Below are 137,638 nucleotides of genomic sequence, written 5' to 3'. Positions count from 1 at the left end.
CTCCATCCAGTCAGGCCCTCCAGCCCCTCACAGCTGACAGCAATGGACTCATGCTCAAAGTGCTGCTGTCTGTTTGGAACAACCTGAGGAAAGGCTGCATCTCACACAGTCAGAAAAGGAGAAACTGCACAATAAAAAAAGAAAAGGTAATATTCTGACTTTTTTTGCCCAAATTAAAACAATTGAGTAACTTTGCTGTGATGCATGATGAAATAAGTTTTAAAAATCTTATTTTAGCCATTTAAAGGTCCCATTTTCTACACTTCTCCTGTGCTTTATTTAATATGCTGATGTCCATAAGAAGGAATTTTGTGGTTTTAAGAACCAAAAACCATCTCAGAGTAGTTTTACATCTCCTCTCTCAGGCTTTTCCCCATGGAGCTCTAATAAGAACAACTCACTGAGCCAAATCAGAAGAGATGATTTGATACTTTCACAGTATTAATATAGAACCTAGATCTGCTTTATAAGAAAAAAAAATCTACCTTTATGCTGTATGTGACCTATTTTTCATTGTGTACACAGCAACATTAAAATATTATATATATATATATATATATATATATATATATCCTCATATAGATTTTGAAATTAAAATTATGTCTTATTTTCACTTGTATTAACCTTAAAGAATAGAATTCTAAAATTCTCATTACCCCACAATTCTCTGTTTTGACTCCAGTTGTTCTTGTTATTAAAACTATGTTGAAATGTAAATATCAAACAGTTACATTAACGTGCCCTAGCTTTTAAATAGAGGTGTCATTTATGAATGCAGCAGGTTTACATGAACATCAGAATTCTATATTTATCTATGAGTAACTGGTCATCTCTTTGCAACTTACCAGCTTTGTGAGAATAACTGAAGTGAAGTTGCACAGCCAGTGGCAGCAACACATTCATCACTGGAGAGACAAAGGAAGAAAGCTGGATGTCGGATTTATCAAAATGTCTGTAACATTGGCTCCATCAGTGGTTATTTCAGTATATTTTAGAGACACACTCAGTACTCACTCAGTCCGAGGCAGAGAGCTGTGACCTCCATGTTGTCTTGCTGATGACTGTTTGAGCATCAGACTGACATAAGATATAATAGGTAAGAACTTCCTCTTCCTGTTTTTCATCGGGTAAGTGAGGGAACAGCAGGTTTGAGGTTTCTGAGAGAGAAAGACACAGCAGCTCTGAATTTAGATCCTAAAAACAATTTAAAAAGTTTATGTACAGTCTCACCAGGTGGCGCCAGAACAAATAAGATGATGAATAAGAAGTAAAGTAATTGTGAAACCACACTCTGGACGTTTTACTGGACACCAGGAAGCTTTAAGGCCCATAGTGAAATAATATACAAATGGATAATACTAATGGTAAATTTCTCATCATAACCATCAATGTGAGAGATCCTGGTTTGAATAGTGTGCCGCAGGGGTGACATATTTTTGTTTATTCATTTATTTTTCTGTTTGCTTACCACAAACCAGCATGCACGAAAGACTCAGCTCCACACACGCCCCTCCTCTTAGTTAGGGGCGGAGTCAGGCACTGCCAAGATGGCGACAGTGGAGCAGCCCACTCTCAGCTTCAGAACTGCTCTTCAGAAACCTGTGGGTCACGTCATGGAGTCAAACCTCCACTTACTCACTCATGATTAAGTCCTGCCTCTGCAGTAAAACACATACACATGTATTTTAACCAACCACTATTTAACCATTTATATGTTACTGTAGTATTTTACACAACTGCCAACCACTTTATAGTAGGCAGCAGGTGCAAAGTCCAGCAACAACTGGTAAAACGGTCCATGAATAAACACATAAAAGAAAATGAAAGGACAAGGACAGACATATTTTTATTGTGTAAGTACACTGAACCAACACTGACCTTTTATATATTAGGTTTTCAGTCACTCTGGTGTTATTAGGAGTTGCTTTGAGTGACTTGACAATTGCATTGTTGATGCAGTCTAAAACTCTAAGAGCAACCATTCATTAGGAATTCAAAGGAACTATAAAGTAATTACAGAAGGATGAAAGTACGTTTTTATTGTGGGCTGTAGACTAGACTCTGACCCTGCAGCTTAGTTTCCTTTCAGATGAGATGACACTTTGACTCACAGCAGGTATGTAGGATTTTTACATGAAACACCTGTTTAACAAGTTAAACTACAGTTTGCTTTGTTCATACACATCTGTAGCTTTTTTAGTGGCAATCAGATGTTAGCAACACATTATGTACTGTATAATGAAAGCAATGGCCAATTAAACTGAGCCATGATACACATTGAAAATCTATGTAAAAGCTTCTTGCTAACATTTTACCTTGTTTTCCTCACATTTGCCCTCTTGAAATTCTACTCAGTCCTGTTTTAACCACAGTGTTCAATTCTGTTTTATTGGAGTTACTAATACAAAATGAAATCACATTGTTTAAGAGTTTAAAAACAGAAAAACCAACAGTGTGGTCATTGATTTTTTTCTTTTCCACAGCTACAGGATGATTGACATGGAGAACAGACTCCTATTGAAAACTCAGCTCAGTGACTTCAGTGTTTCGATTTTGCACCACACTGTTGTTCTCCTTCTCCTAACACACTCTTGTGGAGGTAAATTACACATCATCAATCAAAATCACAAAATGGTAAAAGCTGTTGTTAATGTGTGATGGTAAAAGGTCGTGGTCAGACTTCATATGTAATATCATTACAATATCATAGTGTAACTGTGGAGTCAGGACAGATGATTACACACTATGACTTTAAATGTTTCCATCAGATCGGGTGTGTAAGGTTCTTTTAAAGCAGTGTTGCAATTGGTTACACTGGCAAATCCATTCATCAGTGATGAACTGCACAGATCAGAGACTAAAGAGGCAGCACAAGCCGAAGACTTCAGAAGCATCAATATTAGCTGATTGTGTAAGAATAACAGGAGCATTACTTTACATTCAATACTTACATTCCTAAAACGCAGGCAAAACACAGGCAACTAAAGCACTTGTTTCAGGTTTGGGAGTTTCTGAGTCAGTTCACAAACTTTTCTCTCTTCTCTATAAGTGTAATGTTACACTACATTTAGCAAGTCACAGATACATTTTTATCATATCACATAACTTAAATAAGAAGTATATACACAGTGGGTTACCTCACCAGGAGACATGTTTTGTGTCTTTAAATCTTGGTCAAGGTTATGTGCTGTTGTCCTGTAATTTCTACCTTTGGCCACCAGGGGTCACTGTTGTTACACTGTTACACACTGTAGTTCTTAGTTTAACATAGTGAAATTAAAAAATCAAGACTGACTAATGTGAGGAAAGTAGAAAATATGATCTTCTTGTCAGGATATTATATTGAACCCAAAACTTTATACATTAGTAAAAATATGAAGAGTCTTTTTCCCCTTAGGTCAGTCTCAGGTGATCAGTCCACCTCAGCCAATCGTGGCAATGGTTGGTGATGACATCATTTTACCATGTCACCTGGAACCTGCTGTGGATGCCGTTGACCTGACTGTGGAGTGGGCGAGACCTGACCTAGACCCTCGATTTGTCCATTTGAGGCGAGACAGGGTGGATCTGCTGAATGAGCGGCATCCATCGTACATGAGCAGAACGTCACTGTCCACCACCAAAATGAAGTGTGGAGACATTTCACTGAAACTCTCCACAGTTAAACTCTCTGATGCAGGAATGTACAACTGCCTCATTCCCAAATCTGGATCTGAGTCTGTGGTTGAGCTTGTTGTAGGTGAGTTGGTATTCACCCATTTTTAAGAAAGCGTGACAATCATCCAGGAAAGGTTCAAATGCATAAGAGAGATGAGAGGTAGAGGTTTTACCTGAGATGTGAAAGCAAAAAAAAATTGAGGACATTTATATCGAAGGATATTGGGTTACTTTGCTTAACCACCGCCACGCTGTGCACCTGGGTAAGCACTACAATGAATAAATGGTATCGTAAGAAGGCTTTGAATTGTCTGATTACATTACATGTGTTTGATGGTACCTATAAAAGAATGAGGGCTGACCATGTGACAGTGATGTATGTAAGTATATATATTGTGACACATGACATAACCAGATGAGCACCAGAGGGCTATCAGAGCCAGATAGGTGGGCACCTGTGCTGACCACATGGGCGTTTGTGCCAATCCAAAAAGGATCTTTGGGTGATCAGAAGAACTCTTATTTTGACCAGTTAAATGATCACATTTTCTGATTTTCATTCCAGTGGCAACAGATTTTGATATTTTTGCTCTCTATTAGGTTCGGTCTCGTCACCTGACATAGAGATTTCCATAGTCAGCAACAGAGTGATGTTAGACTGTAAGTCTAAAGGCTGGTACCCAGAGCCGGAGGTGTTGTGGCTGGACGGTGAGGGAAAGCTCCTCCCTGCTGCACCTACAGAGACAGTCAGAGGTCCTGATGACCTCTATACTGTCAGCAGCAGAGTGACTGTGGAGAAGAGACACAGCAACAGCTTCACCTGTAGAGTCCAACAGAAGAACATCAACCAGACCAGAGAGACACACATTCATGTTCCAGGTAGAAAAATGGTTCAAAATACAATGATGCTACAACTGATAGTATCAGATTCATGTAAATGCTACTTTTGTTCCGTGTTTTATTTCAGGTGATTTCTTTGTGGCTCCATCTAGTTCTTCAGTTCGCATCACCATCAGCCTGGTTGCTTGCTCTATGTGTGTTCTTATGGTTCTCATTGTTGCGTGGAAAATCAACAGTAAGTCACAAATTCATTGTACTTCTGTCAATGTCAACTTACTTTCGACCCTCACATATGTTCACAAGCTGTGGGTAGTGATGGACATCATGAGATTGTGGACTGAAGCGAGTTTCCTTCGGAAGGAGCTCAGAATAGAGTTGATGCTCCTTCATGTTGAAAGGAGCCAGTTGAAGTGGTTCTGGCATCTGATTAGGATGCCCCCTTGGCACGTTCCATTGGAGATCTTCCGGTCAAGTCCAAGTGGTGCAGGACCTCAGGGTAGGCCCAGAAGAAATTGGAGAGATGTCTCATCTGGCCTTGGAACATGACGAGATGTCTGAGGACGAGCTGGAAAATGTTGCTGGGTAGACGGATGTCTGGACAATAATTCTTGCAGTAGCCTGAATGTAACATATTCATTCTGTGCTTTAATGTACTGTTTGCTTTACAATCGTTCCTCTAAAAGTCAAAAGCACATTAACACATAAGATATGAGCTTCATCTAAATGCACTTTTATGCTCCTGTGTTCACACAGGAAACAAGTTGCTTCAGGATAAAACTCAACTGGGAGAGTTTCAGAGGACTGAGGAGGTGATTGAAAAGGTGATTTCAACACTGACAGAACAGAAGATGGATCTGAAGAACCAGAGAGAACAAGTCACCTCACTAAAGCAGGAGCTGAGGATACTGATGGAGACAGTCACGAATAAGGACCTGCGTAAAAATATCAGAAAGGATCTTCAGAGGAAAAAGATGGAATATAAGAAACTGTTACCAAACACAGATAAACTACTGGGGGCAACAGAAGACATGATTATGAAAATGACAGAAAGGAAGGGAAAACTTGAGAAAGAAAAAGAACAAATAAATAAACACCCGAAAGAGACAGAGAAAGAGAGAGACGAGGTTCAGAGGAAACTTCAGTCACAGACAGAAGAGGAAACAAGTGATGCACCAATCAACGACCCTTAGTTTAACTCACACAATTTAATTTGTTCAGGTCAGATCTCAGCTGATCAGTTATCATTAATCTCTGTGACCAGCTCTGTGACCTTTGTTTGATCTCAGTGTAAAATAACCCAACATCCCATAGGTCACATGACTTCAGAAACACAAACATATGAGAAAAAGATAATGAGTGTTCTGAGCAGCTTCTTTTTATTGTCTTTTTTATTCATCATTTAGTTGCATATTGTCTTTCATGTGATGTGCTATAATACTTGTTGTACATTCATGATACTGTAAAAGGAGTTAAGTCATTGAATATTACCAGATTTGATGTTTTGCTCTGATTCACTGAGATGTTCTGTTTGTGTCAGATCAGAGTGAACACCGCCCTCTGGTGGTGAGATCAGCTCAAAGCTTAAAAAGGGACAAAACTGCTGGTCTGCATCAAAATCAACAGATCATCAGAAGTTACAGTAAAACAAATTAAATCATAAAGGAATGTAAAAATGAAACTTTGCATATATTAAATCTACAAATGTCTTTGTTTGACCTCTGAGGATCTTTAGTTGTCATGCAACAAATTACAGTGCATTATTATACTTTATCAAAAATATGGCGCAAAGTTAATTTATATGTGAATCAAAGGAGCTCAAGGTGTCTTGAAATCAAAGCAAAGTCAAACAACAAAACTGTAACCGTCTCTCCAGCTGTGCCTTAATATTCAATCATCATCACAGTCATTATTATCTTTGGATCAGTTATTAACATGACAGTTGTCAAGTCAAGTCACTTTTATTTACATCCACAAAAATGACAAATCACTAATTATTCTTAACTTATTCTAACCAACCTAACCCTACTACAGCCTAATATTTAATCTTTTATGGCCACATGCTGGTTTAAATATAACAAAACTGTTCATTATAAGGTAAAATAAATAAAATTTCATTCATATCACTAGAATTCATTATAGCAGAAATACTGGTCTGCAGCAGTTCATAGGCCCTGACAACACAGAGAAGTTTCAACCTAATTTATTCCTCAATTTAGACCCAGCTTTGTGGTCTTACTCTGAAAGTCTGATGCTGCTCACAATAGAAAACATCTACAATGTCTGTTATCTTCTTATGTGCTTTTCTGTTAGAGGCTCCAATTCTCACCAGCATCTGTAGCATCTAAAGTAAAAGAAGACACGAGATACATGTTTTTAATCAGGGGCCTACGTGGTTTTGAACCTTTTACTTTCAGCCAGTGTGAGAATAAACATGCAGGGGAAGTAAGTCTAACAGCTTCTGTAGCTATTTTACCTGATGAGAGCTGCACAGTGTTTGTGGTCTCACAAGAACCACAGTCGCACGTGTTTATAAAACCCACCAGCAGACAAGCTGCTGAAGCAACGAAGGGCTCAGGTTAAAGGTCAGTAGAGATGATGGGGCTGATACATATGAAAGTAAAAATACACACGTGTTTTGACAGTTGCCTTTACATGTGAGTGGGTGTCAGTTATTTTTATATCACTTTGAGCTTCCCACAGTGAAGTAGTCCCACCAGCAGCAGGAGCAGAGCCACCATTAAAACAGTGAAAACCGTCCTCAAGACGAGGTAAATGTGACAGGAGCAGTCTGAGGGAGGAGCGGTCTGAGGACAAGGCTCTGTGTGGTAAAGACAAGAGAGGGGATGTGTTGTTACATCATGAAACATGGTGCTACATTATAATGTATGGTATTCAACCATTCTAGCAAATAATAAACATGTAGAGAAAAAAATTACAAGATCAATGTCCATGTTGTCTGAAGATGAAAATATATTTGTTGAAAAGAAAAGTCAGGTCACATAGGGAAATATATTTTAAAATGTTGAATTAAAACTGAAAGAAGTGATCAGATGTTGAGATAAGTCCATCAGCACTGAGCTGACAAGGCCATAAATATGGTCAAAGTATTTCACAGCGTTAATAGATTTAGCAGAAATTAAGCAAGAATGACAACATCTACGTATTTGAAGGAGCATTTTGAGAAATACGCTTTTTGGCTGTCTTGATGAGAGTTAGAAGATCCTTGATCCTGTTGAGGTGTTGTCTCTTGAGGAGTGTTTTCAGCAGCTGTACATGCTGTTAACATGAGGAACTGTGTCTGAGTTCAGGTGTGATATCTCTCATTGTCTAAAACTGTCTCCACAGAGACAATAAACTCTCTCAGGTCAAAATATGTACAGGTATGTGAAGGAAGAGATTAGTTTGTTGGAAAACAACATTTGCTCTGTCAGGATCAGGTCCTGATGATTACAGTCTGAGTTTTAGCCATGCTATCGTCCCAGCTCCACAGATGGCTGTGGTGGGCTTTCTGTTGGTCCACCATGGACAGAAATAACTCATCAACTATCAGATGAACTGATGAGAACATTTATTGTCTCCATATCCTCATTTGCTTTTCTTCTGGCATCACCCTCAAGACAAAAGTGACACTTTTATCTCTAGCAATGCTAAAAGCAAAAAACTGCTGTAGAAAACATGTTTTTTTTTTACACTTAATACAACCCTGTTTCCAAAAAGTTGGACCAGTTTGTAAAATGTAAATTAAAACAGAATGTGATGATGTGCAAATCATGTAAATATATATTTGATTGAAAATAGAACAAAGACAACATATCAAATGTTGAAACTGAGAAACGTCTTTGTTTTATGAAAAAGATGCTCAGTTACAAGCTGGATGGTCCCTCTCCTCTGCAGCCTGGAAGACGCTGTGTCCATGATTTCCAAAGAGAATATAAAAACTTTGATTTGCCACACCAGACGACAGTTTTCCAGTTTGCCTCAGACCATCTCAAATGAACTTGGGCCCAGACGTGTTGTTGGCATCAAATTCCAACTGAGAATATATTTTTAATAAAACATCTGAAGAACTAGATTGAATATGTAATAAAATGTCATCATTAAACGTTTGATATGTTGTCTTTGTTCTATTTTCAGTTAAGTTTACATGATTTGCAGATCATCTCATTCTGTTTTTATTTATGTTCTACACAGTTTTTTGTTGACAGGGGGACGTCACTTGTCAATTCACTGCTTTCTCTTGACACTTTCCTTTTACCTCCTCCTGTTGCTAACCAGTGTAGCCAGCCAGGCTTATCACAGGTCTTACTACGAGAAAAATGTGTTTTTCAACACTTTAATGTTTTTAAATATATCTAAATATTTAAATTATATATATAATTTTATTTAAAAAACATATATATTATATTATATACTTATTATTATTATTATTATTATTATTATTATTGTTGTTGTTGTTGTTATTATATAATTATTATTACATGTTTTTTATACTTCAAAACATTATTTATAGTTTTGTTATTAGTATATTTATAGTTACATCTTTTACCAAAATTGTGGTGTTACAAATGGTTTGTTGGTCCACTTGTAATAACTTTGCGGCCAAACACTGGGCCCCGGCCCGAAGGTTGGGAACCATTGCCTTTATGAATGTGACATTTCTCTGAAAATGAAATTGTAGGACAACTTTAAAAGTAAAAATATTTGTGTAACTATTCTAAATCTTTAAGCACCAAGCTATAACATGAAGTAAGATAAAAGCATTTACAGGTTGGTGCTTGTTATACTTCTATGTGCTGTAAATTTGCAGCAGTCAGGTACAAAGCAGCGTCTTTGGTTAATGTTTGAAACGTTACTGTGTCTCACCTCTGACAGTCAGCCAGCTCTCTGCTGACTCTCCTGCTCCAGAGATGCTGCACTTGTAGAGTCCTTCATCAGACCTGGAGACACCAGAGAGGGTCAGGCCTCCTGTATCGCTGCCCCCCAGGGACAAGCCATCTTTATAGAATTCAGTGGTGAGTTCAGAGGAGGACATCTTGTTCATGCAGCGCAGAATCACGTTATCTCCCTCCATCACAGGAAGAACTGGACTCTCCAGGATCACTGAACCAGCTGAACAACACAGGTTTGGAAAAATAAAAGCATCTTGTTATGAAATGTTTTTTATGTTGAAAATATGTTCGCAACCCTTGTGTAGTTATTGTTTCACTGTTTGCATACCAGTGACAGTGATGTTGACAGTGTTGCTTCTCTTCACTCCTGCCATTTCACACCAGTATTGTCCACTGTCAAGTGCTACGTATGCAGTGTCAATTTTACAGGGTCCTGTTGAAATCTCCCAGGTAGGACGACATGATTTAACAACTCCTTTGACCTTCCTCAGCACTCTCCATCCAGTCAGGCCCTCCAGCCCCTCACAGCTGACAGCAATGGACTCATGTTCAAAGTGCTGCTGTCTGTTTGGAACAACCTGAGGAAAGGCTGCATCTCACACAGTCAGAAAAGGAGAAACTGCACAATAAAAAAAAATTGAAATATACAGTTGTGTGAAAAAGTGTTTGCCCCCTTCCTGATTTCTTATTTTTTTTGCATATTTGTCACACTTAAATGTTTCAGATCATCAAACAAATTTAAATATTAGACAAAGATAACACAAGTAAACACAAAATGCAGTTTTTAAATTAAGGTTTTTATTATTAAGGGGGAAAAAAAATCCAAACCTACATGGCCCTGTGTGAAAAAGTGATTGCCCCCCTCTGTTAAAACATAAATTAACTGTGGTTTATCACATCTTTGGAAAGCTGAGTTCAAATTCTCTAGCCACACCCAGGCCTGATTACTGCCACACCTGTTCTCAATCAAGAAATCACTTAAATAGGACCTGCCTGACAAAGTGAAGTAGACCAAAAGATCCTCAAAAGCTAGACATCATGCTGTGATCCAAGGAAATTCAGGAACAAATGAGAAACAAAGTAATTGAGATCTATCAGTCTGGAAAAGGTTACAAAGCCATTTCTAAAGCTTTGGGACTCCAGCGAACCACAGTGAGAGCCATTATCCACAAATGGCGAAAACATGGAACAGTGGTGAACCTTCCCAGGAGCGGCCGGCCGACCAAAACTACCCCAAGAGCGCAGCGACGACTCATCCAAGAGGTCACAAAAGACCCCAGAACAACATCCAAAGAACTGCAGGCCTCACTTGCCTCAATTAAGGTCAGTGTTCATGACTCCACCATAAGAAAGAGACTGGGCAAAAATGTCCTGCATGGCAGAGTTCCAAGACGAAAACCACTGCTGAGCAAAAAGAACATAAAGGCTCGTCTCAGTTTTGCCAGAAAACATCTTGATGATTCCCAAGACTTTTGGGAAAATACTCTGTGGACTGACGAGACAAAAGTTGAACCTTCTGGAAGGCGTATGTCCCATCACATCTGGTGTAAAAGTAACAAAGCATTTCAGTAAAGGAACATTACACCAACAGTAAAATATGGTGGTGGTAGTGTGATGGTCTGGGGCTGTTTTGCTGCTTCAGGACCTGGACAACTTGCTGTGGTAAATGGAACCATGAATTCTGTTGTCTACCAAAAAATCCTGAAGGAGAATGTCCGGCCATCTGTTCGTGACCTCAAGCTGAAGCGCGCTTGGGTTCTGCAGCAGGACAATGATCCAAAACACACCAGCAAGTCCACCTCTGAATGGCTTAAGAAAAACAAAATGAAGACTTTAGAGTGGCCTAGTCAAAGTCCCGACCTGAATCCGATTGAGATGCTGTGGCATGACCTTAAAAAGGCGGTTCATGCTCAAAAACCCTCTAATGTGGCTGAATTACAACAATTCCGCAAAGATGAGTGGGCCACAATTCCTCCACAGTGCTGTAAAAAACTCATTGCCAGTTATCGCAAATGCTTCATTGCAGTTGTTGCTGCTAAGGGTGGCCCAACCAGTTATTAGGTTTAGGGGGCAATCACTTTTTCTCACAGGGCCATGTAGGTTTGGATTATTATATTTTTTTAATTCCCCCTCCCCCCACCGCCCCTTAATAATTAAACCTTCATTTTAAAAACTGCATTTTGTGTTTGCTTGTGTTATCTTTGTCTAATATTTTAAATGTGTTTGATCTGAAACATTCAAGTGACAAACATGCAAAAAAATCAGGAAGGGGGCAAACACTCTTTCGCACAAATATAAATATCAAACAGTTACATTAACCTGCCCTCGTTTTTAAATAGAGGTGTCATTTATGAATGCAGCAGGTTTACATGAACATCAGAATTCTATATTTATGAGTAACTGGTCATCTCTTTGCAACTTACCAGCTTTGAGAATAACTGAAGTGAAGTTGCACAGCCAGTGGCAGCAACACATTCATCACTGGAGAGACAAAGGAAGAAAGCTGGATGTCAGATTTATCAAAATGTCTGTAACATTGGCTCCATCAGTGGTTATTTCAGTATATTTTAGAGACACACTCAGTACTCACTCAGTCCGAGGCAGAGAGCTGTGACCTCCATGTTGTCTTGCTGATGACTGTTTGAGCATCAGACTGACATAAGATATAATAGGTAAGAACTTCCTCTTCCTGTTTTTCATCGGGTAAGTGAGGGAACAGCAGGTTTGAGGTTTCTGAGAGAGAAAGACACAGCAGCTCTGAATTTAGATCCTAAAAACAATAAAACATGTATATTCAATTCAATTTTATTTGTAGAGCGCCAGATCATAATATGCATCTCAAGGCACTTTACAGGGCAAGGTCAAGACCTTACTTGAGAGAAAGAGACAGGTATATGTACAGTCTCACCAGGTGGGGCCAGAACAAATAAGATGATGAATAAGAAGTAAAGTAATTGTGAAACCACACTCTAGACGTTTTACTGGACACCAGGAAGCTTTAAGGCCCATAGTGAAATAATATACAAATGGATAATACCAATGGTAAATTTCTCATCATAACCATCAATGTGAGATATCCTGGTTTGAATAGTGTGCCGCAGGGGTGACATATTTTTGTTTATTTATTTATTTTTTGTTTATTGATCCTGTTTGCTTACCACAAACCAGCATGCACGAAAGACTCAGCTCCACACACGCCCCTCCTCTTAGTTAGGGGCGGAGTCAGGCACTGCCAAGATGGCGACAGTGGAGCAGCCCACTCTCAGCTTCAGAACTGCTCTTCAGAAACCTGTGGGTCACGTCATGGAGTCAAACCTCCACTTACTCACTCATGATTAAGTCCTGCCTCTGCAGTAAAACACATACACATGTATTTTAACCGACCACTATTTAACCATTTATATGTTACTGTAGTATTTTACACAACTGCCAACCACTTTATAGTAGGCAGCAGGTGCAAAGTCCAGCAACAACTGGTAAAACGGTCCATGAATAAACACATAAAAGAAAATGAAAGGACAAGGACAGACATATTTTTATTGTGTAAGTACACTGAACCAACACTGACCTTTTATATATTAGGTTTTCAGTCACTCTGGTGTTATTAGGAGTTGCTTTGAGTGACTTGACAATTGCATTGTTGATGCAGTCTAAAACTCTAAGAGCAACCACTCATAAGGAATTCAAAGGAACTATAAAGTAATTACAGAAGGATGAAAGTACGTTTTTATTGTGGGCTGTAGACTAGACTCTGACCCTGCAGCTTAGTTTCCTTTCAGATGAGATGACACTTTGACTCACAGCAGGTATGTAGGATTTTTACATGAAACACCTGTTTAACAAGTTAAACTACAGTTTGCTTTGTTCATACACATCTGTAGCTTTTTTTTTTAGTGGCAATCAGATGTTAGCAACACATTATGTACTGTATAATGAAAGCAATGGCCAATTAAACTGAGCCATGATACACATTGAAAATCTATGTAAAAGCTTCTTGCTAACATTTTACCTTGTTTTCCTCACATTTGCCCTCTTGAAATTCTACTCAGTCCTGTTTTAACCACAGTGTTCAATTCTGTTTTATTGGAGTTACTAATACAAAATGAAATCACATTGTTTAAGAGTTTAAAAACAGAAAAACAAACAGTGTGGTCAGTGATTTTTTTCTTTTCCACAGCTACAGGATGATTGACATGGAGAACAGACTCCTCTTGAAAACTCAGCTCAGTGACTTCAGTGTTTCGATTTTGCACCACACTGTTGTTCTCCTTCTCCTAACACACTCTTGCGGAGGTAAATTACACATCATCAATCAAAATCACAAAATGGTAAAAACTGTTGTTAATGTGTGATGGTAAAAGGTCGTGGTCAGACTTCAGATTTAATATCATTACAATATCATAGTGTAACTGTGGAGTCAGGACAGATGATTACACCCTGTCATAAGCCAGAAGCATCAATATTAGCTGATTGTGTAAGAATAACAGGAGCATTACTTTACATTCAATACTTACATTCCTAAAACGCAGGCAAAACACAGGCAACTAAAGCACTTGTTTCAGGTTTGGGAGTTGAACTAACTCCCAAACCTGAAACAAGTGCTGTGACTTATTCGTGACTGTCTCCATCAGCATCCTCAGCTCCTGCTTTAGTGAGGTGACTTGTTCTCCCTGGTTCTTCAGATCCATCTTCTGTTCTGTCAGTGTTGAAATCACCTTTTCCACATGTTGCAGTTCCTCCTCAGTCCTCTGAAACTCCTCATCAAGTTTTGCCTTTGCTGTGTCCAAATACTTCATTTTCTCACTTTCTGTCATGAGATGCTCTCTGGCTCTTTGTTCCACCATCAGAAGGTGAAGTTCTGTGTTGTTGCTCAATGCCGTCGTCCTCGTCTCTCTTTCTCCCAGTTGAGTTTTATCCTGAAGCAACTTGTTTCCTGTGTGAACACAGGAGCATAAAAGTGCATTTAGGTGAAGCTCATATCTTATGTGTTACTGTTCTGTTGACTTTTGGAGGAACAATTGTAAAGCAAACAGTACATAAGCACAGAATGAATATGTTACATTCAGGCTACTGCAAGAATTATTGTCCAGACATCCGTCTACCCAGCAACATTTTCCAGCTCGTCCTCAGACATCTCGTCATGTTCCAAGGCCAGATGAGACATCTCTCCAATTTCTTCAGGGCCTACCCTGAGGTCCTGCACCACTTGGACTTGACCGGAAGATCTCCAATGGAACGTGCCAAGGGGGCATCCTAATCAGATGCCAGAACCACCTCAACTGGCTCCTTTCAACATGAAGGAGCATCAACTCTATTCTGAGCTCCTTCCGAAGGAAACTCATTTTGGTCACTTGTGACCAGTAATATAATAATAATAATAATAATAATAATAATAATAATAATAATAATAATAATAATAATAATAATGAACATTAAGTTCAACATATCATCATAACATCATATCACAATAACCATCAAAGTAACAGGGTTAGTAAGTTGAGAAGTACAATGAATTTGTGACTTACTGTTGATTTTCCATGCAACAATGAGAACCATAAGAACACACATAGAGCAAGCAACCAGGCTGATGGTGATGCGAACTGAAGAACTAGATGGAGCCACGAAGAAATCACCTGAAATAAAACACGGAACAAAAGTGACATTTACATGAATCTGATACTATCAGTTGTAGCATCATCGTATTTTGAACCATTTTTCTATCTGGAACATGAATGTGTGTCTCTCTGGTCTGGTTGATGATCTTCTGTTGGACTCTACAGGTGAAGCTGTTGCTGTGTCTCTTCTCCACAGTCACTCTGCTGCTGACAGTATAGAGGTCATCAGGACCTCTGACTGTCTCTGTAGGTCCAGCAGGGAGGAGGTTTCCCTCACCGTCCAGCCACAACACTTCAGGCTCTGGGTACCAGCCTTGAGACTTACAGTCTAACATCACTCTGTTGCTGACTATGGAAATCTCTAATAGAGAGCAAAAATATAAAAATCTGTTGCCACTGGAATGAAAATCAGAAAATGTGATCATTTAACTGGTCAAAACAAGTGTTCTTCTGATCACCCAAAGATCCTTTTTGGATTGGCACAAACGCCCATGTGGTCGGCACAGGTGCCCACCTATCTGGCTCTGATAGCCCTCTGGTGCTTTATCCATTTGTGGTGCTTACCCAGGTGCACAGCGTGGTGGTGGTTAAGCAAAGTAACCCAATGTCCTTCGATATAAATGTCCTCAATTTTTTTTGCTTTCACATCTGCATTTGAACCTTTCCTGGATGATTGTCGTGCTGTCTTAAAAATGGGTGAATACCAACTCACCTACAACAAGCTCAACCACAGACTCAGTGCCAGATTTGGGAATGAGGCAGTTGTACATAGGACTTTAGAAACACAAACATATGAGAAAAAGATAATGAGTGTTCTGAGCAGCTTCTTTTTATTGTCTTTTTTATTCATCATTTAGTTGCATATTGTTTTGCATGTGATGTGCTATAATACTTGTTGTACATTCATGATACTGTAAAAGGAGTTAAGTCATTGAATATTACCATATTTGATGTTTTGCTCTGATTCACTGAGATGTTCTGTTTGTGTCAGATCAGAGTGAACACCGCCCTCTGGTGGTGAGATCAGCTCAAAGCTTAAAAAGGGACAAAACTGCTGGTCTGCATCAAAATCAACAGATCATCAGAAGTTACAGAAAAACAAATTAAATCATAAAGGAATGTAAAAATGAAACTTTGCATATATTAAATCTACAAATGTCTTTGTTTGACCTCTGAGGATCTTTATTTCTCATGCAACAAATTACAGTTCATTATTATACTTTATCAAAAATATGGTGCAATGTTAATTTGTATGTGAATCAAAGGAGCTCAAGGTGTCTTGAAATCAAACAACAAAACTGTAACCGTCTCTCCAGCTGTGCCTTAATATTCAATCATCATCACAGTCATTATTATCTTTGGGTCAGTTATTAACATGACAGTTGTCAAGTCAAGTCACTTTTATTTCCATCCGCAAAAATGACAAATCACTAATTATTCTTAACTTAGTCTAACCGACCTAACCCTACTACAGCCTAATATTTAGTCTTTTATGGCCACATGCTGGTTTATATATGACAAAACTGTTCATTATAAGGTAAAATAAATAAAATATCAGTCATATCACTAGAATTCATTATAGCAGAAACACTGGTCTGCAGCAGTTCATAGGCCCTGACAACACAGAGAAGTTTCAACCTAATTTATTCCTCAATTTAGACCCAGCTTTGTGGTCTTACTCTGAAAGTCTGATGCTGCTCACAATAGAAAACATCTACAATGTCTGTTATCTTCTTATGTGCTTTTCTGTTAGAGGCTCCAATTCTCACCAGCATCTGTAGCATCTAAAGTAAAAGAAGACACTGTTAAGGCGTGTACTTTAGTCTGGATGGGACCCCAGAGCAGATTCAGACTCAGACAAGCTAATCAGGGAAACAGGAAGGTTTTTGTTGTCAGTACTCAGCAGCCCTGAGTGGTGTGGCAGGGAATGGCCGTGGAGTGTGGAGACCCAGGGAGAGTCCGGGCCTCACAGCAGGAGCAGGTAGAAGCACTGGAGCTGGCAACTCTGGATTGAGGAGAAAAATAACTGATGAGCACTTTAGAAAAACATAAGGCGAATATCCACGTTCAAAAACACAAGGGACTGGTAAGGCCTAAAGTGTTTACCGCTAAGAAAGCGGAACAATCTGGCAGAGAGTGGGTGATGAACTGGGGGTTTTAAACTGGCTTGATGAATGATGGGCTGCAGGTGGGTCAGGCTGCCAGTGCTGCACCACGCTCCTGCTGTGAGGAAACACAAGAACACGGGGGAGGAGACAGAGGAAAGACACACAAGGAAACACTAGGGAAAAAACCCCAGCCAGGCCGTAACAGACACGAGATACATGTTTTTAATCAGGGGCCTACGTGGTTTTGAACCTTTTACTTTCAGCCAGTGTGAGAATAAACATGCAGGGGAAGTAAGTCTAACAGCTTCTGTAGCTATTTTACCTGATGAGAGCTGCACAGTGTTTGTGGTCTCACAAGAACCACAGTCACATGTGTTTCTAAAACCCACCAGCAGACAAGCTGCTGTAGCAACGGTCCCTGCAGCAGACAGGAAAGGTGCCAAAGGACAACATGATCAAAGGCCCTTTTGATACACTCTTGAGGGGCGTTCCTCAGGTATAAATGTTTAGGTATCCCCATACTCGGGGTCTTTCTTCATCCTGACCGCTCGCATGTAGATTGACCTTTTCTTTGCAAAGAAAATAAAAACCTTGTCGGCCGGCAGAAGTCTCTATTTCATTCCTCACCAACAGCAGAGAATTTCCACCACGGTGGTCTGAGGACGAGTCTCTGTGTGGAGCTCTGTAAAGACAACAGAGACGATGTGCTGTCACATCATGAACCAATGTGGTAGATTATAACATCCACTATTCAACCACTCAAGTGAATAATAAACATGTAGTGAAAAAAAAGTGTTGAGTCACTTAATAGGGAATAACATGAAAAACTATTTCTGTTTTTGCAGGCAGTTACATGCAAGACTCCCAAAACTGCACCCTGTTTTTTACACTTCAGCTTTTGAACAGTCTTAGTCTCTTATGTTTATGTACAGTGCAGAACCTTATTTAATATTGTTTGTATTTAATTGTGTGTCATTTTGAGCTTCTGGATACCTTCCACACAGCTGCCATTAATGTCGTTAGGTGTTGATATTTGGCTGAATGTAGGTTAAGACATCGAGTGACCAAAATTCAATGTCAGGACGATGTCTAATGCCAACATCAATTTCACGAAGAATATTGACAACAGCTGATATTTTGTTGGTTTTAAGTCGTGTTGTTGAGCAACCAAAAGGTGCTAAGGTGCCTGTTGCTAGCTGTATCTTCACAGCAAACAGACAGGAGCATGGTATCAAACCATGCTCTGGTGTCTCACCTGCGACAGTCAGCCAGCTCTGTGGTGATTCTCCAAAGTCAGAGATGCTGCACCTGTAGAACCCTTCATTAGATTTCGAAACACGGTGGATGGTCATCTCTCCAAAGGAGCCGGTGCCGATGAGGAGGTCATCTTGGTAGAAATCAGCTACGTGGGCAGAGGAGGTCGTCTTAGTTCTGCAGCGCAGAGTCACTGGTTCTCCCTCCACAACAGGAAGGACAGGACTCTCCAGGATCACAGAACCAGCTGATCAGGATGATTCATGTCAAACATGAGTTAAATTGCAACATGTTGCTGGAAGTGTGCATCAAATGTTCAGTCAACTGGGAGAGAAAAAGACTAGTGTGGAAAAAGTGGTGGGGAATGCACTAGACACCAGTATACTACAGACAGCTAAATAAGTTGAGTACATATGTTATAAATTCTATTTTGCATTCTATCACTATTATGAATAAAAATAGGTAATGCAGATATATGAGGGTGTTTGTATGCAGATTGTAATCTTGACAGTTTGATCTGAAGAGGAGCCAAATGAATATATATTCTGTGTTTGACTGTTTAAGTGGAGATTGAAGAAAAAAAATGTTTTATATATGTTACATTATGTAAAAATGTTGATCGTTAATAGTTTAGGCACCACCATAGAGGAATGATCTCCTGACTGTAACTTACCATCATCCTCAGCAAAAACGTTTGCAACCAGCAAGATCACTGGGGAGGCAAAGTCACAGCTGAACATGAGACATGATAGGTGACACAAAACTATGATGAATAAATGATGATAACTCTGCAAAAATCTCAGCAGCAACTAAAGACTAAACAAAACCCATCTCAGAATTTAATGATAGGCCTACATGTCAGATGACAGACTCAGTACTCACACAGTCTGATGCTGACAGCTGTGACCTCCATGTTGCTGGGCTCCTGACTGTCTGAGCAGTACAAGTTACTGACAGTTATATGTCAGAGCCTCCTCTTCCTGGGGCAACTTTTATTCAGATAGCAACAACGCAATCCACGTAACTTTCTGTGGACTTAAGTTATACGTTGTTATTTGTGTTCATCCCCTTCACCCATAAAAATATCTTTAGCTAAATAGCAGATCCAAGGATCCAAGATCCAAGAACTGCCATCATTGGTCATTAAAACCAGGTACATCCCACCTTCATTTTTCATGGTGCATTGTAACTGGAAGAGAAAATTAAATTTTTTCACCTAGCAGACAGGCACCAATCTGATACTAAGTCTTAACCGGTTTAAATTAACCCAGTTTTGGAGCCCAGATGAAAAATGAATCCATCCACAGATCATGTCCCCAGAATATGAATATATACACTGTTCACATACACTGTAGAAGTTTTGAGCAGTACAGACGTACCAATACATATTTTTTTATAATGCTTTTGTTTTCGTCATATTAGTCATATTTAGAATACAAGAAAACGAGGTTGTCTGCCTCCACCACTCAGACTAGTTTCAGATTACATCCCTGTTTATCCAGAGTCATATAAAATATGAACCATTAGTGTGAAGTTTTGTCTTAACTGCAGTGTGAAGTCTTGAGTAATGTCTAAAAAGTGTTTTATGAGGTCACTGTGACCTTGACCTTTGACCTTTGACCACCAAAATCTAATGAGCTTGTCCTTGAGTCCAGGTTACCATTTTCGCCAAATGTGAAGAAATTCCTTCAAGGTATTACAGAGATATTGCATTCACACAGCCAAAACTGTGTTTTGTGAGGTCACTGTGACCTTTGACCTTTGACCTTTGACCACCAAAATCTAATTAGTTCATCCTTGAGTCCAAGTGAATGTTTTGGCCAAATTTGAAGAAGTTCCATTGAGGTGTTACTGAGAGATCGTGTCCATGAGAATGGGACGGACGGACGTCATTATGCCTCCAGCCGTGTCTGCTGCTGGTGCGGAGGCATAAAAACACACCTCAAAATCCAAATATTTAGTTATTGTAGTTTATTTGTTTTATTTATTTTTATTTTTTATTTTTTTATTTTTACAAATGACGATAAGACTGTAAACCAATGTTTAACCTTCGAGGGCAGCATTTAAATATAGTAATCAATCAATTATTACACAACACTGAAGGTCTGTGTGTTCTTCTAAAAAGGATAATTCTTGTTGTTGATACATTTTATATTAGTCTATTGATATGTAAAGAATGATTTAATACAGTTTATGCACTGACTCATGTTTTTATTATATGCTACACTTATAATGCCCTTGATAATGGGTAATGTACAAAATGCTCACAAAATCTATAACATGATGCTTATTTTACCATCTCATTAATGTGCAGTCATACTTCACACTTCAGGTGTCTGCCTCACATCAAAGTGATGTGTCATGTTGGCAGTTGACCACAGAAAGTCTGTTTAATGTCAGCAGCAGCTCTACAGGCACATGAACAGGCAGACCAGATAGAACAATGTGGTTTAACTGTTCTGCTTTAATAAACCACTGCTTTTTAAAATAGACTCTGATGCTGTGAGTCAGTTGATGCTCTCAGCTGAAAGTAGATGATGCTGGTGAAGACACAGAACCATATTAGTCTATTTTCAAAATGGTTTCAACAGCTGGTCAACTTAAAACTAATAGTGATTAAAAATGTTTCCAATTTGTGCTTCTTCTTTCTTTAGGAAACCTTGCGATTGTATTTGTTGAAAAATGTATAAAAACATCACTGTTTCTGTTTTTTTTATACAATGAAAAACCAGATTCGCTCGACTCATCTAAAAAAAATACAAGTACAAACTTATGTGTTCTCAATGACTGGATCAAAATGAAATGAATTCATAAGACGACTCAAGAGTTATCACACTGCGCTCGTTACACACACACACATACACAGAATAACCACCAAAATATACACCTGATGAAACCCACTGTTAATTTCATCAAAGTGACACTGAGTTCAAGCTGCTGTGGATTTTATTTGCTGTGTTTACAAAAGTTTTACAATTTACTGTCATGCAACAATTCCTCGTAGTTCCACATATTTCTCTTTTCCCTGATATTTTGGATCACAGCCTGCATCCACAGATTAACACATTTTTTTCCCTCTACTTAAACAGCCAGCAACACTCGCAGATCAGCTACACAACAACCAGCATTACACAAGCTAAAAATACTGTAGCTTGATGAGACAACAAGCTAACAAGTACACACATAATTCCTTCAAGTTCATTCTTACCTAATATTTTAATTAAAGAACTGAAAACGATACATGTAACAGTGTGTCAACGGAGTCTCTGCCCTTTAGTCCAGTGTTTTCTGATGTCACCAACCTGGAAGATAGCAAAAATATAAGCATTGATATTAAATAAAATTACATGCAATGAAAAAGTGTTGACACATTGAGAACGACAAATTATTCAAGTTTCCTTTGAATTTTTTTCATATAGGTTATCATTATGTATTTGTAATAACTTGCTAATTTTGGCATTTCCATTACCAGCTAGATAACAGGACTGAATATATTTATTAAAAAATTATGAGTAACTTCAGTAGCAGGGCAGTGTTTAGCTCAGTGGGTAGAGCACCTGCCCCACGTGTTGAGGCTATAGTCCTCACTGCAGGCGGCCCCGGTTTGAATCCTGCGCTGTCTTGCATGTCATTCCCCCTCTCTCTGCCTCCCCATTTCCCTTCTCTCTCAACTGCCCTATCAAATAAAGGCAAAAAGCCAAAAAATGAGATTTCCATTTTGATTAAGTGTATCTTTATCATAGCTCCTGAACTTAAAATGATCATTATCAAAGAATGGAGAGATTTGCTGAAGTGCTGAACAGATGTCAAAAATGAAAAATGATGATAAAAATGATGTAAATCAAAGCAAGTAAAAAAAATAAATATACACACACACACATATATATATATATATATATATATATATATATACATATATACCTTCCTCCTTCCTGTATACAACAGTAGCGTACGTCGTTTTGTCTTGGTCAGATACATTTGCCTTTCTAGAAACTGAGACATGAAGGGAAAACATTATAATGTTTTTATATATGAAAAGGAAATCACTTGTTCTTAAAAACAGATACGAATGCTGTCTGTAAAACCCAAACATATTAATGAAATTTAATAAATGTACTAAAATTATAAATTTAAAACACAACTAACTCTGAACTTATTGTATCACTGAAAATTAACTAGCATTACCACCTCGCAGTTGTATACCTTCGCCAGTCAGAGCAGTTTCAGATTACATCTCTGTTTGTCCAAAGTCATATATAATATTAACCATTTGTGTGAAATTTTGTCATGATTGCTATGTGAAGTCTGCATTAATGGCTAAAAAGTGTTTTGTGAGAAACCTAATCAGTGTCTCCTTGCATCCAGGTTGATGTTTTTACAAAATTTGAAGAAATTCCCTCAAGCCTCTAAGCAGAGATATTACAGTGCCTTACAAAAGTATTCACCCCCCTTGGTATTCTTTCTGTTTTGTTGCCTTACAACATGGAATTTAAATGGATTTTCAATTTGAATTTAAGTAATGGACCTACACAAAATACTCCAGATTAATGAAGTTAAATACGGAAAAAAACTAAAAAATATAAAACTGAAAAGTGGTGCGAGCATATGTTTTCACCCCCTTTGCTTTGAAGCCCCAACCATATATATATATATATATATATATATATATATATATATAAATATCCCATATCCTGATCCCATGGAGCACCATAAAATCTATGATTAAAAATGGAAAGATTTTGCCACCACAGCAAAACCTGCCAAGAGAGGGTCGTCCACCAAAACTCACGGACCGGGCAAGGAGGGCATTAATCAGAGAAGCAACCAAGAGGCCAAAGATAACCCTGAAGGAGCTGGGCAGCTTTACTGCAGAGATGGGAGTATCTGTCCATAGCACCACTATAGGCTGCACACTGCACAAAGCTGGGATTCATCATGGGAGAGTGGCCAGGAAAAAGCCATTGCTTAAAGAAAAAAATAAGGCAGACCCTTTGGAATTTGCCAAAAGGCATATTGGAGACTCCCCAAACATGTGGAAGAAGGTGCTGTGGTCAGATGAGAATGAAATTAAACTTTTTGGCCATCAAGGACAACGCTATGTCTGGCACAAACCTAACACCTCTCATCATGCTGAGAACTCCATCCCCACAGTGAAGCATGGTGGTGGCAGCATCATGCTGTAGGGATGTTTTTCATCGGCAGGGACTGGGAAACTGGTCGGAATTGAAGGAAAGATGGGTGGCGCAAAATATAGAGAAATTCTTGAGGGAAACCTGTTTGAGTCTTCCAGATATTTGAGACTGGGACAGAGGTTCACATTTCAGCAGGACAATGACCCTAAACATACTGCTAAAGCAACACCCAGTGGTTTAAGGAGAAACAGTTAAAAGTCCTGGAATGGAATTGTTGTACACGAGCGGCACCCATCCAACTTGAAGGAGCTGGAGCAGTTTTGCCATGAAGAATGGACAAAAATTCCAGTGGCTAGTTGTGCCAAGCTTGTGGAGACATACCTGAAGAGACTTGCTGCTGTATTTGCTATAAAAGGTGGCTCTACAAAGTATTGACTTTGGGGGGGGGGGTGAATAGTTGTGCACGCTCAGGTTTTCTGTTTTTTGTCTCATTTCTTGTTTGTTTCACAATTAAAAAAAAATATTTTGCATCTTCAACGTGGTAGTTATGTTGTGTAAATTAAAAGATACACCCCCCCAAGATTCCTTGTAAATTCCAGGTTGTAAGGCAACAAAATAGAAAGAATACCAAGGGGGGTGAACACTTTTGCAAGGCACTGTATGTTCACAATACTAAAACAATGTTTTTGAGGTTACAGTGACCTTGACCTTTGACCACCAAAATCAAATCAGTTCATTCCTGAGCCCAAGTGGTCATTTGGATGGAAGTTCGTGCACCAGCACGCTGGAGCAGAAGCATAAGATGAATTAAACATAATTGAATCACTGACTTCAGGAATGTACCTGTGTCTGTCTTCTTCGTTGTGATAACAGCATATGTAACATTGTTGGGATCGGATACGTTTGCCTCTCGACATCCTGAAACATTAGAAAAAAATTATGAAAACTATTATCATTTATCTCAAAAGGGAAAATTATACCTCAGTAAGCAGTGTTGGAAAATTAGTTGTTCTCTATTGATGAAGGTACATGTATCAAAGTCTTAGGAAAGCTGAGAAGTACAAACTTTCAAAACTGAATAAACACAACAACAAAGGAAATGATGTCAGAACTGCAACTGCACACATAAATGTGAGACACTACTTCTGCTTCTCTTGTGTTTACTTTGTAGTAGCAAGATCTTGACAAAGTGATACTTGCCTGGGTCTGATCCTGGTGTTGGCGTCTCAGAGGAAGAGCGTGAAACTAGATGGTTGAAATAGAGAGATAATTAGAAGAGAGATACAATTTGCAAACTAATAGGAAAATTACACATATGGTTGAGTTATCATCATCAAACGTCCAGTTGACTCTAAAATCACACAATAAAAAATGCCTCTGCTGATACAAAACAAACTGGGCTGGTAAAAGCTTTGTACACTGCAGCTTCATTGTTGGGATTTTATGAAAATTAAAACAACCCACTTGTCACTCTCAAATGTCAGTATTGAACAATTCTGTTCAGCAACAGCCTTTTTTAATATTGGTGCTTTCTACAGTGTATATATGTATATATACTTTATTTTCTGTACCTTTTTGTTTCCGATAGTGAAGTAGCCCCACCACCAACAGCAGCACAGCCACACACACAATGGCGATGACAACAGGTAAGAGGATGGAGAACTGAACTGAGCCAGGGGGGGGAGGATGAGGAGAAGATCCTTGATCCTGTTGAGGTGTTGTCTCTTGAGGTTTATATGGTGTTAACATGAGACAATGTGTCTGAGTTCAGGTGTGATATCTCTCATTTTCTAAAACTGTCTCCACAGAGACAATAAACTCTCTCAGGTCAAAATATGTACAGATATGTGATGGAAGAGATTAGTTTGTTGGAAAACAACATTTGCTCTGTCAGGATCAGGTCCTGATGATTGCAGTCTGAGTTTTAGCCATGCTATCGTCCCAGCTCCACAGATGGCTGTGGTGGGCTTTCTGTTGGTCCACCATGGACAGAAATAACTCATCAACTATCAGATGAACTGATGAGAACATTTATTGTCTCCATATCCTCATTTGCTTTTCTTCTGGCATCACCCTCAAGACAAAAGTGACACTTTTATCTCTAGCAATGCTAAAAGCAAAAAACTGCTGTAGAAAACATGCTTTTTTTTTACACTTAATACAACCCTGTTTCCAAAAAGTTGGACCAGTTTGTAAAATGTAAATTAAAACAGAATGTGATGATGTGCAAATCATGTAAACATATATTTGATTGAAAATAGAACAAAGACAACACATCAAATGTTGAAACTGAGAAACGTCTTTGTTTTATGAAAAAGATGCTCAGTTACAAGCTGGATGGTCCCTCTCCTCTGCAGCCTGGAAGACGCTGTGTCCATGATTTCCAAAGAGAATATAAAAACTTTGATTTGCCACACCAGACGACAGTTTTCAGTTTGCCTCAGACCATCTCAAATGAACTTGGGCCCAGACGTGTTGTTGGCATCAAATTCCAACTGAGAATATATTTTTAATAAAACAATAAAATGTCATCATTAAACATTTGATATGTTGTCTTTGCTCTATTTTCAGTTAAGTGTGGGTTTACATGATTTGGAGATCATCTCATTCTGTTTTTATTTATGTTTTACACAGTAGTCCCAACCTTCTTTTGTTATTAGTATTTTTATAGTATAGTTATATCTTTTACCAAAATTGTGCTGTTTTGTAAATGGTTTGTTGGTCCACTTGTAATAACTTTGCGGCCAAACACTGGTCCCCAGCCCGAAGGTTGGGAACCATTGCCTTTATGAATGTGACATTTCTCTGAAAATGAAATTGTAGGACAACTTTAAAAGTAAAAATATTTTTGTAACTATTCTAAATCTTTAAGCACCAAGCTATAACATGAAGTAAGATAAAAGCATTTACAGGTTGGTGCTTGTTATACTTCTATGTGCTGTAAATTTGCAGCAGTCAGGTACAAAGCAGCGTCTTTGGTTAATGTTTGAAACGTTACTGTGTCTCACCTCTGACAGTCAGCCAGCTCTCTGCTGACTCTCCTGCTCCAGAGATGCTGCACTTGTAGAGTCCTTCATCAGACCTGGAGACACCAGAGAGGGTCAGGCCTCCTGTATCGCTGCCCCCCAGGGACAAGCCATCTTTATAGAATTCAGTGGTGAGTTCAGAGGAGGACATCTTGTTCATGCAGCGTAGAGTCACGTTATCTCCCTCCATCACAGGAAGAACTGGACTCTCCAGGATCACTGAACCAGCTGAACAACACAGGTTTGGAAAAATAAAAGCATCTTGTTATGAAGTGTTTTTTATGTTGAAAATATGTTTGCAACCCTTGTGTAGTTATTGTTTCACTGTTTGCATACCAGTGACAGTGATGTTGACAGTGGTGCTTCTCTTCACTCCTCCCATTTCACACCAGTATTGTCCACTGTCAAGTGCTACGTATGCAGTGTCAATTTCACAGGGTCCTGTTGAAATCTCCCAGGTAGAAGCACATGATTTAACAACTCCTTTGACCTTCCTCAGCACTCTCCATCCAGTCAGGCCCTCCAGCCCCTCACAGCTGACAGCAATGGACTCATGCTCAAAGTGCTGCTGTCTGTTTGGAACAACCTGAGGAAAGGCTGCATATCAGACAATCAGAAAAGGAGAAACTGCACAATAAAAAAAGAAAAGGTAATATTCTGACTTTTTTTGCCCAAATTAAAACAATTGAGTAACTTTGCTGTGATGCATGATGAAATAAGTTTTAAAAATCTTATTTTAGCCATTTAAAGGTCCCATTTTCTACACTTCTCCTGTGCTTTATTTAATATGCTGATGTCCATAAGAAGGAATTTTGTGGTTTTAAGAACCAAAAACCATCTCAGAGTAGTTTTACATCTCCTCTCTCAGGCTTTTCCCCATGGAGCTCTAATAAGAACAACTCGCTGAGCCAAATCAGAAGAGATGATTTGATACTTTCACAGTATTAATATAGAATCTAGATCTGCTTTATAAGAAAAAAAATCTACCTTTATGCTGTATGTGACCTATTTTTCATTGTGTACACAGCAACATTAAAATATTACATATATTAAATATTATATATATATATATATATATATAAAACATATCTCCTCTTTGAGATTTTGAAATTAAAATTATGTCTTATTTTCACTTGTATTAACCTTAAAGAATAGAATTCTAAAATTCTCATGACCCCACAATTCTCTGTTTTGACTCCAGTTGTTCTTGTTATTAAAACTATGTCGAAATGTAAATATCAAACAGTTACATTAACCTGCCCTCGCTTTTAAATAGAGGTGTCATTTATGAATGCAGCAGGTTTACATGAACATCAGAATTCTATATTTATGAGTAACTGGTCATCTCTTTGCAACTTACCAGCTTTGTGAGAATAACTGAAGTGAAGTTGCACAGCCAGTGGCAGCAACACATTCATCACTGGAGAGACAAAGGAAGAAAGCTGGATGTCAGATTTATCAAAATGTCTGTAACATTGGCTCCATCAGTGGTTATTTCAGTATATTTTAGAGACACACTCAGTACTCACTCAGTCCGAGGCAGAGAGCTGTGACCTCCATGTTGTCTTGCTGATGACTGTTTGAGCATCAGACTGACATAAGATATAATAGGTAAGAACTTCCTCTTCCTGTTTTTCATCGGGTAAGCGAGGGAACAGCAGGTTTGAGGTTTCTGAGAGAGAAAGACACAGCAGCTCTGAATTTAGATCCTAAAAACAATAAAAAAAGTTTATGTACAGTCTCACCAGGTGGCGCCAGAACAAATAAGATGATGAATAAGAAGTAAAGTAATTGTGAAACCACACCCTGGACGTTTTACTGGGCACCAGGAAGCTTTAAGGCCCATAGTGAAATAATATACAAATAGATAATACTAATGGTAAATTTCTCATCATAACCATCAATGTGAGATATCCTGGTTTGAATAGTGTGCCGCAGGGGAGACATATTTTTGTTTATTCATTTATTTTTTGTCTATTGATCCTGTTTGCTTACCACAAACCAGCATGCACGAAAGACTCAGCTCCACACACGCCCCTCCTCTTAGTTAGGGGCGGAGTCAGGCACTGCCAAGATGGCGACAGTGGAGCAGCCCACTCTCAGCTTCAGAACTGCTCTTCAGAAACCTGTGGGTCACGTCATGGAGTCAAACCTCCACTTACTCACTCATGATTAAGTCCTGCCTCTGCAGTAAAACACATACACATGTATTTTAACCAACCACTATTTAACCATTTATATGTTACTGTAGTATTTTACACAACTGCCAACCACTTTATAGTAGGGAGCAGGTGCAAAGTCCAGCAACAACTGGTAAAACGGTCCATGAATAAATACATAAAAGAAAATGAAAGGACAAGGACAGACATATTTTTATTGTGTGAGTACACTGCACCAACACTGACCTTTTATATATTAGGTTTTCAGTCACTCTAGTGTTATTAGGAGTTGCTTAAACTGACTTGACAATTCTTAATAACTCAAAGTGTCTTTAAAGGTGAATACACATGCATTGTTCATGTAGTCTAAAACTCTAAGAGCAACCACTCATAAGGAATTCAAAGGAACTATAAAGTAATTACAGAAGGATGAGAGTACGTTTTTATTGTGGGCTGTAGACTAGACTCTGACCCTGTTGCTTAGTTTCCTTTCAGATGAGATAACTCTTCAACTCACAGCAGGTATGTAGGGTAGGATTTTTATATGAAACACTTGTTTAACAAGTTAAACTACAGTTTGCTTTTTTCATACACATCTGTAGCTTTGTTTTTAGTGGCAATCAGATGTTAGCAACACATTATGTACTGTATAATGAAAGCAATGGCCAATTAAACTGAGCCATGATACACATTGAAAATCTATGTAAAAGCTTCTTGCTAACATTTTACCTTGTTTTCCTCACATTTGCCCTCTTGAAATTCTACTCAGTCCTGTTTTAACCACAATGTTCTATTCTGTTTTATTGGAGTTACTAATACAAAATGAAATCACATTGTTTAAGAGTTTAAAAACAGAAAAACCAACAGTGTGGTCATTGATTTTTTTCTTTTCCACAGCTACAGGATGATTGACATGGAGAACAGACTCCTCTTGAAAACTCAGCTCAGTGACTGCAGTGTTTCGATTTTGCACCACACTGTTGTTCTCCTTCTCCTAACACACTCTTGTGGAGGTAAATTACACATCATCAATCAAAATCACAAAATGGTAAAAACTGTTGTTAATGTGTGATGGTAAAAGGTCGTGGTCAGACTTCAGATGTAATATCATTACAATATCATAGTGTAACTGTGGAGTCAGGACAGATGATTACACACTATGACTTTAAATGTTTCCATCAGATCGGGTGTGTAAGGTTTTTTTAAAGCAGTGTTGCAATTGGTTACATTGGCAAATCCATTCATCAGTGATGAACTGCACAGATCAGAGACTAAAGAGGCAGCACAAGCCGAAGACTTCAGAAGCATCAATATTAGTTGATTCTGTAAGAATCACAGGAGCATTACTTTACATTCAATACTTACATTCCTAAAACGCAGGCAAAACACAGGCAACTAAAGCACTTGTTTCAGGTTTGGGAGTTTCTGAGTCAGTTCACAAACTGTTCTCTCTTCTCTATAAGTGTAATGTTACACTACATTTAGCAAGTCACAGATACATTTTTATCATATCACATAACTTAAACAAGAAGTATACACACAGTGGGTTACCTCACCAGGAGACATGTTTTGTGTCTTTAAATCTTGGTCAAGGTTATGTGCTGTTGTCCTGTAGTTTCTACCTTTGGCCACCAGGGGTCACTGTTGTTACACTGTTACACACTGTAGTTCTTAGTTTAACATAGTGAATCAAAAAATCAAGACTGACTAATGTGAGGAAAGTAGAAAATATGATCTTCTTATCAGGATATTATATTGAACCCAAAACTTTATACATTAGTAAAAATATGAAGAGTCTTTTTCCCCTTAGGTCAGTCTCAGGTGATCAGCCCACCTCAGCCAATCGTGGCAATGGTTGGTGATGACATCATTTTACCATGTCACCTGGAACCTGCTGTGGATGCCGTTAACCTGACGGTGGAGTGGGCGAGACCTGACCTAGACCCTCGGTTTGTCCATTTGAGGCGAGACAGAGTGGATCTGCTGAATGAGCGGCATCCATCGTACATGAGCAGAACATCACTGTCCACCACCAAAATGAAGTGTGGAGACATTTCACTGAAACTCTCCACAGTTAAACTCTCTGACGCAGGAATGTACAACTGCCTCGTTCCCAAATCTGGATCTGAGTCTGTGGTTGAGCTTGTTGTAGGTGAGTTGGTATTCACCCATTTTTAAGAAAGCGTGACAATCATCCAGGAAAGGTTCAAATGCATAAGAGAGATGAGAGCTAGAGGTTTTACCTGAGATGTGAAAGCAATAAAAACTAAGAACATTAATACTTTGCTTAACCGCCACCATGCTGTGCTCCTGGGTATGCACCACAATGAATAAATGGTATCGTAAGAAGGCTTTGAATTGCCTGATTACATGTGTTTGATGGTAACTATAAAAGAATGACATGTGACAGTGATGTATGTAAGTATATATATTTCCCTAAGATCAAAACGTTGTGACACATGACATAACCAGATGAGAACCAGAGGGCTGTCAGAGCCAGATAGGTGGGCACCTGTGCCGACCACATGGGCGTTTGTGCCAATCCAAAAAGGATCTTTGGGTGATCAGAAGAACTCTTATTTTGACCAGTTAAATGATCACATTTTCTGATTTTCATTCCAGTGGCAACAGATTTTGATATTTTTGCTCTCTATTAGGTTCAGTCTCGTCACCTGACATAGAGATTTCCATAGTCAGCAACAGAGTGATGTTAGACTGTAAGTCTAAAGGCTGGTATCCAGAGCCTGAGGTGTTGTGGCTGGACGGTGAGGGAAACCTCCTCCCTGCTGGACCTACAGAGACAGTCAGAGGTCCTGATGGCCTCTATACTGTCAGCAGCAGAGTGACTGTGGAGAAGAGACACAGCAACAGCTTCACCTGTAGAGTCCAACAGAAGAACATCAACCAGACCAGAGAGACACACATTCATGTTCCAGGTAGAAAAATGGTTCAAAATACAATGATGCTACAACTGATCAGATTCATGTAAATGTCACTTTTGTTCCGTATTTTATTTCAGGTGATTTCTTCGTGGCTCCATCTAGTTCTTCAGTTCGCATCACCATCAGCCTGGTTGCGTGCTCTGTGTGTGTTCTTATGGTTCTCATTGTTGCATGGAAAATCAACAGTAAGTCACAAATTCATTGTACTTCTGTCAATGTCAACTTACTAGCCCTGTTACTTTGTTATTGTGATATGATGTTGTCAACCTAATGTTCATTATTATTATTATTATTATTATTATTATATTACTGGTCACAAGTGACCAAAATGAGTTTCCTTCAGAAGGAGCTCAGAATAGAGTTGATGCTCCTGTCTGTTGAACGGAGCCAGTTGAGGTGGTTCTGGCATCTGATTAGGATGCTCCCTGGGAACATGACGAAATGTCTGAGGACGAGCTGGAAAATGTTGCTGGGTAGACGGATGTTTGAATGATAATAATATATTTTTCTTGCAGTAGCCTAAATGTAACATATTTATTCTGTGCTTTAATGTACTGTTTGCTTTAAAATTGTTCCTCCAAAAGTCAATAGCACATTAACACATAAGATATGAGCTTCACCTAAATGCACTTTTGTGCTCCTGTGTTCACACAGGAAATAAGTTGCATCAGGATAAAACTCAACTGGGAGAAAGAGAGAAAGCCAGAGAGCATCTCATGACAGAAAGTGAGAAAATGGAGTACTTGGACACAGCAAATGCAAAACTAGATGAGGAGTTTCAGAGGAGTGAGGAGGAACTGCAACATGTGGAGAAGGTGATTTCAACTCTGACAGAACAGAAGATGGATCTGAAGAACCAGAGAGAACAAGTCACCTCACTAAAGCAGGAGCTGAGGATACTGATGGAGGCAGTCACGAATAAGGACCTGCGTAAAAATATCAGAAAGGATCTTGAGAGCAAAAAGATGGAATATAAGAAACTGTTACCAAACACAGATAAAATACTGGTGGCAACAGAAGACATGATTATTAGAATGACAGAAAGGAAGGGAAAACTAGAGAAAGAAAAAGAACAAATAAATAAACACCTGAAAAAGACAGAGAAACAGAGAGAGGAGGAAACAAGTGATGCACCAATCAACGACCCTTAGTTTAACTCACACAATTTAATTTGTTCAGGTCAGATCTCAGCTGATCAGTTATCATTAATCTCTGTGACCAGCTCTGTGACCTTTGTTTGACCTCAGTGTAAAATAACCCAACATCCCATAGGTCACGTGACTTCAGAAACACAAACATATGAGAAAAAGATAATAAGTGTTCTGAGCAGCTTCTTTTTATTGTCTTTTTTATTCATCATTTAGTTGCATATTGTTTTGCATGTGATGTGCTATAATACTTGTTGTACATTCATGATACTGTAAAAGGAGTTAAGTCATTGAATTTTACCAGATTTGATGTTTTGCTCTGATTCACTGAGATGTTCTGTTTGTGTCAGATCAGAGTGAACACCGCCCTCTGGTGGTGAGATCAGCTCAAAGCTTAAAAAGGGACAAAACTGCTGGTCTGCATCAAAATCAACAGATCATCAGAAGTTACAGTAAAACAAATTAAATCATAAAGGAATGTAAAAATGAAACTTTGCATATATTAAATCTACAAATGTCTTTGTTTGACTTCTGAGGATCTTTATTTCTCATGCAACAAATTACAGTTCATTATTATACTTTATCAAAAATATGGTGCAATGTTAATTTGTATGTGAATCAAAGGAGCTCAAGGTGTCTTGAAATCAAACAACAAAACTGTAACCGTCTCTCCAGCTGTGCCTTAATATACAATCATCATCACAGTCATTATTATCTTTGGATCAGTTATTAACATGACAGTTGTCAAGTCAAGTCACTTTTATTTACATCCACAAAAATGACTTATTCTTAACTTATTCTAACCAACCTAACCCTACTACAGCCTAATATTTAGTCTTTTATGGTCACATGCTGGTTTAAATATGGCAAAACTGTTCATTACAAGGTAAAATAAATAAAATATCAGTCATATCACTAGAATTCATTATAGCAGAAACACTGGTCTGCAGCAGTTCATAGGCCCTGACAACACAGAGAAGTTTCAACCTAATTTATTCCCCAATTTAGACCCAGCTTTGTGGTCTTACTCTGAAAGTCTGATGCTGCTCACAATAGAAAACATCTACAATGTCTGTTATCTTCTTATGTGCTTTTCTGTTAGAGGCTCCAATTCTCACCAGCATCTGTAGCATCTAAAGTAAAAGAAGACACGAGATACATGTTTTTAATCAGGGGCCTACGTGGTTTTGAACCTTTTACTTTCAGCCAGTGTGAGAATAAACATGCAGGGGAAGTAAGTCTAACAGCTTCTGTAGCTATTTTACCTGATGAGAGCTGCACAGTGTTTGTGGTCTCACAAGAACCACAGTCGCACGTGTTTATAAAACCCACCAGCAGACAAGCTGCTGAAGCAACGAAGGGCTCAGGTTAAAGGTCAGTAGAGATGATGGGGCTGATACATATGAACCAAATGAAAAAGTAAATATACATGTTTGTTTTGACAGTTGCCTTTACATGTGAGTGGGTGTCAGTTATTTTTATATCACTTTGAGCTTCCCACAGTGAAGTAGTCCCACCAGCAGCAGGAGCAGAGCCACCATTAAAACAGTGAAAACCGTCCTCAAGACGAGGTAAATGTGACAGGAGCAGTCTGAGGGAGGAGCGGTCTGAGGACAAGGCTCTGTGTGGTAAAGACAAGAGAGGGGATGTGCTGTTACATCATGAAACATGGTGCTACATTATAATGTATGGTATTCAACCATTCTAGCAAATAATAAACATGTAGAGAAAAAAATTACAAGATCAATGTCCATGTTGTCTGAAGGTGAAAATATATTTGTTGAAAAGAAAAGTCAGGTCACATAGGGAAATATATTTTAAAATGTTGAATTAAAACTGAAAGAAGTGATCAGATGTTGAGATAAGTCCATCAGCACTGAGCTGACAAGGCCATAAATATGGTCAAAGTATTTCACAGCGTTAATAGATTTAGCAGAAATTAAGCAAGAATGACAACATCTACGTATTTGAAGGAGCATTTTGAGAAATACGCTTTTTGGCTGTCTTGATGAGAGTTAGAAGATCCTTGATCCTGTTGAGGTGTTGTCTCTTGAGGAGTGTTTTCAGCAGCTGTACATGCTGTTAACATGAGGAACTGTGTCTGAGTTCAGGTGTGATATCTCTCATTGTCTAAAACTGTCTCCACAGAGACAATAAACTCTCTCAGGTCAAAATATGTACAGGTATGTGAAGGAAGAGATTAGTTTGTTGGAAAACAACATTTGCTCTGTCAGGATCAGGTCCTGATGATTGCAGTCTGAGTTTTAGCCATGCTATCGTCCCAGCTCCACAGATGGCTGTGGTGGGCTTTCTGTTGGTCCACCATGGACAGAAATAACTCATCAACTATCAGATGAACTGATGAGAAATTTGTACAAATATTTATTGTCTCCATATCCTACTGCCTGTGGTGACCCCCTGACTTTTCCTCTAGAAGCAACATCAGCCAAAACTTTGCCTTTGTCATGTTGAAATCTCACAATCTCACAGGCAGAATGGGACGAGATGCTTCCCAGAGGTTGGACCCTACAGATTTTCCTTTGCTAGTCCTTTGCTTTTCTTCTTGCATCACTCTCAAGACAAAGTTTACACTTGTAGCCCTACCAATGGCAAAAACATGTTTGTTACCTGTATATTTAACTGTCCATCGGTTCTGTAAATTGGGCTGTTGTGTCTCACCTCTGACAGCCAGCCAGCTCTGTGTTGATGCTCCAACTCCAGAGATGCTACAACTGTAAAGCCCTGCATCAGCAAGGGAAACATTGAGAATGGTCATGTTGCCTTGATATACAGTTTCAGTGACTCGGCCATCTTTAAGGAAATCAGCTGGGGGGGTGGGGGAAGATCCCTTTCTTCTACAACGCAGAGTGACATTGTCCCCCTCCATCACAGGCAGAGCAGGACTCTCCAGGATCACATCTCCACCTCAACACAAAAAACACCTTCACAAAACAACATCAACACAGTTTCAAACATAATAACTTGATGCATAAATGCATCATATTTAAGCTCTGTGTCTGACTAAGATAAAGACTCTGAACTCAAACGCCACTTTCAGCTGTATTTTGACATTTTCGAAGGGGATCAAATTGCTTGAGTTAATAGTTTCTAAACTTACCAGTGACAGAGATGTTGACAGCACCGACTCTCTCTCCTCCTCCGTGTTCACACCAGTATTCTCCACTGTGTGACACAAAGGTGGCTTGAATGTTCAAGAATCCTGTCGGTTCGTTTCTGTGAGTGTTACCTGAGGTAAGCTTGTTCATCAGTTTCCATTCTGCTGGGCTGTGAGAGCCCACACAGTTCATTGAGATGGACTCATATTCAAAGAACTGGAGACGGTTTGGAACAATACGAAGAAAAGCTCCAACTGTGACAGAGAAACAGAGAAAGAAAGAAATAAAATCTGTTCAACACTGACACAGACAAAACTCAATGCTTGCTTTAATACCAACTAGCCCCTTAGTAACTACATGCACCTAATCTTGCACTTCAAATGTGACACAAAGACAAATTAGACAATGTCAACTTGTTATGTCTTCAAATGAAACAGAGGTAAAGATGATTTGTTTGTCACTGCAGAAACCTCAACTCACCAGATTTCTGAGAATAGTTACTGCTCTGACCTCGAGCAGTGAGCAGCAACAGCAGATTCACCACTGCGGAGACAAAAGAAGACACCTGTATATCAGTTATATATGATGAGAGCAACTAAAACACGACCGTGAGAACATGCAAAGAGCCTAAAATATAACCAGGCACTCCAGCAAACAACACACAACACACATCATTACATATAATTAATATAAGTTCATCACCAACTTTATATCTAAGTGACATGTGACCTGGTGATGCAAAATGCTATATGAATAATTTCCTTACATTATTTCACCATCATTTCTCTACTAACCCCAAACTCTAACCTAGATGTCATTAAATGATAAGTGAAAAGTGTGATTTTCAAACACAATCCCATAATATCAAATTATTATATGAAACTAAGTTAATAAAGTTATGGGTGTGTGTGTTAAAGAGTGTTTTTAACCATGTTTTACCATCTTACCATATTTTTCAACCATTGTTGAAAAAAAATCTAAATCAAAATTCAATTGTTGCAGAGTTCAGTCAGTTTTAGTGCATTTTATCTACACAGATGAGATTTTGATGTATATTCAGAGTGAAAGCAGAAGCAGTACTCACACAATCTGTTGTCGAGAGCTGTGACCTCCATGTTATCTTACGACTGACTGAGCATCAGACTGAATGAGAGCAAAATGTGATGTAACGTGAGGGAGCAGTCCTCCTCTTCCTGTGCAGTATGCAGGCAGGCAGGTATAGCAGTATAACCATTATTAAAGCCCCAGTTGCTCTGTGAGATAAAAAATATTCTTACTCAAAGAGTCAACTTTCAGCAGAGTTTCTCTGTCTAGAAAACTTGAACAAGAAGGAATGAAATGAGATTCTTAAAACAGTTAAGGTTAATTATTTATCTTTATGTAATTATTTATAATATTATAAATAATTTATTATATTTAATTTATTATATTTAATTATGCATTTGAATAGGGTGTATCACAGGTTTTACATGTCAGGTTCAATAAATGTATCATTTACTGTGTGAAAACAGCCATTTAATAATTCCTTCTTGTCACACCACAGTGAAGTTGTTTTTATTTTTGTCCTGTCTCCATGTCCCGTTTTATTTTGAAAGAGTAACTCGTTTCAGGTCACTTGCCCTTCCTCGTGTGTCTTGGTTTGATTCTTTGAGTGTTTCCACCTGTCCTTCGTTACCATGTGTTTAAGAGTCTGTGTCTCCCCTTGTCTTGTGCCAGTGTGTCGTCTATGTCAGTGTCTGTATACGATCATCCTAGCCATCCACAGTCTTGAAACAAGTCGGTACCCTGTACCTTTTGGTTTATTTTTCTAGTTCCTCATCGAGTGAATTTTTTGTTACAGGTCTCTTAGTTTGGTTCCTCCAGTTTTCAGGAGTGATTTTTGTTTGTTCAAGTGTGATTTAGTAATAAAGACCTTTTTTGAGAACACTATCCTGCATCTGCGTCCTGACTCCTAGCCTGGGTGTGACACTTCTGTGCTTCTGGGGGAACTTGTTCAGTCTAGAGAAGGACCGTGGCTTTGAATGATGTGTCAGCTTTGGCAAAAATGGTCAGGTGTCCACATTATTTTGGACATATAGCATTTTTGGAAATCAAGCAGCAACCTCCAGGAAAATGAAAAATGAAGTGTCAAAAGCTGCAGTTCCTCTAATGACCACTAGACTCTGGCTCCAGCAGTGAGTCAGTCCCCACAGACTCCCATGTTCAAATGTCCAACTTTACAGCAGAAAGAAACATGTTTACAGCCTGGTACAAAAACTGTTTTGATGTCTACAAAAGTTCAGCAGGTTAATCTTTATATAACTCACTGGTTTACATCTTATTAAGGCTTAAAGTTATGCATAATTAATGGGCACTATGAGTGAGAGGTGGGTGCCATCACAGTTAGCCAGCCACTCACTGTCTAACCTCTATCTGCTAAGCGCCACCTCTGAATGTCACCTCATCAGAATCAGAATCAGAATCAGATTTATTTAAGTATGTTTTCACGTACAAGGAATTTTTTCTGGTGATTGGTGCAATGAGCGCACCAAAACACAGAGGCAGCCATCCGCGGCGCCATTAAAAAAGGGGGGGGGGGGGACAAGTGGAGAGGAGAGGAGAAAAAAAAATAACAGAACCCAAACTATACTCCTGGGGGGGGGTCTTTTGGAGGACTTTTCATGTAAATATCAGAAAAATGATATGATTTGTTGTGCAATCAATTGACTAATAGAATGAACCACTCTTTAGAAACCTATGGATGATAAGACTTTTTAAAAGAAACATCAAAATCAAAGCAGTGGAGAAAATTGGAAACTCATCTTCACCAGTGACGATTCAGGCGTTGGATTTAAACACTTTAGGTCTTCCAACATGCCCCTTTACGCAGACCAGAACCGTCCCCCTTTTGCTCCCATAGACATGACTTGCCATGAAGTATCTTGCTCCACCATGTAAAATCTCAACAAGTAAAGGTGCGTCAAAGCGTCAAAGTAGTAGTAGCCAAAGATTCTTGAATGTAGCGCCCTAGATAACATAACACGTTGTGCTCGGCCCTTAATCTCATCAAGATTATCTATGAGCAAATTTTAAAAGCAGGACTGTGACTTTGTCACATTGTGATATTACTATTTCTATGTGTGCAAACATCTGCCATTGCTTATTTACTTGTTTATTTGTTGCCTGCAGTGTCATGGATTCATTATTGAGTAGCTGATAGACTTGATGCATTATGGTAATGATGAGTTATTTTGTATTAATTTTGTATTTAGAGATATTGTTTTCCTTTATTACAACAGTTGTCTGTCTGTTTTCAGGACTCCAGGATGAGCACGGGCAAACAGATTTATTTGTTTTGGGTCATTTTCGTTTTTATATTTCTCGTAACAGGTAAAATACACGCACTTCAGAAAAAACATTTTGAAGTTTTCATCTGTGTGAAAATGCAGTTAGATACTTGAAAGACATGCTGTCATGTGTTAAATAAGAAAAAATGTATAATAATGCAACATCCATAACATTAGATTTTGTACCAACTGCAAATAAAAAGATTCAAATATTTTCACAGCACAATTAACTTTCAGTAATTTTAACATGCTACATTTCACTCACATAAACCTAGAATAACTTCTGTCAAGCCTTACTGGTGTACTTTACTTTACATTTCAGGCTGTTTAAACACAAACCTCCCCTTCTTGCTTATAGGCTTCTACTCTAAATATTTAATTATTTTATGGAGTTGCACTAATTGATAATTAATTAATATTAATTCTGTGTTTATATTCTGCTGTATATTTCTCTTTCGGACTCAGTATTACTTTGGTCTTTGCAGTGTCCTGATTCCCGCATTGCTATGATGTCAATTTTAGGACAGGCCCTTGGATCTCAGCATCAGTTTTCCAATATCTTCATTTCTTAGAAATGTTATTTTTTATTCTATTGAGATATTTCATTTGGCTCTAAATATTAATTCCTCTTTTTATTTTATAGTGAGACTCTCCAACCCTGGGTGATGTTAAGGTTATGCTACATTACCTTAAACTGTAGACGAAAGAATGTTCAGTGACTAAAACATTATTAAACATGGCTGGTTTAATCAACATTTTTTTAGCTTTTGCAGAAGCTTTATTCTGCCTATTCACTCCAAAGATGGAGGTCAATTTATTTAATGTGACCTCGTATACATTCCTACCAAGGCTCTGAAAACGTTATATTTGCTTGAAACCATACGCTCCACGATGAAGTCCCTTGTCTAAAGCATGATGCAGTTTTGTCTTATGTCTGGGGACTGAGATCTGAGGATGGACTAAAATGGACCCTTGGTACAACAGTTCCACATCTCATATGAATTACACTGCAGACACTGACATTACTTGTGACAGTGTTGTAAACCAAATATAGCTGAGCCATGCCACTATGGATCACCAATGTTAGATTAACTTTATCCAGATAATTCAAAAAGAGTTTGATTAAATTGAGCCAAACAGACTATTGGGGTTGAACTGTAATGTGCATTTCATTAAATACACATTTTGAATGTGTATGTCTCTATTTCCTTCAGGGTCAAGGAGCATAGTGTCATTTAAAGCTATTTCTTATTGCTATTTGCTATTTGTTATCTGAAAACATCCTAAAAACTCTTTAGATTTTTTGTGTTACAGAGGCGATCCTATAGTTAAAGTTATATTATGTAAGTTTTCCACCTTAAAATGTCTCAATCTATATGATACATTGTCTGACAGAAACAGTTAATATTGATTTTTTTCCCCCCAGTTTTAAGCCACGTTTTTACGATACACTTTTTAGATCTTGGTAACTTTTAACTCTATATTTTAACCAGCTGAAGGAATTTAGTCATTGCTCATCTGGATTGTAAGTTGTCTGAAAACCTGAATGAAAGGTAGCAGCAGCTCGGCTCCCAGCTCATCTGAGAAAAGAACATCCAAGAGACTCTGATTTTTAACATGTTTTCACCTTCACGTTTTCAATATTTGTTCTAAATTTCTGCTCTTTGCCATCACCGAGTGCTGTCTCCTCACCTGTCATAGCAGGGATGAACATAAACAGCAGCACAGTGGTTTTAACATGTGAGTCTAAAGGCTGGTACCCAGAGCCTGAGGTGTGTGGCTGGAAAACTAGTCAACAAAATTTATTATAAATGCACTTTTCCAGTGGTCAAGTATTGATTTGGTTGATCTATGAAACACTGCTTTGTGATTTGGACTGATCATGTGTGCTCTGGTTAAATGTCTTTTAATTAGAAAGGAGACATGTTTTTGGACATGACAAATGAATTAAGAGATGAATATTGAGCTGTGTTGTATCATTCCAGTTTCTAGTGGCTATACACCACCATGGTGGTTCCACTACGTCACTGTCGGCCTGGTTAGTGGCGTGGTCTGTGGCCTTGTGAGTGCCGTAGTTGGATGTATTACCGGGAAAAGCAAAAAAACAGAAATCAGTAAGTTAAAAAAATATGTGGGTTTTGCATTTCCACCCTGAAGGTGTGATTTTGGAAGAGAAGCACCATAATTTAAATAACCTATTTACAAGAGCAGTAAAGTTGTATTATTTTAATGAATACTTTTTCCTTCTTCCTTGACTTTTTATTTGTCTATTTGTCTATTTATTTATTTCTCACCAACAGAGCAGCTGGTGAAACAATCTGAGAGAACTCAAGGACAACTGGATGAATGGAGAGAAGTTTTCACTCTAATGATGGAACTGAAGGGGGTTCAGGAGAACCAGAAAAAGGAAACTATAAAGCAGCTGAAGGAGATAAAGAAAGAGATGGAGGAGAACAAAGAAAAGTTTCAGTTAATGGAGAAACAAACAGAGAGTGAGAGAGCCAAAAGAGAGAGCTACGTACTAGAAAAGGAAAGCCTATTGAATACTCAAGGGAAACTGAAGGAGAGAAAAGAAGAAATAGAGGGGCAGGGGAACCAGACAGAGGAAATGAGACTGCAGTTGAAGGAGACAGAGGAAAAGATTAATGAGATCAAGGAGAAGGTTCAGTCAGTGGAGAAGCTAATAGCAGAAAGTGAGACAGACAAGTTGACTGTTGAAAGAGATGAGGCTGTGCGAAAAAAACATAGCCTGTCAAATTTCAATTTCAAACTGGAGAATCACAAACTGAGCATGGAGATGCAACTGCAGAAAATGGAGGATATCTTGCAAATAATAAAAAACAGGATACAGACAGTGAAGGACCAGTTGGAGGTAATTAACATGCAGCTGGGGGAGCTAGGAAGTCAAAGTGAAAGGGCTCATCTTTCCAGGGAGTAGTCAAGAAGAAAATAAGATATATACTGTACATGCACTAATTCAGCGTTCTTTCTTCTCTCTAACCTAAATACGCCATTGCTCAGTGTTTTAGTGTAACAAAGCATCGCCAAGAGTGCCAACTTTTTCTTCAACTGGACCCACTGTTGCCTTTATAGTTTGTAATACGAGGCATAGCATATTATTCTATACTGATGACATTTTATGATTTGTTTTGAATTTTATCAGATCTTCCCCACAAGTGCATAAGAGAACATTTACAAATAGATTTGTGGAAGAAAAGATTCAAATAACACTGCTGATATTCACCTTTTGTTATGAACAATGCTGAAGGGAGAGAAGAATTTTAAGTGGGTGAATTAGAGAGGAATCAAACTACACCCCAGGAAATAAATAGAACTATGAACAGTACAGTACCAATATCAGTGACCTTAAATCCAAGGTTAAATATAACACACAGATTTGTTCACCGACAGTGCACAGACATAATTCAAAAGTTTTTTTTATGGAATTAATCAAATAAAAGAAACTGTAGGACATAATTGGAAAAACATACATCAGTAAGTTTTTTTTCTTCTTTTGCTTCGGAACATTCCTAAGTAAGTAAAATGACCCCAAAGTATCTTAGAGGCAGCCACGGTAAGAGCTGGTCCAATTCTCTAAACGCTGAGGAAAGGTGCTTTAGTGCTCCCTTTCTTAAGCGAGAGAACGTCATCCCACAATTCCTTGTGGCCGTCACACTGAAAACAACGTCTGCCGTGGCATAACTACAGACGTACCCGGATGAAGGAGCAGTCAGATTTTATTTTTCCTAAGTCCCTATGACCTTGATGATATCCCATCAAGGTCAATGAAAAGTGGTTAGGAAATGCTACAGGACATCATTTTTTCACATATTTCACCCATGGATTTCTTCTTAATAGTCAATGTGATGTCCAGACTAACAAAAACAAAGTTACTCAGTACAGCTTATTTTTTTTATGAATGCTGATTTCTGTGTGTTGAGCAGTTGGTTTTTTGTCAAGTTCAGACACAAGAAGCAAAAATGAAAGTTAACAATTAATAGCAACCGACAATGACATTTATAAAGGAAGATTTTATTTCATGTTGTTATTATTGTTGTTTGAAAATGTAATTTTTTTGTCATGATTGTATTGTGAGTCATTGTGTCATGTTCTGAATGTATTTGCATTATTCCTCTGTGGGAATTAACATGACTCCCTTTTTCTTTTTCTGTGGGTGGTGGGTGTGGCTTTTATTGAATGAAAATTATATGAAAACAACAAACATCAAGCTTTGTATAAAATTACACTGCTGCCGTTGAGCCTATGTTAAATTACAACCCAATTATTAAAATTAAAATGATTCATACATAAATAAAATGAAGTGATCCCAGTTGCTTTGCCTGATGTTTCCATCACTGACATCACGTCACTGACAGGTGTGCTTATCTAAAAAGTTCTGATAGAGTTTCATCTAGTTATTCATTATGTCGCCAACAGAGGATTATTACAGTTATAGAGTTATGGAGGTTATTTAATTCTTTTATCTGACCATTTTCTGTTAACATTTGAGTTTTCAGTCATGGACTACACAGCATTTGGGAAAAAAATCCATTACAGCAGGTGTCTCTCTGACAATACCGTTAGCAAATTTAAAGAAAGGATCCCATCAGTACTTAGCCCACTGCCATGTATCAATGCAGTAGGGAACAGCTCTCTTAACTTCATATCCACACAGGTTGATGATCTTGTTGACAGGACTGTAGCCTCACTGCGTGCAACTCTAGATACTGTGGCCCCTCTGAGGAAGAAGGTAGTGAGTCAGAGAAGGCTAGCTCCATGGTACAACTCAGAAACACGAGCTTTAAAGCAAAATTCAAGGAAACTAGAAAGAAGGTGGTGTTCTACTAACCTGGAAGAATCTCTAAAGGCTTGGAAAGACAGCCTATTGGTGTATAAAAAAAGTCTCCGTAAAGCCAGAACATCCTATTATTCATCATTGATAGAAGAAAACAAGAACAATCCCAGGTTTCTGTTCAGCACTGTAGCCAGGCTGACAGACAGCCACGGCTCTGTTGATCCATCTATACCTTTAGCCCTCAGTTGTAATGACTTCATGAGCTTCTTTACAAATAAAATTGTCTCTGTTAGAGAAAAAATTCACCATCTCCTCCCCACAGCTGGCTCAGATGTACTGTCCAGTTCAGCAGCCTCAGAGTCGACTGTAACTGGCTTATATTTTGACTGTTTTACTCCTGAACATCTCCCTGAGCTCACTTCAACAGTTTCGTCATCTAAACCATCGACTTGTCTTCTAGACCCCGTTCCAACAAGGCTGTTCAAAGAAGTTTTTCCTTTAATCAACACCTCTATATCAAGTCTGATTAACTTATCTTTATCAACTGGTTATGTACCGCAGGCTTTTAAAGTTGCAGTAATTAAACCTCTACTTAAAAAGCCTACTCTTAATCCTGATGTTTTAGCCAATTATAGACCTATATCCAACCTCCCCTTTATTTCCAAAATCCTTGAGAAGGTTGTTGCAAACCAATTATGTGATTATTTGCACAGGAATAGTTTGTTTGAAGATTTTCAGTCAGGTCTTAGAGTCCATCATAGCACAGAAACAGTTCTGGTTAAGGTCACCAATGATCTCCTCATAGCCTCAGACAATGGACTTGTCTCTGTACTTGGTCAGGCACCATTGTACCTTAAAGAGCTTATAGTTCCCTATTTTCCCAATAGGACACTTCGCTCTCTAAATGCAGGTCAACTTGTGGTTCCCAGAGTTTGTAAGAGTAGAATGGGGGGCAGAGCCTTCAGCTATCAGGCTCCTCTCCTGTGGAACCAGCTCCCAGTGTGGGTTCAGGAGGCAGACCCCCTCTCTACCTTTAAGATCAGGCTTAAAACTGTCCTGTTTAGTAAAGCTTATAGTTAGGGCTGGCTCAGGTATGTCCTGACCCATCCCTTAGTTATGCTGCTATAGAGCTAGACTGCTGGGGGATTCCCATGATGCACTGGGCTCTCTCTCTCTCTCTCTCTCTCTCGATGACTTCATGCCATTAACTTTGTATTTTTTCTCTCCCGTAGTTTGTGCTTCTCCCTCTCTCTCCCTCTCTCTGTCCTCATTCTGCGGGTCTCTCTGCCTCTGGAGCAGCAGGATCCAGATCCACCACTACTCATCTTTACTATTAACCACTGTTACCTGTCATTATTATTGATAACACCATTACCGACACAGCTGTTCCTGATCTCTGTCTCTCTTTTCTCCTCTCTCTTCCCCCCATCCCCCCTTTTTCTCCTCCTGAACCCAACCGGTCGAGGCAGACCCCCCCACCCTGAGCCCGGTTCTGTTGGAGGTTTCTTCCTGTTAAAAGGGAGTTTTTCCTCCCCCCTGTCGCCAAGTGCTGCTCTTTGTGGGAACTGTTGGGTTTTTTTCTGTAACAAACTCAGGTCTCGACTTGACCCTGTAAAGTGCCTCAAGATAATGTTTATGATGATTTGGCGCTATACAAATAAAATTGAGTTGAATTGAATATGGTCAGACAGGACCATCTGTAAATAGCAGACACATTACAAAAGTCAATAATTATTATGAAAGCCTTAAAACACATATGCACATTTGCAAACCTACAGTAACATTGTCTATGTTTATTTTAATGCAGTGTAGAAGTAAATATGTTGTACAAAAGGAACACATATCATAAACTGGGTCAAAGTCCGTTTCTTCCAATTCTGAGACTGCGGCCGTGAAGCTTTCCTGTTTTGAGGCGAATGTACTCCGAGATAAGGTAGGGAGGTAGATTAGCTATGTAAATATATGTTTAAATGTAATTGTGCTTTCACTACCCTTTAATTTTAAATAATGTGTCATTGTATATTGTTCACTAAAAACAAATTGGTTATTTAAATAGTGATCGTAGATTGTGTATTAGCAGCACTGTACTGTCGCCCATTATTTCGCACTGTGTGGTTTACTCACTTATGTTTGTTGTACTTATATGGGCTGTATTTATTCATGTATTGATAATGTAAATTTTTGTCAGTTGGTGTTAGTAAAATAACACCAGCTAGTATCAGTCTCTAGAATTCTAACTATAATACTATATACAAATATATAGCATTATATTCATTTCTCAGCTCTGTATATTTCTGTGATGGGATTTTGGGCACAGACAAATGCTTCCTCTTTCTGTGAATGTCTCCATCTATCTCAGAAGTTCACATCCATGGGCATTTGATGTGTGTAACTACAGTGAAGAGACCCTGAAGTCATTTTACTGGTCTTCCTTTTAAAGCACATCAGCATACACATTGTGCATAATATTTGTGGATTGATTAATACATGTATTCAAATTAATGATCAATGTTCACTATTATTTTTAATCATTTATGATATTTACTCACATGAAACTTCCTGTAAAATTATATTTTATTTTAATTGTAGATTTGTTTCCCACCAGAACTCCAGGATGCTTTCCCTGAATGATGGACGCTCTCTTAAATCTCAGCTCAGTTCTTTCAGAGCTTTGGTTTATCACCACACTGTGATTCTCCTTCTACTGGCAGAGTCCTGTGGAGCAGGTTTGATGCCTTGTTCAAAGCTCCCATTTGTAAAGTTTTTATGCTTTATGTAACAGTTGCTGGTTTGATACAAACAACCAACATCCTGCAGACTACATAAATCCTAAAGCTAAAACGGAATTACTAAATAAATTGGCGATGCACATTAATATTGGTTGTAAATTTCTCACCTCATCAGGTTCTGTCTCCTCATCTGTCATAGCAGGGACGAGCATAAACAGCAGCACAGAGGTGTTACAGTGTGAGGTGTTGTGGCTGCATGGTGAGGGAAAGCTCCTCCCTGCTGGACCTACAGAGACAGTCAGAGGTCCTGATGGCCTCTATACTGTCAGCAGCAGAGTGACTGTGGAGAAGAGACACAGCAACAGCTTCACCTGTAGAGTCCAACAGAAGATCATCAACCAGACCAGAGAGAGACACATACAGATTGCAGGTGTCTTTCTCTCTTTAAATTTTTTTTCCAGCCTTCAATCAGCAGAGGTGTTGTTTTATAAATCTGCCTTCTGTTGTGTGCTTTACCATTTCAGCTGAATGCCCCCCGCCACTTGTTCTCCTGCTCGTCTCAGCACCGTCTTGGTGTCTGCCCTCGTTTTGATTTGTGCAGCAGCTTTTGTTATGTGGACATGGAGACTGAATGTAACCAAAGGTACCAGTTTATCTCTTTATGTACACAACTGAAGACATGAAGTCACTGCATCTTTGCAAATGTCATGCAAAGTCTAGAAATTCCAGTGTAGAAGTTAAAATACTAGTGTTTAACTTAAAGTGCGCACTGGTGACCCTCAAGAACTTGAAGTTTATATTAGACGTTTTAATCTGTTTTTAGAAGCATGTTTCTGTTACATTGTGTGTGTAGTAAAATGTTTTTAGAAAAGGATGTATTTTAATTACCCCACTTTTCTGTTCTGTCTCTTCTCTGTGTGTTGTTCACCTTCTCTTAACAAAGTTGCAGCATAAACAAAACAAGTGTAATCTGAATCTAAGCCGGTTCCATGTTTTCATGTTCACACAGAAACAAAGACGCACCAGGAGAACTCAGAGAGAGAGCAGCTTCTGGCGGAGAGCAAGAAGATGGAGGATTTGGAGGAGGAAAAGGCAAAACTTGACCAAGAGTTGCAGAAGAAAGATGAAGAACAGGGGGACTTGGAGCAGGTGGTTAAAACAGTGATGGATCAGGAGAAGGAACTGCACAAACTCTGTGACCAAATCAAATGTCAAAAAGATGTGATGGAGAGACAGAAGGATGACTCTCAGAATAAGTTTGAGTCCGTGGAGAAGGAAACAGAAAGTGACAGAGCAAGGGGATACTTGGAACTGAAACAAATCATAGTAAACACCGAACGACAGCTGGAGCAGGGAGCAGAAGCACAGGATCGTCTGTATTCTGACACAATGAGAGTCCTGGAGAAAACAAAGAGCGTATTACAATTAACAACAGACAGGAAGAATGAAGTCATGAATTTCAAGGAGAAAATCAGTGAGCAACTGAAGGAGATAAAGAAACAAAGAGATGAGATTCAGAGGAGATTACAGTCAAAGCAGAAACTACAAACTTAAGCCATTGTGGTTTTCACTAGACAGCAACTACAAATAGCTTTCTGATGCTTTTTCTGATGCTGATAAAGACTCATTTGTATCAGTAATTAGACCTGCAGTCAACCATGGGAACATGTGACATTCAAGGAGATGAAAAAAATATATATATTCCTGTAAAACCAGAACAATTACTCATTCATTCATTATCCATACTGTTTATCTGTACAGGGTCACGGGGAGGGCTGGAGCCAATCCCAAAACTAAATTATTAGTTTGCATAACCTGAGAATCACCACTAAAAGTGGCACCAATATTTTAAGAGTCACAGCATACAACAACCTTGGCATTTGGAATGATGAGAAGTTATGCTTCAAAAATCATGTGTCAAATTTGATTAGTGAATTACAACAAAAATTGGTTTTATTGGTTGTATTGGTTTTTTAATTATTCCTGCTTCCCGCTGCATTGTAGAAAAACTCTCTTTGAGGGAACTTTAAAAAAAGAAATCAGTTTTAGATTATGGTGATATCTTGTACAAGCGTGCTGTGGCTGCAACACTAAAGCCCTCTGATGCTGTCTAACCGTCTGTTGTTGGGTTTGTTACCAGTGATGCTGACAACACTCATTATTTCACCCTGTACAAAAAGGTTGGGTGGTCTTTTCTCTTAGAGCCATGATTTGCACAGATATTCTTTTTTCTTTATAAGGCCTTTATTGGAGAGCAGCCGTCATACATTACACCAGGACTAATGACTGGCTTATACTCCATGTCACTCAAGTTAATACTGAGATTGGAAGAGCCAGATTTGGTGTCTTTGCACCATCCACCTGAAACTCTCTACAAAGCACTTTGAAAATGAATTTGGTGAATGAATGAAGTTGGTTCCTCTTGGTCATTTTATCAACATAATCTCTAACCTTTTCACTTCTTTTTGTGCCTTCTTTGATTGACTTTGTTCTGATATCATTTATTAATTGTTTTTGGATCTTTGTTTCAATTGATTGTGCTTTTATCTTGTATCTTCATTATTTTTTATCTGCTCAACGTCATTGTAAGTAAGGGCTTTGCCCTCGATGAGTTTAAATAAATACATTATAATGTTATGAAAACAACAAATAGCAAGCTTTGTATAAAACTACAGTGCTACAATAAGCCTGCAATGAGATGTAAAATTACAATGGATATCTCTGTCCTATTCAACATCACTGACAGGTATGCATATACAAGGAAGGTCTGATAGAGCTGAATCTAGTTAATCATTATCTCACCAACATGGGATCATTAAACAGGATGTAATTCCACATGGCAGCCAACCACCACTGAAGAAAGTGTGGTCAGGTAGAGAGGACCATCTGTAAATAGCAGACACGTCATAAAAGCCTATATCATTTTTAAAGCCTGAAAACACATAGACAGAAACATCGCCTATGATTATTTTAATGCAGTCTAGAAGTGAGTAAGGAAATTGCACAAAGAGAACACATCATAAATTGGGTCAAAGTCCGTTTTTTCCAATTCAGAGACTTTGGCCATAAAGCTTTGAAGTCACAAGGCGAATTGACTCCAAGGTGAAACAGGTATGTAAATATAATTTTATTTAAATTTAAATGAGCTGTCACTACATTTTCATTTATAATGATGTGTCATTGTATATTGTTTACCAAAAACAAATTGGTTATTTAAACAGTGATCGTAGATTGTGTATTAGCAGCACTGTACTGTCGCCCATTATTTCATACTGTGTGGTTGGCTCATTTGTGTTTCATGTTTGCAAATATAAGTTGTACTTATATGGGTTGTATTTATTCATGTATTGATGACTATGTTGTGCATTTTTGTGAATGTAGCATACAAACATCAGACATACAAACATGAAATTTAATGTTAACTCTAAAAATTGCTATTACTGTGAGTTATTACATGGGAAGGCTGGACAACAGTTTCACTTTCTGTAAAACTAGTTTCACTATGAGTGAAACTAGTACTCACACTATTATTGCACCATGAAGGACACTGTTATTTTCTTTGATAAGCATTTGTAAAAGTGAAATGTCACCTGATCCATTTCAATTCACAAAGACAAAGTAACTAGGACATGAGATTGAAGCAGTTTTTTAATTATTTGTTATTATAAAAACGTGCTCGAGACATTTTAATGAAGTATGTACATAGGAGTTATTTTTTCACATATTACCACCCCTCCCAATACCGAACAAACTCTCAAAGCTTGAAAATTACTTATATATAACCTCCTGACACATACAGCACACAGCATGAGGTCGCCATTAGGCTCGTAAACTGCTGCAAGGCATCGTCTGTAGTGATGAAACCTTTTTTGAATCGGGAAATCTGATTGGTTTGCTGGATGCAGGCATAGGGCCATCTGCTGGGGAGGAATGATGGTCTGTTTTTCATGCTTTGGCCAGGCTTCTTTGTTCGACTGAGGGAAAATCTACAACATACAGTATTTAAGAAAATAGTGTGTTTGAAATTTTCTGGCATCACTTTTCCAACAATCATGCAAATATAATAACATATAATAACATTTACAAATATGTGGGGAGACTGATGACTGATTGAATGATGACAAACTGGATGGAATTATTTCTAAATATTATTTTTGATGATTTATGTTGTTTACTCACAAAACTCTCTTTTAAATGATATTTTACACATTCAAATTTTTTTTCCCTAGAACTCCAGGATGCTTTCCCTGAATGATGGACGCTCTCTTAAATCTCAGCTCAGTTCTTTCAGAGCTTTGGTTTATCACCACACTGTGATTCTCCTTCTACTGGCAGAGTCCTGTGGAGGTAACTTGTACGCTAAGGACAAGCCTTGCCAGCACTTCTGTACACCAGTTAGTTGTTAATGCAGGATTTAAAGTTAGTTCTGTGTCTTTGCAGGTCAGTCTCAGGTAGTTGGACCGTCTCAGCCAATTGTAGCGTTAGCTGGTGATGACGTTATTTTGCCATGCCACTTGGAACCTGCAGCAGATGTTGTTTCCAAGAGTGTGGAGTGGGGGAGGCCTGACCTGGAACCCAGATTTGTCCACGTGTGGCATCAAGGTCAAAACCTTCTGGTTAACCAAAACCCTTCTTACCAGGGGCGGACATCACTGTTCACTGAGAAACTGATGTTCGGAGACCTTTCACTGAAACTCTCTGCAGTGAAACACTCTGACAATGGGAGATATAGATGCTACTTTCCCTCACAGGGTAAAGCATTTACTGTTCAGCTTGTTGTTGGTAAGTTTTTGTAATATTTTCCATAGCAGGTTTGATGTCAAGTTTAAAGCCCCCACATGAATATTTTTTTTATTCTGTATGCCACAGTATCATTTTTATTATTACCACCTGTTGCCAAATCAGAAGTGGTTCCTGAAAACACTTCTATTACTCCCACATAAAATATCTAAAAGCAACTTACCTATTTCATTATTATAACATTCGTCTATTTTTATTATTAGTTTGTTGAGTTGTGTTCTTACATTATCCAAAATTCTTCCACATATTTTCAATATAGAAATCTGTGATTTTAATCAAGGTAATAGTCAGTTTGCACATACACACTGCATTGCTGTTGCTTGACAGAGACATTTGTCAAGCAACGGCAATGCAGTGTGTATGTGCATTTATACATAACAAAACTTTTTTTTCCCCAGTTTAAAGCCACATTTTTACGATATATACTTTTTAGATTATTTTAACACTATACTTGCTGAAGGATGTTACTGATCTGAATCTTAAGTTAAGTCTGAGAAACAAGCTGAGCAAAGGTTAGTGGCAACTCAGCTCCCAGCCCATCTGAGACATCCTGTGTCTGCTGAAGAACATCCAAAGAACTGTGGGGTTTTTTATGTTTTAATGACTTTATTCTTTGTTTTCACCAGTTGTAATGATTTGGTTTGTCAAACAAAACCTCCTCAACAGTTGACACTGAAGTAAACCTAACCAGGAGCATTTGACAGACATGACAATGGGGGTGAAGACAACAATTCCCATGATTCCAAAAGACTCTCGGAGCAGTTGTTTCCTTTAAAATGCACAGTAAGAAAATACTGTGTGTTTAAAAGGAAACAAATAAAAAAATAACTGTGCTGGTAAATTGGTGGCAAACACTGACTGCCAGTGCCCAGTATTATCAAATCAGGAAAAGGGTGAAAAAATATAATCTGGACATTCCTAACAAGTTTGAGTGGGTCCAAAATATTGTTCAGCCTAATCAAATCTCAAAGGGTCCTGCTGTTTTGCTGCAGGTTTGATTACTTTTTAAAATATTTGTTCTAAATTTCTGCTCTTTGACATCACCAGGTGCTGTCTCCTCACCTGTCATATCTGGGATTAACATAAACAGCAGCACAGTGGTTTTAACATGTGAGTCTAAAGGCTGGTACCCAGAGCCTGAGGTGTTGTGGCTGGACGGTGAGGGAAAGCTCCTCCCTGCTGGACCTACAGAGACAGTCAGAGGTCCTGATGACCTCTATACTGTCAGCAGCAGAGTGACTGTGGAGAAGAGACACAGCAACAGCTTCACCTGTAGAGTCCAACAGAAGAACATCAACCAGACCAGAGAGAGACATATTCAGATTGAGGGTGAGATATTTTTCATTTTTTTATCTTATTATTATTTCCAGCCTTTAATCAGCAGAGGTGTTGTTCTATGAACCAAGCTGCTGTGTGCTTTATCATTTCAGCTGAATGCCACTCAGCCCCTCTTTGTTCACCTGCTCGTCTCAGCATCGTCTTGGTGTCTGCCCTCGTTTTGATTTGTGCAGCAGCCTTTGTTATGTGGACATGGAGACTGAATGTAACCAAAGGTACCAGTACTATGATGTACATGGTTGAACTCAAAATGTCATGACATGTCTGGCCACAGCTACAAACTCATGTACATTAAAGTTGTATTTCATGGGAAAACTGTTCTGTTTAATCAAGAAATTTCAATATAGAAAATATTAGTATTTAATTCTAAGTGCACACTGGTGCCCCTTGATGGACTGAAGTTTATATTAAAAACAAAATTAAATTCAGTTTTACTAAATTTTTCAGAAGCATGTTTCTGTTACAAACAGATGATATCTGAGTTTGTACTGAAAGACTGTGTGTGCTGTAAAATCTTTGTACAAGAGAATATATTTGATCCTCTCTGACTACAGGGGCTATTTTTAAGTTTGGTGTCACTACTTAGCCAGCATTGGCATGAACAACTGTTTACTAACCAGTCCAGAGGTTGTAATACATCCTCTACTCTACCTCCGCTACTTCTTCAGGGCAGACTGGACGCTGCAGTGACTCAGTTTCGCAAAGTCTTGCCAGACCAGGGCTAGCTGGTTAGCATGCTAACTTCAGTAGAAGCAAAGAAGTGATAGGAGAAAAACTAGAGTGTTGATTTCCACCACTACAGACAGCTCCTGGTGAGTACAGGAATGAAGTTTGATGCTGAACCTGCAACATTTCTTCTTGACTGGTCAAACTTACCAACAGCTTCTTCTTTTATGATTTTAATTACCTCACTTTTCTGTTCAGTTTCTTTTGTGTGTTCACTTTCCAACATATTATCATACCCAACTTGTTACATGTGGACATCTGGTCAGGACCCTAACTGACATTTACCACAATGAGTTCCCCTTCAGCATCACTTTTCAACTTGCAAGCTACACTACAGCATGAATGAAGCACTGCACTTGTTAACAGCAGCAGAGTCGTAGTCGTAGACTATGTTAACGAAGTTGCAGCATAAACAAAACAAGTGTAATCTGAATCTAAGCCGGTTCCATGTTTTCATGTTCACACAGAAACAAAGACGCACCAGGAGAACTCAGAGAGAGAGCAGCTTCTGGCGGAGAGCAAGAAGATGGAGGATTTGGAGGAGGAAAAGGCAAAACTTGACCAAGAGTTGCAGAAGAAAGATGAAGAACAGGGGGACTTGGAGCAGGTGGTTAAAACAGTGATGGATCAGGAGAAGGAACTGCACAAACTCTGTGACCAAATCAAATGTCAAAAAGATGTGATGGAGAGACAGAAGGATGACTCTCAGAATAAGTTTGAGTCCGTGGAGAAGGAAACAGAAAGTGACAGAGCAAGGGGATACTTGGAACTGAAACAAATCATAGTAAACACCGAACGACAGCTGGAGCAGGGAGCAGAAGCACAGGATCGTCTGTATTCTGACACAATGAGAGTCCTGGAGAAAACAAAGAGCGTATTACAATTAACAACAGACAGGAAGAATGAAGTCATGAATTTCAAGGAGAAAATCAGTGAGCAACTGAAGGAGATAAAGAAACAAAGAGATGAGATTCAGAGGAGATTACAGTCAAAGCAGAAACTACAAACTTAAGCCATTGTGGTTTTCACTAGACAGCAACTACAAATAGCTTTCTGATGCTTTTTCTGATGCTGATAAAGACTCATTTGTATCAGTAATTAGACCTGCAGTCAACCATGGGAACATGTGACATTCAAGGAGATGAATCTCATGAAGGGAAAAACAGAACAAACCTTTTGAAAAACCACTTATTGATGAGAGCAGATACTTTATGATTATATGAAGTGATTAATCTTGTAGTTTTCTCTGATGTCTGAACTGTATTCTGTTGCCTTTCTTGTGTACAGTAATACTGGGATTGTGTAACTTTCCCAACAGATTGTGTTTTATAGCCGAAAGTGACTGAATTTGCAGCACAAGAATTTATGTTGTTTACTACAAGATCTAATTCAAACCAAGACAAATTACAGTAAATCTAATTCATACAAAAAACTACTCTCACTTCGGGGGCACCTCAGTGGCTCACCTGGTAGAGAGCGTACCATTAAGGCTTAGTCCTAACTGCAGCGGTCCGGGGTTTAAATCCGGCCCGTGGCCCTTTGCTGCATGTCATCCCCTCTCTCTCTCCCCAACTTTCCTGTCTCTCTCTCACTCTACCTATAAATAAAAAGCCAAAAAAAAAACTATTTAAAAATATACACTCACTTCACACTTTACTAGGAATTAATACTGGGTGCTTTCAGAATAGCCTCAGTTCTCTGTATCATGGATTCCACAGGAGCAACAGTTTTACTCAAACCAGCCCATCTGGCACCAACAGTCAGGCCACATCAAAAGTCACTGAAATCCCATTTTGTCACCTTTCTGGTGTTTGATGTGAACATTAACTGAAGCTTCTGACCTGTATGTGCATTAAAATGCTGCCATGTTGATTTGGTTGATTTGATAATTTCGTGAGAAAGCAGGTGTTCCTAAAGTGCACGGTTCACAAAATCCATGCTTCAGATCATATTGTGGTTTTGAGGCATTGTCAATTTCCACGTGCTTTTCATTTATTTGGGAAAAAATTAAGAACTGTTTGCCTTAATAAAAGAGTTAAGATTATAGTAAAGATTATAAAGAACATAAACACTTTTACAAATAGCTGTTTAATTTGTTGAATGTAAATTTTGCTATTACTACATAAGCAGCATTAGCATTAACTGCTTCAGCCATTGTTGTGTTTATATCATACAGCCATTGTTGCTAATGACAACGTTGGCTATGCAGCAATGGCAAAACTTAGGAATAGCTCTTTTGAAATAGGTTTTCTAATTATTGCAAACAAAAAATGAAGCTGTGTCATTTTGTATAGAAATGGGCACATTATAGACTTGAAACTTTATTTCCATCCTTTGTGTGTATCCAGTATATTGTTAATAGAAATGGATATTTTTGAATGTATTTGTTCTTTTTACTCCTTACTTTAGCAGCTGTTGCCTACTTAAAATGTACATAATTCTTTGTGTGTGAATGTCTAATATTTGTCTTTGTTTCAGGTGTTTGGTGTAACAGAGATTCATAATTACTGTCCATAATCAGACCTAAATAAAGAAATGTCACTGTCACTGTTCACATTCTGACTGTGTATTTTCAGCAGTTGTGTGTTGTTTGATCTCTTACATGCTGCATTTTGTTCTGATAGATTGAGGTTTAGAAATACAAGTTATTTAAGACGTCATAGATTCTATCATCAAAATTAAATTATGTGACTTCAGGTACGTGTGAGTGAGCTGCCATTGCTACAACACACCCACAACCTGTATTCACAGAGCGGCAGACACGGTGTGGTTATTCTGCACACGCTTTGTCACGGTTAAACAATCACATTATAGAAAGATGGTGTGGTTTAAAAACACTACAAACGCTCTACCAGCATTCACCAAGTTATTTTATGATACGCAGTGGTCACAGCATCTGCTCAAAGTCCATATCAAAATATGATACGTGTTTAAATCAGACAAATATGAAATGTCTTTTCACACACTCAAGCCACAATATAAAATATGCCCACAAATCATGTGCTGTACAAAATAGACTTAAAACGACAAATTGAATAAAACAAAAACAAAGCAGATGTGCACAATGGTTCAGTTGCACTTGACTGTAAAGGTTACATGTGGCATGATTTACTCATTATTCGGTCTGGTCAGATTATCACAGCTTTTCTTCTGTAAAGGTTGTCAACTGCAGAAATGCAAAGAACAAAAACGCCTGATAAATTATTATTTATGATTGATAAATAATAATCAATAATACCAATTACAAAAAGCTTGAAAATATTTTTGCAAACATACATATTCAGCACAAGAAAAAGGCTTGATATATATTGCATCGTATTTATATTATTTTTTCCATTACTGTAAAACAACAATGGCAAAACAGATATTCTTGTGTTAACCTTACAAATACCCTGATTTTTATTAATTGTTAGGTTATTTTAAAGAGTAGAGGTCACTGGAACTATGACACCTTTTACCTCTGTGTCCCACAGCAATGTTTTCTCATCACCAGCAGCATCAGAGCCATCCATAAAATGGTGGCAATGGTCCTTATGAGGAGGTAGAGAAGAACAGGAAGTTGATCAGAACACAAGGACACGGTCCCTATTGGACAATAGAAAACGACAATAGAAAACATTTATTATAACATAATTGCACATTACTTTGGTTATTTCATGTATAACAACCACATTTTTAAACCCAAATCTGGAGATTGTGTGTCTCACCTCTGACAGTCAGCCTACTCTCTGCTGACTCTCCGGCTCCAGAGATGCTGCACTTGTAGAGTCCTTCATCAGACCTGGAGACAGTGTGGAGGGTGACGTTCCCATTAGAGCTCCTCCCAATAAAGAGGCCGTCTTTATAGAAATCAGCTGTCACATTGGAGGTCACCATGTTCATGCAGTGCAGAGTCACAGCTTCTCCCTCCAACACTGGTAGGACCGGAGCCACCAGGATCACAGCAACAACTGATCAGCACGTAGTTGATTAAAAAGGAAGAGTGATGTAAATGATAATGGGGTTGACAGCTAGGACCTGCAGTAAGCAGGTGATATAGTGTCATTAAGATCTGTATAAACCTTTGTTGTGTCTCACCTCTGACAGTCAGCCAGCTCTCTGCCGACTCTCCGGCTCCAGAGAGCCTGCACTTGTAGGGCCCTTCATCAGACTTGGAAACACTGTGGATGGTCATCTCTCCATTATAGCCAGTCCCAGTATGGAGGCCATATCTGTAGAAGTCAGCTATGTGGTTTGTGGAAGTTTTCTTGTTTCTACAGCGAAGAGTCACAGATTGTCCCTCCGTCACTGGATGGTCAGGACTCTCCAGGATCACGACACCAGCTGATCAAACATATTTCATGATTCAATCAAAAATACCATCGATGTACCTCACCTTTTTCTTTTCATATGTTCTTACTGCTGCTGCTTGGCTGTCCCTTTCTGTTTCAGAGAGTACTGCTGTATCGTCCCTGAGTCTGGAACCACCAGCACTCTTCATAGAGTTTACCATCAGTGGTAGGGTAGCTAGATGGAAGCCACTTTCAGTAAAAGGCATTTGCGAGTTTGACATTTGAAAATGTGGTTTTAAAGTTCAAACCATCACCATTTTGAACTGGTCACATGAGTGAAACTTGAAACAGCACATGTAACAGTGCACACTGCACTCACACCATGCCTCTCTTGTGTAAACAGGTATTTTAGGCTGTTATAAAACTCATGATACGTCTGCATGCACCTTTAGAAATGCAGAAACCCTTTCGTTGTACATAACAATCACACAAGCTTCTTTTTGCCGACAGAAGGGGCAGGTGAGTCATTTTTTAAAAAGTGACGCCAATAATCGGCTACTGCTACACATTTAATGTATCGCACCACTGCACTTTGCCATACAACACTTATTTTGTCATGCAAAACTGTATCACACTAAAAAATTGGGGTTAAAAATCTGCTCACCGCTCACACTCAGCCAGATCCCTGCTGATTCTCCCTCTGCGGGCATGTTGCACTTGTAGAGACCTGCATCAGACTTGGAAACACTGTGGATGGTCATGTTTCCTGTATCACTGCTCCTGATCAGGACGTTGTCCTTATAGAAGTCAGCTGAGAGGTCGAATGAAGGCACCTTGTTTCTGCAGCGTAGAGTCACATCGTCTCCCTCCATCACAGGAAGGATGGGACTCTCCAGGATCACAGAACCAGCTGAACATGCAACCAAAGACAAAACACACCAAACTAATATCAAAGAAAACGTGACGTGACTTACAGCCATATGCTGTACCTACAAGATGAAAACTAGTGATCATTAACGCAGAATGGCTATGAAAAGCATGGGGTGATGGGAAGATAAATATAAACTTCATTAAAGTATGTAAAACTTTAAGGCAAAGAATTTATTTCACATTTTCAAAATGCTTTAGAGCACACTTTCTTCACAGTGTTTATAACAAAATATAATAATAATCTTTATTTATAGAGTTCTTGACCAAGGCAGCAAAAATAAAATGAAAAAAATCAATAGATTTCAATGAGAATAAAAACAGATTTAGTTAGGTGTATAAAAGCCAATACGTAGCATTTTTAAGGGATTATAAGAAAACAGTTCACGGGAAAGTAAAATCAGGAAAAACTCTCAGATAAAAGTACAGGAAGACGGGTCTATCCTCGGGCTGTTGTTCCAGAGCCATGGGGCCCTGACTGGAAACACTCTGTCCCCTTTAGTTTCTAGCCAGGTCTCCAGAATGGACAGAAGACTTTTACCCAAGGATCTCAAGATGGATGGATGGATGGATGGATGGATGGATGGATGGATGGATAGATAGATAGATAGATAGATAGATAGATAGATAGATAGATAGATAGATGACTTTATTCATCCCTGAAGGGAAATTAGGTTGTCATAGCAGTCCGGTATGTATCAAGGTACGAACTGGTGAGTACGGAACTAAAAGAGGCCACAGAGAGCTTTTAAAATAATCAGATCTTAAAATCTATTCTAAAACATACAGGGAGCCCGTGTAGAGAGGCTAAAACAGGGGTGATGTGCTCTGGTCTTTGGGTTCTGGTTAAAAGCCTGCCAGCAGAGTTCTGTACAGAGTGGAGACAAGGGTGAGGGGGGTTAGGGTTAGGGGTAGGGGGGTTGAAACAAGGAGCGAGGTAGAAGAGAGACTCGACCCTAACTCTAACCCTCAAAACTGAGAATCCTGTCGAACCAGTGGCCACGGTTCTCTGCACCAGGCTTGACAGCAAATCAACCAATGGTAGTATTTTTTTAGCTGGGACACAAGAACAAGGATCTCAGTTTTGCTTGAGTTCAGCTGAAGGAAATTATGTGACATCCAGTTATTAACATCACATATTAACTTCTACTCACCAGATTTCTGAGCAGAACTGTCCTGAACTTGTGCAAGCAGCCACAGCACGTTCAACACTGGAGATAGAAAGGTAGAGCGCCTGAACCAGGTGTTTCAGTTTTACATTTTTTGACACATTTGCTTGTGAAAAACCCCCCAAAAAACAAAGATGTTAACTGTCTATGCGGGAGAGGTGATGCTAGTTATAGTTGCATGTAAATTGTTAAATGAGTAAAAAGTACAATACTCCCTCTGTAATGTGGAACAGTAGCAGAACAATTTCCTCAAGTTTACACTGAAGTTTAAAGGTTTTAGCTTAAATGCTTTTACTTTTAACCCCATCACAACATGTGCTTGGATCTGAAACGGCAACTAGTACCTTGTTCTGGAGGAAATGATGCAGACTTTACTTTATGGGTCTTTATGGGTCTTAATGCACTTCATTACAGACCTCACAAAACATTTACATAATTAAAAATTTGCTTGTTTAAAGTATTTGCATCTATTCTGTTGCACAAAGTGACATCATAGTTTCCAAACAGTAACAGAGACAGAGTCAGTACTCACACAGTCTGATGCAGAGAGCTGCGACCTCCATGTCGTCTTCCTGCTGACTGTGAAGTGAGACCCTCCTCCTTCTAACCCTAACCCTTCATGTGCTGCTTCTTCCTGGAGCGGAGGCGATGGTGAGCTACACTGTGTCCTGTAGAGGATCTTACAGCTCTGATGTATGGGTCAAAAACACCTCTTCAGAACTTTCATCTCAGTTAATGTTGAGGTGTTGAATCAAATTACCACAAACTAAGAACTTATTATCCTAAGGCTTGTGTTCATGTGCTGTCAGATTTTAACAGGTTCTTCCAAAATAAAACAATAACTCAGTCATTTTATTTCTTAAACTGACTGGATTTCCCTAACTCTCATGTATTGACTCAGCCAGTAATTCTCAGTCTGCATCATGTGTCCAGAAACCAGCATCAGCCTTTTTATTGATCAGTAGCAGAAGACAAGGTTTGTGCAGAAGGAGACTGCAGGAGATCACCAGGTGACCTGTGTTCCCTGTGACAGGAAGAAGCCAGCAGGGGGCAGCAGAGCAGCATCAACAGACGATCACATGATGAACTCTGATAAACCCTCATCCCTACAGTAGCTGTCAGGTGACGCCCTCCCAACAAGACTCCGCTGTAAATGATTCAGTGTGGCTGAACTTTGACCTGTGGGAGCATGAGGAGGAAGCAGCAGAGGGAGAGGGGGTGATAACATGGTGATGATGCAGGGTAAGTGCATTTCTGATGGTTACTTTGGAATTTAACAACAGACTCACCTGCAGTCTGCTCCTGTCCCTGAGACAGAGGACTTGTCTGACTGTCATCAACACAGATATGCAGGTATTGATTATCATCAGCCTTTATCCACATGTAGATGGAGGAAGGATGGCCATGCTATAGGTCTCCTCGTGCAGGAGCGTGGGTCAGTTTACAGACCTGTCGCCTACCACTGGTCCTGGTTACATCTGATGTTATAGCTTTTTTAAAATCTATTTTATTGTATCTCATTAGCAGCTTTCTTACCCAATTGTCCTTTTAAGTTTATCAGTGATCTGTGAAGCACTTTGAACTGCACTGACCTGTATTAAAAGTGCTGTACAAATAAAGTTTGATTGATTGATCCAGAAGCAGGATGTTGTTTAAAAAGTCAGAAACACTGAGAAAAGAAACTGAGCATGAATCCAGCAAATAAAACAAAAACATAGTTTTTCTTCGGTCATCCACCACAGTTGTTTTCCGTGGTCTTCCAGGTCTTTTGGTGTTGCTGAGCTCACCGGTGCGTTCTTTCTTTTTCAGAATGTTCCAAACAGTTGATTTGGCCATACCTAATGTTTTTGCTGTCTCTCTGATGGTTTTGTTTTGATCTTTCAGCCTAATGATGGCTTGCTTCACTGTTGGTGACAGCTCTTTGGATCTCATATTGAGAGTTGACAGCAACAGATTTCAAATGCAAATTGCACACTTGAAATGAACTCTAGACCTTTTATCTGCTCCTTGTAAATGGGATAATGAGGGAATAACACACACCTGGCCATGGAACAGCTGAGCAGCCAATTGTCCCATTACTTTTGGTCCCTTAAAAAGTGGGAGGCACAAATACAAACTGTTGTAATTCCTACACCGTTCAGCTGATTTGGATGTAAGTACCTTCAAATTAAAGCTGAAATCCTGCAGTTAAAGCACATCTTGGTCGTTTCATGTCAGATCCATTGTGGTGGTGTTTAGAGCCAAAAAGATGAGAATTGTGTCGATGTCCCAATATTTATAGACCTACTGCTGGTCCTGGTTCTATCTGATGTTAATCTATTTTATTGTATCTCATTAGCAGCTTTCTTACCTAATTGTCCTTTTAAGTTTATCAGTGATCTGTGAAGCACTTTGAACTGCACTGACCTGTATTAAAAGTGCTAAACAAATAAAGTTTGATTGACAGATCCAGAAGCAGGGTGTTGTTTAAAAAGTCAGAAACACTGAGAAAAGAAACTGAGCATGAATCCAGCAAATAAAACAAAAACATAGTTTATTTTGTTCTTTGACAAAAGCTTCCCAATAGAAAAAGCTACAGTAACATGTCCACCTGTTATTTACTGTGTACAATGATAATAAAGTTTAATTCAAACACTTTACACATTATAAACACATAACACCATGTCATTCTGAGATCAGCTCATCTGAACTCAGAGCTGTGCTCCTGTTTGTTCCTCAGCTTCATTTTACTGAGCGCTTCTCTTGTTGCTGCAGCTGGATCACAGCTGGATCACAGCTGGATCAGCTGGATCACAGCTGGATCACAGCTGGGATGTAGCTCTGATAACTCACTGCAATGATTCCTGCTGCTTCACATTAAGAGCTTCCAGCGGTGAAGCAGCTTTTATTTTGAGCCGCTGCAGGAAGTGCAGTGTGTACAGCAGTGAGTGAACAGAGCGGTTTGAATCCTGCAGGGATGATTGGCACCAACAGGAGCCACAGTCAGCTGTTAGATGATTCTTTGAATTGCTCTTTGTCTGGCTCATCACCTGGGACCAGTTTGCCATGGGAGACCCTACCAGGAGCTGAATGCTCCAGACAACACAGATCCCAGGATCCTCTGAGCTCACAAACCCCTCCACCACGATAAGGTGGCAATTCAAGGAGGGGGGGTACTTTAAGGGAGGGGGGTTCTTTTATGTTTCACACCCGCTGTTGGATACCCGCTCACAGGCAGGATCAGCAAGGTGGTTATTTTTCTTCAAGTGTCTTTTATATTTCATGACGACCGCTGTAACAACAAAACCAGCAGCCACAAAAACTATCACACCAGCGACCAGTCCATCACGCCTCCTGATGCTTCCATCTCTTTCTCCTCCATCCTTGTCTCCTCCTTCCTTGTCTCTTCTGTCCTCGCTGTTTCCACCTCTGTGACCTGCAGAGAGAAGCAGGTGTGAGGAATCAGCTGTCAGGTAGGTGATGAGAGAAGAACAGAACACAATCTATTTCCTCTTCAAGCTCCTGTCAGACACGATCTACTGCACTTTGATCACATGACTCAGACCAGCTGATTTCTACAGAGTCTCATCAGCGCTCTACTGGACTCTACTGACTCACCTGGCTGATGAACATCCAGGTAGATGACGCTGATGGGCTCAAACGTGGCTCTTTTTCTGCGGTCTGTTCCTCTCTGGAAGACTCGACACTCGTACGTTCCTGTGTCGTTACTCGTCACGTTCTTCAGAATCACAGACACGTTACCGTCCGTCATGTGTTGGTCCTCCAGCTCCACCCGGTTCTTAAAAGACGGATGCTGGTTTTCTGGAACAGTCTGTTCGTCACGATATAAAAAGACATATTCTGGCTCCAGCTCAGGTCTGGTCCACTCTACAAATGTGATGTTTGTTTTGCTGGGAGCTCGACATGGCAGAGGGACAGTGTGTCCAGAGTCGGCTGAGATGTTCACAGGGACTGAAACAGAGAGAAACACAGAGGTTAAAGGATCCAAGCACAACTGCCACAGCAGCAACACAACAACCCTCCCCCACCCTCTTCTCCATGTCAGGACACAGAATCTGAATTTTGCTTCAGTTTTATTTAAGCTCTTGAAGATCAGATCATCACCACAGTGACGGTCAGAGTTGTCACACTGAGGCTTTGTCAGCCCTTCACCCTGTTATCATAGTTTTATCAGCTGACTTTTAAGTCAGCATTTCATTTCAGCAGCAGTGTTTTACTATTTTAAACAGCACTTATTCAGTTTTCCAGTATGAGCATATCATTCTTGATTCACTATATAAAGTGTACATCAGCATTCATTAAAACTTCTACTACAACTAATATATAATAAATAAAGACATCGATTAATAAATAAATATAAATTAAAACACGATGCTACTAATAAAATAACCTCACACTTTTGTGGCCTTTACTTATATCTCATTTTTCATGACATCACTGCTGAAGTCCACCAGTGTTGCTCCTTATTTTCTATGAGAACATAGAAGAAAGAAAAGAAAGAAAAAGAAACAACAAAACCTTTGTTTCAGTGTGAACCACATCATCAGCCTGTGCTCTCCACATGTCTGCAGCTGGATTTCACTCCTTATTTAGTTTTCTGTTGGATTCAGGTCAGATCTCAACAGGAAACCACCGCCCGAGCTGTGACGCAGTTTCAAATGTGCTGGTGGAGATAAAGCAGGAGGAAGAAGCGGGAAACAGCTTCTGACTTCAGCCTGAAGGAAGAAACCCTCTCACTGCTGGAACGACCCTGGCTTTTATTCTCACCTGGAACAACTTCTGTTCAAACCGCTGAAGAAAACCTGCTAACGTGCTGTAACATGAGGCACATGAACGCCGTCAGTGAGCGTCTCATGGCCCAGCTCACAGCTGCTGCAGGTTGTATGAGCTTAAACAGAGCAGAAACAGAAGAGACGCAGCTCACCTCCAGAGGAAGACACCAGGACACAGAGGGACATCAAGGCCCCGCTGAGTGACGCAGATGTTGGAGCAGACATCTCCATCCAGATGTGGACAGCGCAGCTGCTGGAGCGTCACTGAGGGGCTGGGGGCCCTGCCCTGTGCTTTATGTGGAGGGCGGGGTCCAGGCTGCAGGTTGGGCGGCTCTTGAACAACACATGATGACGGCACTTGGAGATCCAAGAAAACTCCTCCTTTGAAACCAGCGTTCAGAAGATTTCCCATGAAAAAACCTTGAAGTTATTGAACAGTGAGAAAACGTGTATTTCCATGTGCAGCTGTAGACCACACAACACTGATCACGTCGCTCATACACTTGTGTGACAGTCACCTGTATTCACAGTATATGTAGTGAGCTGGGAGACAGCTACCCACACTGAGCTGCCACCAGGTGGAAATTATTGGTAGAACAGTCTTAACACTGTTGGACCAACACACAGAAATGTGAATTTCTCTATGAAGCTAAAATAACAGACAGAAAATAAAGTATTTCTCATCTTATCTTAGCTGATAGTCTCTACACCATCCCAACACATCACAGCCTGTGAGAGGCAGAAGGTGGATAAAGAGCACAGCTCAAAGTGTAGACCCACCTGGTCAAATAGAATTCATGTGAAAGTTGTTCAGTCAAATTTGTACTTGAGTTAAAGTACTGGAGTACTTGCTATTACAAATACTTCAATATTCAAAAGTACATTTTCTCATATCAACGCATTGTGTTGTTTCACTTTTACAGAACCTGATGACTCTGAAACAACCTACTGAAAAAAGAGCATTTCTCTCACACAACACAACACACACATCCATCATGATTAGCATGACTGTCAGTGAATGCATCACGCTCATAGTTTTATTTAACACTGGTTGTTTTTCCCTCTTGGTCTCTTAAAATTTCATCTTTGAGTTTCTCTACACCGTGTCCTGTGGAGGGTCTTACAGCTCTGATATGTGGGTCAAAAGTCTGTGCAGAAGGAGACTGCAGGAGATCACCAGGTGACCTGTGTTCCCTGTGACAGGAAGAAGCCAGCAGGGGGCAGCAGAGCAGCAGCAACAGACGATCACATGATGAACTCTGATAAACCCTGGTCCCCACTGTGGCTGTCAGGTGACGCCCTCCCAACAAGACTCCACTGTAAATAATTCAGTGTGGCTGAACTTTGACCTGTGGGAGCATGAGGAGGAAGCAGCAGAGGGAGGGGGGGTGATAACATGGTGATGATGCAGGGTAAATGCATTTCTGATGGTTACTTCAGAATTTAACAACAGGCTGTAAACAGTTTATGGTCCCTACCCAGCCCACGAGTCAGCTTCACCTGACCAGATATGGTCTCACTGCAGCTCATCGACTCTTCCTCTCTGACACTTGTTTAGATTTAGTGTTATGCCTGATTTTGAAGTACTCCACTATGACATTCTTGCAAAAGGCCAACAGCAAATCACACGTTCAGTCTTTGAATCTTGTGCTGAATAAACTTGGTTTTATTTCAACAACAGTTTTGCAACATAACTGTTAATGTCTTTGCTTTAGCCCTCCAGCAACAATATTGTAGCACAACTTGTGTACAATTTATTTTCATAAAGTTATTGTATATAATAATACAGAGGATGAGGTAAAAAGTCACTACGTGTTGCTGGAATGAAGTATATATAAGCCCTGACCCGTCGAGGAATGGACTCCATTAGACCTCTGAAGATCTGCTGTGGGATCTGGCACCAAGCCCTCAGTCGCAGGTACTTTAGGGTGGACTCATTTGATTGGAGAGGAACCGACTGGTTTTCTCTGGGTGTGTGAGCACCATTTTGTTTCTTCCTGTCTTGTGTTGCTGCCATTTTGTGTTATCCTGACCTCTGATGACTTCATGCTGGCCGTCTCTCTCTGCCAAGAGTTTACTCTGAGGACTCATTGTGGAGTAACACACCCAAGCAAAACTGATAACAGTTGCACAATCAGGAAGTTTCCATCAGCACTGAAAACACAGGAAAACCCAACTCCAACCCATAAAATTATTATTAATCATTTATTGATTATAGGACTTATTCTTAGGTCTACTGTACGCGCTGGCCCTGAGGAGAAATTCCGTTTCATGTGGAAACAGGCAAATGACAATAAAGGAAGCTTGAACCTTGAGCACGGCTGACTCTTCAGGTGTTTGTGTTTCAGTAAATCATGGACCTCAGGCTGAGCTTTCAGGAGGTCAGGACATTTTAAACATAAGAATCATGTGGGATGTGAAAAGGCTGCTCAGCCTCACTGAGAGACACTGGAAGCTAATGCTAAGCTAAGATCTGAGCTGCTTCACTGTCACATCGACAGCCAGGAAGCTGCTGCAACAAAGCTCACCTGTGTCTGGACTCTACAGACTCACCTGCAGTCTGCTCCTGTCCCTGAGACAGAGGACATGTCTGACTGTCATCAACACAGATACGCAGGTATTGATTATCATCAGCCTTTATCCACATGTAGATGGAGGAAGGATGGCCATGCTATAGGTCTCCTCGTGCAGGAGCGTGGGTCAGTTTACAGACCTGTCGCCTACCACTGGTCCTGGTTACATCTGATGTTATAGCTTTTTTAAAATCTATTTTATTGTGTCTCATTAGCAGCTTTCTTACCTAATTGTCCTTTTAAGTTTATCAGTGATCTGTGAAGCACTTTGAACTGCACTGACCTGTATTAAAAGTGCTGTACAAATAAAGTTTGATTGACAGATCCAGAAGCAGGATGTTGTTTAAAAAGTCAGAAACACTGAGAAAAGAAACTGAGCATGAATCCAGCAAATAAAACAAAAACATAGTTTATTTTGTTCTTTGACAAAAGCTTCCCAATAGAAAAAGCTACAGTAACATGTCCACCTGTTATTTACTGTGTACAATGATAATAAAGTTTAATTCAAACACTTTACACATTATAAACACATAACACCATGTCATTCTGAGATCAGCTCATCTGAACTCAGAGCTGTGCTCCTGTTTGTTCCTCAGCTTCATTTTACTGAGCGCTCCTCTTGTTGCTGCAGCTGGATCACAGCTGGATCGCAGCTGGATCACAGCTGGATCACAGCTGGATCACAGCTGGGATGTAGCTCTGATAACTCACTGCAATGATTCCTGCTGCTTCACATTAAGAGCTTCCAGCGGTGAAGCAGCTTTTATTTTGAGCCGCTGCAGGAAGTGCAGTGTGCACAGCAGTGAGTGAACAGAGCGGTTTGAATCCTGCAGGGATGATTGGCACCAACAGGAGCCACAGTCAGCTGTTAGATGATTCTTTGAATTGCTCTTTGTCTGGCTCATCACCTGGGACCAGTTTGCCATGGGAGACCCTACCAGGAGCTGAATGCTCCAGACAACACAGCTCCCAGGATCCTCTGAGCTCACAAACCCCTCCACCACGATAAGGTGGCAATTCAAGGAGGGGGGGTACTTTAAGGGAGGGGGGTTGTTTTATGTTTCACACCCGCTGTTGGATACCCGCTCACAGGCAGGATCAGCAAGGTGGTTATTTTTCTTCAAGTGTCTTTTATATTTCATGACGACCGCTGTAACAACAAAACCAGCAGCCACAAAAACTATCACACCAGCGACCAGTCCATCACGCCTCCTGATGCTTCCATCTCTTTCTCCTCCATCCTTGTCTCCTCCTTCCTTGTCTCTTCTGTCCTCGCTGTTTCCACCTCTGTGACCTGCAGAGAGAAGCAGGTGTGAGGAATCAGCTGTCAGGTAGGTGATGAGAGAAGAACAGAACACAATCTATTTCCTCTTCAAGCTCCTGTCAGACATGATCTACTGCACTTTGATCACATGACTCAGACCAGCTGATTTCTACAGAGTCTCATCAGCGCTCTACTGGACTCTACTGACTCACCTGGCTGATGAACATCCAGGTAGATGACGCTGATGGGCTCAAACGTGGCTCTTTTCCTGCGGTCTGTTCCTCTCTGGAAGACTCGACACTCGTACGTTCCTGTGTCGTTACTCGTCACGTTCTTCAGAATCACAGACACGTTACCGTCCGTCATGTGTTGGTCCTCCAGCTCCACCCGGTTCTTAAAAGACGGATGCTGGTTTTCTGGAACAGTCTGTTCGTCACGATATAAAAAGACATATTCTGGCTCCAGCTCAGGTCTGGTCCACTCTACAAATATGATGTTTGTTTTGCTGGGAGCTCGACATGGCAGAGGGACAGTGTGTCCAGAGTCGGCTGAGATGTTCACAGGGACTGAAACAGAGAGAAACACAGAGGTTAAAGGATCCAAGCACAACTGCCACAGCAGCAACACAACAACCCTCCCCCACCCTCTTCTCCATGTCAGGACACAGAATCTGAATTTTGCTTCAGTTTTATTTAAGCTCTTGAAGATCAGATCATCACCACAGTGACGGTCAGAGTTGTCACACTGAGGCTTTGTCAGCCCTTCACCCTGTTATCATAGTTTTATCAGCTGACTTTTAAGTCAGCATTTCATTTCAGCAGCAGTGTTTTACTATTTTAAACAGCACTTATTCAGTTTTCCAGTATGAGCATATCATTCTTGATTCACTATATAAAGTGTACATCAGCATTCATTAAAACTTCTACTACAACTAATATATAATAAATAAAGACATCGATTAATAAATAAATATAAATTAAAACACGATGCTACTAATAAAATAACCTCACACTTTTGTGGCCTTTACTTATATCTCATTTTTCATGACATCACTGCTGAAGTCCACCAGTGTTGCTCCTTATTTTCTATGAGAACATAGAAGAAAGAAAAGAAAGAAAAAGAAACAACAAAACCTTTGTTTCAGTGTGAACCACATCACCAGCCTATGCTCTCCACATGTCTGCAGCTGGATTTCACTCCTTATTTAGTTTTCTGTTGGATTCAGGTCAGATCTCAACAGGAAACCACCGCCCGAGCTGTGACGCAGTTTCAAATGTGCTGGTGGAGATAAAGCAGGAGGAAGAAGCCGGAAACAGCTTCTGACTTCAGCCTGAAGGAAGAAACCCTCTCACTGCTGGAACGACCCTGGCTTTTATTCTCACCTGGAACAACTTCTGTTCAAACCGCTGAAGAAAACCTGCTAACGTGCTGTAACATGAGGCACATGAACGCCGTCAGTGAGCGTCTCATGGCCCAGCTCACAGCTGCTGCAGGTTGTATGAGCTTAAACAGAGCAGAAACAGAAGAGACGCAGCTCACCTCCAGAGGAAGACACCAGGACACAGAGGGACATCAAGGCCCCGCTGAGTGACGCAGATGTTGGAGCAGACATCTCCATCCAGATGTGGACAGCGCAGCTGCTGGAGCGTCACTGAGGGGCTGGGGGCCCTGCCCTGTGCTTTATGTGGAGGGCGGGGTCCAGGCTGCAGGTTGGGCGGCTCTTGAACAACACATGATGACGGCACTTGGAGATCCAAGAAAACTCCTCCTTTGAAACCAGCGTTCAGAAGATTTCCCATGAAAAAACCTTGAAGTTATTGAACAGTGAGAAAACGTGTATTTCCATGTGCAGCTGTAGACCACACAACACTGATCACGTCGCTCATACACTTGTGTGACAGTCACCTGTATTCACAGTATATGTAGTGAGCTGGGAGACAGCTACCCACACTGAGCTGCCACCAGGTGGAAATTATTGGTAGAACAGTCTTAACACTGTTGGACCAACACACAGAAATGTGAATTTCTCTATGAAGCTAAAATAACAGACAGAAAATAAAGTATTTCTCATCTTATCTTAGCTGATAGTCTCTACACCATCCCAACACATCACAGCCTGTGAGAAGCAGAAGGTGGATAAAGAGCACAGCTCAAAGTGTAGACCCACCTGGTCAAATAGAATTCATGTGAAAGTTGTTCAGTCAAATTTGTACTTGAGTTAAAGTACTGGAGTACTTGCTATTACAAATACTTCAATATTCAAAAGTACATTTTCTCATATCAACGCATTGTGTTGTTTCACTTTTACAGAACCTGATGACTCTGAAACAACCTACTGAAAAAAGAGCATTTCTCTCACACAACACAACACACACATCCATCATGATTAGCATGACTGTCAGTGAATGCATCACGCTCATAGTTTTATTTAACACTGGTTGTTTTTCCCTCTTGGTCTCTTAAAATTTCATCTTTGAGTTTCTCTACACCGTGTCCTGTGGAGGGTCTTACAGCTCTGATATGTGGGTCAAAAGTCTGTGCAGAAGGAGACTGCAGGAGATCACCAGGTGACCTGTGTTCCCTGTGACAGGAAGAAGCCAGCAGGGGGCAGCAGAGCAGCATCAACAGACGATCACATGATGAACTCTGATAAACCCTGGTCCCCACTGTGGCTGTCAGGTGACGCCCTCCCAACAAGACTCCACTGTAAATAATTCAGTGTGGCTGAACTTTGACCTGTGGGAGCATGAGGAGGAAGCAGCAGAGGGAGGGGGGGTGATAACATGGTGATGATGCAGGGTAAATGCATTTCTGATGGTTACTTCAGAATTTAACAACAGGCTGTAAACAGTTTATGGTCCCTACCCAGCCCACGAGTCAGCTTCACCTGACCAGATATGGTCTCACTGCAGCTCATCGACTCTTCCTCTCTGACACTTGTTTAGATTTAGTGTTATGCCTGATTTTGAAGTACTCCACTATGACATTCTTGCAAAAGGCCAACAGCAAATCACACGTTCAGTCTTTGAATCTTGTGCTGAATAAACTTGGTTTTATTTCAACAACAGTTTTGCAACATAACTGTTAATGTCTTTGCTTTAGCCCTCCAGCAACAATATTGTAGCACAACTTGTGTACAATTTATTTTCATAAAGTTATTGTATATAATAATACAGAGGATGAGGTAAAAAGTCACTACGTGTTGCTGGAATGAAGTATATATAAGCCCTGACCCGTCGAGGAATGGACTCCATTAGACCTCTGAAGATCTGCTGTGGGATCTGGCACCAAGCCCTCAGTCGCAGGTACTTTAGGGTGGACTCATTTGATTGGAGAGGAACCGACTGGTTTTCTCTGGGTGTGTGAGCACCATTTTGTTTCTTCCTGTCTTGTGTTGCTGCCATTTTGTGTTATCCTGACCTCTGATGACTTCATGCTGGCCGTCTCTCTCTGCCAAGAGTTTACTCTGAGGACTCATTGTGGAGTAACACACCCAAGCAAAACTGATAACAGTTGCACAATCAGGAAGTTTCCATCAGCACTGAAAACACAGGAAAACCCAACTCCAACCCATAAAATTATTATTAATCATTTATTGATTATAGGACTTATTCTTAGGTCTACTGTACGCGCTGGCCCTGAGGAGAAATTCCGTTTCATGTGGAAACAGGCAAATGACAATAAAGGAAGCTTGAACCTTGAGCACGGCTGACTCTTCAGGTGTTTGTGTTTCAGTAAATCATGGACCTCAGGCTGAGCTTTCAGGAGGTCAGGACATTTTAAACATAAGAATCATGTGGGATGTGAAAAGGCTGCTCAGCCTCACTGAGAGACACTGGAAGCTAATGCTAAGCTAAGATCTGAGCTGCTTCACTGTCACATCGACAGCCAGGAAGCTGCTGCAACAAAGCTCACCTGTGTCTGGACTCTACAGACTCACCTGCAGTCTGCTCCTGTCCCTGAGACAGAGGACATGTCTGACTGTCATCAACACAGATACGCAGGTATTGATTATCATCAGCCTTTATCCACATGTAGATGGAGGAAGGATGGCCATGCTATAGGTCTCCTCGTGCAGGAGCGTGGGTCAGTTTACAGACCTGTCGCCTACCACTGGTCCTGGTTACATCTGATGTTATAGCTTTTTTAAAATCTATTTTATTGTGTCTCATTAGCAGCTTTCTTACCTAATTGTCCTTTTAAGTTTATCAGTGATCTGTGAAGCACTTTGAACTGCACTGACCTGTATTAAAAGTGCTGTACAAATAAAGTTTGATTGACAGATCCAGAAGCAGGATGTTGTTTAAAAAGTCAGAAACACTGAGAAAAGAAACTGAGCATGAATCCAGCAAATAAAACAAAAACATAGTTTATTTTGTTCTTTGACAAAAGCTTCCCAATAGAAAAAGCTACAGTAACATGTCCACCTGTTATTTACTGTGTACAATGATAATAAAGTTTAATTCAAACACTTTACACATTATAAACACATAACACCATGTCATTCTGAGATCAGCTCATCTGAACTCAGAGCTGTGCTCCTGTTTGTTCCTCAGCTTCATTTTACTGAGCGCTCCTCTTGTTGCTGCAGCTGGATCACAGCTGGATCGCAGCTGGATCACAGCTGGATCACAGCTGGATCACAGCTGGGATGTAGCTCTGATAACTCACTGCAATGATTCCTGCTGCTTCACATTAAGAGCTTCCAGCGGTGAAGCAGCTTTTATTTTGAGCCGCTGCAGGAAGTGCAGTGTGCACAGCAGTGAGTGAACAGAGCGGTTTGAATCCTGCAGGGATGATTGGCACCAACAGGAGCCACAGTCAGCTGTTAGATGATTCTTTGAATTGCTCTTTGTCTGGCTCATCACCTGGGACCAGTTTGCCATGGGAGACCCTACCAGGAGCTGAATGCTCCAGACAACACAGCTCCCAGGATCCTCTGAGCTCACAAACCCCTCCACCACGATAAGGTGGCAATTCAAGGAGGGGGATGAATAGGGAGGGGGGTTGTTTTATGTTTCACACCCGCTGTTGGATACCCGCTCACAGGCAGGATCAGCAAGGTGGTTATTTTTCTTCAAGTGTCTTTTATATTTCATGACGACCGCTGTAACAACAAAACCAGCAGCCACAAAAACTATCACACCAGCGACCAGTCCATCACGCCTCCTGATGCTTCCATCTCTTTCTCCTCCATCCTTGTCTCCTCCTTCCTTGTCTCTTCTGTCCTCGCTGTTTCCACCTCTGTGACCTGCAGAGAGAAGCAGGTGTGAGGAATCAGCTGTCAGGTAGGTGATGAGAGAAGAACAGAACACAATCTATTTCCTCTTCAAGCTCCTGTCAGACATGATCTACTGCACTTTGATCACATGACTCAGACCAGCTGATTTCTACAGAGTCTCATCAGCGCTCTACTGGACTCTACTGACTCACCTGGCTGATGAACATCCAGGTAGATGACGCTGATGGGCTCAAACGTGGCTCTTTTCCTGCGGTCTGTTCCTCTCTGGAAGACTCGACACTCGTACGTTCCTGTGTCGTTACTCGTCACGTTCTTCAGAATCACAGACACGTTACCGTCCGTCATGTGTCGGTCCTCCAGCTCCACCCGGTTCTTAAAAGACGGATGCTGGTTTTCTGGAACAGTCTGTTCGTCACGATATAAAAAGACATATTCTGGCTCCAGCTCAGGTCTGGTCCACTCTACAAATATGATGTTTGTTTTGCTGGGAGCTCGACATGGCAGAGGGACAGTGTGTCCAGAGTCGGCTGAGATGTTCACAGGGACTGAAACAGAGAGAAACACAGAGGTTAAAGGATCCAAGCACAACTGCCACAGCAGCAACACAACAACCCTCCCCCACCCTCTTCTCCATGTCAGGACACAGAATCTGAATTTTGCTTCAGTTTTATTTAAGCTCTTGAAGATCAGATCATCACCACAGTGACGGTCAGAGTTGTCACACTGAGGCTTCGTCAGCCCTTCACCCTGTGTTCATAGTTTTATCAGCTGACTTTTAAGTCAGCATTTCATTTCAGCAGCAGTGTTTTACTATTTTAAACAGCACTTATTCAGTTTTCCAGTATGAGCATATCATTCTTGATTCACTATATAAAGTGTACATCAGCATTCATTAAAACTTCTACTACAACTAATATATAATAAATAAAGACATCGATTAATAAATAAATATAAATTAAAACACGATGCTACTAATAAAATAACCTCACACTTTTGTGGCCTTTACTTATATCTCATTTTTCATGACATCACTGCTGAAGTCCACCAGTGTTGCTCCTTATTTTCTATGAGAACATAGAAGAAAGAAAAGAAAGAAAAAGAAACAACAAAACCTTTGTTTCAGTGTGAACCACATCACCAGCCTATGCTCTCCACATGTCTGCAGCTGGATTTCACTCCTTATTTAGTTTTCTGTTGGATTCAGGTCAGATCTCAACAGGAAACCACCGCCCGAGCTGTGACGCAGTTTCAAATGTGCTGGTGGAGATAAAGCAGGAGGAAGAAGCCGGAAACAGCTTCTGACTTCAGCCTGAAGGAAGAAACCCTCTCACTGCTGGAACGACCCTGGCTTTTATTCTCACCTGGAACAACTTCTGTTCAAACCGCTGAAGAAAACCTGCTAACGTGCTGTAACATGAGGCACATGAACGCCGTCAGTGAGCGTCTCATGGCCCAGCTCACAGCTGCTGCAGGTTGTATGAGCTTAAACAGAGCAGAAACAGAAGAGACGCAGCTCACCTCCAGAGGAAGACACCAGGACACAGAGGGACATCAAGGCCCCGCTGAGTGACGCAGATGTTGGAGCAGACATCTCCATCCAGATGTGGACAGCGCAGCTGCTGGAGCGTCACTGAGGGGCTGGGGGCCCTGCCCTGTGCTTTATGTGGAGGGCGGGGTCCAGGCTGCAGGTTGGGCGGGTCTTGAACAACACATGATGACGTCACTTGGAGATCCAAGAAAACTCCTCCTTTGAAACCAGCATTAAAGAAACCTTGAAGTTATTGAACAGTGAGAAAACGTGTATTTCCATGTGCAGCTGTACCTGCTATTGTAAATACTTAGATATTCAAAAGTAAATGATCTCATGTCAACGCATTGTAGTGTTGTTTCACATTTACAGAACCTGATGGCTCTGAAACTATCTGCACTGACTGACTGTGAACCTGTACAATAAAAAGCTTGTAGAATATGATACAAAAACATCAAAATGGCCGTAGAAACACAACTGAGTCAGAAAACATTTCAAACTAAAAGGATCTTTCTTTATGTCCAAAACTTCAAACAGCTTCAGATGGTGTCTGGTCTGCCTCGTCTTTCTCTGTCGTAGCCACAGTGAAACATGACTGACAGTGCAGAATTTGCCTGTAATTGTTTTTGCTCTTTTGTACGGTCTATTACATTTTTCAAAATAAAAGAAAAGTTATTCCACTGACTAAAAGCTGCAAAGTCACAAATACTTCATAGAAATGTAGTGGAGTCAAAAGTTAAATGCTTTTTTTAAATGGAGTAAATGTCATACATTTGCAAATAATAATAATAATAATAATAATAAATATTCAAGCAAAGTACAAATACATATGATTGTGTGCAGGGGGGTAGTAGGACCCCCACAAAGCCTGGGTTGAAGACATTGCTATATAAATAACCTGCTATACAAATGACCTGTGGGCTCATTTTTTACAGGGGGACAGTAGGTACATGTATGTGTGGTGTTGTGTTCAGGTGAAATGGAATATAACACCACCCTCTGGTTCATTTTCAGGTGACATGTATTCATGTCCACTGTGAACATAAATACAAATCAACTGAACTTGTCAAACGAGTCTCTCACTGCACAAATTACTTTAACATCTGTCAGTAACTGTAACTTCACTAACATGAGTTTTTCATGTTCTGTAAGAATTGTTATCCTCTCTGAGAGTCTGCTGATGTCATTTGAAGAATATTTATTCTCTTTAGGTAGAAATCACACTGAAGTGGTCATTCTACATGCAGACACTTCAGTTTCACATAAATCTGTTTTATTTTTCTGTGGGCCGGTTGTTTTTCTGCTGTCGATCTGCTGAGCACTCACCACGCTGCCCTTCAGACTGACGGTTCACAGGTACAAGGCGTACATGGGTGTTTCTCTTAACCACACCGCAGTGTTTGAAGCGGAGAGCAGCTGTCAGAAGTGTGCAGGGACAAAAACCACCTCCATCTCACTTCCTTTCAACTAATCCGCTCTCATCCGCAGGAAGACGCAGCTTCTGTCTACCAGTGTTATATAACATGTATTATATGACGATATTAAATCAGTCACTTCATTGAATAACCTCACTCAAAAAAAAGGCCCAAATCTTTCTGATCAAAAAAAGCAGTTTTCTTACACAAAACAACACATCCATCATGATTAGTTTGACTGTCAGTGAACGCATCATGCTCATAGTCTTATTTAAACTCTGCTTGTTTTTCCTCTTGATCTGTTAGAGTTCTGTCTTTTGAATTTCTCTGCTCTCTTGCACCTCAACGAAGAAACTTTCAGCGTCCACACCACCGCCAGCTGCCGTCTCAGAGGAAGGAGGAGGGCTTTACCTGCACCCACAAACTGATCAGAGTGCAGATCTAACGTGTGTCAGGATGGAGGGAGCATCTCTGCTGTCGCTGCTCTGTGAGTCCACTCTTTGTTGGTGATAACTTTAGACATTTCAGATTACACTGCAGCTTGACTGGACTCCTGTTGTCCAATCAAATGTGGTTTTTACATCACTGTTTGTTGTCGTTGTAACAGCAGTTTGAGTTTCCAGTGAAAGTTACCGATGGACATTTTTTATTGTTTCACAACAAGCGTCCTTAAAAGTCAAATTATTTCACACAAAAAAGTGAATTAAAAAAAGAAAAGAAGTATTTTAACCGTCTGAGCACCCACTGAACATGAATGAATCAGATGTTTCTCTCTAGGGAACATTATGACAGCACATGTTAGAAAAACACTTTTACACTGTTTTACTTTATGCTGAAGATGGTGGTATGTATGTAACTGTCACAGTGTGAAGACAAATTCACTTTCTCATTCGATCTGTGTCAGGAGACTTAAAGGTCTGTTGTTTCTCCATCACAGACGTTCAGGTTGGTGTAGAACATAGAAGAAAGAACCGTTTCTTCCTTCCTGTTCACACTCTGCTTCAGTGAACAGTTAAACCTACATCCCTCTGTACCCAAACGCTGGTGTTTCTCAGTTTTCTCTGCTGTCTCGCCGAATGTGAAACCTCAAACTGACCTGATGTCATTTCTCTGCAGCTCTGACCTCACTGCTGTGCTGCCCAACACAACAAGGTCAGTGCACTTCTTCTGTCACCAGGTTTGTGCAGCTACACTTCACAAGGCCGAGCTCAAAGTTCAGCTCACAAAGGATAAAACAAACTATTTCATGTTCATTTCTCCCAGTCCATTCTTTTTCAGTACAGCCTCCTCCCACCACTGACCCGGTCTGGGTACTAAAGTAAAATCTGTTTTTCCATTTCAAACCAAAAACAAAAAATTTTTCAGAGACTTTCATTTCCTAATGCCACATTTACTTCTCAGCTCTTTTTATTTCTCTATTCTATATTCAGATGGGGGGGTGTGGTCATGTCACAGTTTGAGAACAATGCAACACCACTGAGTCAGGCTGCAGAGCCATGCTAACTATCTGTGGTGTAGAACTGCTGAATAAGTTTTAAAAACACACTCATACATGCATATGTATTACTTCATTTATTTATTTTAATATTTATTTCATAACTGTGTTTATTATTTATTTATTTAATATTGATTAAAACAATTATCAAATTAAAACGATCATTGATTTTAACAGAAAGCAACACAACATAAATGAAGTTAAGGGGTCTGGTTTTCGGAGCACACTGTTTATCTTCCCCTCTTCCTCGCAGCCTCTCTGACTGTGAGTCCCAGCAGCTCTCAGATGTTTGAAGGAGTCTCCGTCTCTCTGCGCTGTGAGGACAGCAACAGCTCTGCTGGATGGACGCTGAGGAGGAACACAACCAAACAGCAGAAGACTCAGTGTGGAGCTGGGTGGGGAAAACCAAAAGATTCTTCCTGTGACATCAGCTACATCTTCGGATGGGAGAGCGGAGTTTACTGGTGTGAGTCCAGAGAGGGAGCAACCAGTAGCAGCATCAACATCAGTGTCTCTGGTAAGATCAGCCTGTGGAGTTAGTGTTGATGAAGCTGTGTGTAAATGGATGAAATGCTGTAGTTTGTCTCTGTGTTGAGGTGGACCAGTGATCCTGCAGAGTCCTGTCCTCCCTGTGATGGAGGGACATGATGTCACTCTGCACTGTAAAACAAAGACCACTCCCTCCAACCTCCCAGCTGCTTTCTATAAAGATGGCTCCCTCATCAGGACTGAGCCTGCAGGTCACATGACCATCCACCATGTTTCCAGGTCTGATGAAGGCCTCTACAGGTGTAACATCAGGGGTCATGGAGAGTCTCCCCCCAGCTGGATCTCTGTCACAGGTCAGCAGCTTCACCTTGGTTTCAGCACTTACCTCATTTACGAATTTACCTGACCAGGTGGGATTCTCTCTACAGAGAAACCTACAACCTCAGCTCCGCCCCCTGCCTCAGCCCCGCCCCCTGCCGCAGCCCCCCTCCAGCTTGTGTTCAGTCTGCTCCTCCACCTGGTGGTGTTCTGTCCATACATCATCTCCACTGTCATCATGGTGTCCTTATATCGACCCAGACCTACAGGTACAATCAATCAATCAATCAATCAATCAGTCCAGCTTTGGACAATTACTGTCAGTTCTGTGATGCTGATTGTTGTTTGCGATCGATTATCATGTGTTGCCTCTTTTAAAATTGTATGATTAGGAAACGGCCTACCTATGTCCATCTCCATGGCAACAGCACCATCCAGCCAGGCTGAGCAGAGATTGGCAGAGGACAGTGATGACATCGTGGGGGTCACCACCGAGCATCACTTCTGAGCAGAACAAACGTCGCTGCTGTTTAACTTCATCACTGACAGCTCTTCCTCTCTTGCTGTATGCACTTTTTTATAAAGCAGGCGGAAAGTCACCAAACTCCATTCAAATATCTGGCAGTTTCATTTTTCTTTGGGAGGAACAAACATTAAATATATGATAAAACTTTGCCACTGTTCAGTTTTTCATTGCTAACGTTTTGGTAACTTCATTTTTTATTTTTTTATTTTTTTAATTTTAACCTCCAGCTGAAGTAGCCAACAGGTGGCAGGACTGTTACAGTAAGTTCAGTTGGTTCATCAGATAATACTGACAGCTTCTAACTTAACTGACTGGAAGGGAAAACTGTAACTGTAGTGTCTGCAGCTCCACCAAATGAATGTTTGTTTTTTTGAATTCAGCTTCAGGAGATGAAAAGACAAAGTGCTCCTTGGATCTCACTCTGACATGTTTTACTTTTGCACATATTCTTACTGTTTGTCTGCACAAAACAAGAGTGATGAGATTAGTGTGGAATTGAGATCAACCCCCACTGTTATTCTAATAAATGCAATATGTCACTTCACATTCAGACACCTCAGAGAACAGAGACTCAAACATACATTTGGCTGATTAGCTGCTACACAGTATAGACCTGACCAGCCTGAGACCAGGATCCAGATCAAGCTGTGTCCAGTCCACAAAAGCAATCGAGGTGACAGCTATTTGAAGGAATGAAATGAACTCATTTTCACTAACACAAAGTAGACAGGGGTGTTAGTGATTTTGAGTAATATGTAATTAAACGTGACAAATGACTAATAGAGAATAAGTGATCACAGACTGCCAGTTTGTGGTTTGACTGCTCTGTAGACATGGAGGCCGCCGTTCATTTGTTCTAACAAAACACTTCCTGCTTTGAAATAGTTTCCAACTACAGTCTTAACTTCCAGCCCCTGAATCCCAGAACTGCTTCACTTCAAACTCCCTTAAAAAACAGACTGTACGTATCTAAACTGCTCATTCGTATCATGGAGAAACAGCAGGGTTGCTTTTTTATCAGTGGGGGGGAGGGGTGGGTTTGTCCTGCTGCCAGCTGCTGACACAGTTAAACTGAATAAACAGGAAGTAGGAACAGGGAAAGTCCGCCGGTCTGAGACTGTTGGATGGACTGAGCTTTGAGCTTTGGCTCAGACAGACATGTTCCCCACAAGATGAGCCTGGTGTAATACAGAAACAGTTCACAGTGACTTCAGACACAAACTGATTATTTACATTTAACAACAACCACCATGTTTCCATCGAGCTGATGTTGCCTACACCACAGGTCAACAGTCGCCACCCACTTCCTGTGACTCATACACGTGTTAACGTGTTGCTTCATTCATTCACGAACATAATCTGGTCAGAGAGGAAGCAGTTTAGCAGTATAAACATATTAGTCACCAGTGATCACAGCTTCAGCCATGATGTTACAACATCAGTGTTCAAATCTGTACACAGAGACAACTTGTGGCTTTTGTCTGTACAGTTTTGTGTATTGTGTATTTGTTCTTACATCCCCTCTTTGTTCTCTTCCTCTAGCTCTGCACATCACTTATGTGAACTCTGGTTCAACAACATTTTCTTGTACTTTTGTGTATCATGACAATAAAGTTTACTTCAAATTTGCCGCTCAACAAGAAGAGTTTTAATAATAGTTGTAAACATTTGCATTTGTACATTTTTCTATTGTTCTATGTTGACCTTTCTCCGCTGATAGAGGTGTAGAGATGCTGTGGTTGTTCTGCACAAACAGATGTTGTGTCTCGTTTCATATTCATCTACACCAGTGGTCTTCAACCTGAGGGTCCAGGTCCCTCTTGTGGGCCCACGGAGGTATTACAAGTATGCCGACAAATCAATTGCAAAACAGCAAATTTTTGGTTAAAAAAAAAATGTAATTATAAAAAATAAAAATGTAAACAATATTTTTAAAGATGTTTTTTAAATATCTTTAAAAACATTAAAAATGTTGAAAAAAATCCTTTCATTGTTTTTTCTCCTCGTATTAAGGCCCGTCTCTGATAAGACACTGATAAGAACTTTAATGTTGTCCCTGAATGCACCACATCATATATTTGTTTGCTGTCTCAGTCTGATTGTTCGCTATAAGATGACACCCATGGTAAAAACAGGTGGATAGCTGGTTAGCAACAGGAAGTTAATGAAAAGAGTCAAGAGACAGATGGTGAATCAACCAATGATCTTTTCCCTGACAAACGATAAAAAAAACTGAGCTTCTGCTGCTTTCAGTTAAATCCTGATGTTCAGTCGATACCATTAAAATAGCGCTCTGTGGCCTTATCTGTCCTCCCTGTTGTCACAGGGTCAGCTGTGTGCCAACATTTCTGAGATGTTCAGGTGGACCATGAGCTGGAGGAGGTTGAGAAGCACTGGACTCACTCGACAGACTGGTGGAAAAAACCTCCTGAAATCTCTTTATTTGACTCTTAAAAGCATCTTGACAGTGCACTGCAGTCCCCTTTATACACAGAGACCTGCTAACTCAAAGATATATTATACAACAGCATTACAACACATCATCACAGTCAAATGCATGAAGAATAACACAACAGCCTGTTTTTTCATGCTCATTGTCTCACAGTACAAATAAAAACGTTCTCACACATTTCGTTGCGGAGCCCCTTGAAACTGTTCTGTTCGTTGTATCTCGTGTGATTAATGTGTGAAAGGCTCAAATTATAAACTGTCTCTGCCGCATCTAAATAAAACCCTGAAGAAGACGTTCTGACAGAGCACAACCTTTAAAATAGGTCTCGCGTCTCTCTGCTGTTTCTGTGGTTTTTTCGGAGACGCAGAGCTTTTCCAGCACTGTGCTGCACCTAAACTCACACATACAGATTAAATAAAGATACAACAGCAGCCACTGTGTCTTCTATGTGTTTGCTGTGTTTTGGTCATGATCCTTCATCAATAAGTGGAGGGTTTTTTTTTGTGTGTACCTCCGAGTTTCCCACAGTGAAGTAGTCCCAGCAGCAGCAGCAGCAGAGCCACCATCACGACAGTGAGCACTGTCCTCCCCAGGACAAGGACGTGACTGTGGTCCGAGAGGGGACAGGCCTCTCTGTGAGCTGCTGCAAAGACAACAGAAACAACCTGCATCAACATGTGTTTGCTGTTCAGTTGTGACATTATTCTATCTTCTGAAAATGGCCAAACACAAGCCAGAGGGCACAGTGGAGAATGTTAACCCAGAGCAGCTCACCACATGAACATTTAACACATGCTTTTTGGATTAGTTGAGAAGTTAAGAAAACACATCTTAAAAAGTCTTTCTTGTGTGATAAACTTTTATAAACTCAGCACTGTGGATGGGTCAGCTGTTCTCTCCATTGAGTCACAGTCAGGTAATTTATTCATGCAGCGAACTGAACCCTGTGTCTAAAGACTGACCGTTATGTACCTGTGGGGTTTGGACTGTAGCTCACATATGCAACTTTTTACATCATAGATAAAAATAGAATCACGACTCCGCCAGCTGCTCCAGTTGCAGTTCAAAGGCATGTGAACTGTTCAGTCAGGCAGTCACAGAGAGCTCCACCTTTGACCTTTAACCACAAAAATCGAATTGGTTCATCTCTGAGTCCAAGTGAACTTCAGTGCCACATTTGAAGAAAGTCCCTCAAGGAGTTACTGAGGCATCACATTCACGAGGACGGGACGTACGGACGACCTGAGGCATGAAACACATACACACATTTACCTCTGACAGTCAGTCGGCTCGCTGGCGACTCTCCAGCTCCAGAGATGCTGCATGTATAGAGGCCACCATCAAACTTGGAAACACTTGCAATAGTCATGTTTCCTGTAGAGCTGGAGCCAATGAAGAGGCCGTCTTTATAGAAATCAGCTGTGAGGTTGGAGGAGGTGGCTCTGTTTCTGCAGCGCAGAGTCACAGCTTCTCCCTCCATCACAGGCAGCACTGGACTCTCCAGGATCACAGATCCACCTGGACAACATTACACAGTGTTTACAGGCAGACTGAGGGGCTCCAGGCAGCATCACTGTCGTCGACATACAATCAACGTACCGGTGACTGTGATGTTCACAGTGCTGCTTCTTTCTCCTCCTGCGCCTTCACACCAGTATTCTCCACTGTCTGACACAAAGGCATAGTTAAGGGTGCAGGTCACTGAGGTCAAACATGTTGGAATGACTTCCTTGATGTTTCTCACGCTCCATCCGGCTGAGAGGTTAAACCCCCGGCAGGTGAAAGAGACCGACTCGTACTCAAAGAGCATGTCTGGATGGGACGATACGGACGTCTGCATCACGATACGGACGTCTGCATCAGAGCCCATGGCAACGGATGTAAACAACGCGGCGGTGGGTTTGTGCTCACATCCGGGATGCGTGGTGCCAGGACGCCGTGGTAGTATGCAGACACTGTCCTACCGAAACTCTATCAGCATGTTAATTTCCCAACAAGGGAGAATAACACCTTGGACTTGGTTTACACCTCACTGAAAGGAGCATACAAGCCCCCCCCCCACTTTGGACTTATATATATCATATAGGCCCAGAGTGACAGTGGAAAAACCAAGTCGGAAGGAGATTACTGTGGCCGGAGGGATCAAGGCCTGCTCTCAAGGACTGCCTTGCTACACCAGACTGGGACATGCTCAAGCAAGCAGCTACACACAACAACCGCATAGACAGTGAGGAGCTCACAGACACTGTCTTCTCATACATCTGCAAAATGCACAGATGATGTAACCCACACAAAAAGGAAAAAAACGGATTACAAGCCTGCACCACAGACCTGTGACAACAACAACTCTCTGCTGAACGACCTCAACAGCTTCTTTGCACGGTTTGAATCAACAAACAACACAAGCCCCCCCCCCCCCCCCCCCCCCCCCCCCCACGACCAGGCTCTCTGCCTGTCTGCTGGAAGTGTGAAGAGGGCACTCTCCACCATCAACCCCCGCAAAGCAACAGGTCCAGACAACATCCCAGGACAAGTACTGAGGGACTGCGCAGAGGAGCTTACGGATATCTTCACAGATATCTTCAACACTTCTCTGAGTCAAGCTGCTGTTCCATCACTTTTCAAGACCTCCATCATCATACCTGTGCCAAAGAAACCAGCTCCATCCCGCTTCAGTGGCACTGACCCCCATCATTATGAAGTGCTTTGAACAGCTGGTCATGTCTCACATCAAGTCAATCCTCCCCCCCACCCTGGACCCCTTTCAGTTCGCATACAGAGCAAAACGTTCCACAGAAGACGCAATCTGCTCCGCTCTCCACCCAGCCCTCACCCACCTGGAAAAAGTGAACTCATACGTGAGAATGCTCTTCATAGACTTTAGTTCGGCCTTCAACACGATAATCCCACAACAACTCATCTGCAAACTGGACCAGCTGGGGCTCAACACCTCACTTTGCAACTGGATCCTGGACTTCCTCAGTGAGAGGCCACAAGCAGTACGAGTCGGCAACAACACCTCGGTCAGCATCACACTCAGCACAGGGGCCCCACAAGGCTGTGTGCTCAGTCCCCTGCTCTTCACCCTGCTGACTCACGACTGCACACCAACCTACAGCACCAATCACATGGTGAAGTTTGCGGACGACACAACTCTGGTGGGTCTCATCACCAAGAACGACGAGACCCACTACAGGAAGGAGGTCAACCTTCTGACCACGTGGTGCAGGGACAACAACCTCCTACTGAATGTCAGCAAAACAAAGGAGATTGTGGTGGACTTCAGGAAGAGCCACACTGAACACCCACCACTGACCATCGATGGTGCTGCTGTGGAGAGAGTGGGCAGCGCCAAATTCCTGGGGGTGCACATCAGTGAGGACCTCTCCTGGGCCACCAACACTGCATCACTGGCGAGGAAAGCCCAGCAGCGCCTCTACTTCCTCCGCAAGCTGAAGAAAGCGAAAGCTCCCATACCCATCCTGAACACATTCTACAGGGGCACCATTGAAAGCATCTTGTCCAGCTGCATCACTGTGTGGGGCGGTGGCTGCACTGATTACAGCAGGAAGTCACTGCAACGCATAGTGAACACAGCTGGCAGGATCATTGGTGCCACACTCCCTTCCTTGGAAGACATCTATACCACCCGCCTCACCCGGAAAGCCATCTCGATGGCGGGCGACACCAACCACCCTGCATACAGACTGTTCAGCCTCCTACCCTCTGGAAGAAGGTATAGGAGCCTTCGCTGCCGCACCACCAGACTCAGCAACAGCCTCATACACCAAGCTATCAGGAAGCTAAACTCTCTCCCCTCACTCCCCCCAGCCATACCCCCCAGACTGACAGGAAGCTGACCCCCCCCCTCCCGAAAGGAAAATCACTCAGGACACTGTCCCCTGCACTTCCGTTACCTGTATTCCGTTTATATGATCACTTACCACACAAACTGAAACTGCACTATCAATGTCAAATTGCTGCCTTTACTGAATCACCTTTGCACTACAATAACCTAACTTGCACAGAAACTCCTGCTGCTACTCCCAGTTATTTACGTATCTCATTTAGTTATTTTTATTTTCTTGTCTTATCTGTCGTGCCTGTGCAGTGTGCACTTTATATGTTTCACCGCGGGAGAGTGGGAAACGTCCTTTCGATTCCTTTGTATGTCTTAACATGTGAAGAAATTGACAATAAAGCTACTTTGACTTTGACTTTTGACTTTTGTAAATGCTATTTTTCATATATACATATTGAATTATCTATAGAAAAATGAGACCTATTTTAATTGCTTGCCCTGACAATATGACTCTAAAGGTTAAGCTATAAAAAATGATCATTAATACCACATAGTTCAGTAGATGTAAACCTGTTCTTTCAGTTATGAACAAAACAGTCTTTTTTTAAGGGAGATGCACAAAAGAAATAGAGGTCTGGTTTAGGTCGACCTGAGACTGTGAGAATTAATCTGTTGTTCAAACAAAATGCAAATACTATTTAAATCTGTAGGTGGATCATTCTATTTGCAACTTACCCCATCTCAGAGCGCGACTGCGGTGAGCACGTGCAGCCTGCAGCAGCAGCACATTCAACACTGCAGGGACAAGGTCAAGCTGTTCAGCAGACACTCTGTAGATGCAAGTTCAGTCTAAAACTATTGTGTATCATACATTTATTCATCATACAGTGACAGATATTAAGAGATAGAAATTCAGATTCTACACAATCAATGTTATTTGTGAACAATAACCTGAGACAGAGGCTCGCTCAGTACTCACTCAGACAGATGCAGAGAGCTGTGGCCTCCATGTTGTCTTGGTGCTGACTGAGCATCAAACAGCTACAGATAAATATAATGTAGGTTAGAGCCTCTTCCTGTGTGGGTTATTTTTGGGTTGATGTTGAGGTACACAATGTTTCTGGGAGGGTCCAGAGAATAACACTTTATCAAAGGTCTGTCACACCGCAGTGAGGTCATGTTGGGTTTTTTGTTCTGTCTCCATGTCTTGTCTTGTCTTGTCATTTCCTGTTTTATTTTGAAAGAGTAATTCTCCTCTCGTTTCAGGTCACTTGCCCTCCCTTGTGTGTCTTGGTTTGATTGTTTGATTGTTTCCACCTGTCCCCTGTTACCATGTGTTTAAGAGTCTGCGTCTCCCCTTGTCTGGTGCCAGTGTGTCGTTTATGTCAACATCCATATACGACCTATCTAGCCTTCCACAGTGCCGAATCCAATCGGTATCTTGTTTCTTTTGGTTTTATTTCTAGTTCCTTGATTTTGTTATTGATCTCATAGTTTTGTCCCTCCAGTTTTCAGGAGAGTTTTTTGTTTGCTCGAGCCTGATTTTAAAAATAAAGACTTTTTTTAAAACTATCCTGCACCTGCGTCCAGAGTCTTTGCCCGGTTGTGACAAGGTCAAACTAACAGTTTAACTGTCATCCATCCATCCATAACGGCAGATGCTGGTGTTTTTACAGCACCAGTTTGGACCCGCCCCCCATCCCCATCGTCACCTCATCATGCAGGTTTAGTGTGCAGTGTGCAGTCAGAGCTCAGGTGCTGCAGCTTGGGTTGTATAACAGAGGGGATGTTGAGCCAAGAGACGGTGAGTACAGAAGCAGGAAGCCACTTTTACATTTAACATCTGAAATGTCTGCGTGTGTTTATGTTCTTACATTCGTTTTTTCTTATGCGAAGACTGAAACTCAGATGCTTCATCTGAGGTGTGGAGTGTAAATCGAGGCTTGTTGCCTTCGGTTATTTTCCAGATGGTTCATATCATAACTAAAGATCATTTCACATTGTTATTTGACACATTGTTTTTCTAAAACTATTGTTAACATCTGTGTTAACACCTTTTATTCAAGAGGTATATTTGTACCACTGACTCCTGACTCAGGAGTGTAAACTATTTTCCTCTTTTGTGGAACAGTTTCCATCTGTTCTGTTAAACTGGATGGCAGCACAGATAATATGACAGCAGCCTGAAGACAATCAACATGACTGAAACTGCTTTTCTCTGTAATACTGAGTTTAGACATGAAGTGGAATTAATCAATGAATGAATCAATTAGTGGTCAAGAACTTTAGTTTCTTTATTGGAAGGTGGAGCCAGTGGTGTTTGCTGTCACAGTGAACAGAATAGTGGTTCTGGTTTGGTGGAGATGTAAACAACTGATATTCAGGAGTTTAGGAACCAGAAGTTGAGATCAGCCTGGTTCATGTGTGTGAGAAGGAATCTTCGAAAACATTGAAATAAAATGCAAATATTTTCATGTCTGTATGTAAATCATGAACTGTTTCCTGGATGTCTGCCACCTTCCAGAGCAGCAACTGCACATTCACCAATGTGTTGTTGCTGCTGCTCATCAGACACAGTCCAGATGAAATATTTCAGTGGCCACTACATTAAAGAAGGCAGGTTAAAGTCTATCAGCTGTAAATGGTGCCTTAACAGGGTCCAGCAGCCGGGCTCCTGCTTCTGCCACGAAGATTTTAAGTTTTATTCTGAGGGAACAAGCAGAGACAAAGAACCAGCATCTACAATCAGATCAACACTCTGCAGGTGTGAAGAGCCTCAACAAGAAGCTGCTGGACCTGTCAAGACACGTTTTATTCTCTTATCTTTCTATCTTATCTTTCAGCCACACACACACACACACACACACACACACACACACACACACACACACACACACACACACACACACACACACGCGCACACAGAAAACACTGCTGAACTTGCAGTAGATGGGTATTTCAGCTTGGGAAAAATAAGAAAAAAAGAAAAGTCAGCAATGTTTCAGATGAATAATTGATCTTCTGCTCATCATCTTATTTTCTGGTCTCATCGTGGGTTGTGATGCTTCTTTCTCTGCAGATCTCAACTGCATCTTTGACTTTTAGTTCTTTTTAACTTTAATTAACGTTTGTTACAAATGTTGAAATCTGAAGACAAACTGACCTGATAAGGGCTCAACATCAGTCCCAGAAATAACACTGTAAACAGCAGTAACTGAGTGTGTGGCTCATAAAGACCTGTTTAGGACCAGAACCAAAAGCTTTGGAGGAACTCGACTCTGAACTTGACGAACTTTACTTTTTCCCACCTCTGCTGTGGTGTCACATCCTGCTGCAGGTGCATCATGTGTTGGTGAACAGGCCAAACCGGCTACAAAACTAACTGACTGAGTATTGTTTTTTACAACAGCAGCATGCACCTGTTCCTCTTTTAACCAGCCCCTGTAAGGCTCAGTTCATTGGCTGAAAAGGCTCAGTACAGCAGCAGAGCTGTGAGACAAACGGACGGAGCTTTTATCATCCAGAGCTCAGGCACAGTCTGGATTTATTGAGGTCTAAGAGACGGGAGTTCCAACCAAGAGAAAGTGAGTTTAAAAGCAAGAAACTACTTTTAAATTTGACGTCTGAACATTTAAAACGTCTGCATGTTCCTTCACTATCTCAGTGTTTATACCAACTTTAGATTATATTTATTTTCTATTATTTGCTCAGTAATGATTTTATTTCATGAATTAGTTCACATTTTTTAAAGTCATTTCACTGATGTTTTGTTTCAGTCTCCAGACCTGTGAGATGCTTCATCTGAAGTATGGAGCTCTCTGCCTTCAGTGCTTTGGTTTTCCAAACTGTTCCACTCCTCGTTATCCTTCACTCCTCTGCAGGTAAATTTATAAAGATACAGCAGAATCACAATCAAAACACTATTGCTCTTACTATTTGTAAACTTTTTAATGCTACGATCAGCCCTGCACTGAATACCAGTTTGGTTAAATTTTGGTCATTTTGGTGTGACTGAGTAACATATTTAGTACCTTTTGTTCTCAGCCTGGATCTATGTTCAGCTTTTCATCCTGCACTGTTACCTACCCTCAGATTAGAGGGTCAGTCAGTCAAAATGTAGAATAGCAGCAGCTGCCAAGAAGCTCGGGGACTTTCCATCCCTGTTGCTACACAACTGTGAGGCAATAAACCCTGGCAGCAAAGACAGACCTGCATTTTAACCAACTGATCATTTGGCTGCAATAAATGTAAGTGCATAAAGCTTGATATACTGATCATCTAACCAGGATGGTTCCACATCATGTGACGCATTAGAATGATGCAGGTTTGGCTCTGTTGTTTTCAGCTTCCATGGGAAAACAAATAATGAGTTCAGAGAACATGCAGCTCAGCAAACACATTTTTTCCCTTGATGATTATGAACCACTGTTGACTGGGTGTATTTACTTTTCTGCCATGCGATATGTCTGCAGGCTGTATCAAGTAATAGATAATCATAAAATATACAATAAAATATACAGACACAACTCTTAAGACTATGATGCATTTTCTCTACACATTATTCAAATAATGTACAATTTAATCGTGTCAATGCAATTTTTTTTATGTACTTCACCTTGCAGGAAATTTAGATCTGATTTGTTCACACCAACCAATCATAGCCCTGGCTGGTGAAGATGTCATTCTACCATGTTGCCTTGAACCTGCGACAAGTGCCACAGAAGTGGAGTGGACTAAACCTGGTGTTCACCCAAAGTACGTCCACGTCCACCAAGATGGACGACTGTTGTATGAGATTCAAAATCCGTCTTATAATTTCCGGACTCGACTGTTTGTGGATGAACTGGAACAAGGAAACGTCTCCATGAAAATCTCCACAGTGAGACTGTCTGATGAAGGGAAATACAGATGTTTCATTCCCTCAGTGCAGGAAGAAGCTTTTGTCCATCTCAGTGTTGGTGAGTCACTCAGGCTGTGAAGTACCTTTTTAAAAACTAAAACTAGTGAACCTGAGCACTGCTATCGCTCAAGCTGGGCTCAGTCTGCAGGAGTAATTCACCGCTTCTTTCAATCAGAGGACAGATCTGGTTCTGGATTTTGGTCAGTTGGGTCCAGGTTATCTGATAATGTAAAGGTTCACAGATCTGATCAAACCAGTCGTTCTCCCCTTGCAGATACAAAATAAAGAGAGAATATAGAGATAGATAGGGAGCAATTAAGCAGCAATCTATTAGCTCGCATACTACTGCTAACAGATAATAATCAGTAATAATCTCACCTCCAGTTCTCGCTGAAGAACAGATGACCTGTGTTGACCGTGTCTCCCATCAACTGTTATGTCATCCACACTCGTCCAGCCGTCTCCTTTTGTTTTTCCCTCATCACAAAGTTTTAGTAAGGTTTCAACAAGTTCTTCCATCACAGTCTCGGACTGAACTGAATAATATCCTGTAGTGTGTGATGTGCCATTATTCAAAAATCTTATAGTGTGAGTATGTTTACGATTAGAGAAAAAAAACACCTCCTCCTCATGAGGGTGGTGTGACCTGTTTTTAAACTCCTGCAGTCTGAGCCCAGCATCAGCAATAAAGTCATAAATCAACGTACTTAGCAATTTAAAGTCAGGAAACAAAACAAAGTACAACAAAGCACAATGTCAAAAAGATATTCCATATAATATTGCTATGCAATGACAACCTCAAATGAAATCCCACCTCCTTTGCACAAAAGATACGAATCTCACAGATGAGTATCTCTACACCTGGAGAACTAAACCAGAACTGCCTGCATGACTTGACACCACAAGAGAAAAGAGAGAACACACTGTTTGTTTATCATATTTGTGAAGTGACCTGTTAATGACGCCCTCTGGTGTAAATCCTGTAACCAACACTTCGTGATGTTGTGGTGATAGCCATCCAGGGCTGTGAGCTGTATGACAGGGTTAATGCAGAAGAGAACTGCCAGCCAGTGTAAATGATGCACATTTAAAACATTACAAATGTTTGATGAGAAAGAAAATGTATCTGCACAGGTTGCATGGTAATCCAATGATATACTGTGTATTTGTAAGGATTTAATCTGAACCTGATCTAAATTTCTCCTGTTTCCCACCATCAGGTTATGTCTCCTCACCTGTTGCCCTGGTGACCAACTCCACCTCCAGTGGAGTGGTGTTACAGTGTGAGTCTAAAGGCTGGTACCCAGAGCCTGAGGTGTTGTGGCTGGACGGTGAGGGAAAGCTCCTCCCTGCTGGACCTACAGAGACAGTCAGAGGTCCTGATGGCCTCTATACTGTCAGCAGCAGAGTGACTGTGGAGAAGAGACACAGCAACAGCTTCACCTGTAGAGTCCAACAGAAGATCATCAACCAGACCAGAGAGACACACATTCATGTTCCAGGTAAATACTGTGTCCACATTTAGAATATGATCACTGTGTTTAAAACCTGCTTTTATGTTAATTTTATTTTGTGTCTTTTAATTTCAGATGATTTCTTTATGATCCAGTCTACCTCCAGTTCACTTGCTTCTATCATTGGTTTGGTTGCTGGCATCATGCTTATTCTCACAGCTGCCTTGGTTGTGTTGATATGGAGTATAAAGATGATCAGTATGTCAATAATATCAAATATAATTATACTTCACTGATATACACACAACATTTGTTAAAACATCTCTGTTAATACATTACCACTGTAACCTTTATCATTAATGGTACCAATATTGTCACACAGAGACCAAAGGAAACCAACGGGCCACTGATGGAACAGGAAAGAGGAAGAACCAGCCTCGATCTGACAGCAATGAACTCCAGTCTCTGGCTGAAGGAGAAGAAACAGAGAAACCCAGGACAGAAAATACAGAATCTGAACATGGGAGAGGTAAAAATGAAAACCAAACCTGTACAGAGGACTTTGTTTCCTGCTGTCGAGGAGGAAGGACAGTTAGAACAGCCAGAGGCAGAGGGAAAAGTCACCTCTGACCTGACACGATGACATGAAGAAGGATAAACACAAGGAATAAGGAGGCACAAAGACTTCGACTGGAAGTTAACAGTATTAATGTTTTTGTATTTTTATGTATGCGTTTATGTATTTTTGTGATTTTTTGTGATCATTTTCTTCAACATGTGGTTAAAAGTGCTGGAGTTTTGTGTTTGCTCTTATTCTGTAAATTAAAGTTTTCATGTGTGCAAAGCTGGATTTGTGTTTGGGTCTTTGGGGGCAGTTTATACACAACAGCCAGGCTGTCAACAGGCTGGCAACACTTTAAGGTACTAAACTGTCAGGAATCAAGGTCTGACGCCTGCTACGACCAAGTGTCACACTTTTCAGGGATGAATCAGGCCTCCAGCTGGTGGCGCCCTGCATGAAGCGTGGAGAGAAAATAATGATGAACATGACATGTCTGCTAATTTACTGCAGGGAGCAGTGGAGGGTGTTTTATTAGTGTTCATCATGTGTTTGAGGAGGAGATTTGTAATTTATCAAGTAACAGTTCAACTTAATCATCGTCATCAACCTTTATTTATTTTCTCAGAGACACATTAAGGGATGACCCTTATTCTCAATGATGCAGAGATTACAAAAGCAGAAAGAAAACAAAGCAAAGAATCAGAAATCAGTTCCTAATGACAACTCTTACATTCAGAAAGATTATGATAATTTCAAAGATTTAAAAGCATATTTCTAAACTGTCCCAGTGTTTTCAGGGAATTGATATTTAAAGTGTGTTGTAGGCTATTTTCACAAAATCTAAAAACAGTAAACTACTGTATTTAATATTATAAAAGTATTTTGCTACTTAATTTTTTTATGAAACAGTAGCACTTATTGTATGATGTGGTAAAACATATTACATACATAAACATATTGGGGTTTTTTTAATTGAAAAAAAGAAACAATAAATGTGATAGAAAGTTAAACACAATAATTGCAATCTACAGCACACCTTTTGTGGTTTGCTATATATTAACTCACAGAAAGAAGACAAAACTTTTATTGAGCAGTGGATTCAATCAAACTCCCCTGTAAATATTAAAGTACTGAAAATTTACAAATTTATTCAAGACAAGGTCAAACAGTCCATCTCCCTCACTCTGGTGACTCTGTTCTCAGTGATCTGTAAGACATCATAATGGTTTTCACGTACCATGAGAATGATATTTGATATTTAGGCAGCTGCAGAGGTCAAGAGGCCTCTTACCTTTTTCTGTCTGTGGTTTTTTCTCAAAACAGAGACGCTCAAACTATCAGCAGCGTCTGCAGAGTCTAAAGCCAAACACCGGGTGAGATGATGTGACTTTGCTCACTCAGTGGTTCTCAAACCCGTGTGACCTGTATCTACTACTGTTGAACTCTGAATGCAGACAAATGACTTATTTAGCACTTCACCTCAAATGAAACTACCCTTCCTCTTCTTGTCTTCTTTACCTTCTTTATACCTCTTTTTCTTATCTTGTTTGACGACAGAGTGCTGGTCCTTGTTTGGATCATTCAGCTGGACCTCCAGTAGGACTGAAACAAAAAGGAAAATGTTCATTATCATCTTGTCGAGAATTTCAGAGGGATTGTTTAGAATAATTTAAACTAGAAATATGTACACATGTATATAAATAAAATAAAAAAAATCAGGCTTATTCTACAAATGGACTGTGGATCATGGACAATGGATTCAGGTTTCAGGTTATTTTCTGAGCATGTGACATTTTATACACTGCAGCCATGAACGCAAGTAAATTACTGTTTTCCCCCAGTCAGTTCTTATGAATAATTTTAGTACCCAGTTGTTTCTTCCAGTGAAGCAGTCCAATCACCAGCAGCTGCAGAACCAACACCACAGCGATAACGACCCACAGTAGGATGGAGTAATGGTGGTGAAGAACAATACCTTCACGAGAAGCTGGAAAGACAAGAGAACGATATCACGCAGCAGCTTCTTTAACTGAAGAAGTTAAAGACAGTATTTAGAAAACAGCAGGTCTGTTGATACTGACCACAACTTAAATACTGCAAGTTTGTGTATTTATGTTGTTGTGACTATTCTTACTTCTGGGATTTGTAGGTTCGTATGTTGGAGACTACTTTGTACCAGACCGTCAATGATTAATCCATCCATCCAGAAATTTAATCAGGAAATATTTCGATGTTCGATATTGTAAGTAATTCATCAAGTAAATTACCAGTCGTTGCTCTTTTATTTAACTACAAACTGCTGCTGCTTCCTGCTTGGTCATAGTTTTTAAACCTTCCCAGCAGGCAAATTTTAGTTGGAAATGAAAACCGAGTTGATGAGAGAACCCAGTGCTGGCTAATTCTTTGTCGGCTTTTTCTCGAAACCAGAATGTTGGTCTCTGATGTCATGAGACGTTTGGGAGTCATTTGATCTTAGTTACTTAACAACAAGTTAAAACCATCAGAAAATATCGACGTCAGCTGTGTTTTGTCTGTTGTCGTCATGATCAGTGACTGTTACCTGTGCTGTCGGTGTCTTGTGCATCTGGGTCCTCACCTTGCTTCACTGAGTCGTTATTCTTTGAGATCCTGACTAGAATTTAAAATTAAGTTGTGTGAGTTCAGTGTTTTACTGCATTACACAAGTTTGTACTGACTGGCTCACTTGCCTACACAGAGCACACTGTGTAGGAGGTTAACAGTTAACACAACCGACTCCAGCTCCACATGCAGCTGCACAGAGCTGATGTGGCTGCACCATTAAAAAACATTGAAAATAAAAACATGTAGATTCATATGTGTGGAATTACCACAGTAATATAAAAATACATTTATTTTTACCTGTGACAGTCAGTGGGCTCTGTGCTGATTCTCCAACTCCAGAGACGCTGCATTTGTAGAGTCCTTCATCAGACTTGGAAACAGGGTCGATGGTCATCTCTCCTGTGGAGCTGCTCCTGATGAGGAGGCCATCTTTATAGAACTCAGCCTGGAGCTCAGAGGGAGTTCCTTGGTTTCTGCAGCGCAGAGTCACAGCATCACCTTCAGTCACAGGAAGAGCAGGACCGTCCAGGATCACAGACCCACCTGAACAACACCACACAACTATTTCATGTTAGGAATTAACACATAGAGTATGTTGCAGGTCATCTGCATTAAACGTCTCAGTCTGTTTCACAATGAACAGAGTATTTGAATCATTTCAGCAGTTTGTTCATGCAGCAAACTGAACCCTGTGTCTAAAGACTGACCGTTATGTACCTGTGGGGTTTGGACTCACACATGCAACTTTTTACATCATAGATAAAAATAGAATCAGGACTCCGACAGCTGGTACAGTTGTAGTTCAAAGGCATGTGAACTGTTCAGTCAGGCAGTCACAGAGAGCTCCACCTTTGACCTTTAACCACAAAAATCGAATTGGTTCATCTCTGAGTCCAAGTGAACTTCAGTGCCACATTTGAAGAAAGTCCCTCAAGGAGTTACTGAGGCATCACATTCACGAGGACGGGACGTACGGACGACCTGAGGCATGAAACACATACACACATTTACCTCTGACAGTGAGTCGGCTCGCTGGCGACTCTCCAGCTCCAGAGATGCTGCACGTATAGAGGCCACCATCAAACTTGGAAACACTTGCAATAGTCATTTTTCCTGTAGAGCTGGAGCCAATGAAGAGGCCGTCTTTATAGAAATCAGCTGTGAGGTTGGAGGAGGTGGCTCTGTTTCTGCAGCGCAGAGTCACAGCTTCTCCCTCCATCACAGGCAGCACTGGACTCTCCAGGATCACAGATCCACCTGGACAACATTACACAGTGTTTACAGGCAGACTGAGGGGCTCCAGGCAGCATCACTGTCGTCGACATACAATCAACGTACCGGTGACTGTGATGTTCACAGTGCTGCTTCTTTCTCCTCCTGCGCCTTCACACCAGTATTCTCCACTGTCTGACACAAAGGCATAGTTAAGGGTGCAGGTCACTGAGGTCAAACATGTTGGAATGACTTCCTTGATGTTTCTCACGCTCCATCCGGCTGAGAGGTTAAACCCCCGGCAGGTGAAAGAGACCGACTCGTACTCAAAGAGCTGCAGTCTGGATGGGACGATACGGACGTCTGCATCGGAGACTAAGAGACACAGAACGACATGAATTCAGACGAAAGAGACAACAACGAAACAATTAGATCATCTCCTTTAAAAGAACTCCTTGTTGTCCATCAGCAAAATCTTTTAATCATAATAATTATTAATTAATGAAGAAATGCTATTAAATTCAAGGCAGCAAAGCTAAGATACAAAGAGAGATAAATTTGAAGTTTTGGAAACCTAGATGACCCTCAGTAGTAAAATTCCTGTTATTCAGGTTCCAGCACTGAAACTAGAACGTGGATTTAGCAGGTTTAGCTCAGCCTGCCTGCACGGCTGGCAGTCATAAGGTTGTAGGTGTAGGTGTAGGTGTTCAGCGTCTTGTACTTACCGGATGTCTGCGGATAACTTTGCTGCGCATGTGCAACCAACAGCATCAACACTGGAGAGGAGAGAGGTTATATTTAATCACTTAAAATATATTATCATTGTAGAGACATTTTCACTCATTTTATAACCTTCCTGAAATTTTAAATAAAAATGTACATTATAATAAAGGAACAGCATTGAATGATTTAATTCAATGCCTTAAATCATTTGAAAACATGATTTGGCATAGAGCCTTTCTAAAGGACACCTGACACAAATTATACATTATTTACAACCTAGTCATTTATCTCTAGAATTTCTGAGGAATTATTAAATTGTATGTTGACATATCTTCATTTTTATTTATTGTTAACTAAAACAAGAAATGTTGATAAAAAGACAAATTTACGACTCACCCAGTCTGATGCAGAGAGCTCTGACCTCCATGTCACCTTCCTCTCCTCCGTCTAAACTCTCGACTGTGTTCAGGCTAAATATACTGAGCTGACAACTTCCTCTTCCTGTGCAGGTCACCTCTGCTGTGAAGCAGCTTCAGCTCTGACACCTCTGTGAGGGAGACGTGCAGTAAGTGATGAAAAGAACTGATACTGAGCTGTAGTTCTCTGTGCAGCGTTTGGCCCTCTAAGTATATCAAATGATGAAGGTGCAGATTGATCAAACTTCTGTTTTTACACTTGTTTCCATTTCTGAAAGATTCTGATTTTGGTGTCTCCCAGTGGTGCAACCGACTCTGCTGCAGACAGCAATGATCACAACAAAGTGCAACAATCTTCTTTCTCCTGTTCCTGAAAATATAATCTGTGCTATATGATAAAGTTTGAAAGTTGCTATAAGTGCATTAAAATTCCACAAGATACAAACAGAATTCATTCTTCCTGTTGCTAACCACCTATGATTTGACCCTCCAGTTTTTTTACAACACATCAACGCCCACTGCTGGAGGTGACGTGTGAATACTCTGCACCATCAGGAGAAGATCCATGAGTGGTTTATTGGTCTGGGACAGATGGTGGGAACATGAAGTCGCCCGACTCTGCCCCCTGCTGGAGACCAGCAGACCCATCATCAAACTACTGAAGACAATAAATAAAGTGTTGTCATTGCAGCTGTAGTATTTTATATTGGTCCTGATCAGCTGCCTAGCAACCGGATCAAAGTGCAGCCTTTTATTAAGTGTAACACATTAACTAAGACACTGAGCAAGTTTCAAATCAGTCAACGGACTTGAATCTAACTGGGGCTGCAGATAAGACTGGACACTGATCAGTGGACTTGCTGGATCAGGAGAAATCACTTGAGGGGTAGGAAATCATTTTTAAGGGAAACTGTACCTTTTTGGAATAAAAGTAAGTTTCCCATCACATTAAATATTCTTTCTTACAAGACCTGTTGACATATTGCATTCACAGTTAGATGTAAAATGTCCTGTAAATTCATGCTATTTAATAATTTAATGTTTTAAAAGCTGTATCAAAGTTGTAGCCTACGTTAATGGTTTTAAGGCAGATCTCATGCATTTATTTATCACATTTAATAACAATAGTTAATTATCTTTACATTTAAACTTTTTTTATCTGAATGATCTTTTTGTGAATTTAATCAGTGATTTATTTTGATTTTCAGCGCTGCGAGACCTTCACCTGATGGACAGACTTCCCTGTAAATCTCTACTCACTGCGCTCTGCACTTTGATTGTCCATCATGCTGTTGTGTTTCTTCTCCTAACACGCTTCAATGGAGGTAATGTGTCAACAAATGATATGATGGTAAAAGTTTAATATCGAGATTTTTTTTTAGAATTTAAGCCTCACACTTATCCTAACTTGCTCCTGTGTGTATGCAGACCTTGAGAAATGTTGAAAAGTTTAAACCTGAACTTCAAAATTAGTTTCTCATCAAAAATGTAGCAAAAATCACTTCAGTCAAGTTTTACCAATCAAATTATAAAACTGATGCTGCCTCCTCAGGTGAGTCTCAGGAGACTGGTCAACCGCAGCCAATAGTGGCGATGGTCGGTGATGACATCACTCTGCCATGCCACGTGAAGCCTGGCAGCGGTGCTGGTGTTGGGATGCTGGAATGGTCAAGACCTGACCTGAACCCCAGATTTGTCCATGTATGGCGATCTGGTGGAGACCACCTGGTTGATCAGAACCCGTCCTACAGGGGAAGAACGTCAGTGTCACTAGACAAGCTGAAGCAAGGAGACACGTCACTCAAACTCTCCAAGGTGAAGCTGACTGATGAGGGAACATACAGGTGCTTTATTCCAAGGCTGATAACAGACTACTCTGTTCAGCTCATCGTTGGTAAGTGGAAATACACTTTTTAGAATCAGTTTTCATTATCTAGGCAGGCCAGAGCAAAAACAGCAACACTACTGATGGAGTTTTATGTCAATACATTTTTAATACACCTATGTCAAATATTCTCTGACCTTTCTCAGGTGCTGTCATCAACATGTCCACAGTCAGCAGTGGAGAGCTAGAATGTAAAACTAAAGGCTGGTACCCAGAGCCGGAGGTGTTGTGGCTGGACGGTGAGGGAAAGCTCCTCCCTGCTGGACCTACAGAGACAGTCAGAGGTCCTGATGACCTCTATACTGTCAGCAGCAGAGTGACTGTGGAGAAGAGACACAGCAACAGCTTCACCTGTAGAGTCCAACAGAAGGACATCAACCAGACCAGAGAGACACACATTCAAGTTCCAGGTTTAATATCAGCTATTATATGTTCACTCTTTAAGCTCCAAATTACTGTTGTCTTGTTCAAAATAAATATATTGTTTTGTGTTTTTCACTTTAGATGATTTCTTCAAGGACCCGTCCAAACCATCGGCTTCTACCATCATCGGTTTGTTTGCTGGCCTCATGATCATTCTTGCTCTTGTCTATGTTGTGTGCAGATGGAGACAAAACAAACTCAGTAAGTCTGTAACCTGTTATCAGACAATAACGATTCAAACATAACAATCATCTGTTTTTGTCCCAGTTCATTGAATTTTACAATATACTGTGGGCAAAGATTTCTGATCATAAAACATCTGCATGAAGGCCTACATGAAAAGTATTAGTTGTTTTAACATGTGATGTCTATGCTTGTCTATAATTCCCTTTTTTCATCACGACTGAAGGTCTTATTTTGTAATGCAGCAGGACAGGAAAGCTCGTTTCAGCAGCATCGATAGCATCACACACAGACAGTCAGATTTAATAATCTGCCACAAGACATTTCTGACTGGTCACTTGGAATTTTATTAATTCATCAGACAGGGATGGATTTATATATTTGCAGTTTTTACAGAACACTTTGTTTTAAAATTAAAAACCATTTATTTAGCCACTGTTGTTTTACAGCCTCTTTAAATGGAGCCAGTGAAAAGGAGACTACAGCTGTTCCACACATCTGTTTCCATCATGTCATTTTTACAGAACATTTAGTGTTTTTATGTATTATGTACATTTAGTATTTTTTTCATGTGTTTTTTCAGCTAATGTCTCTCTTATAATTGTTACAGTTTTATGGTAAAATATATTTTGTGCAAATACTATTGACTTTTTTTCTGCACACAGAGAAGAACCATGAGGAGGAAGAACCACAGAGAGTTAGAGAGAAGACGAGGGACTCTGTAAATAACAGCTCAGAACAAGAGTTTCTGGTAAAAACAGAAACAGGCAGGGAGGAAAACAGAGAGGAAACAAAGAATCTGGAAAACGACGAAGAAGAAGAAAACAATGAAAGATTTTTGAGTGAAGAAGGAGGCCGTCCATGTGAGAGCGAGGAGGAAACACACCAGTCGCAGCAGAATGTGAACAGGAGAAATTTAGAGGAGACACCAGAGGCTACAACTACTGCCACAGAAGGTCAGGGTTCAACAGAGCCAGAGGGTCAAGAAGATGAGACCCAGGCAGGACGAGACACAAAACCTGAGGAAGAAACCAACAGAACAAAACCTCTACCACAGACAGAAACAAAACCAGAGCAGCCTACTGAAGAAGGGCTGGAGAAGAGTCAGGGTCCAGAGGATGGAGGAGGACCAACAGGAGGGACAGAGGATGGAGAGATGAGTGGAGATGGACATGCAGAGGAGCTGGCAGAAAGAGAGAGTGTGACGGACGGAGGAAGCTCTGTAGATCCAATTGTAGCAGAGGAAACAAAGAATCTGGACAATGAATTAGAAGAAAATAATACGAGATCTTTAAGTGAAGAAGGAGGCCGTCCGTGTCAGAGAGAGGAGGAAACACACCAGTCGCAGCAGAATGTGAACAGGGGAAATTTAGAGATACCAGAGGCTGCAACTACTGCCACAGAAGGTCAGGGTTCAACAGAGCCAGAAGGTCAAGAAGATGAGACCCAGGCAGGACGAGATACGAGATAACCTCAGGAAGAAACCAACAGAACAAAACCTCGACCACAGACGGAAACAAAAGGAAGTTCTGCTGATCCAACTGTAGCAGAACATTTTTTTTAGAATGAAGGTGATCATACCGACTCTGTAAGTGGCAGCTCAAAGCCTCAGGATGGGCTGGGGGAATCAACAGAGACAGAGCCAAAGACTGAGGGGACACAGACCAATGAGGAAAGTTCAGTTTAGTGTTTGATGGTGAAGGAGAAAAAGTAATTTAACAGAAAAATAATTTGGACAAGGACATAAAAAACCTTTTAGAAACAGAAAAAAGCAGCAAAGAGAAAAAAACAAGATGAGAGAAAAAGTCCAATGCAGGTAAAAATGAAATAAAGTTTGAGAAAGTGGAAGTGATGATAATTATTTTTTGTATATTTCTTTGCTAAATAAATATTATTCCCAAAATCTTTCCTTTTCTTTGTTCATGTGTCTCATAACAGATCAGACATATTCTATTTGCTGTCTACACTCTAAATGTCTGTGAATACACACACTGGATATTACTGATTATTGCAATGAAAAAAAAGTTTAGTTTGAGGAACCAGTCACATTACAGCTTTTTTTTATTTATTTATTTTTTTTATAAATGGTGGAGGTTATGGGATGTAAGTAGCTATTAGCTTCTATTAGCAATTGTTAATATTTTGCATTAGTATGGCTTTAACCCAGTGAATGCTCATCTGTACTGGATGAAGTTTATGATGTGTGGCAGCAGTGCAATACATAAAACTGTGCAGATACAGGTCAGAAGGTTCAGTTAATGTTCACATCAAACATCAGAATGAAGAAAAATGTATAATCTGACAAACAATTTCAGGTTTCTTGTCTTATCCTCTGACCGGTGGCCTTGTTAAAGAAAGATTTGCCGCCACTTTTACTTGAGTAAAAAAATGTTAAAATACAAATGTAAGATTTATTGTTACATTTCCATTTAGTATCATAGGAAAATGTCCTGTTTTTTTCTTTCTGGTTCAACAAAAACTGACATTAATAAATAGATGCCACAGAATAACATATTGATTGGTAGTAGGTCTGCTGTCTTCTGGTATCATCCATCAGGAAGCTGCAGGAGAGCTGAGGGGCTGGACACTGCAGTGATATAGATGTACTGTAAGACAACACTGGACTGAATGTTTTTCTTATAGTGATCGCAGAGTTTGTTATCTGTAATAAATGTAATTCAAAATTCAGTTCTTACATATGCTTAAAATGTACAAATACAATTCTAAAACATCAACAGGAATTATTACTTGTCACTTCATCAAGAAATCAGTCTCTTTCTTTATTTCTTCAGTCGGCTGTCTCTTCTCTTTGTGATCTGTAAGACAGAAGACATAAAGACTATCTGTGGTAAATTATTCCAAACTCGGGGCTTTTCATTGGGCTTCCCACCATGTCTCAGGCCTTTTTCACTGAATTGGGCTTGTTCAGGTCTTATAACATGACCATGAGGATTTTTGAAGAGAAGCACACGTTTTAATGATTTTAACATATTTTATGTTCATTTATGTCTTTCATGTGATGCACTTGATGCATGTGATTTCTGTGTTGTAAAAGTAATGCAATACAAATAAAGTATTATTATCATTTTCATTAGTAGCAGTAGTAGTAGTAGCAGTAGTATTTCCATCTGGAGGTCATAATGACCGTCAGTCTCACCTGGACAGCTGAGTAGACAATATCCTCCTGTGTTAAACCTGGGTCTTTGGCTGCTGTATGGCTCCGGGTCTCTGTGGATCTGGACAGTCCTGATTGTGCTTTGGAAACAAGTAGAATTCACATTTTATCTTAATATAGAAAAATATATCATAATCTGACAGAGAGGATTACATGAACAAAGTCATCACTGCCAAGAGAATCCCATGTTATTTGTATGATGACTGTCACCTCTTATCCAGACGCCTCTGAGTCAAACCTATTATTTTTTGTCACAACACTGGTTAGCATTAACCATCTTAAATTCTTTAGCATTTCGCTTTTTATTAGTTCTGTTCAACCCCTTTTCTGTGGTGAAATTACATGAAGCCTCTGGCAGGGTCTAAAGTGTGAGAACATAGAGATTCAAAATAAACCAGATGCTTTGGCAAAGAGACAAATCGATAGTAGAAACCATCAATAGTACAAATACACCATAATAAAGCAACTTCTCAACCAAACAAACTACAGTTTCAATTTAAGGGATTTCAATTCAACACAGCTTTATGGTACCTTCTGGGTGTATCAGAGGTAGACTGAGGTACAATAAGATGTATAAAATGCAGTTTTAGAACATACACTTACATTCTTTTGTTTGTTTGAATTTGTTTTATTTTTTGATGTGGGAAGAGGAATAAAGATAATTCTTGAAAAACATGAGCTGACACTTAATGCTCCCTTAATGCTCCCTAAATCTTCATTTATCACAGTCATGAATCCATTTTTTTAATCATCCATGTGTTTTTGTTGTTTCTTTCACAAATTAAATGATTGACTGATAATTCTTGGTTACATGTGGAAAATACCAGGAAAAGATGTAATGTTGAAACATCATACGCACCAGGCTGGACAGCGGGTGGAGTCTGACTTATGGTCACAGAGGAGTAAACAGGTTGATGTGAGGATTCATCTTCATCTGAACGGGACAGACAGACAGATGAAGAGCTAATCATAAATAGTCGTGCTGACAGACTAAAAGGGTCAACGGGCCTCTGACCATTTTCTGTCTGTGGTTCTCTGCTGTGGTTTCTCTTGATGCAGGGTCTCAATATATCACCGGCATCTGCAGCGTCTGGAACAACAGACACAGTGAGAGGAAGCAAAAATAATTCAGACGTCAAACCTGCTTTGCAGCACATTTCAACCTCTTCAACTGCCACTTTCACATCGTCTTCCTTTTTTAATTTCATCAGTCAATGACCTTCTTAAAGATGTTAAATGTAAAACTAAGTCTCGTGTTCCTTACATCATGTTAAAGAAAAGAACAAATAAAACAAAAAAATAAACCTTTGTCCTTCTTTGGTTTTGTGATGACAACGGCATACTTCACATCATTTGGATCGTCTGCATCGTCCTCTCCAGAGACTAAAACACAAAAGAAAAGGCATGAAATTATTATACACACCAGCAGAAAGCTGGCAGGAAGACCGTTCAGTTATACATACATATAGCCCATTCATATCTTTTTAAAACTAACATTCAGTCTTAATTTAGGCAAAAAAAGTTGTATGCTTTTTAACAATGTTCATTTGTGGCAGATTGGATAAAAAATGTGTGACTCACCTGTTTGATAGTTTTCACCTGCTGTTGGTGTATTTGAGTCAACTGATGGATAGAAAAGCAAAAACACTGACACCAACAGAAAAGGAGTTTAAATTCAGCTTTTTTAAAAACAGTGTGGACAATTCTTAAAGCATCCTGTGTTTCCTGCACTTCTGAACAACTAGAGACATTGTCCACGCTGACGAGTTACAAGTTATTAAATGTGTAAAACCAGACCTATGAACTTCTTCCAGTTCTTGTCTCTAATTTTAAAGTGAACAAATGGGCATGAAAAATATAAATCTGCTTAAAACCTATTAGTGTAAATTCTTTGGTACATGGAACTGTGAGTTTGTGAATACAACATTTAACAACATTAAAATATGGATAAGAGGGAGCAGTGTTAGATGTTCTTCATGAAAACAAAGGAAACATTACTACTAACACTAACTAATTTTCCACCAGGTACCACCACAAGAAAAACTTTGACTTTGATCCTCAAACCAAAAACGTGCTGCCATGTTTCTTTGGCAGTTATTTACTTACAGTATATTATAGGCAGAAACAGCTGCTTATGTGTACCTCTGTGTTTCCTAACATGAAGGAATCCCACCCCCACCAGCAGCACCAGGGCCACCACTAAGACAGTGACAACGATCCACAGCAGGATGAAGACTTCAGGGGAGTCGGAGTCATGGGAGACGGGCTCTTTATGAGATGGTGGAGAGGTGATGGGAACAGTATGTGCTACAACATGGCAAATGACACGTGGTATAAATTTTCCTATTTTTCTAACATAAAAAGGTGAAAAACATATTAACATGTTTAAACATTGCACAAACATCTGTAAATATTCACATTATGTGGGGAAACTGTCACTTTGAAACTCTATGAAGTCACATGTTTGCCCAGATGGTATGTAAAGATCTCCCAAAACTAAACTATGGTTACAACATCACCTATAATTTGTAACATTGTTAAGTCTCACCTCTCACAGTCAGCCAGCTTTCTGGTGACGGTCCAACACCCTGGATGCTGCACTTGTAGAGTCCTTCATCAGACTTGGAAACATTATTAATTTTCATCTCCTTTGCAGTTCCGTTGTGTATTAATTGGCCGTCTTTGTAGAAATAAGCTTTAAACTGGGTGGAATTCGTCTTATTTCTGCAGCGCAGAGTCACATCATCTCCCTCCGTCACAGGAAGAGCAGGACTCTCCAGGATCACAGAACCAGCTGAAGAACATGTTGAAAAAGTGAAATGTTTTACGATCAAACCTGGAATTACTCACAATAGAATATTGGAGAGAATTTAGAAAAGTGAGGGGAAAATTGAAATGTATCGAATAAAGATACAAGAATAAAGGTTACACATAATATAACAGGCGGGAACATCCACAGAATAAAAAAATCTGACAGAGCCAAAGGATTAATCAATCGAAAAAGAATTAGAAATGTACAGTGGTGTATCTTCTCTCTAATCATAGATATATGTGCCTTGATATTATTCCTGGAAGCAACAAAGGCTGAGAAACAAACTGTCACACAATCACTTGAATCAGTTTTAATTAAGTTTTTCACTTTGTTCAGGTAGAAAAAGACCAAACACATAAGTAATAATTACTATTCTAATTTAAAGAGGGGCCATGAATAAGGGTGGAAGACATCCATCACTATGAAATATTTTATCTACAATTTGCAATATTGATAAAAATAAAACACAATAAACCTTCAAACAATTAAAAAGGCCAAGTATCACAAATGAGAAGCAACAATTTCCCTGCACATTTTGCATGGTTCTGCAAAACTATATATTATCATAGTCATTATGAGTTGATTTTCTCTCTGGACAAACTACAAGCGACACCTCAGATTATTATGAGTTCAAAATAGATGCAGTGGCTTCAGAAAAATAATAAATATACCAGTTATCATGATGTTGACATTGTTGCTTCTCTCTCCTCTTTCAGTCTCACACCAGTATTCTCCACTGTCTTCTGGATAGATTTTATCAATGGTGCAGGATGACCCCAATGACATCCTCTTCATGACGCATACTGGAGTAAATTTCTCAGTGTTCCTGGTCCCTCTCAGCTGAGTGGAATCATCAGTCCCCTCACAATGAAAAGAGACAGACTCGTATTCAAAGAACTGCAGATGGTCTGGAGTGATACGAAGAAAATCTGCTTCTGAAAATTAGAAAAATTAAGTATTATTCTACTGTTTCCAAATTAAACATCCAAAGCTGCTCATTTTGACAGATATGACAAGAGGAACTAAATTAAAACAAATAGACAAATGTCAACTTTGTTATAGGTAGAGTTAAACTGGTGTTTTTGCAAGATACATTCTGGTATTTACTACCAATATAACATTAACTCATCTTATTTAACTTCAGGTCAAATTTGTCAACAGGTTCATTTGTGTATAAATCTAAATTGTAGGAGGCGAAATCCTATCACAGACATGTTGAGGCCATCTGTAGATGGAGAGAATGGTGAAACAAAACAAAAAAAACAAACAAATGCAAAATGTTAAAAAAAACATTTATTGAGTTACTCACCACTTTTCTGAGTATAATGATTCTGACCTTGTGTCCCCAGCAGAATAAATTCAAGCATCACTGGATAAACAATATTGTAAATCAGCCACAGATGTGCAGGAGTAAAACTGAGGGTGGAAAAAGAAGAAACATGGCACTCAGAACTCACTCAGTCTGAAGCAGGGAGCTGTGACCTCCATGTTGTCTTGCTGCTGACTGAGCATCAGACTGAAATACAACCTAAGTTTGATGTAGGTGAGGACTTCCTCTTCCTGTGCAGTTTATTTCTCATGTTGGTGCAAAAGCTGGGGCCAGAGTCTCAGTGGCTTCATTAGTCTTGAAATAGAATGATCCCGTCAAGCCAGACCAACCATCCCTGCCCCTCTTGGAGACCCCCGCTGTAGCAGGAAATACTACAGAGCTGATTTTTAGTACTTTATAAGTCTGTGTGTCATTGGACAGATTTGTCACTGTGATAGCATCACAACCGGAAGTCATGAAACTTCACAAGTGTGTAGTCGAGATAAAAACAGGTTCTAAATGTGTGTGGTCTGACCAATGAGTACTGAGTGCTCATGTAGTTATGACTACCAGTATTGGAGTGGTTATCAGGAGGGTCATGAGAATTCCCAGTGGGCCCTGAGCATTTCAGGGCCAAGGACCAGACTGATTATTGTGTAGGTGAAGAAAATTGTGTTATATTAAAGTAGGCTACCTTGCTGCACCATCTGGTCAGCCTAATCTGTGCGATGCAACCAAATCCATTTGCAGTAGGGGGATCAATGAGCACCCCCCTTCAAGTGGTACAACCCTGTTGTGCCTTGAATTGAAATTGGTCAGCTAAAGACCCAATAACAGCTATGAACTTTCCTTCAGGTAACAATAAAGAAACACTGTTACGTTTCATGATGGGTTTTACTGCTGTTGTATTATTTTAACAGTGATCAGTTACCTGGCAACAGGCTCAAAGGTCAGCTGCTCATAAAGGCACCCAAAATGAAACTGAATTATGGATATCATGCTTGTAGCTCAATTTATTAATTGATATGTTGCCAGTTTTAGACTTTAATTAGTATGAACATTTACATAAATAGTTAATCGGAACTTAAATTTCTCTTTGCATCTTCCACTTTTATTTAAATTGAGGAGCCCTGTTTCTGATCTTTCTGCTTGTTCCAAACTAAAAGGAAACAAAACAAAGAAAATTAAAAAAAGAATAAATAAAACACTCAGGAAAATACTGCCTGGGTTAATTTGAACATTTGGAAGCTTTATATGATTTGAGATATGAACTAAATCCAGTGCATGCTTTGAGCGAGATAAGGTCATGAGTCAATAAATGATTTATAGACTTTGCACCTGAAGTCGGTTGAAATGATCCACACGTCATGCAACAGGTACGTTGTCTTCAGAATATAATTTTGCTTCTATTTGAGACTTTTTCACATCCTAGAATAAATTTGGGTCTGTCTTTTGACGACAACTATTTATTGTAACAGACTAAAGTTGGATCTGTACATGGAATGCATCTCAAATGAACGGTAAATATTATCAGTTATTAATTGTTATCATTTCAAAATTAATCAGCTTCTGATTATTTTTTGTTAATTGAACAGGAGGGGTAGTTTCACACCCAACTGTCAGATGTTAAGAGTCTTTATTGTCTCACATGAATTATTACAGACATGGACTTGCTGTGGACAAACTGTATCATAGAAAGGGTTCCTGCATCGGCTAAAATATTACACAAATCTGTCAACATCAGTGCATTCTTTTTTTTTAATTCACTAAGGAACAGTAGTTTTCCACAGTACAGTTTAGGCAAACACAATTTTAACTACCACAGAATTCTTCATAGGTCTGTATGTGTTGACAAAAGTGAAACTATTGCACATTACACAGCAGCAAAGTTTGCATGACTGGAAATCGACTGTCTGTGCTGGTGAAAGTGAAAGAATGGATATATTTTAATTACTTTTGTAAAAATGTGAAGGTGCTCTCACAGTTGTAGGATTTTGTTGAAATTCAGAGGAAGAAATATGATTATATATGTTACTTTAAAAACACAGAGCAAGTTCGTCATTTTTTGTTGTTTGGTGTCGCTACCAGTAAAAATCAGAGGAGATGTGAACTTTATTGGGGGATTGTGTAGTAAAATTATTCAACACACAAGATGAGGAGAATATATTTTACTTTGAAATCAGCTCAGGAATGAGTTTATGTTTGACTGGACTTCTTATTTTACCTAAACACCAGTTCAAAAGTGTCTTTTCCAAATAGTCATAATTTTCATATACGTATTAATGGTTTGTGTCCATTTTCAGAACTGCATAATGTTTCCTCAGATGTCTGGAGTGTCCATTCAATCTCCATTCACAACCATCAGTGCTCTGCTCCTCCATCTTCTCCTAATACACTATTGTAGAGGTAACTTCACCGTACAGTAGATTTAAATAAGATTACTCTTCTGCTTTGGATCAAATATAATTACCAAATTGTAGTGATTTCTTAAATACTAGGTTAAAGTCCCTGTAGTCAATATTTTTGATATAAATATATTAAAAGAGGAAATGCTGTTTATTTACGTATTTGGTAAGTTGTACATACATTGCTACTGAACGTATCTGTAAAATTTTCTCAGACAATATACTTGTTTTCCTCTAAAATATCTTATCTTCAAGTATATTCTCCATTTGAAGTGACTGCAGCATTAATACAAATTTTTATGGTTATGTATAGGAACTCACAGCACTTCATTAAGGCTAGTGAAAAAAGCTGAACTGTATGTGAACACAATTTCTAAAAGACAGGCTTGGATAATTACAACCAACACTTTTGGTCTCACAGTTTTTAGCAAAAAGGCTCTGAAACCAAGGAACCTGCTACCACCTTTAAAACACTTAAATAAAAAGTTCAGATTTTTATTTTGGTAGCAGAATACACACTGAAAATATACAAGTGTAGACGCCTGTCTACACTTGTATATTTTCATTTTCAAATGCATCTTTTTGCCTCCCATATACACTACTCCAGAGTTTCCAGCCTTGTTTAAAGGAGTGTTTTAGAAACTGGCCCCGTTTTAGTAAAACTCCAGGGTTGCAATGTACCTCATTGGGTCTTATCAGCCGCGACAACATTGAATATAAAAAGAAAGGACTGTAACACTTAACACTAAAATCATTGAGGGGGAATGCAAAAGTATTGTGAGAAAACAACAAACAACATAGTTTCTTTTCTTCTCAGGTCAGTCTCACTTAATTGGTCCATCTCAACCACTAGTGGCAACAGTTGGCAATGACATCATTTTGCCATGTCACCTGGAACCTGCAGAGGATGTTGCTGCCATGACGTTAGAGTGGACGAGGTCTGAGCTGGATCCCAGATTTGTCTACGTGTGGCGTGCTGGTCAGGACCTGATAAATATGAAAAATCCATCCTACTCAGGACGAACATCACTGTTCACTGATGAACTGAAGCAGGGAAACATCTCACTGAAACTCTCCAGAGTGAAACCTGCTGATCAGGGGAAATACAAATGCTATATTCCAAGCAAGAATACAGAAACTTTCATTGAGCTTGTTGTTGGTAAGTAGTTAAACACTGTGTGTGCAGTTTGGTGTAGTTTTATCCAGTGTTTCCAGCGAATAATTTTTTTTATTTTTTCCATCAAAAGCAAAGAATTCAACCCAGCCTTCAGCCCTTGATATTGGGTTGTGGCAGGGGATATTTTCACACCTGGTTAAAGGAGTGGTTTTATGCAAACATTTGAGCATCCAGATTATTGTTGGGTTGTTCATCATGTTCTTCAAATGTTAATTGCTTCATGAAGTTAAAAAATATAAATAGTAAATGTGGCATGCGCAAAAGGTTGGGCACCCTTCTACCACACCACAAAATTCAACATCTGAAGTCTGCAAGGCAACGTCTGGTTAATCCAGAGTCATTTTGGAAGTGTTGTGAACAGATTTATTTAAAATTAGGATCTAACCCTCTAATTGATGACTTTGCATCAAGTTAAGCAAGACAGGTCCAGCTTTAGATGGCAGTCGTGCAATTTAAAATGAGTGTGTCTTGTTTGAAGTGTGTAATAATTAGGTTCTCTTAAGTGTGTTAATCTATTTCTGGTTAGAAGTAAAATACTGATACTCTGGCTTTAAACAACAAAATGATTATTCATGGTTAAATAGAGTTGTAAATAAAAATTATTTTAAATGCAATGATTATGTTTTACCGTATATAATTATTAGCATTACAGTTATACATTTACAATTGTGCATGTTTCTTAATAATTCATTTGGTGATTGCATGACTGGCCATTGTTTATTTTCCCATTGCTCAGCATCAGATGCTGCCTCCTCAGCTGTCATCAGTTTAGCAGGGATTGACAGAGACAGGGGAGGAGTGGTGTTACAGTGTGAGTCTAAAGGCTGGTACCCAGAGCCGGAGGTGTTGTGGCTGGACGGTGAGGGAAAGCTCCTCCCTGCTGGACCTACAGAGACAGTCAGAGGTCCTGATGGCCTCTATACTGTCAGCAGCAGAGTGACTGTGGAGAAGAGACACAGCAACAGCTTCACCTGTAGAGTCCAACAGAAGATCATCAACCAGACCAGAGAGACACACATTCATGTTCCAGGTAGAATGTCATGTATTTTTATAATGAGATTCCAGTTTTAATTTAAAATAGCCAAGCCTGTATATTATTTAAAAAATGCAATTTTCTCCTGTGTTGTATCATTTCAGATGATTTCTTTATGGTCAAGTCCAGTTTTTTTCCTGTTATGATTGGTTTAGCTGTTACTTCAGCTGTTTCCATCATGGTTACTATTTCACTTTTGTTTTTTTTGTGGAAGAGGAGCCAAAACATCAGTAAGTCACAAATGAAGTGCAGTGCTTTGTTAATGTCAAGTTGTCCTTACATGTTTTAATGTGACTGGTGTAGTATCTGGAGTTCTGTATGTTATGTTGTGTGAATTTATGGATTTGGTATGTTTAGCTAGGAGTCCCCTGGTCAATAAGATTTAATGGCCTTAGTCAGAAGGTACTAGGGTAAAAAGATTTAAGGACCTTAGCTAAAAGGTTTTAGGTCAAAAGGTCTAGGTGCCACTGGGAGATGGGTGACTCCCTCATCTTATGTAAGCAAGCCCTTTTTCTGTATTTACAGAAACCATATGTTTTACCTTAGGTTCACGAAAACAACCAGCCTATATAGACGGGGAGGTAGAGCAGTTATTCAGAGGAGATTCATATTGGCTTCGACTCCTCTCTCAGGCAATCCATGGTGCTTGATTTGATGCTGGACTTCTTTGTAATAAACCCCTTTATATACAAGCAAGACGGTGTCAGCGGAGTTTCCTTCATCATCATCACATCATCGCTGCTTAAGAAACAACACTGGTTTCAAAGGAGGGAGGGAGTTAGTGGTGGGGACAGAGAATTTCACAGTCAGATGTGCAGCTGTTTAAATTAAATCTTATTTGATCCAAGTGTCAGGTGTTTCATTTTTAAAATCATGTGTCTGATATACTGTGACCTTTTATTCTTTAATTCTACTGTTTTATTTCTACACAGAGACGAAGAGAGGCCGATGGGATGAAACTGATGAAGGACAGAAGAACAACAGGTCTAAATGGAACAAAGCTGAAGTTCAGTTTTCCACTGAAGTAGAAAGAGAACAAGAGCAGCTGATGACAGAAGAGACACTGAAAATTGAGGATATGAACAAGGAAAAAGTGGCAAAAAGGAAAAATCATGTAAGTAAACACATTATTTTAAGGGGAAAAAACTACAAAATAAAAGTATTTCCAAGGAGATAAAGAAAACAGCAACAGCAGCTGCAACCGGTAAATAAAGAAAGACAGGATCTGGTCAAACATGATGAGACTAAAGACTAAAGACCAAATGTCCAAAAAGAGGTTCGAAAGAGGAGTGAAAGAAGCCATCTATGTGAAAGTAGTGAAACCATCCCTCAACAGGGGAGGAGGCCTCAGACACCACCTATCTCCAATTTACAATGCTGCCCTTTCGTCCCTTCCCAGGAGAACAATTTAACCTCAAAGAAAAACAACCCAGAGGTTAAATACCTGGGTCTCCACACCAAATAGTTGGACCAGTCCCAGCTTGGTCAGGTGCGAGAAAGAACTGATGAAGCCTCTTGGATGAGAGGTGAAACGTCTTCCTAGACAAATAACCAAGTCCAGTTGCTTTCGATTTAAAACTCCTTTGAGATAGCAGAGAAGATCTGAATTTCTTCAGTCTCCACTGAGGAGTAACCATGTTACCAACCACAGCATGAAAATAAAGACATACAGAAAACATCAGCGAGAATCTGTACAGTATGTTCAGTCACATGTCTTGATATGGTTCAGGGTCCCAGCAGGGCAGAACTGCAGAGGAAGAAGGAAGAAGCTGAGCAGGAAGTAGAAACACTGGAGACAAAGATGGAGACCAAGGAGGCCGAGTTCCAGACAAAGACCACAGAGGTTCAGATTTTTTACTTTTACACAACAGATTTTTGTTTAGTTTCCCTGAATGCAGTGATTTTAAACAAACAAAAAGAAAATGGCAGTTTTCTTTAAACATATAAAAAGTAGAAACATTGTGTCTCGTGTTACACTTGAATTTATAAAATATGTAACAGACGATGGACGAACTTTAACCAGATGCTAAGTTTTCTATAAACTGTGTTGTCAGTAAATGTTCTCTGGATATATTCTGCATGAACTTACAGCAGCTGTAACTGTCATGTGCATTTGTAGTTTAACGTATAAAGTTTAAAAGTCTCTCACCTTGTCTCCATGTTGTTTCAGTTTGGAGAAAAAGAAGCTGAGCTGAAGCAGCAGAGGATGAAGAACAACCTGCAAACCCTGGAGGAAGAACACAAGGTTCAACTCTTTATCTTAAAAATATTATTGATTCCTGTTTTTATTCTAGATAACCAAGCTAACAAACTGTCATGACAGGAAATTGATTATTTCGACATAGACAAAACAAAGACGAGCAAAAATCTAAGACAACCGCTGCTGATTTTTAACAACCCAGACCTTCAAGAAGCAGTTATTCCATAGGCTTGATGTCGTTCAGGTTTCACTTTATCCCTCACATGCTTAATGGAAACAACGTGTGTCCTTTGCCTCTGTTTCAGGTGGAAACAAGCCGAGCCTCTCCAGCCCGGTCCTCCTTCCTTCCAGTAAGTGATCATCGTGATATTTCTCACAGTGCGGTTTGTTCTGCCACTTTCCCTAACAAGAGACATGTCAGCCTCTGTTGTCTCTAATCCTCTTTGTCTTTCACTTTAAGTGGAAGATCATTTCCAGGCAGAAGCTCCAGGAGGAGCAGCAGAGGAGGGAGGACGCTGAGAACCAAGTTCAGACTCTGCAGAAGGAGCTGCAGACCCAGAAAGAGGAGGTTCATTTGTATTTTTCTCTTCAGGCTCCTTTTATCTGTTTTCACTTCCTCCTTAAAGCTTATTTAATTTTATCTTTAGTTGATTTGAACAGTTGGAGTAAGTCTTTCAAATATCTAAATAATAAGAAGCACATTTCTGGCAAACATACATACATAAACTAACATTTGACAGCTGAGTGTTTCCAGTGAGTCTTGTCCAATTCTGGTCTTTATCTTCATCTCCACTCTTTTAGTCAAGACTGAGACTAGAATGAGTCAAATCCTTTTTCACATTAAAGCACATCAGTGCAAAAAAACTCATCTAGAGGTTCACATAAACATAAATTCTGATGTTTGATGAAGCTGACCTTTGAGTTTTTGCCTGAGGTGTGATTGTGTTTAATCAGTCAAAGAAAGTCAAACAGCTCATCTCACACTGAGTCTCTCTCCATGTCTCTGTTCAATCCCAGCTGCAGAGAAACCAGACTGAGACCAACAGGAAGCTGCAGCAGGAGACACAGAGAAGGACAGAAGCTGAGAGAGAAGTGGAGAGGCTGAAAAAGGAGGTTCATCTCATCATTATTAACTCTCTGTCTCTTCTGCATCTTCTTTACATGACACTGATTTTTTCTTAAATGTTGTGTCCAGTTCTTGTCTGAAACACCAAAGACAGAGATGAAGAACAAGGAGACCCAGTTACAGACCAAGACCAAGGAGGTTCAGATTTGTATATTTTAAACATTTCTATACAGCAACCTAAGTTTGTGTTTGCTTGTTTATTTGTTTTTTGGCTTTTTGGCTTGCCTTTAAATCCCCCTTTTGTTTTCTCATACTCAATTCTGTGATGTTAATTTACCATACTGAAGCTTAATTCTTCATGTCCTGTGTCAGAACATTATTGTAGTGTGTCAGGAATTTTGTAATGTCATGTTGTTCAGTGTAAGGTGAAGAGACAAAGCACTTTGGTTAGAGAAAACAGAAATAAAGCAAAAACATTGTCTCTCATGTCACAGTTGAATTTATAAAATAGGTAACAAGATGACAATCTTTCACTAACTTCAACATAGTGCTTTAAGATTTCTATAAACTGTACGTTGACTGTATGTCAATAACATTTTTAGATACAATAAACGTTAGTTACGACCCTGCAATCAATGAGCTGTCTCTATCTCTCTTTTTACCTTCTCATCTAGGGCTTATGAGAAATTATGTTCATTAGAGGCCATTAAATTTATTACTCATTCACTTATTTATAAAAAATCTCAAGCTCAAGATTACACTGAGCTAAGAGAAAATCCTTTTTACATCAAAAACCGTTCTCACACTGAGTCTCTCTCCATGTCTCTGTTCAATCCCAGCTGCAGAGAAACCAGACTGAGGCCAACAGGAAGCTGCAGCAGGAGACACAGAGAAGAACGGAAGCTGAGAGAGAAGTGGAGAGGCTGAAAAAGGAGGTTCATCTGATTATTAACTCTCTGTCTCCTCTGCATCTTCTTTACATGACACTTTTTCTTAAATGTCTCACGGCTTTTTTATCCACCTTTACTGCTTCACTGAATGTTTAGATTAAATGATAAAAAACATCATCACCATAAAAAAACATAAAAACATAAAATCAGATGACTGATGAATGTGAGTTGCCTTCTGTTTATACAGCCACTGTTTTCTCCTCACCTTTACTGACTGTATGTCAATAACATTTTTAGATACATTAAACATGAATTATGACCCTGCAGAAACATTCATTAAAAAAAATTCTCACTACATGAACAATTTCTGGGGAGACAGGGTTTCCATCAGAGATGTTCATCTGGTTACAACAGCTATAACTGTTGGGATTTTGTCTTTGCCCCATGTGTTCATTTGTAGTTTCAGGTGTAAACTTATATTGTATCATTGCTAAGAGACAGGAGTATATGGTTTACACACTGTAAAGGAAAGGGAAATAAACAAGACAAAACAAAGAAAAACAAAAAACTGCAGCTTATTTTTAATAATTCAAACTTTCAAGAAGTAGTTATTCCATTTCCTTCAGGTAATTTAAGTTTTCAGTGTGAATTATCACTCACTGGCTTTATTAAATGAACCCTTTTTGCCCATTTGTCTCTCTTTCAGTCTCAGAGGGAAAGAAGCCAAGCCTCTCCTGCCCCATCTTCCTTGCTTCCTGTAAGTGGTCATAGTAGTAGTACAATAATACACACAGAGGGCTCAATTTTAACCCTGCAAGAGGATGAGAAAACAGCACTCACCAAAATCCGAGACAAATTCAGGGAGTGCATCACTGCAGGGACAGGAAGCGACGAATGAAGGGAAGGGTGGATTTTATGAGGAATCAATTCAAATACATGTCAAAACTTCTGGGCAGGAGGAGCACCTTCATTAAGGCCACAGTGACCCCAGAAGAGAGGACAGCTTGGAAGCATTGGAGAAGCTCATCAAGCCGGTTGCACCGACAGTCCCCTTCAGAGTAGAGGAACCAAGCTGGCAGGGAGTTAAGAACTTTGTCTAGAGGAACATCAGTCAAGTCAAGTCTGAGGAAAATTCATCCAAAGGGACAGGGCATCATGGCATTATGAAGAACTTGCTGATGACTGGTTGGTTGCTGAGAGGTACTTCATTCCTATAGAAGAAAACTCAAAGGAGTTCAAACAATTCCATATCATCTCACTCCTCAATATGGAAGACGAAATCTTTGGGATTCTGGTAAGGAGGCTGACAGCTGTTGATCAATGGACATCTCAGTTCAGAAAGGTGGCATTCCAGGGGTACCTGGCTGTCTCAGATGTGAAGAGGAACCACAATAACCATGGCTTGATCAAAGTAATGCCTATGCAATGACCTACCATGTCACAGAGTGAATCCAGAAGCTCTTGCAGCTCTTTCCACAGCAATGGACCTCCTCAAAGTTTTGGAGGACTTGGTTATTCTTAACAAGTGGGAAAGGATTAAGTTCAAAGCTGCAATATCCAGAAGCCTGGTACTGGGAATGGCTTCAAGATCCGAAAGGACATCATACCAATGGTCCAAGAGAAACTGGTGGAAAGTTTGGGGAAGTGGTAAAGGGTGCATCTCAATGACAAGCAAAGTGTGAAGGAGATCCTCAGTCAGACTGAAGCCTGGATGACATCTCTGGAGGAAAGCAGCCTACCCAGCAGTGTATGGCCTGGGGATATCAATTCGGGATGTTTCCCACACTGCTCTGGAAAATGCCATTTATGAGGTACCATCTCCACTGTTGAGGGGCTGGAGAGGAAGATGAACACCTACCTAAGGAGGTGGCTGGGCATCCCGAAAAGGACCTGGTCCACTGACCTGTACAGCACAGTCAGCAAGTTGGAGCTGCCAGTAACATCAGTAATTGAGATGTAAGTGTTTGCTGTATGCCCAGCAAACAATGAGGCCATAACAGGTTACAAGTGGTCATCCAGTAGAGCACTCAGAGAGGGATCATCAGAGTAGGATAGCTAGGGTTGGTCCATGAGGACAAGATGGAACACGGCTAACCCAAAATGTGTAAGAGAGTGTGGCATGGTGCATTGGTAGGTCTGCAAAACAGAGGAGGAAAGCCAACATATAAAAGCTGTGGCCATGAACAAGCAGTGCAGATAAAAGAGGTGGGAAAACATGCGAGAGAGAGCACTGGCCTGGCAGGATATCTGCAGCATGGAAGAATACTGGATCCAGTTTTTTTTGTGATGTTCTGCTAAACCTGCACACATGGGTGTTGACCAAGAGCAGCAACTGAACACTGCAAGTCAGCTAATCTTAATCATGTACTCTTCTCATGTCAGTCAACTTTGGCAGATGGAAAATTCCAGTGGTGACATGACCAAATCCTGACACAGCCAACTGTGTCAGGATCTGGTCATGGCGGTGTGGAGAAGACAAGAAAACTTTCTAATGGCCTTCATTATATCCACTTTCTCGGGTCAGTAGAGAGTGCAATAGTAAAGATTAGGGGCAAAAGGGTCCTAGCCACAGCATGCAATTGGGAGATACAGGCAGACCTTAAGAAGCAGTTCATCTTTCCAGATGAGACAGCCCACACTAGCATCAGACCTAATGTCACCCTTTGGTCCAAAGGTACCAAGAAGGTGGTTCTTATCATGGTTACAGTACCCTTGGAAGAGAGGGTGGAGGAGGCAGATGAGCACAAGCTAATATATATGAGGGACCCATCCTCGAGAGCCAACATAATGAATGAAAGGCAAGGAATGTGCCGGTGGAAGTTGACTGCAGTGGCTACACATGGCAGTTGCTCTGCAGAGGTCTTTGACTGCTCAGAACTGAAGGACTGGCTAGGAAGTTGTTGGTAGATAACATTACCAAGAAGTCAGAAGCAGCATCCCAGTGAATCTGGATACAGTGGAATGAGCAGTGGCAATTGGCCAACATCATCATGGTGGAAGCAGGGGTTGCACCAGGATGCTGGTTCTACCATCAAGCTCTTCAAAGACACCATGGGCTCACTCAATTTGATGAAACACTGAGTAAGGGAGGTGCCGAGTTTAAAACCTGCAGAAATCATGCAACTCAGGCTCAGTTAGAAGCGAGGTGCCTTGAGGGAGTTAAAGAAGGAGAGAACAATACCACTGGAAACTGAGCCAGTTGTAATAACCATTATCATATTTTACACATACCACAGATAAAGCCAGATCTAGAGGGTTTTTATTTATTTTTTTTAAATCTTTTATTTGTTTTATTTTTTTTATACTTTTACAATTATGATAGAATCATAAATCTCTTGGTATGACTACACCAATTCAATGCTTTGTCAGTAATAGTTATACTGTAGTTTGTGTAGACGGTTACATTATGAACTGAAATATGATACAACAGCTTTGATGCTTTTCAAGAATAAAACACAAACCATAGATTTAATTTATTGTGGTAAATGAATATCTCCCTCATCTGATCCATCTGATGTGTGCAGAGGTGTGTGTGGTAATTTTGTGGCAGTCTGGTGTCATTTGCATGCAATTTGCAGAAGGTGAACATGGTCCTGCTGTTTAATGTTTCCTTTAGAACCAGCCAAAGTAAAGTTCAATCAGTCAAGAACAAAAACCAGCTGAAGAGCTGCTGGAGGTTGTGTTCAGTTCCTACTGCAGGACCAGCTGAGTGTTCCCAGTTGTACCTAAATCCAAATTCCACAAAGATCAAAACACGAGATATGTTTGATATTTCTCACAGTGCGGTTTGTTTTGCCACTTTCCCTAACAAGAGACATGTCAGCATGTCAGCCACTTTGTTTCTAATCTCTGTCTTTGTCTTTCACTTTAAGTGGAAGATCATTTCCAGGCAGAAGCTCCAGGAGGAGCAGCAGAGGAGGGAGGACGCTGAGAACCAAGTTCAGACCCTGCAGAAGGAGCTGCAGACCCAGAAAGAGGAGGTTCATTTGTATTTTTCTCTTCAGGCTCCTTCTTATCTGTTGTCAGTTTCCCTTCAAAGCTGTGTTCATTTTATCTTTAGTTCATTTGTACAGTTGGAGTAAGTCTTTCAAATGTCTAAATAATAAGAAGCGCGTGTTTGCAGCAAACTACATATATCTAAACTAATATTAGACAGCTGACCGTTTCCCCTGGGTAATGTGTCACCTTCTTGTCTTTATCTTCATTTCCACTCATGACATGGTCAAGATTACACTGAGCTAAGAGAAAATCCTTCTTCACATTTTCTCTTGCCAGTCTGAGATGAGACGAGCTGAAGTCCTGAAACTCCAGGGTGAGAAGCAGAAGCTGCAGGCCAAGAACAAACAGGTTCATCATTTCAATAGCTGTTTTATTTGTTGTCTGTGATCTTTACTTTTGTAAAAATATGTTTCCTTCCATTTTTTGTTGTTGTTTATCCATAACCAAAGCATCTCATTGTGTATTTATCTCAAATTTATATAACAACAGAGGACAGCTGAATGTTTCCACTGAGTCATGTGTCACCCTCTTGTCTTTATATTCATTTCCACTCATGAAGTGGTCAAGATTACACTGAGCTAAGAGAAAATCCTTTTCACATCAAAAACCAAAGCTCTTCTCACACTGAGTCTCTCTCCATGTCTCTGTTCAATCCCAGCTGCAGAGAAACCAGACTGAGGCCAACAGGAAGCTGCAGCAGGAGACACAGAGAAGAACGGAAGCTGAGAGAGAAGTGGAGAGGCTGAAAAAGGAGGTTCATCTCATCATTATTAACTCTCTGTCTCCTCTACTCTTTCTCTCTGCATCTTCTCTACATGATGTGGATTTGTCATCTCACAATTGCACTTTTTTCTACCCACCTTTACTGCTTCACTGAATGTTTCGATTAGAAGATGAATTACAAATATTAATTAAAATTGTTACAAACACTTTTCTTTTTCTTTTTTCTTTTTTGCTTAACTGTGGACATGTCAGATAATTGAACTGAAACGTAACTTTTAAAATGGATGTAGAGGCTGCATCTTTCAATCAGTGAACCATCTAGGAATCACTCAGTTTCTCTTTCAGACCGTCGCTCTCTGCTGAAAGAGAGAAAACACATGTACAGTGAGTCTGTCTTCCTTTAGAGAACAACCCCACAGGTTGTATGTTCAGCAGCTCAGTGTGACCAGGTTACATTTGATCTTTAGGCAGCATCTACTGGTCATAGTAATTATGAGAGGAGCAAAAGGAGGAAGTCAGGTGATGTAGTATAAAGAGTGAAAACACCACCTTAGGAGGAGGTTAAGGTCGAATGATGGGTCGAGAAAACACAGTACTTTCTCACAGGAAAGTGAAAGCAGTGGTTGTTGTTTCTTTGATTCATCACCCATATTTCACAACCTTAACTACTTTGTTATTATTGTAACCATGACAACAAATGTCCTCTAATCTAAGGAGGTACTTATTTCAGCCCATTCAACAATCTTTGTAGTTTTCTTTTTTCCTAAACTTAACCCAACTTTAACCGCACCATAGTTTTAGATGATTATTATTGTAACCATGACAACCAAGGTCTAGTACACTGAACTATTTCGAGAAACATTCCTAAGGCTCACATCAGAGGGTTGGAACAAACGACCTGTATCACTGAGCAAGTTGGAGGACTTTAAGTGTACAGTAAAATCAATGTACTGCCTAGATGATTAGTGTTATATGAATACATGTTCATGTAGAGTGTATGTGTGTGTGTGTGTGTGTGTGTTATGTCTCCCTCTCAGGGATAATATCTTCAGTTCTTGCAGTCAGCGCTAAGCCACTGGACAGGTCAGTACCCTCCATGGGCAGCCATGTTAGGCCCAGATGTGTCCAACCAGGTAACACTGTTGTATATTAAACTTCAGCTGCCCAACTAAGATAATCTGAATCTGAATCTGGCAAAGTTACTGTCTGTTTCAGACAAACCTCCCTCTCTTTGTTTCAACAGGCAGTAAGATGATAAAGTGTTCACAAAGAGAGTGAATGAGACACAGAACAATATGAGCGGGAATTCAGACTGTGTCTCTCTGATCTTTGTCTCTGCAGACGTTTGTTTCTGCAGAGTTGAGGAGGAAGTCACTGTTATAAGCCAGCTGCTGACTGTAATGTCAGCCTGCTCTGCGACAATCTCTCTCTGGATGATCGATCAATAACACCACATCAAATCATGTAGTTCCATACTCACACTTGCTATTTTGTGTGCATAAGTGTATTCATACTAAGTACAACAACCTGTAGCACACTGTAAGTAACCAGATTTGCACTCAAAACAGTCAAATTTGAATGTGGATCTGTACATCTGTGAATATACTGTGTACACAGTGTACTACAGGTGAGTGTACTGATATAGTGTACATACTTATAGTGTACTGTATCTAATTTGAGACACAGCAGATGTGTTCTAATCAGGGAATCCAGTAACTGAGACTCAATCATGCATCAGCAAGTGGTCAGTTGATGTGGGTTTTGTTGCTTGAGTTGTGGATCAGATGTTAAACCTTTCTGCAGGTTTGGCTTCTGTAGGTTTAAAGGTTGCTGAGATTCTCTTGTTGGCCAAAAGAACAACAATGATCTGAATTGAATATGAATCTGAATTTCCAACAGTGTCCAGCCCAGGTCCTGGGAACGGTCATGGATCTGACAGCAGGACAGAGTGCTCAGGGAGAACGTCCTTTAGATCCCAGAGCTACTGGAAAAGACCATGAAGACAGTTGTTTTCCATGATGCCAATGTGTGTCAGAGAAATTGGAAACCAGAAAATTTTTGTAAAAATATATATATACTCAGATCCAGATTTTTACCCAGTTGTTTTAGCTATGTTTTGCTGTAGCTAAGTTATCACATAACACCTCACAGCTATGACAGACTGGATTTGTGGCAGTTTTGAGTTTCTAGTATTAAGGAAGAGTACACTGAGAAAACATAAGGCCATATTTTCAGACCAGAGACACATAACTCTCCACAAAATAAAGGTCCAGTTAGTTCAGCAAGCATTTAAAAGGGACTTAATCCAAAAATGTACATCTGAGTGGAAGGATGCTGTTATCAGGAGGTTCAGCACCTACATGCTGTCTGCAGCTCCTGTGAAGATAAGACATGAATTTCATCCACAGATTCGCACATCACTAGTGGACATATTACATGATGACATTACTGTAAATCTGTGGCAGTGTGTGGCTGTAGAGATGGTAAAAGTTCTGTACAACATCCTGCAGGTTAGCTAACATTTTGCGCAAATATTCATGGACATCATGTATCTATCATCTATCTGTCATTCTTTTCTTTGCCTCACTTTATCTCATTTTTTTTCCTTCTTGCTGTTTCACTTTTTTACACACACACACACACACACACACACACACACACACACACACACACACACACACACACACAATAACTGGTATGGTTAAGGTTTCATAGTTGAAAACATAATAGTGTGGATTTAGCCTAAGAAAAGCATGTAATTGAATTTAATGCATCAGTCAGTGTCTTTGTAGGTTTAGAGAAGTGTTGCCTTCCCATAAATTAGTAAAATGAGATGGTTTCCAAGATGGCACCTGTCAACTGCACATTTTTACCATTGTGATTGTCTTTACATGGTCAATCTATTGTAACAACTATATGACCTAAAAAATACAGAGCTGTAAATTTGACTTGCATATTTTGTAAAACCCCCAAAATAATAATAAATTACATGAGTATTAAACTGAAAATACCTTCAAATTCAACCTTATATTGACTGGCCATTAAAAACAAGCTCTTTGACATATTTTCACTTTTCATTAGTTTTGCAGTCCTTAGACTTTATCCTGTGGGCACCACAAACTACTATACAAAAACTCATGGTAGTATGTCAAACAGCTGTTGAAATATTTCGGTCTGAACCAAAGTGGAGCGTCCAGCAGACCAACACCTCCACCCAACAGCCATGCCACTGCCACTGTTGTCATTTTTTGTAATCACCTTCTGATTCTAGGGAAGTGTGTTTATATAATTTACATTTGAATGACTTGTGTGATAGATGCACCACCTTACAAACAACTATAACAACCAGCATGCAAACATATTTTATTAAAAAAAAGAAAGAAAAGAAATGAAATCCTTTTCAAACAATGTCTTGCACAAAACCTTGGGTTGTCTAGACAGACATTCTTCTACAATCTAACCATAAATGTTTTACAAAAACAACTGAAGTTATGAAAATATTCTCAATTAACCTAATTATTTATATATATGGGTACAAATGAAGAATTGAATGAAGAGTCTGGGAATTACATGTTATGATAAAATAATCACACTATATTAATTAATGTACAAAAATTCTGGGAAGTACAATTGTTGGGTAAATTTAATCAAAATCATAAAAAAGTTAAAATGTAAGTATTTATATGGGTACCAACTTTGCTCGTTCTCCAATGGCTTACTGTTTTACAGTATGTTGTGTTGTATGTGTATTATGTGTTGCAATTAATAAAAAACTTCAACAGAATGTTAAACCTTATTAGCATCCATCTTCAGCATTATGGTCGGCTAAATGTCTTCACGTTCATTTTCTGTTGGTGATAAAAAAAGCAAAAAAAAAAAAAAGATGTGGTTAAAAGGCACAACAATATAACATAAGCAGACACATGGACATAATGTAATCCTGAATTTGGGCATGTAATATGAAATGATGTCAGACCTCTCCCATGGGGCTTGTAAGTGTTGCTCGCAAGAGGTCTCGAGTGCCCCAGGACTTCTGCTCTTTCCAGACTATATGAGTTGGAGGATTGTGGTTTCCTCCACCGTCTGAGGCCCAAATCTGTGAAGGTAGAGATTCAGAATACCAAAGCTAGGAACACTGCTTTACATTACAGCTACCGTGTGATTTGTCTTTATAGTCAGTGTTTCTCAACCAAATGCATGGTGTGTATCAATGAGGCCTAACAAATTTGTTTCATCACAAAACATTTGTAAAGCTGATTTTTTGAAATGTTTAACTGCTGTGTGCATAGTTGAGCAGAAGCTACAGAACAGAATCCGTCTCAACAAAACATTGCTCCATACTGCTTAAAACGCTGCCTGGTAACTTTAAAGGGAAACTCCAGCTCTTCTACATATGAAGTTTATTTGTCATGAAGAGTACTGCACAGGCTGTGGATCTAGCGGTATAATATTTTCTGTTACTCGCAAGTGAATAAAAGTTGAGCTGCTAGATGGAAATTGTAGTTAAGCTAGTGTTTTAGGAGCTTTTATCATACACAAAGACCCCAGCTTCATGAATGTGCAATACTAAATTGTTAGAATGCCCCTTTTAACACAATACAAAGCGGAAAGGACAGAGAAATAAATTACATTACTAAATGGACAATATTAAAAATATTATAAACAAGTGGAACTTACAGTGACCATCTTTCCAGCCTCCAGGGTGAAATCTATAAACCTGTATTTGTAACTTGTATTGCTGAACTCAATATGTACCCTCCAGTTACTCAGTAGTTGGTTCTGTATGAAAGAAAATGGATTATTAACAATAGGATCTGACTACATGAAACAAACAAAATAATCATCAAAGAGCACAATCACAAAAGATCACAGAACCACAGTACTTCATTTAAGACTCCTAAACTTTCGATCATGAAGCATTATCTCAAACCCAGATTCTATAGTGCTTGCACAGTACTCCCCTTCATTTTTCACCCACTTAAAACAACATTACCTCTGAGGTGGTGTTGCTTAGACAAAAAGAGTTGCCATTCAGTTCATTCACAATGACACGGCTATTGGAGTCCTCGCTGTCAGGGCTGGATATCTGATGAAGGAGGCACAGGCAAAATACACAATGGAAAGAGCATCAAGTAGAGGTAGGGTGGTAATGAAAATCAATTGGAACATGGAAAAAAAGAGATGTATAGCTCCATCAGTGTTGCTGGGGTCATTTCAATGTAGGACGTTTTTTATTCAAAATAATTCAAAATATGATTTTACTTGTTGATTTGTGCTTCCAGATAACACAAAATAAAATAGTGCGTGGTGTTGTTGAGAGTAGACAGTTGATCCGTTCTTAAATCTGTCGCACAATCAATACAGGTACTAGTGTGACTTTATTGACCATAGACCATTTCAGGTTTCTGAGTAGCTACATGCTGGCCAGTTAGTGCTGACCATGGTTTAACATTCAGGTACTTTTAAAGGCAAAGACGACAGTCCTCTAACTTAAACAAAGTTATTTTTACCCAAACCCTGATCCTTCCCTAAGCCTATCCATGTTGGTTTTAAGATCAGAAAACAAATTAATTTTGAAACAGCAATATTATTCAGTCAATATTGCAATTATCAGTTAGGAAACACATTGAAAACAATCATTATTTTCATTTCATTCAACTCTTTAAAAAGATAATAATAGTATTAATGTGAGTATGTACTTACATGTGTTGTCTCCTTTCCTTTGGATCCCACGATCCCAGCCTTTGTCGGCTATGTCTTAGTTTTCATAAGTGGTGTTCTGTTACTTATAGATATGTTCTTTTCTTCTTCAGTTTCATGCTCTTGATTGACTTCAGTGTCTGATTTAAAATAATATATTTGTTTATTTTTGCTCAAGCCAAATGGTGACATTTGCAAACCACAATATCCATTTAAACATGTGCAAGTACCTTGATAAGTACAATTAATTTGTGACTTACTGGTTTTATTTTGCCTCCATTTCCACAAAAAAATGACAACCACAGGAATAAACATTACAGCCAAAACGATACTAATGCTGATAGAAGCAAAACAACTACATGGGGCCATGAAGAAATCATCTGAAATGTTAAAAAGCAATATAAGACCAGAGCTCAGCAGTTAAAACTGTACAGGGGTCTCATAATTAATATATCAATCGTTTCTACCTGGAACATAGATCTCTGTCTCCCTGATTTGTTTAATCATCTGTTGTTGGACTCTACAGGTGAAGCTGTTGCTGTGTCTCTTCTCCACAGTCACTCTGCTGCTGACAGTATAGAGGCCATCAGGACCTCTGACTGTCTCTGTAGGTCCAGCAGGGAGGAGCTTTCCCTCACCGTCCAGCCACAACACCTCCGGCTCTGGGTACCAGCCTTTAGACTCACACTCCAAAATTACTCCACTAGTGGCTTTCTCAGTCCCTTTTAAACTGATAACAGGTGAAGAGACAGCACCTAATAATGAGAAAGTGATGAAGTTACAAGATAAATTTGCATTAGTGCATCTTTCTAAATGCTGATGGCAGAAAGCCAAAGGGGCATCATCTTTTTTTTTGCTTGTGATACTGATACCAATCACATTGTCCCAAACAAACAATCTCTGACTTACCAACACCGAGTTGGATGAAAGCTTCCTTCCATAACCACGGAAGGAAACATTTATATCTCCCTGCATCAGAGATTTTCACATTCAGCAGTTTCAGGGAGACATTTCCATTTATCAGCTGATCCACAAACAAAGCCGTGCGGTAATTATACAAAGGATTTTGACTCTGATACACCAGTCGTCCATCTTGGTGAACATGAATGTACTCTGGGTCCAAACCAGGTCTGGTCCACTCCACTGTCCTGGAACTGGCACTGATGGGAGGTTCAAGGCGACATGGTAGAATTACATCGCTGCCAGCCAGGGCAGCAACGGGTTCAGATGAACAAATCAGATTCGACTTCCCTATAAAGAAGAAAAACAGTGGCTGCCATATATCAGCATAACTGTTCAGTCTGTAAACTTACTCTTTCAGTATGGCGGTCAAAAGGTATGCACATTTCAGGTTAGGGGATATATTAGGTATTGTGTCAGTTTACCTGTGGTAATTGGGAGGCAGTAGAGGATAAACAGGCAGACTCTAAAGCATCTGTACAGACACATTTTCCACTGGAAATCAAAATAAAATGAACATAATTTTTAGATACATTCAATTAAGTTTAATTTAGAATTAAACTTAATTTAGCAAGGGAGGATAATATTTTCTTACAAAACCCACTAAACTAAAAATAGCTGTAATCACTTCTACATGCAGAGATCAGGATGAGTTCATATTCATATGTGTCTAAAGTTAATCAACAATAAATGGGGCTTCATTATTACGAAATGCAACTGGGATGCCAGCAATGTGATAGTAGCATTAGACACTATTACACATTTAATTTAACCCTGTATTTTCATATGCTATTAATGTGCAACAGCAAATAAATTTGGAAAGAAACCACCCAGATTGTTGCTATGTCACAATGTATGAATACTGAATACAGCTTCAAAATGGTCACTGTCTGGTACCGTCTTTCATTTGATTTTCTTACAATATCCACTCCTGGTAAGCAGAATGAATCGTCTGTTCAGGCGCCTAAAGCTTTTGGTTAAGGTAAATTTAGTCATAGACATTTAGCCATTTCATCACTTCATGACTTTACACATTTAACAAGTACATATTCATTGAATTAAATGAGAGTCCAACTCAAATAGTATGTAAGAATAATCAATTATGACAATTAACGATAGATGTCAACACGATAAAGCTGTCTGAACTTATTGAATCATTCACGTAATTACTACATTCAGACAAAGTCAAACCTCAGTTTTCTAATTTCAGTTCACTTCAACATGTTGACTTCACGCAGTTACAGATGAAGAAGTCAATGATAAACTAAGCCTTTGATATAAATACAGTCAAATGATTCTAAGGCAAAGACAGTGACAGGAATTAGTAATAAAAGTGTATTTCAAGATGTTTCCAGTGTTTTTACAAAATTATTATTATTTCATGACATTCTGCCTGTTTTATATTGTGATATAAAAGTAAGCTTACCTTTACAGCTTGTTCTGTATGAAGTAACCTTTGGACTAACTGCAACTTTACAACTGTGCACATTAATCATAAACAGAACGCCATTGTATCATATTACTGTTTCATAATGTCATAACACAGCATAACGTCCTGTTTAGCCCTGATAGGCAGATTACATTGTAACACAATTTCAGTACTCAACTCAGTTTTAATTGTGCACCACATGTTCATGCCAATGTCCATTAGCCCAATTTTCAACTGAAAAACAAATTTAATCAAACTTCAAATTTTTATTTCAAAATACTAATTACTGTAATACTGAAGAAAACTTGATGATTCTTCAATAACAGCCATGTAGTCTAATAATTTATTTAATTGTTCATATGGTTGGACATCTCAACTGCCTGTGTGAATGTTGTGTGAGTGTACAGACACAGACAGTTTGCATTGATGGAAAATTTGGACCCTGAGCAGCTTTGTGGTTTTATAACACCAGTGACAGCAGTTGGCCACTGGTTTTATATTACTAACAGAAATATTTTATTGCATAGATGGATACCTTAATGGGTGGGATCACCTTCTCTGAGTATTTAGAGTTTAGGAAAAGATTGGTTCTGGGTTAAATGGAGTACTTACATAAAGTTACAGGACCTTCTTGTTTCAGTTTTTGTTTTGTCAACTCATCAAGTCACAGAACTTCCTTCTTTGTACCCGTCACAATTACTCAGTGTCCTGTAGAGACATGTAAAGTGTGTGTGTGTGTGTGTGTGTGTGTGTGTGTGTGTAAGAACCCCAGGACAGATCATGTGAGACTAAGAAGTTTATTTTTACATTTACAGTAGCCTAAATGAGGCTTCAACTATTCAAATATATACACACACATGGTAACAACAAAGGCAAATGTGATAGTAAAAACCTGATATAAAAAGTAGATAAACTTTTCTAAATATGGAATAAGGCAAAAGAATACTGTAACTGTTATGTTAATCCAAATTAAAAACAAACAGCATATTTGATTCTGATATAAAAGATAAACACACACACACACACACAGGCAAGCCAAAAGCTTTGGACCAAGTCTGATCCACAGCAACTCCACCTCCTCACAACTTGCAGGACTCAAAGGACCTGTAGCTAATGTCTTGGTGCCAGATGGCTTGGCGGGTCAGAACTGATTTAGGGTGGTCATAATATTTTGGCGCATCAGTCTACATGCAACATTACACAATATACAATATGCTGCATGTTCATACTGTAACTGTAAAGCTTGCAGTAAAATTACAAGGGGCCTCAATCATTGTAATTGATCATTGTAAATATGCTAGATTTGAAACATAGACATTAAAATACTTTTTAATTTTCACGTTTAACTATCCATCACTTCACAAAAGGAAGAAAATACATTAATTTACAACACCTTTCAGTATTACATAATTACATATATTAGCGATGCAGTGGCAGAAAAAGAAGCATGATGGTTCAGTGGGACAGATGAGTGCCAGATGTTTAAAACTTTCAAGGAAAAATAAAAATAAACTGACCAACTTCAACTTCTTCACCCAGATGACAGCACTGGTAGGAAATAAAAGTCTATATGCTTAATTTGAGAGTAGAAATATCATCTGAACTGCTGCATTAATGTAATTGAATTCTTTTTGTTCTGTTTTGTATTTCGGGTCTCTCCACTGTGTCTCTCTCTGTCTGCTCCATGTGGCCATCTACTCTGTTCCTCCGTTCAGTCATTCCATCTAACAAACCACCTATATTCCCCAGTAGCTCCTCTGTCTTCAGTAACCGTTGCTGTTCTCCTTTTATTATCTCCTTCAAATTCCAGTTATTTTTTTAATATTATCTTTTAGTTTTTGTACTTTATCTTTTCTTCTTTTCTGTTTCTTTATCCAGTGCACTAACATGATTATTAGTATTATCCATTACTCTCTCCATGCTGTTCACATTAGGAGGTGAACACTCGTGTCTGGCCATCCATTTCCTTTGCCTTTCCTCTTCATTGACTCAATCAGCTGTGCCACTTTTTCTGTTCGTCTGCCATCCTCTTTAACTCTAGAAAAAGGTTTTCCTTTACCTTGTTCAAATCCTCAATTTCCTTAGCATACCAATGTTAGAAGAAAAAGACGTCATAGAAACTAGAGTTAACATTGGTGCTTTTTTCCACGTTTGGAGACAGATGTTGGTGAGTGAAGGAATAAAGTTTAATGCTGAACTTAGAATGTTTCTTCTACACTGGCAAGTAAAAGAACTGTTCATGCTAAGATTGCTATGTAGCAATAGCAAAACTTACAAATAGCTCCCTTAATTTAACTAATTATTTAATTAAGTATCGTTATAAACTGCCAGGATGTACTGAAAAATGTGATAGAGATATTATAATATTCAATCATACAATAAAAGTAATAATGTAAGTCCTAAATGAAACTTTGTGAACCCAGGAGTAACCCTAATCATAGGAATGCCATTCACTTTTATTTTCATTTAAAATCAGTGATTGTAGAACAATAAAGCAAAAAAGAGCAAAAAGATGCAGCATTTTTCAAACATTATCATCAACTTTTCTAAACCTATATGTTTGGCTTTGTGACTCAATTGTTATAATAACTGGGTCTGAAGTAAAGGCTTAGGTTAGATTCAGTTTAAGGTAAGGAGTAACACAAATCAGCACAAAGTTTTTGAGGAAAAAAGGTTTTGCCTTTAGCCATTATGACATTTTGGAAGTAGTTCTCTAAGCATTTATTCATCTGTGTGAGTTTACCTGTGGTTACTGGGAGACTGTAGAGGACAAAAAGGCAGAATCCAAACCACTTGAATGAACACATTTTCTCCTGTGAACCTGCTACTCACCGTTAAATTCAGGGTTATTTTAATTCACCTGCAGCGATAAAACTGGATATTTCATTCAACCATTGTAGACTTTAAGAGAGAAAACAACCACCCTGAGCAAAGCTTTCAGTTTCTATCACTTGGTCAGGTAATTACATGCTTAAATACTTACAACACTACTGAAACATTTCTTTAGATTTTGGGTGAAAGCAGTGAAAACAAACAAACCAAACTAGTCTCAGGTAAAAGTCGAATTATTTATTCGACATTAGACTTTATGAAATCATGATTTATAGTCTTTTGAAAAACATTTTTAAAGTTATTTTTTTTAAATCAAACTGTAAGACAGAGGACACAAGTTTACAACCATGTATTTTTGAGTAAGATGTAACAGTTGAAAACTAAAACTGCAAGATTCATACGTTTGCAGCATTTAAGCATTTTTTGATTTTTCTTTCTGATTGTTCACTTGCACACAGAAAATGTCACACTGGCCTCACATGAATGTGCTGATCTGTGTGGGAGGAACTGCCAGTAGGCAGCGAGATATTTCTGTTTATCATTGAGAAAAAAAAAATAATAATTTAAAGGTGCCATATGTATGTGTTCTCTGTCGCCGCTCTTGCTGGAGCGGATGGTGGTGGTGGTTACAGTGGTTACAGTGGTTCTGGGATTCAGCGATGGTTGTTCACAAGACAAAAGGTTAGAATACACCTTCCAGGTAGCACTACTTCTTATCCTCTCATGCTGAACTGTGCAGACTGGTGACTCTACTGCAAAGTACTATCACAAGAGGGGATGTGGAAAAAGTGATAGAAATAAAAGTAAAACAAGCTTTAACACTGGTGTTGCGTTCCACAGCTGAAGACGGCTGTTGGCGAGGTGAGGAAAAAAGGTTGATAGCAAACTTGTAGCATATCCTATAGACTGGAAAATAAACAGCTGCTAATGCTGACAGGAAAAAAAATACATATAGTACAGTCACAATATTAAATTCATGATAGCAGCAAACTAGCACTTACAATAGGGTCATCAATAAATCTACATGATGTGTTGTTTTGCTTCTCAACTAAATTACTGTTATGTTTTTACTATGCATTGATCAGGTGTTTATTTGCCAGTCAGAAAGTAAATTGCTTTTGTCTTTTCTAAAATTTCTCTTTTTAATACGTATTATTCCAACATATTCTCATCGTGAAACATTTTTAATTTATGAATGTTTATGAAAATGTATTTAAGTGCTTCTGTTGTATTTACAATATAGTTGACAATTCACTTTAATTCTTAAAACACTCAAAAGTGATTTAACCAATGCTGCACTAAGAGAGTAAACTAAAAAGCAGTCAAGCGTATGTACATTCAAATATATATACAGCAAAGAAAAAGAATAGATAAAATATATTCAGGTAAAAACTATAAAAATGTTTTTCATGTTTGCATGAACATCTTAAAATTTCTTTTATGTTCTTCTGTCATTTCAATAAAAAGCTTTACTGTCTCATTATCAGTGTCCACCAGAGTGTACAGTCATATGTTCAGAGCTCTACGGGCGTTTGGATTTATTTAATCACTTACACAAAGTAACAGTGAAAAAATCACAGTGAGACATGAACAGATAATCATATTGTTACATCATATTCAAAAAAACCAAAACGTAACACTAAAACAAAGTTAGAAAACTTCATCTTCGTTGACTGTTTGTGGAGCATCTACCTGTCTGTTATCTGTCAGCTGCTGATCACACATGGACTTTTACTTCACTTTTTCTTTCTTATTCTTTAAATTGTCTCACTTGATATTTTGTGCATCAGAAAGTGGTCTAACACAGAAACTCTGTGCTGGGCTGAAATCTTCACCTTCTCTAGTGTAAACTGTTCTTCAGACACATGATCTGACAGATGTGAACAAATTAAAAAAAAAAAAGCTGACAAGTGTTCAGTGTGATGTGGAGAGTTGAAAGCCTTCACACTGACATTTTATTATAATCACACGTGTAATAAGAGAGTTAACTGACTCTAACCCTTGTCCTGTTCCTTTCCTCCACTGTGTGGCTGAACTTTCCTCTGACTCTCCTCCTTCTCTGTCTCTGATTTCTGCTCTTTGACAGGCAGTTGTTCTTTCTGCTTCTCCTGTCCTGTGTCCTGATGCTGTTGTTCAATTTTTTTTAAGTAGTCCTCTAGTTCATTCTTTTCTGCAGCACTTTTAATTTCATCACATGTTTTTTTAATTAATCGATCTGTGTTCACTTGCAGGTCCTGATATCCTTTCTTTATCTCCTCCAGGTTGCCCTCATCTAGGATTTCTTTTAGTTTTAAATATCCCTGTGCTTTATTAACTGTCTTATCTCCCTCCTTTGCTGTTACTTCTGCCTCTACTGATTTAACCTTCTTTTCAGTCTCCTCCGCCCGTCTCTCTGCTTCACACATTAGGGAAGTCTGTTGTTCTTTCTGTTTCTTCAGGTCTTTATTCAGCGTTACCAGAAAATCAATCATCTGTTTCATATCTTTCTTCTTTAACTCCTCCATTTTCTTTAGATCTTTACTTTCCATCAAAGGCCGATGTTCTGTGCTGTTATTAGCAGCTGTGGATTTCTTCCCTTGCTCTTCATTTATGTTTTGAAGCAGATTCTTCATTTCTGCATAAAGAGAAGCAGGAAACAACATTTAACACAATTCAAGTTGAAGTAACTTTTCATGTAAAACTGTCAACAGCTCCAGGAGATTCATTCATAAATGAAAATATTCATTTGTTGCAGTTATATATGGAACAGTAATAAATAATAATCTAATGTATAATAGTATAACAGTTGCATGGCCTAGATTATACTTTTGACATTTTTTAAATGCAGGCTTTTGCTTATAATGACATGAGTAAATGAAGTTGTAACTGCTTCGTATTGGTATCACCAAAGAAATATTCAAATAATTAAAAGAAATTATACATTGACTTACTGATTTGTCTCCATTTCCAGACAGAAAAGGCAACTGCGATGATAAACATTAAGGACAAAACTACACTGAAGGTGACAGAGGCAGCACAGTTAGATGGAGCCATGAAGAAATCGTCTGAAATAAGATAAAAACACAACATTGTATTTATTTATATCAAACTAGACTCAACTGCTGAATCCAAACTGTGATCATTTTATCTTAGAATTGATTTCTACCTGGAACATGAATGTGTGTCTCTCTGGTCTGGTTGATGATCTTCTGTTGGACTCTACAGGTGAAGCTGTTGCTGTGTCTCTTCTCCACAGTCACTCTGCTGCTGACAGTATAGAGGTCATCAGGACCTCTGACTGTCTCTGTAGGTCCAGCAGGGAGGAGGTTTCCCTCACCGTCCAGCCACAACACCTCCGGCTCTGGGTACCAGCCTTTGGACTCACACTGTAACACCACTCCACTGGAGGATCTGTCAATACCTACTACAACAGGTGAGGACACAGCACCTGAAAATGGGAGATGGTTTCACTGTATATATGCCATTGTCTTGACACCTGATATTCAGGCCAGTAAAACTTTTTTGACAGAGACATGCATCGCAGTTTACATAACAGCTTTTTTAAAGCCTGTAATGCAACTTTGTTCTACCATTTTAATGTGTGGTGAGGGATTATTAATGACATTTTCAGTGCATTTCACAATGAAGTGCTTTAGATGATTCAGCCAAACTGCTCATATTTCATAACATTCTGACTGCCTGATCATTTGCATTTCTTTCCCTTTCTGACCTCTTCCAAATCTCTCCATGCTTTCTCACCTACAATAAGTTGGATGAAAGCTCCCTTCCATAATGAGGGAAGGAAACACTTGTATCTTCCTGCATCAGAGATTTTCACACTTAGGAGTTTCAGGGAGACATTGCCATTTACCAGCTGATCCACAAACAGAATTGTGCGATAGTTGAACAAAGGATTTTGACTCTGATACACCAGTCGTCCATCTTGGTGAACATGAATGTACTCTGGGTCCAAACCAGGTCTGGTCCACTCCACTGTCCTGGAACTGGCACTGGTGGGAGGTTCAAGTCGACATGAAAGCATGACATCCTCACCAGCCAGTGCTAGGATTGGTTCAGGTGAACAAATTAGCTGCGACTGCCCTGTAAGAGGAGAACACACAGTGGCTGCTAAGTGATGGAACACAGTCTCAGTACGGTGGTCGTAAATGTGATATTATTTTCTGATTTAGTCAGTACTGTATATTCAAGAAATATGTGTTCCCATGTGGGCTGGCTGGTTTTCCTGTGGGTTCACACATTACCCCTAGGGCCCTAGAATAGCCTCAGCTGGGCTTGCAGAAATTCTTGCTCTTTGGGGCCCAGATAGGGAGTGAAACTGCTCAGCCTCAACCTATATGGGCCAGAAAGCTATAATTGAAATACTGCAATAGTGCAATATTGGGAAACCTGTCGATTTTCTGTGGGAACCCTGGACCAGTTTCATATGGGAAAGACACAGGGGTTATTTGAGAATATATTGTCCTGCTTTGAAATAGTCTAAGATGTCAAACCTGCCCCTCATTTTTTTTTTTACAATAAGACTTGGTCACAGTAACTTTGGCGGTGACTTTGCTTCATTAAAATACAACAGACCAAATTTAAACTCATTAATGCTAAATTATAGATCACATAAATTAATATTCAGCTCAGATATTTACTTATTGTGTTTTAGTATGTTTTAAAAAAATATGGCCAAAATAGTACTGAATGCAAGAATAGTGTAAGTGTGGAGCAGCAAAAAAGGCTGTGAGACTGTTTTATACCAGTTTACACTGGAACATAAGACCAACTACCCTGTTGTCTTGGAAAACCATTTAAAGGGTAAGTATTTTAATTTTTTACTCTCAACACTGGACTTGAAATTGTTTTTAATGTTGCTTAATTTGTGAGTTAGCCACTGTCCTAGGACATCAGGTAAAACTAAGACAGGGATAAAAGGGAGATAGGTTAGAAATGTGCTCTATACTTTGGCTGTTAGCTATCAGCTGAGTGCGGACATTTGGAAAGAAAAATGAAATAAAAAGTTATGTACTGTGTGCCACTGCCAGATGATATTTCATGCAAACCATGTTTGTAGCTAGCAAGGTCATAGACTCATAATGGGCATATTTTGATTTTGGTAAAAAAAAAATGTAATTAATCATTTTTTATTGGTCAAACCAGCCATCCATTCCCCGCATCTGATCCAGGTCAGGGCTTCCTAAAAAGGGCCATTTGTGAGTTTTCTCTGCTGCCCATCATGCTTTCATGCTGGTAATGACTGTCACTTGATAAGAATTTGAGCCTAAACCATCCTTAAGTTATGCTGCTATAGAGCTTGACTGCTGGGGGATTCCCATGATGCACTGAGCTTGCTCTCTCTCTCCCTACACATTTATATCATACTATTACTTGTCATTAACTTTGTATTTTTTTCTCTCCCGTAGTTTGTGCCTCTCTTTCTCTGTCCTCATTCTGCAGGTATCTCTGTTTCTGGAGCAGCAGGATCCAGATCTACCACTACAACACTCATTATTACTATTATTATTATTACTATTATAACTATGATTATTACTGTTATTATGATTATTATTGATAACATCATTACCTATAGCATATATAGCAGTTCCTGGTCTCTCGCTCTCTCTCTCTCTGCCCCCCCCCCCCCCCCCCCCCTTCTCCTCTTAAACCAAACCGGTTGTAGCAATAGCAAAACTTACAAAGAGCTCCTTTAATTTAACCAATCATTCAATTAAGAAGTATTGTTATAAAATGCCAGGATGTAC

General features: G+C 39.7%; 17 protein-coding genes and 1 long non-coding RNA gene across 34 annotated transcripts in view; 5 read left to right on the top strand and 13 right to left on the bottom strand.

Annotated features, from left to right (window-relative positions):
* Positions 1-1,560, bottom strand: part of LOC139607037 (low affinity immunoglobulin gamma Fc region receptor II-a-like) — an 8,074-nt gene extending 6,514 nt beyond the window's left edge. For both annotated transcript variants that reach the window (XM_071459602.1, XM_071459603.1), the window contains exons 1-3: positions 1,015-1,560; positions 846-905; positions 1-94 (exon numbers count right to left, since the gene is read on the bottom strand). The exon at positions 1-94 is cut by the window's left edge and continues 167 nt beyond it. In XM_071459602.1, coding sequence (XP_071315703.1) covers positions 1-94; positions 846-905; positions 1,015-1,045 — 185 coding nt within the window. In that variant the 5' untranslated portion in view covers positions 1,046-1,560. The remainder of the gene's footprint in view (positions 95-845; positions 906-1,014) is intronic.
* Positions 1,561-1,714: 154 nt separating this feature from the next.
* Positions 1,715-5,880, top strand: LOC139607022 (butyrophilin subfamily 3 member A2-like). 2 transcript variants are annotated; one of them, XM_071459570.1, is made up of 7 exons: positions 1,715-2,116; positions 2,484-2,599; positions 3,398-3,739; positions 4,258-4,536; positions 4,625-4,732; positions 5,251-5,621; positions 5,655-5,880. In XM_071459570.1, the coding sequence occupies exons 2-7, from the start codon at positions 2,491-2,493 to the stop codon at positions 5,685-5,687; spliced, it is 1,242 nt and encodes a 413-aa protein (XP_071315671.1). In that variant the 5' UTR covers positions 1,715-2,116; positions 2,484-2,490; the 3' UTR covers positions 5,688-5,880. The 2 variants fall into 2 exon arrangements, with proteins under 2 accessions (XP_071315671.1, XP_071315670.1); XM_071459569.1 differs by having other exon boundaries at positions 1,718-2,116; positions 5,251-5,880.
* Positions 5,881-6,700: 820 nt separating this feature from the next.
* LOC139607068 (low affinity immunoglobulin gamma Fc region receptor II-a-like) lies at positions 6,701-9,895 on the bottom strand. The gene is made up of 3 exons (XM_071459679.1): positions 9,715-9,895; positions 9,361-9,606; positions 6,701-7,315 (listed from the first exon to the last, which is right to left on the bottom strand). Exons 1-3 carry the CDS (start codon positions 9,758-9,760, stop codon positions 7,173-7,175), a joined length of 435 nt encoding a protein of 144 aa, XP_071315780.1. The 5' UTR covers positions 9,761-9,895; the 3' UTR covers positions 6,701-7,172.
* A 12,052-nt stretch (positions 9,896-21,947) lies between these two features.
* On the bottom strand, positions 21,948-28,144 carry LOC139606646 (Fc receptor-like protein 5). The gene is made up of 8 exons (XM_071458907.1): positions 28,051-28,144; positions 27,882-27,941; positions 26,858-27,118; positions 26,504-26,749; positions 25,067-25,219; positions 24,660-24,740; positions 24,339-24,413; positions 21,948-22,039 (listed from the first exon to the last, which is right to left on the bottom strand). The coding sequence occupies exons 1-8, from the start codon at positions 28,079-28,081 to the stop codon at positions 21,948-21,950; spliced, it is 999 nt and encodes a 332-aa protein (XP_071315008.1). The 5' UTR covers positions 28,082-28,144.
* A 1,073-nt stretch (positions 28,145-29,217) lies between these two features.
* On the top strand, positions 29,218-33,280 carry LOC139607020 (butyrophilin subfamily 3 member A2-like). Its single transcript, XM_071459567.1, has 5 exons — positions 29,218-29,693; positions 30,491-30,832; positions 31,338-31,616; positions 31,700-31,807; positions 32,277-33,280. Exons 1-5 carry the CDS (start codon positions 29,585-29,587, stop codon positions 32,771-32,773), a joined length of 1,335 nt encoding a protein of 444 aa, XP_071315668.1. The 5' UTR covers positions 29,218-29,584; the 3' UTR covers positions 32,774-33,280.
* A 23,759-nt stretch (positions 33,281-57,039) lies between these two features.
* Positions 57,040-60,641, bottom strand: LOC139607036 (low affinity immunoglobulin gamma Fc region receptor III-A-like). Its single transcript, XM_071459601.1, has 6 exons — positions 60,500-60,641; positions 59,953-60,009; positions 58,536-58,781; positions 57,678-57,923; positions 57,308-57,550; positions 57,040-57,185 (listed from the first exon to the last, which is right to left on the bottom strand). Exons 1-6 carry the CDS (start codon positions 60,528-60,530, stop codon positions 57,055-57,057), a joined length of 954 nt encoding a protein of 317 aa, XP_071315702.1. The 5' UTR covers positions 60,531-60,641; the 3' UTR covers positions 57,040-57,054.
* A 1,842-nt stretch (positions 60,642-62,483) lies between these two features.
* LOC139607056 (butyrophilin subfamily 2 member A1-like) lies at positions 62,484-64,992 on the bottom strand. Its single transcript, XM_071459657.1, has 3 exons — positions 64,892-64,992; positions 63,565-63,918; positions 62,484-63,382 (listed from the first exon to the last, which is right to left on the bottom strand). The coding sequence occupies exons 1-3, from the start codon at positions 64,968-64,970 to the stop codon at positions 63,144-63,146; spliced, it is 672 nt and encodes a 223-aa protein (XP_071315758.1). The 5' UTR covers positions 64,971-64,992; the 3' UTR covers positions 62,484-63,143.
* Positions 64,993-67,705: 2,713 nt separating this feature from the next.
* On the bottom strand, positions 67,706-70,250 carry LOC139607055 (butyrophilin subfamily 2 member A1-like). The gene is made up of 3 exons (XM_071459656.1): positions 70,116-70,250; positions 68,789-69,142; positions 67,706-68,606 (listed from the first exon to the last, which is right to left on the bottom strand). Exons 1-3 carry the CDS (start codon positions 70,192-70,194, stop codon positions 68,368-68,370), a joined length of 672 nt encoding a protein of 223 aa, XP_071315757.1. The 5' UTR covers positions 70,195-70,250; the 3' UTR covers positions 67,706-68,367.
* A 2,679-nt stretch (positions 70,251-72,929) lies between these two features.
* LOC139607057 (butyrophilin subfamily 2 member A1-like) lies at positions 72,930-75,471 on the bottom strand. Its single transcript, XM_071459658.1, has 3 exons — positions 75,337-75,471; positions 74,010-74,363; positions 72,930-73,827 (listed from the first exon to the last, which is right to left on the bottom strand). Exons 1-3 carry the CDS (start codon positions 75,413-75,415, stop codon positions 73,589-73,591), a joined length of 672 nt encoding a protein of 223 aa, XP_071315759.1. The 5' UTR covers positions 75,416-75,471; the 3' UTR covers positions 72,930-73,588.
* Positions 75,472-76,753: 1,282 nt separating this feature from the next.
* LOC139607041 (Fc receptor-like protein 5) lies at positions 76,754-79,737 on the top strand. Of its 2 annotated transcripts, none has more exons than XM_071459610.1 (6): positions 76,754-77,248; positions 77,878-77,913; positions 78,510-78,773; positions 78,853-79,098; positions 79,174-79,332; positions 79,456-79,737. In XM_071459610.1, the coding sequence occupies exons 1-6, from the start codon at positions 77,218-77,220 to the stop codon at positions 79,569-79,571; spliced, it is 852 nt and encodes a 283-aa protein (XP_071315711.1). In that variant the 5' UTR covers positions 76,754-77,217; the 3' UTR covers positions 79,572-79,737. The 2 variants fall into 2 exon arrangements, with proteins under 2 accessions (XP_071315711.1, XP_071315712.1); XM_071459611.1 differs by having other exon boundaries at positions 77,210-77,248; positions 77,878-77,938.
* A 1,337-nt stretch (positions 79,738-81,074) lies between these two features.
* LOC139606645 (low affinity immunoglobulin gamma Fc region receptor II-a-like) lies at positions 81,075-83,911 on the bottom strand. Its single transcript, XM_071458906.1, has 3 exons — positions 83,641-83,911; positions 83,314-83,559; positions 81,075-82,684 (listed from the first exon to the last, which is right to left on the bottom strand). Exons 1-3 carry the CDS (start codon positions 83,909-83,911, stop codon positions 82,521-82,523), a joined length of 681 nt encoding a protein of 226 aa, XP_071315007.1. The 3' UTR covers positions 81,075-82,520.
* Positions 83,912-87,208: 3,297 nt separating this feature from the next.
* On the top strand, positions 87,209-93,041 carry LOC139607029 (putative selection and upkeep of intraepithelial T-cells protein 1 homolog). 7 transcript variants are annotated; one of them, XM_071459590.1, is made up of 8 exons: positions 87,210-87,647; positions 88,500-88,607; positions 89,282-89,427; positions 89,620-89,724; positions 90,466-90,801; positions 91,964-92,245; positions 92,333-92,455; positions 92,580-93,041. In XM_071459590.1, the coding sequence occupies exons 4-8, from the start codon at positions 89,652-89,654 to the stop codon at positions 92,825-92,827; spliced, it is 1,062 nt and encodes a 353-aa protein (XP_071315691.1). In that variant the 5' UTR covers positions 87,210-87,647; positions 88,500-88,607; positions 89,282-89,427; positions 89,620-89,651; the 3' UTR covers positions 92,828-93,041. The 7 variants fall into 7 exon arrangements, with proteins under 7 accessions (XP_071315693.1, XP_071315691.1, XP_071315689.1 ...); XM_071459588.1 differs by having other exon boundaries at positions 89,253-89,427; XM_071459589.1 differs by lacking the exon at positions 88,500-88,607.
* A 311-nt stretch (positions 93,042-93,352) lies between these two features.
* On the bottom strand, positions 93,353-99,070 carry LOC139607025 (low affinity immunoglobulin gamma Fc region receptor III-A-like). 4 transcript variants are annotated; one of them, XM_071459578.1, is made up of 9 exons: positions 98,954-99,070; positions 97,674-97,824; positions 97,280-97,330; positions 96,681-96,929; positions 96,354-96,599; positions 95,640-95,903; positions 95,320-95,391; positions 94,627-94,746; positions 93,353-94,361 (listed from the first exon to the last, which is right to left on the bottom strand). In XM_071459578.1, exons 2-9 carry the CDS (start codon positions 97,702-97,704, stop codon positions 94,240-94,242), a joined length of 1,155 nt encoding a protein of 384 aa, XP_071315679.1. In that variant the 5' UTR covers positions 97,705-97,824; positions 98,954-99,070; the 3' UTR covers positions 93,353-94,239. The 4 variants fall into 4 exon arrangements, with proteins under 4 accessions (XP_071315679.1, XP_071315680.1, XP_071315682.1 ...); XM_071459579.1 differs by having other exon boundaries at positions 95,640-95,885; XM_071459581.1 differs by lacking the exon at positions 98,954-99,070 and having other exon boundaries at positions 96,681-96,745; positions 96,826-96,929; positions 97,674-97,987.
* On the top strand, positions 98,285-124,339 carry LOC139607006 (butyrophilin-like protein 1). Of its 5 annotated transcripts, XM_071459543.1 has the most exons (19): positions 108,951-109,000; positions 109,784-109,886; positions 110,703-111,044; positions 111,799-112,092; positions 112,200-112,325; positions 113,028-113,209; positions 113,825-113,938; positions 114,266-114,340; positions 114,601-114,645; positions 114,756-114,863; positions 115,313-115,408; positions 115,491-115,559; positions 116,201-116,296; positions 116,958-117,008; positions 120,124-120,231; positions 120,527-120,598; positions 120,909-121,004; positions 122,011-122,056; positions 122,873-124,339. In XM_071459543.1, the coding sequence occupies exons 2-18, from the start codon at positions 109,793-109,795 to the stop codon at positions 122,014-122,016; spliced, it is 1,974 nt and encodes a 657-aa protein (XP_071315644.1). In that variant the 5' UTR covers positions 108,951-109,000; positions 109,784-109,792; the 3' UTR covers positions 122,017-122,056; positions 122,873-124,339. The 5 variants fall into 5 exon arrangements, with proteins under 5 accessions (XP_071315643.1, XP_071315642.1, XP_071315644.1 ...); XM_071459542.1 differs by lacking the exons at positions 108,951-109,000; positions 109,784-109,886; positions 110,703-111,044; ... (1 more) ...; positions 122,011-122,056; positions 122,873-124,339 and adding exons at positions 98,285-98,579; positions 98,902-99,018; positions 99,246-99,587; positions 99,725-99,988 and having other exon boundaries at positions 120,909-121,139; XM_071459541.1 differs by lacking the exons at positions 108,951-109,000; positions 109,784-109,886; positions 110,703-111,044; ... (1 more) ...; positions 122,011-122,056; positions 122,873-124,339 and adding exons at positions 98,286-98,624; positions 98,902-99,018; positions 99,246-99,587; positions 99,725-99,988 and having other exon boundaries at positions 120,909-121,139.
* On the bottom strand, positions 103,342-104,742 carry LOC139606843 (uncharacterized). The gene is made up of 4 exons (XR_011684701.1): positions 104,665-104,742; positions 104,375-104,449; positions 104,219-104,293; positions 103,342-103,439 (listed from the first exon to the last, which is right to left on the bottom strand). It is a non-coding gene; the product is annotated as an uncharacterized lncRNA (long non-coding RNA).
* On the bottom strand, positions 105,066-107,092 carry LOC139606613 (low affinity immunoglobulin gamma Fc region receptor III-A-like). Its single transcript, XM_071458873.1, has 4 exons — positions 106,843-107,092; positions 105,908-106,153; positions 105,502-105,666; positions 105,066-105,118 (listed from the first exon to the last, which is right to left on the bottom strand). The coding sequence occupies exons 1-4, from the start codon at positions 106,964-106,966 to the stop codon at positions 105,066-105,068; spliced, it is 588 nt and encodes a 195-aa protein (XP_071314974.1). The 5' UTR covers positions 106,967-107,092.
* On the bottom strand, positions 124,313-134,506 carry LOC139606644 (uncharacterized). The gene is made up of 8 exons (XM_071458905.1): positions 133,894-134,506; positions 127,583-127,924; positions 127,247-127,428; positions 126,677-126,724; positions 125,967-126,059; positions 125,651-125,752; positions 124,950-125,069; positions 124,313-124,821 (listed from the first exon to the last, which is right to left on the bottom strand). The coding sequence occupies exons 1-8, from the start codon at positions 134,504-134,506 to the stop codon at positions 124,789-124,791; spliced, it is 1,533 nt and encodes a 510-aa protein (XP_071315006.1). The 3' UTR covers positions 124,313-124,788.
* Positions 134,507-134,830: 324 nt separating this feature from the next.
* LOC139607072 (butyrophilin subfamily 1 member A1-like) lies at positions 134,831-137,405 on the bottom strand. Its single transcript, XM_071459684.1, has 2 exons — positions 135,633-137,405; positions 134,831-135,321 (listed from the first exon to the last, which is right to left on the bottom strand). Exons 1-2 carry the CDS (start codon positions 135,913-135,915, stop codon positions 135,023-135,025), a joined length of 582 nt encoding a protein of 193 aa, XP_071315785.1. The 5' UTR covers positions 135,916-137,405; the 3' UTR covers positions 134,831-135,022.
* Between the last annotated feature and the right edge of the window lie 233 nt (positions 137,406-137,638).

The sequence above is a fragment of the Trachinotus anak genome, unplaced genomic scaffold (genome assembly GCF_046630095.1).
Source record: "Trachinotus anak isolate AG129_WGS33_773 ecotype Australia unplaced genomic scaffold, CSIRO_AGI_Tana_v1 ptg000023l, whole genome shotgun sequence".
NCBI classification, from domain to species: domain Eukaryota; kingdom Metazoa; phylum Chordata; class Actinopteri; order Carangiformes; family Carangidae; genus Trachinotus; species Trachinotus anak.
The sequence above is the reverse complement of the archived record's forward strand: the minus strand, read 5'-3'. Positions and strand labels throughout refer to the sequence as shown.

Coding starts and splice junctions, on each gene's coding strand:
- LOC139607022 (XM_071459569.1), top strand. CDS start 2,491: ATGATTGACATGGAGAACAGACTCCTATTGAAAACTCAGCTCAGTGAC. Junction 2,600..3,397: donor CCTAACACACTCTTGTGGAG/GTAAATTACACA, acceptor TTTTCCCCTTAG/GTCAGTCTCAGGTGATCAGT. Junction 3,740..4,257: donor TGTGGTTGAGCTTGTTGTAG/GTGAGTTGGTAT, acceptor GCTCTCTATTAG/GTTCGGTCTCGTCACCTGAC.
- LOC139607068 (XM_071459679.1), bottom strand. CDS start 9,760: ATGGCAGGAGTGAAGAGAAGCAACACTGTCAACATCACTGTCACTG. Junction 9,607..9,714: donor TGTCAACATCACTGTCACTG/GTATGCAAACAG, acceptor TGTGTTGTTCAG/CTGGTTCAGTGATCCTGGAG. Junction 7,316..9,360: donor GAGCTGGCTGACTGTCAGAG/GTGAGACACAGT, acceptor TTTACCACACAG/AGCCTTGTCCTCAGACCGCT.
- LOC139606646 (XM_071458907.1), bottom strand. CDS start 28,081: ATGGAGGTCACAGCTCTCTGCCTCGGACTGA. Junction 27,119..27,881: donor CAGTTATTCTCACAAAGCTG/GTAAGTTGCAAA, acceptor TCTGATATGCAG/CCTTTCCTCAGGTTGTTCCA. Junction 25,220..26,503: donor GAGCTGGCTGACTGTCAGAG/GTGAGACACAGT, acceptor ATAAACCTCAAG/AGACAACACCTCAACAGGAT.
- LOC139607020 (XM_071459567.1), top strand. CDS start 29,585: ATGATTGACATGGAGAACAGACTCCTCTTGAAAACTCAGCTCAGTGAC. Junction 30,833..31,337: donor TGTGGTTGAGCTTGTTGTAG/GTGAGTTGGTAT, acceptor GCTCTCTATTAG/GTTCAGTCTCGTCACCTGAC. Junction 31,617..31,699: donor GACACACATTCATGTTCCAG/GTAGAAAAATGG, acceptor ATTTTATTTCAG/GTGATTTCTTCGTGGCTCCA.
- LOC139607036 (XM_071459601.1), bottom strand. CDS start 60,530: ATGGAGGTCGCAGCTCTCTGCATCAGACTGT. Junction 57,924..58,535: donor GATCTGGCTGAGTGTGAGCG/GTGAGCAGATTT, acceptor ATGTTTGATCAG/CTGGTGTCGTGATCCTGGAG. Junction 57,551..57,677: donor GAGCTGGCTGACTGTCAGAG/GTGAGACACAAC, acceptor CGTGCTGATCAG/TTGTTGCTGTGATCCTGGTG.
- LOC139607056 (XM_071459657.1), bottom strand. CDS start 64,970: ATGGAGATGTCTGCTCCAACATCTGCGTCACTCAGCGGGGCCTTGATG. Junction 63,919..64,891: donor CCTGGTGTCTTCCTCTGGAG/GTGAGCTGCGTC, acceptor TCTCTGTTTCAG/TCCCTGTGAACATCTCAGCC. Junction 63,383..63,564: donor CCTGGATGTTCATCAGCCAG/GTGAGTCAGTAG, acceptor TTCTCTCTGCAG/GTCACAGAGGTGGAAACAGC.
- LOC139607055 (XM_071459656.1), bottom strand. CDS start 70,194: ATGGAGATGTCTGCTCCAACATCTGCGTCACTCAGCGGGGCCTTGATG. Junction 69,143..70,115: donor CCTGGTGTCTTCCTCTGGAG/GTGAGCTGCGTC, acceptor TCTCTGTTTCAG/TCCCTGTGAACATCTCAGCC. Junction 68,607..68,788: donor CCTGGATGTTCATCAGCCAG/GTGAGTCAGTAG, acceptor TTCTCTCTGCAG/GTCACAGAGGTGGAAACAGC.
- LOC139607057 (XM_071459658.1), bottom strand. CDS start 75,415: ATGGAGATGTCTGCTCCAACATCTGCGTCACTCAGCGGGGCCTTGATG. Junction 74,364..75,336: donor CCTGGTGTCTTCCTCTGGAG/GTGAGCTGCGTC, acceptor TCTCTGTTTCAG/TCCCTGTGAACATCTCAGCC. Junction 73,828..74,009: donor CCTGGATGTTCATCAGCCAG/GTGAGTCAGTAG, acceptor TTCTCTCTGCAG/GTCACAGAGGTGGAAACAGC.
- LOC139607041 (XM_071459610.1), top strand. CDS start 77,218: ATGGAGGGAGCATCTCTGCTGTCGCTGCTCT. Junction 78,774..78,852: donor CATCAACATCAGTGTCTCTG/GTAAGATCAGCC, acceptor CTCTGTGTTGAG/GTGGACCAGTGATCCTGCAG. Junction 79,099..79,173: donor CAGCTGGATCTCTGTCACAG/GTCAGCAGCTTC, acceptor TTCTCTCTACAG/AGAAACCTACAACCTCAGCT.
- LOC139606645 (XM_071458906.1), bottom strand. CDS start 83,911: ATGGGCTCTGATGCAGACGTCCGTATCGTGATGCAGACGTCCGTATCG. Junction 83,560..83,640: donor TGTGAACATCACAGTCACCG/GTACGTTGATTG, acceptor AATGTTGTCCAG/GTGGATCTGTGATCCTGGAG. Junction 82,685..83,313: donor GAGCCGACTGACTGTCAGAG/GTAAATGTGTGT, acceptor TTGTCTTTGCAG/CAGCTCACAGAGAGGCCTGT.
- LOC139607029 (XM_071459589.1), top strand. CDS start 89,652: ATGGAGCTCTCTGCCTTCAGTGCTTTGGTTTTCCAAACTGTTCCACTC. Junction 89,725..90,465: donor TATCCTTCACTCCTCTGCAG/GTAAATTTATAA, acceptor TTCACCTTGCAG/GAAATTTAGATCTGATTTGT. Junction 92,456..92,579: donor ATGGAGTATAAAGATGATCA/GTATGTCAATAA, acceptor ATTGTCACACAG/AGACCAAAGGAAACCAACGG.
- LOC139607025 (XM_071459578.1), bottom strand. CDS start 97,704: ATGGAGGTCAGAGCTCTCTGCATCAGACTGG. Junction 97,331..97,673: donor AGCTCTCTGCATCAGACTGG/GTGAGTCGTAAA, acceptor TCTCCTCTCCAG/TGTTGATGCTGTTGGTTGCA. Junction 96,600..96,680: donor TGTGAACATCACAGTCACCG/GTACGTTGATTG, acceptor AATGTTGTCCAG/GTGGATCTGTGATCCTGGAG.
- LOC139606613 (XM_071458873.1), bottom strand. CDS start 106,966: ATGAAGAGGATGTCATTGGGGTCATCCTGCACCATTGATAAAATCTAT. Junction 105,667..105,907: donor AAGCTGGCTGACTGTGAGAG/GTGAGACTTAAC, acceptor GCCATGTTGTAG/CACATACTGTTCCCATCACC. Junction 105,119..105,501: donor TCATGTTAGGAAACACAGAG/GTACACATAAGC, acceptor GTAACTCGTCAG/CGTGGACAATGTCTCTAGTT.
- LOC139607006 (XM_071459540.1), top strand. CDS start 109,793: ATGTTTCCTCAGATGTCTGGAGTGTCCATTCAATCTCCATTCACAACC. Junction 114,864..115,312: donor TGCAGACCCAGAAAGAGGAG/GTTCATTTGTAT, acceptor GTTCAATCCCAG/CTGCAGAGAAACCAGACTGA. Junction 120,232..120,526: donor TGCAGACCCAGAAAGAGGAG/GTTCATTTGTAT, acceptor TTCTCTTGCCAG/TCTGAGATGAGACGAGCTGA.
- LOC139606644 (XM_071458905.1), bottom strand. CDS start 134,506: ATGAAGAATCTGCTTCAAAACATAAATGAAGAGCAAGGGAAGAAATCC. Junction 127,429..127,582: donor TTTCATCCAACTCGGTGTTG/GTAAGTCAGAGA, acceptor TCTCATTATTAG/GTGCTGTCTCTTCACCTGTT. Junction 126,060..126,676: donor AAGGAAAGGAGACAACACAT/GTAAGTACATAC, acceptor CTCCTTCATCAG/ATATCCAGCCCTGACAGCGA.
- LOC139607072 (XM_071459684.1), bottom strand. CDS start 135,915: ATGCTTTCATGTCGACTTGAACCTCCCACCAGTGCCAGTTCCAGGACA. Junction 135,322..135,632: donor TTTCATCCAACTTATTGTAG/GTGAGAAAGCAT, acceptor TCCCATTTTCAG/GTGCTGTGTCCTCACCTGTT.